The 144,179-nt window shown below is 36.3% G+C and overlaps 5 protein-coding genes and 1 long non-coding RNA gene across 30 annotated transcripts; 3 read left to right on the forward strand and 3 right to left on the reverse strand.

The window, feature by feature from the left end:
* The first annotated feature begins 13,591 nt into the window (after positions 1-13,591).
* On the forward strand, positions 13,592-47,088 carry LOC18443964 (protein ENHANCED DISEASE RESISTANCE 2). Of its 14 annotated transcripts, none has more exons than XM_020673332.2 (23): positions 13,592-14,126; positions 15,150-15,224; positions 17,249-17,302; positions 18,271-18,336; positions 18,523-18,629; positions 29,396-29,463; positions 29,586-29,702; positions 29,998-30,038; positions 30,161-30,261; positions 30,765-30,860; positions 31,754-31,818; positions 31,958-32,029; positions 32,394-32,549; positions 38,999-39,228; positions 40,006-40,045; positions 40,154-40,308; positions 40,870-40,971; positions 41,252-41,296; positions 41,890-42,030; positions 42,338-42,433; positions 42,760-42,861; positions 43,708-43,832; positions 46,406-47,088. In XM_020673332.2, exons 1-22 carry the CDS (start codon positions 13,989-13,991, stop codon positions 43,828-43,830), a joined length of 2,190 nt encoding a protein of 729 aa, XP_020528991.2. In that variant the 5' UTR covers positions 13,592-13,988; the 3' UTR covers positions 43,831-43,832; positions 46,406-47,088. The 14 variants fall into 14 exon arrangements, 9 of the variants coding, with proteins under 9 accessions (XP_020528991.2, XP_088716969.1, XP_088716967.1 ...); XM_088860843.1 differs by having other exon boundaries at positions 40,160-40,308; XM_088860841.1 differs by lacking the exon at positions 46,406-47,088 and adding an exon at positions 44,751-45,085.
* LOC148782897 (uncharacterized) lies at positions 45,725-46,590 on the reverse strand. 2 transcript variants are annotated; one of them, XR_016051290.1, is made up of 2 exons: positions 46,435-46,590; positions 45,725-46,275 (listed from the first exon to the last, which is right to left on the reverse strand). It is a non-coding gene; the product is annotated as an uncharacterized LOC148782897 (long non-coding RNA). The 2 variants fall into 2 exon arrangements; XR_016051291.1 differs by having other exon boundaries at positions 46,394-46,477.
* Positions 47,089-50,740: 3,652 nt separating the features above from the next.
* On the reverse strand, positions 50,741-64,178 carry LOC105421395 (Prefoldin chaperone subunit family protein). Of its 9 annotated transcripts, XR_016051288.1 has the most exons (8): positions 63,995-64,104; positions 63,708-63,761; positions 53,119-53,192; positions 52,853-52,922; positions 52,411-52,494; positions 52,119-52,223; positions 51,384-51,593; positions 50,741-51,209 (listed from the first exon to the last, which is right to left on the reverse strand). XR_016051288.1 is itself a non-coding variant. In XM_088860847.1 (5 exons), the coding sequence occupies exons 1-4, from the start codon at positions 64,052-64,054 to the stop codon at positions 52,445-52,447; spliced, it is 234 nt and encodes a 77-aa protein (XP_088716973.1). In that variant the 5' UTR covers positions 64,055-64,178; the 3' UTR covers positions 51,292-51,523; positions 52,411-52,444. The 9 variants fall into 9 exon arrangements, 2 of the variants coding, with proteins under 2 accessions (XP_088716973.1, XP_088716972.1); XR_016051285.1 differs by lacking the exon at positions 53,119-53,192 and having other exon boundaries at positions 63,995-64,178; XR_016051286.1 differs by lacking the exons at positions 52,119-52,223; positions 53,119-53,192 and having other exon boundaries at positions 63,995-64,178.
* A 4,768-nt stretch (positions 64,179-68,946) lies between these two features.
* On the forward strand, positions 68,947-69,917 carry PAM68 (PAM68-like protein (DUF3464)). Its single transcript, XM_020673376.2, has one exon. It carries the CDS (start codon positions 69,147-69,149, stop codon positions 69,705-69,707), a length of 561 nt encoding a protein of 186 aa, XP_020529035.1. The 5' UTR covers positions 68,947-69,146; the 3' UTR covers positions 69,708-69,917.
* A 29,075-nt stretch (positions 69,918-98,992) lies between these two features.
* Positions 98,993-120,031, reverse strand: LOC18443959 (uncharacterized). 2 transcript variants are annotated; one of them, XM_020673430.2, is made up of 4 exons: positions 119,993-120,031; positions 117,711-117,910; positions 100,864-101,215; positions 98,993-99,450 (listed from the first exon to the last, which is right to left on the reverse strand). In XM_020673430.2, exons 2-4 carry the CDS (start codon positions 117,902-117,904, stop codon positions 99,313-99,315), a joined length of 684 nt encoding a protein of 227 aa, XP_020529089.2. In that variant the 5' UTR covers positions 117,905-117,910; positions 119,993-120,031; the 3' UTR covers positions 98,993-99,312. The 2 variants fall into 2 exon arrangements, with proteins under 2 accessions (XP_020529089.2, XP_020529090.2); XM_020673431.2 differs by having other exon boundaries at positions 119,851-120,031.
* Positions 120,032-130,029: 9,998 nt separating this feature from the next.
* Positions 130,030-138,519, forward strand: LOC18443958 (protein BREVIS RADIX). 2 transcript variants are annotated; one of them, XM_006854137.4, is made up of 6 exons: positions 130,030-130,352; positions 135,597-135,728; positions 136,019-136,422; positions 136,816-136,951; positions 137,362-137,753; positions 138,191-138,519. In XM_006854137.4, the coding sequence occupies exons 2-6, from the start codon at positions 135,621-135,623 to the stop codon at positions 138,267-138,269; spliced, it is 1,119 nt and encodes a 372-aa protein (XP_006854199.1). In that variant the 5' UTR covers positions 130,030-130,352; positions 135,597-135,620; the 3' UTR covers positions 138,270-138,519. The 2 variants fall into 2 exon arrangements, with proteins under 2 accessions (XP_006854199.1, XP_088716975.1); XM_088860849.1 differs by lacking the exon at positions 130,030-130,352 and adding an exon at positions 135,256-135,355.
* The last annotated feature ends 5,660 nt before the right edge of the window (positions 138,520-144,179 follow it).

Genomic DNA, 144,179 nt, shown 5'->3' on the forward strand with positions numbered 1-144,179 from the left:
ATGAAATTTTTCTGGTAGACTCTAATTTGATTGTTTAGAGCCTGGGCTCTATCTAAAAGATATCGATATTTCTTAAGGCACTAGAGTGACATTGATTTTTGGAAACACCATGTTGAGAACACAAAACAACTCACATGGTGACTTAATTATATACTAATGTTAATAAAATAACAGTATCAATATCATGGCAATGTATTTAGTTAGATATTAATGTTTGAAAATATTGATTTAAAGTAAGATATTTTATTTGGAAACACTAATATTTTTGTATTCCCAAAAAAATACTTCTATTTTGATGGAGTGTCAAATTGAAAAGTGCCACTTCAGCAATTTCAAATCCTATAAACATTATGACTGTGTTGAGGCTTTTGAAACTAATGTGGCTTATATAAAGGCCTAGGCTGTACAAAAAACAAAGTTTCACGCAAAATTGCACATGAAACAATGGAGTTTTTGTGTGGAAACACTTACTAAAATCTATGAGAAATTTAAAGTTAAAAAATTGGTGTAGATATGACAAATTTGTGAATATTTGAAAAATAATTGGTTCAGATGATATATTACAAGATATACCATTTTTAGATATTGGAATCTTCATTTCTTTAGGTCCATAACAATCAAAGTCGAGATGAATGAATTGGATTCCAATACTAGGACCATGATTTCTAACAAACATTGTTGAGTTGTCTTGAATTCCATTAAGGGATTATTTTCCTTTTTTTTTGGTGTCTCCTATTTTTGGGGTACATCTTATTAATTTTGGATCACTATTAACTACTTACTATTATCTAGAAATTTAATTTTGGGTAAGTTCTATTTGACCCGACTTGAAAAGATAAATTTAGGAATCCGAAAAGGTTATGAAAGTGTTGAGCCTCACTTAGGTGCTTTTGGGGTTTGTTTCTGTATATATTTTGTTAAGTAAAAAGAGAAAAACATAGAAAAAGAAGGGAAACCTTGGGCGGCGTAGAGAGAGAACATTGTATATATAGAGAGGCTTTGTGAGAGATTGAGTTTGTATCTAGTTCTATAAAGTAAGAGCCATATTGTATTTTTTTTTCATTGATCAGTGAAAAATCATTGATTGTCTTTTGTTAAAGGATGTAGTCATATCTGTGATAAACCACGTAAATTCTAGTGTTCTTTTTTCAATTTTTTTTGCTTTGTTTTCCTTGCTTATTACCAATTTTATTTTTCTCTCTCTTGTATTTGCCAAAAATCGACCCGTTGAATTTTAGAGCTTATGCACACAACAAGTAGTATCAAAGCCTGGTTTGGGGATGTCAGTATGGCAATAAAATTTTGAATGCAGTTTGAGGTAGAGAAATTTTATGGCAAAATAATTTCGAAACCTGACAAATCAATGTTTGATATTTGCTAGTGCAACAAGGATTACATAAAGTATTAAAAGGAAAATTCAAGAAACTGAAATACAGGTCAGACGAGGATTAAGAAAACTTAAATATGAGGGATATGAGCACTTCGATTGTGCCTTTCGAGTGAAGTGGTGTTTAATATCATCATTGAGGAGTTCGATCAAGCCTTTGGCTGAAGATTGAGAGTATATATATATATATATATATATATATATATCCCTTAACAAATTGGTTGTATTTGAAAAAACTATATACCATGTGGATAATGAAGGTGTAAATATCCATGGGCATCTAAATCAATTTAATAAACTTATTTGTTAATTGCTGAGCATTGGTGATAGGATGGAAGATGAGTATACTATAATATTGCTTTCCTCTCTCCCTTATTCGTACGAACATCTTGTCACAATATTGCTTTTAAAAAAGATACCATAGAGATAGAGGATATGACTTCAACTCTTCTCTCAAATGATTTGAGGAAGAGATAGGGTAATGCTTAAATATATTCCAGATAATTTAGTGGCTAGAGGAAGATCCATTGACATAAATGAAAAGGGACGTAAAATTCAGAGCAAGTCTAGATCCAAATTTAGATTGAGAAAATATAATATTTGATGCAATTATTGTAAGAACAATGGAAGCTCGTAAGAATAAATAATAAATAATAATAAGAATATATTGTCAGTCTAGATAAATTGTGATTACTCTAAAGCAGTAGTTTAAAACACGGATCGGTGGCCTGGATCGGGCACCCCAAAAATCCATCCAGATCGGTGGATCAGCGATCAGGATCGGGAATCGGGAATCGGCCGAATCTGTCGGATTGAGCTGTAAAAAAAATATAAAAAATATATTAAAATTTATTATAAATGTTGTTTTTTAGGAATCCAATAAGAAATCGGGGTACGATATTACTAATTTTCATTTTTTTTCAATATGTGAATATTGAGATATTTTTTCTCTGTATGAACTTATTTTAACCATTAAATTACATCACACAAAATAAAAATCATAGAACTTGGATGAAGTATATAATCATATATGGACTACAATAAATAATGATTTTTTTATAAGAACATTTTAGTTTTTTTAACAAAAACCTTTTATTTTTTTACAGGAAATATCTGTCGTATTACATTTTTTTTTGTTTTTAGCAAGAACCTTTTTTTTAACAAAAAATACTTGTTGTATTATTATTTTTTTATAAGAACTTTTTTTTATGACAATAACTTTTTATTACTTTGTATTTTTTTGACAAAAACCTTTTATTTTTTGACAAAAAAAGAAATTTGACAAGAAAAATAATTGATAAGAGCCTTTCATTTTTTTTTATAAGAAACTTTTATTTTATTGATAAGAAAAAAATTTGACAAAAAGAAAAATTGATAAAAAGATTTTTTTGACAAAAGCGAAATTGATAAAAAAACCTTTCATTTTTTTCTTATGACAAAAATACTTGTTGTATCATTATTTTTTTATAAGAACTTTCTTTTTTTTTAAAATAACTTTTTATAACTTTTTATTACTTTTTTTTTTTTTGATAAAAATTATTTATTTTTTTGACAAAAAAAAGAAATTTGACAAGAAAAATAATTGATAAGAACGTTTCATTTTTTTTATAAGAAAATTTTTATTTTATTGATAAGAAAAAAATTTGAAAAAATGTGAAATTGATAAAAATCATTTTTTTATAATAAAAAAATTTGACAAAAAACGAAATTGATAAAAAAAACCTTTCACTTTTTTTTATAAGAAAAAAATTTGACCTCAAAAAAAAAAAATTTGACAAGAAAGAAATTTATAAGAAAAAAATTTGATCTCAAAAAAATAAAATTGATAAGAAAAATAGTTGATAAAATTGACAAGAAAAATAGTTGATAAAAGAACTCCCTTTCGTCTCAAGGAGAATGAAACCCACACTCTCCACATGAAAAAGTAAAACTATAACCAATAAGCCATGTGCTACTTAATAGTATTAAAAGCGCTAACAAAATATATAATATATTAATGTTTCAAGTTAATACCTTCACATTAGCCCACATCGAAGAGGTAGAAGGAAGTTGTAGTAAATAAATACCTCTTTGTAGTTAACAAGGACAACGCGTGCGAAGTGAGGAGAGTCACGCGACGAGGTGTGCGGACCTTAATGTACATGTACTTTTTAAAATTTAGAAAAATGCCCATTGAAGAATCGGCGGGCCATGACGTCATAAACCAAAGAATAAAATTTACAAAAATACCCATTGAAGAATCGACTGGCCATGACGTCATAAACCAAAGAATCAAGAGAATCATGACGTCACAAGGCGATTTACGGCATGGAATCGTCGGTTCTTCTTTAAAACTGGGCGATTTCCGGTATTTCACTGGAATCGGATCGGGTCTGCAGATTCCCGAGTCGAATCGGACGAGTCCGATTCGACTCAACGACTTTTGAATCACTGCTCTAAAGACTTGTGAGTTATTGATTCGGGATGTTCTTATCATATATGCCCTCATATGAATTGGTTAACGACATACCTCTCATATGTGCCCTGGTATGAATTGGTTAACGACATACATGAGCTTGATGGTGGCTTAGATATGATGGGAAATGATGCAACTTGTAAGATCATTGACATTAGATGTATGATAAAGTCGTAAGAACCTTAATTGATGTGAGACACATTCCCGATCTAAAAAAGAATTTTATCTCTTCGAGTGCCTTAAACTCCGATGGTTTTAAATTCGTTAGAGAAGGTGGAGTTCTTAAAATTCTAAAAGATGCCTTGGATGTGATGAAAGGCTAAAAGATTGAACTGAAGTTATATTCTGCTTGGGAGTACCGTCGCAGATAGAGCATCAACTTTCATATTTTATGGTGGTGTTTCTAACTTTCACTCAGTTACGGCATATGCAGTTGGGCTACATTAGTGAGACAGCTTTGACTAACTAAGCAAACGTCAATTGACCAATGGCGTGAAGAAGTGTAAGTTAGACGTCTTCAGCATAGTGTTTATGCCAAGCAATGTAGGATACAATTCTCGCATGTTAGTGCTACAAAAGGTATTCTCATGATATTCATTTATATATATGAAGCCCTGCATCATTTATCGCAAAATGTAGATTTTTATACTTTGTTTCCTTCATAGATGATTTCCCAAAGAAGGTGTAGATTCATACATCAAAGAAGAATTCAAATATATTTAACACATTCAAGAATTGGAAAGCTAAGGTTGAAAGATAGACTAGCAATAAGGTCAAGTGCTTAAAGACTGATAATGATAGAGTATTGACTTTCGCGGGGTTTGTGGACTTTTGTAAAACGAAAGAATTATTCTTTACTACACCACTATAAAGATGCCATAACATAATGGAGTTGATGAGCGCATGAACAAGAAACTGCTATAGAAGGCTTACAATATGTCGAGTAATGTTAGTTTGTCAAAAGACTTTCGTGCAAAGGTAGTCAATGTTGGTATTTTTTGTTTAAAACATACTTTTATGTATTTCAAAATAACACTATTGTACATTATTCTTTCCTAAATTGCTTTGATTATGGTTTTATTGTTCTTTCTTAAATTGCTTTGTAGAAAAATAAAGATATGGGTTTGAGTCCCACATTGAAGAGGGGAGAGTTTGTTGAGGTGTATTTAAAAGCACTCATTATCATGCAATAAACTATAAGTACAAAGGAGAGAGAAGGCAATGTGAGGAGCACGCAAAGCGTGCGATGTGCATATGTACGTGCTTGTGAAAGGGCATGGGCGTGGGCATGGGTGCTTTTGATGAGATGGGTGTTTTTCATGAGATGGAGACTTATAACAGCAGCCATCAAGTGCATTTAACTTGTAGCTAGTGGGGTGCATGTAACTCATGTAACTTGTAGCTGTTGGGTGATGTATGTAACCACCACAACACTCTAAATGGGCAGTCTCTTAGTGCTCTATAACAATGGCCCTCTAACCCATACAATTTTACACACTTAAAACAATTTTTTAGCCTCTCTCAAGCGATCATTTTTTGTAATTCCAGCAACCAAACTAGTGGACTAACTCTCTCTCTACTTGATTTTATCTCTTTCTGTCTCTAAACTATCATGACTCTAGTGTCTATTGTGTGGGTTCTAAGTTCGGGTACATAGAGCTTAAGAACATTGTTATAAGACCTCTATGTTTTCCTATATCTCGAGGATGAATCGCCCTTCTTATTCACAATAAATACTACATCGAAGGGAGACAAATATCGTCTTGAGATAACGCTCTTACGTGCTTGAAGACAAGAAGAATTCGAAATCTATTTTTGTAAATCGTACAAATTTTCTGCCCCCATTTCACCCGTCATAACTCCAATAGTCAATACGATATATTGCCTTGTCAATATGTCACTATCTTCAATAAATAAAGTACAAAACACTACAAGAGGTACGATCCAACAAACTTAACTGATTATTCTCGTTTCAATTTTTTTTTTTTGTTTTTCTTATGTTCATGCAAAGGATGATAAACTTAGCCTAAAATCAAATAAATATATTTTCTTTGGTTATGCAAATGAAGTTAAGGGTTATAGATTATGGTGTTGCGGATCCTAAGTCACCTAAGTTTATTATCAGATATGATGTTAAATTTGATGAGTCTGTCATGTTGAATAACATTTACAAGGGTGTTGAAAAGGAAAATCATAGCATTGATGATACAATTGAGGTGGAGTTAACTCCATAAAATACTTTAAAACATGTACCAGAAAGAATGTTGATTATGAGAAAGTCGTTGAGTCTACTTTAACGAGGAAGACCTTGAGATTTAAGGATAAGAAGAACTAAGAAGCTAGTGGTGCGCTACGATTTTGAGGATATGAAAATTTATACATTGGCAGCCACAAACCAAGAGCCATCAATTTTTAAGGAAGCTATACATGATATTGACAGTAGCAAGTAAAATGATGTCCTTAGATGCAAATGAATTTATAAGAAGAGAGACATGTCACTTGAGTATGGTGGTGATTAGTCCAATTTATGACCAGTGGAAAAAAACTATGAGTAGAGAGAAGATATTAACTATAATGAGATCTTCTCTCTAGTTATGAAGCATACTTCTATTTGTGCATTATTAGCCATAGTTCCAGTTTTTTATTTGGAGTTAGAGTAGCTTGATGTCAATACCATATTCATGCATGGAGAATTCAAGAAATGGGTTTATGATTTAGCCTAAAGGATTTGTAGATAAAGGCAACGAGGACCATGTTACAAACTAAAGAAATCATTGTATGATCTAAAGCAATCTCTTAGGCAGTGGTACAAATGCTTTAATACATTCATTATTGGACACGAGTACGTCAGCAGGAAATATGATAATTATGTCTATTTTAATATATTTACTGATTATTTATTCATTTTATTTATGTCTCTATATGGATGATAAGCTTATCGTTGCAAAGAATTCATCATAAATCAGCAAATAAAACTTTGGATATGGAGATACGTAAAGATAAAAATTTAGGCAAAATGTGGCCCCAAAAGGATTACATTGAGAAAGCCTTCACCAGATTCAAGATGAAAAATCAAAGCATGTGGGCAATCCTCTTGCTGCATATTTTAGATTTGTTACCAGCATTATCTCCAAATACATATGGATAAAAGAAATACATGTCTTGTGTTCCCTATACAAGTACAATTAGAAGCCTCATGTATACAATGGTATGCATTCATCCATATATTTTCCATGACGTTAGTGTTGTTAGCAAGTATCTATTCTATTATATATAAAAAGAGAGGATGACCCCTCTTATTTTTGCACTAAGTGTCTTTTTGCCTTCCATTTATTATCCTTTAAATTTTTTATTATTCCAATTTTGACTTGCACTCTATCATATCTATTTCTCTCCTTTATTTATGATCACATTTTTCCTTTCTCTCCCCTCTCAACATATTATCTCTTGTCTTTATCTCTCTTATATTACAAGAACATTTAATTTCTCTCAACCCATATACACACATACACTCTTTTAATATATTCTCTCTAACGATTCTCTCCCTCCCAATTTATTCTCTCTCATCTTTATCTCTCCTACATTAAATAAATGTTTACTTTCTCCCCCCAACATGCATGCGATCTGACTCTCTCTCTCAATGCATTTTCTCTCAGTCACCTCTATGACATATTACTTATTAATATTAAATAATTTTATTATGTTTAATGATTTTGATTATGATAAGTATTGCTAGATGTAAACTTTTGAATATTAAAAATTATAACATATATAAATATCCCTAACTACATTATATTGAATGTTAAAACAATAAAAAATAACTAGAACAATGATTAATTATTATGAATAGGGGAAAAAGAGAACTAAGACTAGAAGGGCTTTCATGAACTGGTCTTGGGAAAGAAAGACATGTTGATTGTAGAGCTAGGAGCAGATTGAAACAAGGACGCGGTTAGCATGCGGGCCAAGCCCGCACATGTAGAAATGCGGGCCCCTTAATAAATATATTTTTGAGATGGATTTTTTGACTTAATTTTTAAGGACATGTAATCTCTAACAACGTGGAGATCATGAATATGAATAAATAAATAAATATTAAAAATAATTATGTTAAGAAAACATTTGGACCGTTAGTTTCAATTGTTTTTAGATGGACCACCTATTTGTATCCATATTTAAGATGGATGCTTTATACTTCTGGACCATGTATGTAAAAATGCGGTCCAGCCCGCATGAAACAATTTTTTTGGGAAAAATGATTAAATATTATACATAGGTTATACTCATATAAAAAAGGGTGTGGTTTCTATAAGGTTGCAACCTTAAACAATCCAATTAAGGTGCACCTCCGAAATTTATCATAATATGTAATCTTAGTCTAAAAAATTATTTGGATTATCTCAAAATCTATTTTCATATCTAATTATAAAATTTTAAACTCCAAAAATATATAAAATCAAGTGGAGTTATGAACATGTGAAAATCTTAAAAATAGACGATCTAGATAATGTGTTGTAAGATGTATTATTTTTTGGATTCAAAATCTTTTTTTTTTTTTCATATTCATTCATCTCGATGTTGAGACGATCAGTTAGAAGGTTTTTCAACATTAAAACAATTTTTTCAGATGGATTTTTGAGCTGCATCTTTAATTCTACATTTTACGGTTGCAACCTTATATAAACTTTTCCCTATAAAAAAAACACTTGTATACAATTACTTTTTGTCCCTTTGGACAAGAGCAAGGCTTAAAAAGACATGAATAGAAATATTGAAGAAAAAATATGGTGACTTTTGGTCTTACTGAGGGTATTGCCCTTGATAGAGAATAATAGATGAACAAGATTCTTATAGTCGACCTCAAATCATTAAGATAATACTTAGATGATGATGATGATACAATTAAACTTAGGAGCCTAGGCTCTATGTAAACTTTTCTCCCATATATATATATATATACACACACACTATGGGTGAGGTTTATGTTGGGTGTCCTTTTTACACTATAGAATATAAAGAAGGACATGGTTTTTATGCGGCCAGCCCGCATAGTGTAGAAATGCGAGCTTGGCAATAAATATATATTTTAAATATAGTTTGATCTTAATTTTTAGAGTATATATAATCTTTAACATGGAGATAATGAATATGCACAAAAAAATTATTTTTTGAAAACTACAAATATTAAGTATATTAAGAAAACATTTGGACCGTTAGTTACACTTGTTTTTTAGATTGACCACTAGTTTGCATCCATCCTTAAGATGGATGCTTTATACCTTTCGACATCATATTGTAGAAATGCAATCCAGCTTTCATAAAACAATTTTCCTATATATAATGGGTGAAGTTTGTATAGAGTGCCCTTTTTATAATGTAGAAATAAGGTGCACCTCTAAGATTTGACTAGAGATGTAGTTTTGGTATCGTAATCCTTAAGATGGCTTAAAAATTTTGGTTTAACCTTAATTATGAAATTTAAATTTCGAAAACTGGTGTAGATTGAGCATATCTATAAGCATTCCAAAATCTTAAAAACAGATGATCCAAATAATTTGTTACAAGAAGAACTATTTTAAAATTTTGGAAATCTTTTTTTTCTATTATACCATACATCTCGAGGTCAAGATGATCAATTGGAAGGTTTCGAACTTCCGAACACTCTTTTGTGCTTGATTTTTTATGTGCAACCTACTTCAATAGTATAAAACCGTAACCTTATATATACATACCTTCTCCATAAAAATTTTTTGATAAAATGATAGTTTATGTGCCAAGTAGAAGTATCCAATGATTGAAGGTGTTGTTCAGTGGAGGTACGATATGAACAGGTATAAAACAAGATGCTTTCTTTTGTGGTTGATGTTTAGATTCCCTAATTTTTTTAGAATGGCAAAAATACCTTGTCTTAATATTATCCACAACCATACAAATGATGATGTTGCTATTTTGCCCTTTGTCTTTTTTTTTTCACAAGGTTACATATAGGAATGGAACTTGAGATGTTAGATAATGAAAATTTAGCCTGTACTACCTCGATACGAGCTTATTTCCTTTCATCTCTTGGCTTATTAGTGATTTGAATGATGTATGGCATGAAGTACCCACAAATATGAATGTATAGGTGTGGTTAGTGTAATGCTTGGGCTTTATAATAGAAATTAAGCCTATATTTCAAAACCCAATTGGGAAATACAATTTCAGCATCAGAAAAATTATGATTTGACAAACTATTTTTGCCCCTTGTTTTGAAATCGAAGGCCAAAACAACAACACAGATTTGGACGATTTGTGAACACTTGAAAGTGTCTACTTGAAAATTTGCATTTTAGATGAGGAAAAAGTTGGTATTGTAATTTTATATTGTAAAAATTGTTCTTCAAAATCCATCGCAAAAGGTTGTTCTAATATTGAAAACCCTTTAAGAGATCATCTTGAATGGCAGATCTTGTAATATATTTGTAGATTTGCTCCATTTGTATTGTTTTTAGAGTTTTAAATTTCATATATGTGAATTAGATGTTTAGGTCATCATTGAAATTTTCGACACCAAAATCACATCTTTTGACAATTTTTAAGGGTGCATGTTACTTGCATTATTTAACGTTGATACATTATACAAGCGGGATTGCATACAATGAGACCATTTACCTTTAGTACAAGGAGGTTACAATTACTTACAACCATCCAATGTGAAATCTGATAGTTTGGGTGTGTCACAAAATTCGAGAAAATTTCTTTTGAACTTTGAGCTTGGATAAGGAAATAAATGCAGCCAATCAATTTCACATCCAATGGTCATGATCAATTATGACCACCTTTTATCAAATGTAAAGGGTCTCATTTTATACTTTCACTATACAAACTATACCTTGTAATAATGTGCTACAACATGCATCGTTTCTAGGGATTTATGTTCCCTTTCTTTTTTTTCTTTTTCTTTTTATTTTCTTCAGTTCTACATTGTTGAGGCGATAAAGACAAGTTAGTTGTTTAATTTCTAGTTGAATTTAATGTGCGACTACAAAAAGCCCCATCCTCTGCAAACCTTACTAGTAAAAACAGGAATGTATACTATAAGGCCATTCACTTTTGGTACAAAGTAGTCACAATAATTCTTACACATTGGATGTCAAATCTGATAATTTAAAGTGCGTCGCAACATTCAAAAAAATGTATTTTGAATTTTGTTCCAAGTCAATGATAAAATCCCAATCTCCTCATATTATATATATCTAACAGTCCATAATAATTATGATCTCCCAATTCCAAAATAAAAGGTGTGGTTTGCATAAGGTTGCAACCTTAAACTATCTAATTAAGGTGCACCTCTAATTTTTATCATAAATATAATTGTGATATACAAATTTTGTAGGATGCCTTGAGAATCTATTTTCATCTCTAATTTTCAAATTTTTAAATCTAAAAATTGATCAAATCAAGTAGATCTATAAACACATGAAAATCTTGAAAATGGACGGTTCAGATAATGTGTTGTAAGATACACTATTTTGAGGACTCAAAATCTATTTTTCTTTTGGTGTGGTTTCTATAAGGTTGCAACCTTAAACAATCCAATTAAGGCGCACGTCCAAAATTTATCATAATGTGCAATTTTGGTGTAAAAAATTATTAGGATTATTTAAAAATCTATTTTTATATCTAATTATAAAATTTTAAACTCAAAAAATGGTTAAAATCAAGTACATCTATAAATATATGAAAATCTTGAAAATGGACGGTCTGGATAATGTGTTGCAAGATGCACTATTTTTTAAACTCAAAATCTTTTTTTTTTTCATATTCATGCATCTCGATGTCGAGATGATCAATTAGAGAGTTTTTCAACATTAAAACAACTTTTTCGGATGGATTTTTAAGGTGCATATATAATTCTACATTTTAAAGTTGTAACCTTATATAAACTTTTTCTTTTTTCTTTTCATATTCATAAATCTCGATGTTGAGATGATCAATTAGAGGGTTTTCCAACATCCAAATAACCTTTTATATTGGATTTTTAAGGTGCATATTTAATTTGACATTTTAAGGTTGCAACCTTATATGAGATATCTACGCACTCAAGCAAGTGGTAGATCACAATGTTCGTTGGATCCCGGGTTGCGGGGAATGCGGTGTCATTTTGGCACCATAAATGGTTGGATGATGGACCACTAAAATATGTTTTTCCTTCTCTCTTTGGTAAAGTTAGCTGCTCCCGGGCTACGATTGCTGCTTTGGTGGATTTTAGCGGCGATAAGGTAAGTTGGAATATAATCTTTCCTTATGAGAGAATTCAAAATCCTCTTTTGCAACAACTTATCAATTTGCTTGAAATATTAGAGCAAGCTTTTATTAGGAGCATAGTGAAGATGAAGTGGTGTGGGAAATTGAGAATGATGGATAGTTTTCGGTCAAATCTGTTGATCGCTTATTCTTCGTTGATAGAGTACACTGGTCTTTTCTAGTGTTAGCCATGATTTGGAAGTGGTCCATCCCTCATAAGGTACAAGTGTTCTTATGGCTCGTGGCTCAAAACAAGATCCTCACTGTGGATAATTTGATCAAGAGAGGCAAAATTTTCACAAATGTCTGTTTAATGTGTAAGGAGGATGGTGAGTCTAGGGCACATCTTTTTTTACATGGCTCCTTTATCTCCAAGATTTGGTCCTGGTGCTTCAAAAGGTTGGAGTTTAACCTTACTATACCACAACATGTGGTGGATTTACTAACTCAGTTTGAGGTGCCTTTGCCAAAGGTTGGTGGTTCTATCTAGAGGATCTTGCGAGGTGTTATTTTATGGGAAGTCTGGTTGGAGAGAAACAATAGAACTTTTGATGGGAAGATTTGTTGCGTTGATCGGGTTCTTAATAACATCAAACTCACTCTTTGATATTGGCTACATGTTGCTAAAGAAGGTCGGGGTATCTCTAAGGTAGATGTCATGATTAACCTCTCCAACCTGTTTCAATTGGATGTTCATTTGTTTAGACCGGTCACTAGAAAGAAACCACCAGACATTGATGTACTCAAGCTTAACTTTTTTGAAGCTCGATGGGAACTCCAGGTCTGGCTGGTTATGGAGGAGCCATTCAGGATTGACAAGGAAATGTCATTATTGCTTATGCAGTGCCATGCGGAGTTGCGACGGCTAATCATGCAAAACTTCTTGCTATTTTCTATGGATTGAAACTTTTAGCGGCAAGAAATAGTATGGAGGGTATTATTGTTGAAGGGGATTCCCTAAATATGATTAAATGGTGTAAGAGAGAACACCGTTTTCCATAGCAACTCAAGTTACTTGGGAACAAGATCTTTGCCATTTTCCTTCTTTGACAGTGTCCCTAGTTCATATTTATAGAGAAGCAAATGCTCTGGCTGATTCCTTGGCCAAAAAGGGCGTTGAGTTTGACACGTTGTTGATTTCTACTAATATTCATGATATCTTGTAATTTTTCTTTGCTATTTTGTAATTTTCTCTGCTATCAATAAATTTGGAACATTTAAATAAAAAAAAAAGTTGTAACCTTATATAAATAGCATCGTATATACATTTTCTAACTATCGGACACCCTAGGTACTTGTAGGTAATTAAAGCACAAATGAGGAACAATTTGCGTTAAACACTACTGAAGAACTATATCATACTGAAGGACGCAGGGGTACTGCGGTCATTTACAAACGTGTTTCGGTCAATTTCGTAATAATATGCCCTTTTCTGGTTATTAATGCCCTCGTACCTACAAACATTAGGGACACTTCAGTCATTTCACATCCTAATACAGCCCATTAATACCCTCGTACTTCCCGCCACTAAATTACCTCGCCGGGAATTGACCCGATGAAGCCTGAATATGACGTTATCGCCGGAAATCTGGGACCACGCGCTTTATATTTAAATCTGGGGAAACTCCCCAACCTTTTTTCCCCTTATTTTCACTTCTCTTTTTCTCCGTTTTATTCTCCGACGGAATCTACCTGTTTCTCTCTCTATTGCTTTCTCCGTTTAATTTTCCCGACGAGTTTCACGGCGTTGCTCTCTCTATCTCTGTGTATAAGTATCACTCTCTCCTACGGTCGGATGGCCGGAATCTTGGCTAATGAGAATTCCGGTCGCCGGAATTAGGTTTTTCCCGGTCATCTGGGATGACGAAGGTGGTTTATGAGGGATTCATGGTCAGATATGGCCGGCGCAAGATCGGACGGTCATTCATCCACATGCGTTACTTTGTTCTCGAGCCCAGGCTCCTCGCTTATTACAAGAAGAAGCCCCAAGACAACGTGGTACGCTCTATCTCTCTCTCTCTCTTTCCCATTAATTCTTATTCTATTAAGTTTTTCTGATTCATTTTTAGTAGTTTTAAGTCCTTTTATGTAGTTTAAGTTTGATGGCTTGTTTCTTTTGTATCATTTAGTCTGTACACTGAATTGGATTTTTTGACTTCAGCTTTTCATTTTTGTTTTTATGACTTGGATTTGATTTATTTGGTTTTCTTAATTCTTCTGTGCATTAAGGAATCATTAGTTGATTATGCCGGTATAGGAATTTAATCATGTAGCGGTAGATTCTGGTACATTTGCTAGTTGGATTATGATTGTTTTGAGTTAGATTATGATTGTGGGTTTTTGGTTTCTTTTGCAATTTTTCACTGAGTCTGAAATTTGGGGTTATGTGTAGTTTATTTGGTTTTCTTTATTTTCTCTTTATTTATTTGACCTATTTTCAAAATTGAAGGCGAGGGGCTGCCTATTTATGTATCTATTTTTAGTTGGATGATTTCGTTGCACAGTCATTTTATCAGTTGGAGATTTGGACTTTGGTATTTATGTTTAGTTTCATTTTTTTCGTTAATTGATCTCAGTGGGCATTTTGGCTGCCATTTTAATTATCTTATGTAAGCTTTTTTTATTGTCGATAAGTATTATTTGTATTGCTGTTGTTATAATTACTTTCTGTTTGCTTATTTACCTGTTTATTTTGTTGATACTCAGCATGGAAAATTATGAAAATACCCGTGATTTTTATTTATAACGTTCATCAATATACTATGTATTTGTTTGCTTGCTTTTTTGTTGTTTATTTTATGTGAATTGGCAATTTAAGAGGCTATTGACCATGGGTACTAGTTAATGTTACCATTTTCACCTACTTTTCCATGCTTTGGAGACGTGTATCCCTTATTGTCTTTTCAAAACTGTGCATTTTTTGTGTTCGATAAAAAGAAAGTCTACAACAATTATTTTTTTTTAATGTAATTTAACTCTTTTGGGGATCTCTGTTCATTTGGTTGTTTTTGTTTTTTGAAGGTTCCAATTAAGACACTTTTAATAGATGGAAATTGCCGGGTTGAGGATAGGGGGTTGAAGACACACCATGGGCATGTGAGTTTCTTATAATACTTTACAAATTGATGTTTACTTTACCATTTGTTGCTTACATTTATTTTAATGTCTAAAGCATGCTTGTAAAAGTGTGCTGTTTGGATATGTTTTCTGGCAATGCACTAGTTCCCTTTATTTGTAATGGTTATGTAAAAGACCAATTGTCATGCTTTTCAGTTGATTATCCCCCTTGTTTTGTACTTCTTTGTTAGCAGCAATGAGCTTGGCAGGCATTTTGGGTCCTCTAACACACTTGTGAACTTTCAAATTTACTCAAAGAGAAAAGCTATTGAAATTTGAATTTACGTCAGTAACTTTTACAGGTTAACCAGCATGAATGATTTATGCTATTTGAACTATTTTTTTATACCTGGTTAAGAGTTACTTCTTACATAAAAGAAAACAATTACGAAAACAGTATTGTTAGGACAATAGTATTCAGATCCTGGTTTCAGCAACCCTACAGTGTGCCCTTATGACCAATATTTTGGTTTTATGGATTATGGGGTTTCCTCTTATAGATGAGATTTTCAGATACTGCTTGGAGTCTCCTACCATTGGTTTGTGGGGGTTGTATGTTGCAGGAGAATACTTTGAATGTACATTGGTCATGTGCATTATGAGGGATGTTTCTAGGAAATAGGATGTCATCAGGTCCCATAGGATTTGGCGCAGTGGTAGATATCCCAGGATTGTCGAGAAGGAAATCATGTGTTTGAATACTTAAAGTTCATTCCTATAACCAAACTAAGCTCTCCTACGGATTTTCCTATATTCTTCAGGATGGGGTGAACTATTGAGGTTGGTTCTCTAGTTGTTAACGTCATTTTCAGCAGTCACCCTGAGGATGATGGATGTAATTTCAAAATGATCGAAAGCATCTGTAGTCCTTTGTTTCAAGTTGAGTTTGACTAACTGTATACATGAAACATGGTTCAAAACCCCTCATAGTGTACTGTGTAAGATAGTGTTATTGGAGAGGAGAGTGAGGCATTAGGTTGTGTGGTCTGGGTGGTTTGGCAGAATTGTGAGTGCAATCCAAGAAGACCCCTTACTCCTTTAAATGCACATCCATTTCATCTTTAATTTGGTCATGGAGAGAAGAAAAGGAAACCCTATAGCCCCTACGTAAGCTATACAGACTTAGGGTTTGTTTTATTTTGGAAAATATTTAGAGAACAAATTGTCCATGCTGGTGTTGAGTTTGGAGACCATGCTAATATTGTTTCCATGAAAGTTCCATGTTGAACTTCATCTGGGATAGTATTTTTGGGATCATAGAAAACTGTATATAGTACCATGAATTTTGTAAGATTCACGTGCACTCAATTTCTTATAAATCACACTTCTAAAATTTATAAAAAATCCCATTAGTGTACTTTTGATACTTCATGTTGTTCCAACTTAGTATTTGACATCAGAATATTATCGAAGTGAGACCAGGCGCATGGGCCATCGATCTAATAGTTCATCTGGGGTTTTATAAGTTTTCATGTGGGAAAACTTTAGAGTTTACAGCTTCTTTTCCTAAAATTTTAATGTGTGCTACATTTTGACTATTCTTTAGTATTGTCTTTGGATACTCTAGGTCGGGGATGAGATGCATATCCCCCACAAATTGATGCTATCTGTGTACTTGATTTCGGGATACTCAGGGATCTGCTTTCATGATATTGAACGCTCTTTGTTTATGTCTAAACATATTATCTTTTTTACATCTGTGCAATTGTTGTGCTTGTTCTCCATCAGTTAACGAGCAAACCTTTCTTGGATGTTCCATGAAACCTGCTACAGCCCACACAACCCAATTCATTACTTTCAGTTCATCTTTCTACTACTTTTATTGGGTTTCCTTTTCAATGAAAATGTGTTATCTATTAGGTTCTTGAAGCACTTCTGATCATTTACAAGTTATTTGCGAGTTCATATTTTACATTCGGGATTTTTCCTTCTTCTGTTTATTCACCTAATTGGGCTTTTGGGAATGCTCATTCTGATCTTTGCATATTTTTTTCTATTAACAGATGGTTTATGTTCTATCTGTCTACAATAAGAAAGAGAAGTACCATCGGATAACGGTGAGTTCGTCAACTTTTCCTTGAGGATGGTAGTCTCTCATGGTTTGTTTGAGCCAATGAAATGTGCAAGGATTAGGTTCTTGGAGGATCTCGTTGTCATGTTATGCTCTCTCTCTCTCTCTCTTTCTCTCTCCGATCGGACCTAAATTGCAAGACATCTTCACCTTCTTTAATTTGAATGACATCATCTTCCTACTCTTGGCTGGTGAAATTAATCACGTAGACTGAATTTTGGTCTATCTGTCATTCCACATTTTTATCTTTCTTACAATCATTTTTATCTTTCTTAAAATTGTTTTCTCTAATAGCATATTTACAGTTCTGTACAGGCTTCATGTTTTTCTGTTCTCTTTATTTCTTGTTTATGAGGGTTGTCCAAAATATTATCTTTATGCTTATTTGTTCCTGTGATTGATCATTTATTTTCTCCTAGGCACAAGGATATGTTATTTCATGGACACAGGGCCTTTCCTTATGCATAAAAGTCTTTTTTTGAGAGCATGTTGACTCTAGCCTATAAGAGTCTTATAGCTGGAATGCATGTAAATGTCTTAAAGGAAGTGTAAAATCATATCTAAAAGGAGATAACTGAAGGGAATTATGTGTACACAAGAAGTGATAGTTACATGATAACATTCACATCATAATAGTCGTTAGGAGGGGGACGGAGAGAATTAGTATAAATTTGCACATATAGATAAAATAATCATATACTCCTGCACATTCATACATAGGAAATGTGGGGGATTGACAGAACAAGCCACAACTGGCTGAAGATGCCGCTCACAGAAATTCCAGATTGTCTATTTGATGGCCTCCATACTTTGGTGTTTCTGCTGTTTTCATTGTTTAAATTTCAAATAAAGGGCTTCTGTTCATTTATCAGTCATTCCTTTTTCTTGGGAACATTTCCTTCTTACATTTGTGATGACCTTGACATTATTTATTGCATGTTTATCTTGAATCAGATGGCTGCATTTAACATCCAGGATGCTCTTATTTGGAAAGAGAAGATTGAGCTTGTTATTGATCAGGTATATCATTCTCTGCATTCTTTATATGTATTTTTTCGGTAAACAGTATACCAAATGGAGTATTGGAGGAGACCATTTATTCAATATCATTTGCGTTCTTCTCACCAAGGACATGTTTAAATAATAAATTATAGTAATTATTGCTATTATTGTTGTTGTTATTATTATTATTATTATTATTTGCAGCATCAAGGGTCATTGATGGCCAACGGGAGCAAGCCATATGTTTCATTCGAATACAAATCAGGCATTGATAATGAACGGGCAGCCTCCTCTTCAGATCGTGAAAGTCAGTAAGTAACAAAGTTACATTTTCTGCCTGCTAGAGTTTTGTTTCCTACAAAAATTATACTTATAGATTTGTTTCCTATTCAATATACCACGTGCATCATCTTTATTTTTTACTATTTTTTCTGATAATAGCAAAATCTTTTGTGACAATTTTGAAAGGATTGGCTATGTGGAGCTCAAGGTAGTAAATTCAAATTTTTTTTTTTCTTTTATTCATTATACCTGAATTTCACTTACATAGGTCGCGATACACTACTTTAAATCAAAATTAAAACCCTAAATACAACCTAGGATCTTTGCTTTTACTGCCAAAACAAATAAACACCATCCAGGAGCAATAACCAATCTTCTACTAGAATTTTAAGTATAAAATATGTTCTTGGAAATTCACAGAAAATATAGAATATGACTAAAAATAATTAAAACAACCAGAAAGACTTACTAGATGATGCCTGGAGTCATCCTCACAGGGCTTGATACACCCCGTACTTGATTCCCTAACCAATGACGCATCCTTTGGGTCGTACTGGAATTTTTGAGATAGGGAAGCTTTTCAAGCAATACCTTTTTCAATCTAGGGCAACATAGAAACCTATTTATTTGTAGGAACCCTATAGGATCAAATTAGGGCTAGTCTTTAGCGTTTATTTCTCTCTTGGCTGGCGATATTCTCTTTTTTTAAAAAACAACAAAGTACTAACCTAGGGTTTCAAAAGTGCCACCTTGTTTTTCTTTCTTTTGGGTCGTGTGGCCCTTATGAAACAAAGGGGGGAGAGAGACATGATTTAATTTCAGAGAGAAATACTGAGGCATGGAGGAGAGAGAGAGAGAGAGAGAGAGAGAGAGAGAGATGTGTCATAAATGTGAGAGAGGTTCAAATAGTAGTTAAATAGAAAGAAATTTTTTTCCACTTGGAATAAGCTTCCTTCTAAGTATGCCTTCTTTAATAAACTCACCTTGACTATTAGGATATTAGGAAATCCATGGGGGTGAGAGAGAAAATTTGAGTCATCCATCCAACAGATCAGCCATCATGATTTTGGGTGGAAATTAAGAACCTTACCCCCTTATAATTTAACCAAGTCCAACTTCTATTAAAATTAGAATTATACCACTTTTAGTATTATCTAGATCTTCCTAATACCTTTACAAAATCTATAGGAAGTCAAAGGTAATCTTTTTTATTTTGGTCAGAAACAAACTTCCACTTGAATAGGGAACAAATCTATTAAATTTTAAAAGCTTCCTTAACTAACTAAACTTTTAACTAAAAGTGCCGTGGACATGATGTGGGCCCCACAAGGCCACACGTCCCACTCATGGTTGGCACACATATGTGGGGATTGGATCCTAGGTCCCTACATGTGCCTTTCTTTGTTTTGAAAATTTCGAAACTACCCTTTTTGATATTTTACAGCTGAAATAAATTTTTAAAATTCTGAAAATTTATAACAATATAAAAACATTTCTAATACCAAAAGTAAAATATTTAAAAGTGGATTGGTACCAATGGGTTAAAATAGCGACAATAAGGGCACTCCTCTTAACCCAAAAAGCATGATCCATTACTGTTTTCTCATCCAACCCTACAAGACCCATGACCCACAGTCTCCATTCATGATTGGGTTGACAAAACCATAATCCTGAAATGTGGATTTCTGTCCCCTCCTTTGATAACAAGTCCAAGACGGCAACACTTGCCACTATAGTACAAAGGGGGGGCTCTCTCTATGCACATCTACACGTGTCCCTCTATATGACTGCTTACCAGTGTTGTGGTTGTCATGTGTGCATGTCGTGCGGATGTTTGTTGAGCCTTTTGGCCCTTGCTCTCACATGCTTATAGCTGAACGTAAAAGACTACACAATTACCCTGGCCTACAAATATCATTCCTAGGCTTCTCTTTGACCTCAACAAGAGATGACCCACTGTAAACTATTCTCAGTAGTGACACATGTCTAAGAGTAAGGGTTTTGGACAATTAGGGCCGTAAACCGCCCACCCCTTGGTCAATTAACACACACTCCCATTAACTGTATATTCCACTATAGAGTTATCATTTTTATTAGCTCTCTAAGCTTTTAAAGGCCACAAAACCCAATATCTCCCATGTGGCCTTTGAAGGCCGTACAATAACTCAGTTTCCCTCAAGCCCATCCCTTGTAAGTGTTTGGTAAAAACATTTGCCACCAATCATTTCATTAAAGGATCTTCTAACATAGCTTCTGTCAGGAGATAAGCAATCTCAATCTCACCTACTCGGATCTTGTTGCAAATGTGGTAGTAGCATGGCTTTATATGCCTCGATTTCTATGAACCTGGGCTCTTTTGTCACACAAATAGCTGCTTGGTTGTCGCAGAAGATTATAACGCACGAGCACTTCATTGGATCAAATCTGAGTTGATTTAGGAGTTTTTTTCAACCAGACTGCTTCTTTAACCGCTAGACAACATGCTACATACTCTTAATTCCATAGTCGAGAGTGCAACAATATCTTGTTTCTTTGAGCACCAATAAAGAACTCCACCTCAAGTGTGAATACATAACCAGTTGTGGATTTCATCTTATCTCCCATCCTTGCTATTGGACACATGGGCAGTGGATCCTGAGTCAAAACACCATGAACCCACAAGCATGCTCCCTATCGCTCTTGAGATTTATATTCTTGGGTGCTATACAATACTTCCCAATGTGCTCAAATTTGTTGAAGTTATGGCCCTCATAGTTCTTTAAATTCTTCCTTTTTTTAGGTCAGTTATTCCCCTTTTGTTTCTCATTGGTTTTGTTCTTATTCTTTCCCCTGTCCTTCTTCTTCTTGAATGAACCAGAGTTGGGTTTAAGATTTACCACATTTATGGAGTCATTTAAGGCTGAAGCATCGCGAGTCAATCTCCTTTCTTCTTCGGCTTTAAGCTTGGTGATAATCTCATGCAACTTCAGCATGCTCTCTCTTGCGGTGAGGGGTGAAATGAAGCTTTCCCATGAGCTTGCCATAGAATTCAACAACTGACAGATTTGCATGTTTTCATCTCGCTTAATTTGTGCAGTCTCGAGTTCGCAAACTAAAGCTTTGAATTGCTGTCTATGTTTAGCCAATTTTCCTCCTCCATCTTCAAATCTGAATATTATTTTATAGCCATTGATTTTCTAGTGAGAGGAGTGGCATCATCAGCCCCAAGTCGTTCGTGTATCTCCTTTGCAGTCTTCAAGGGCTCATACTCAAGAGCAGGGTATCATCCATGGCCATTAGTAGAACTTGTTTTTCTAGAGTGTCTTTTTGCTCGCCATTGAGCTTAAGCATCCCTTATGGATTGCTTTTCATAAACATTATCTCTTGGTGCAGGTGGGGATTATCAGTAAGCATCTGACGAAGTCCTTCATCGAAAAGGACATGGCCATCTTTCTCGTCCAACTAGCATAGTTCTTCTCATCAAATCTGATGTAGGAAAATTGTGTGGAAAACTTCGAACACAATTTTCTAGTCTTTAGAGGTCTTCTCAGCATCTCTTTCATCACTTTCTAAAATCAGGGCTACAATTTGTGGTCCATGAGTCTACCACACTTCCATTGCACTACTTTGATTCCAATTCCCTAAATCACTTAAATGCTCTACCTCTTCGATATTAATGAAATATACAAAGGCCGTGATTTAGATCAGTCCTCTTGTTACCTTATCTCCATATTCTTCACCCTTTTCCGAGATCTCTTCATCATCATCTTGATAGATCGGATCCTCTAAGAAATCTTCTTGTTCATTTGAATATATGTCAAAGATTGGTGGTGAATCTCAATCTACAACTTGCTGATTTTTTATATAATGTGTCAAAAAAAAAATCTCATCCTTCAATTCAAAAACCTTAGAGTGATGTTCCCCACGTCTAGGTCGTCTATCCCTATCCTCATCACCCGATTCCATACGTGGAGCACAAAAGTGAAAAAACTTGTACTCGAGATCCTTTTGGGCTGAAAGATCACCGTTTCGCCCATTATTGACTCTCGTAAACTGCTGTGGCAGGAGTTGTACTTGCCTTTCAAATTTCTCAATTATGTCATCTATGGCATTACGGAGTAGATCTACGAAAATTTCCCTTCTACGGCCCCTTCTTGCTGCCATGGGTTCGCCGAAATCACATACTATAGGCAAATAATCAACAAAACAACTGTCGAAATCAGCAAGATCTATGTTGTTTTGGCACAACTTTGGCAAAAAATAGCAAACCCTAGACCCCCACTATAACTTCCTCGCTTTGTTGTTCACCTAGGGCAGGCACCAAAAACTGGATGCTACAGTAACTCTATAAGGTGCTACAAAACACTGCTACAATATTTTTCCTTGTAGATTGTGGGTTTTGATACCAAATTGATGTAGGAAAATTTGAAGAAGTTGTAAAATTAGCAAGAAACAAAGCCAAACACAAGCTCAATTCCAAGAAACCTAGGGTTTCTTCTCCATACAACAAGCTAGGGTTCCAAAAGCCTAAGCTTTTCTCTCGTTCAATTTCTAAAAATCATTTGGAATTGACCCCCTTAAGGCCTCACACACTTTTTATATATTCTAATTTAATGTATTAAGTACAAAAAGTGTCCAAACAAATAATACAATGACCCATATATCCTAACTTAACTTAAAATTCGTAATGACAGTTTTACCCTTGTGAACAGTACTCGTGAATAGCAGTCATTAAACAAAAAACCCTTCAATTCCTAAAAACCCTAAAAACCCCAGAAATAAACTCTAAAACTATAACTATAATATACATCATTCGAAATTGAATAAAGGCTACAAATAAGAATAATTTTGCAGTCCATCAAAATCTTTCAGATTTAATAAACTCAGACAAAAAGCTTTTTAATGTCATATTTCTATACTCAAAAAAATAAAAAAATCCTAGACTATGGCAGTAAAATATAAAGACTCTGATACCAATGAAAGGAGTGGTTATGTTGAACTCAAGGTAGTAAATTCAAAAGGTTTTCATTTTCTTCTATTCAATATACTTGAATTCCACTTACATGGGTCACTATATACTACTATAAATCAAAATTAAAACCCTAAATACAACCTAGGATCTTTACTTTTACTATTACAGCAAATAAACACCATCCATGAGCAATAACTAATCTTCCACTATAATTTTTTAAGTGCAAAATATGTTTCTGGAAATTTACAAAAAAATATACTATATGACTGAAAAATAATTAAACAACCAGGTAGCCTTACTAGATGGTGCTTGGATTGATCCTCACAGGGCCTTGATACATCCCAAACTCGATTCCCTGACTGATGACACACTTTTAATCCTTTAGGTCTTTCTGGAATTTCTGAGATAGAGAAGTTTTTCAGGCAATACCTTTCATTCTAGGGCTTTAGAGAGCATAGAAACCTATTTAGGGTTTGTAAGAGTCCTATAGGATCAAATTATGGCTAGGCTTGAGGGTTTATTTCTCTCTTGGCTGGCTGTATCTCTCTTTTTATTCAAAACAGCGACGTCCTAACCTAGGATTTCAAAAGTGCCTCCTTGCTTTTCTTTCTTTTGGGTGGCGTCTCCCCTATGAAGCAAAGGGGAGAGAGATATGTGATTTACAATTGAGAGAGAAAATTTGGGGTGTGGGGGAGAGAGATTTTTGGCATGGCGTAAGAGAGAGGGATGTGTAATAATGTGAGAGAGAGGTTCAAATAGTGTTTAAATAGAAAGAAATTTTTCTCCCACTTGGAATATGATTCCTTCTAAGTATGCCTTATCTAATTTACCTAGCTTAACGCCTTGACCATTAGGATATTGGAAATCTGTGGGGCGAGAGATTAAATTTGAGCCGTCCATCCCACATCATGATTTTGGGTAGGATCTTAGGAACCTTATCCCCTCATAATTTGACCCAAGTTCAATTTCTATTTAAATTAGAATTGTGACCACTTTTATTATTATCTAGATCTTCCTAATATCTTTACCAAATCTATAGGAAGTAAAAATAATCTTTTTTATTTTGGTAAAAAACAAACTCCCACTTGAATAGGGAACAAATCTATTTAATTTTAAAAGATTCCCTAACTAACTGAACTTTTAACTAAAAGTGGCACATAAAACAAAATAAGTGGGCATGCAAACCTTTCCATTATATTTTAATAGTTGTGTCTCCATGGGTAACTACTCTTGTGACTTCAAAAAAATCTAAATCTGTCTCTCACGACCCTCCTCGCATTGTGTGTGCATGTCACATGTGTTGTATCCATGTAAAACCAATCTTCCCAAACTTTTCAAGTGCCCCTTTGATTTGTTTTCCTTTTGAAGATATTTATTTCGTCTAAATGACCTTAGCCTTTATTAAATTCCATCCACGTGTAAACTTTGTATGAAATTTTTTTTTTTTTTTGAAGTTAACATTGTATTAAAAGAAATGGAGTACATATAGTGATAATAGAGGACGCTCGGGTATGTCCTTTCGGAGGGCGTATAGTAAACCTCTGTGGATAGGTGTAGTACAAAGAGTGCTCCAGCAAGACACTAACCACAGGCTTAACATCGATGGATTGGGGTCATTTACAAGGGCTTTGGCCACAAAGTGGCAAGCTAGGTATTACATTAATAAGTAAGACCGAAGAGACGAGGAAAAACGATTAGGAAAGTCTTCCAGACTTAGGTAGTAGTTGTGGCTTGCATGTTGGCTCCCTCCTTAGCTAGACGGTCCGCCAGTGCGTTAGATTCCCGCTAGATATGCATCCATGAGACGGGAATATCCCTACAGAAGTGAGAAATCTCGTCAAAATTTGTAGTGAGGTACCATGGGGGGAAACATGACTCGTAGCCCAAGAGACTATATTGCGTGCATCCCCTTCCACCAGGAGTGGTTGACCCCACGCATGATCAAAGAGTTTGATGCCTATAAGCAAGGCGAGAGATTCTGCTAGTTGTGAATTGGCATGACCTATGTGACTTGAGAATTGTACCAGGGTGTTTCCTTGGTAGTCTCTGAACACCCCCGTACCCCAGAGGGGCCGGGATTTTCGAGCGAGCAGCCATCAAAGTTGAACTTAATTGCACCCGACGGAGGGGGGGACCAGTCCCATGGCGTGGGGGTCAAGTGTTCTGAAGCATAAGTAATCCTTGCCAGTTGGCAAGGAAGATAGAAGAAGGAAGGAGCATGAAGGCCTTGTGATTGATGGCCCAAAAAGTCACGAGAGTGTGGATTTTATGGAAAAGGGCTGGATTATCGCAATGGACCCCCTCTAAAGATTCTTGAGTTCCTTTCTTTCCATAGAGTCCAGATCATGGCCTCTATCACTGCCTTCCATAGAAGCCTCCTAGATTTGGGCCACAGAAGACTGTCTACTAAGAATAAAAGCCCGGGGATGGAGGCTGGTATGACCTAGGTCTGGCTAAACAGGTTGAGGAGTTTGGTCCACTGGTAAAGAGCAATATCGCAGTGGATAAATAGGTGGGGGTGGTTCTCTTCTTCTTTAAAACAGAGAACACAACGATTCGGTAAAGCGAAGCCCCTTCGCTTGAGTTGGTCAATCGTTAGTGCTTTTCCTCTACAAGTGATCCCGTTAAAAGTTTGCACTTTTGGTGGCGCTCTTGATGACCATACCTTGAACGTTACCGAGGGGGAAGAGGGGTGAGACGGTAGTAAACTCCTGTAGAAAGAGGCCACCGAGAAGGAGCTAGATGGTTTTGGTGTCCATATGATCCTGTCCGGTCCTGAGAGTGGGAAAAAGTAATCATTGAGCAAGGCTAAGAGGGAAATGAACTCCAGTATTTCGGTGTCAGAAAGAGTCTGTTTGAAAGAGGGGTTCCAAACTCTTCTATCACCTGTCAGCTGTAGCTCTTTCGAGATCCGGCAAGCGGGTTAGTAGTGAGCGAATACAAAGAAGGAAAGCGATCCCTGAGAGGAGAGTGGCCCAACCATAGGTCGGACCAAAATCGAATCCTGTTGCCAGACCTCGGGAGGAATCTGATGTATTGTTTGAAGGTGGACAAAACCGAAAGAAACGATTTCCAAGCTCCCGAGGGTCTGCTGTGGGGCCTCCCCTCCAGTAGCCAGATTTCAGGGGGGATTCTATATTTTTGTCGGAGCACTTGTGACCATAGCTGATTAGGAGAGTTCGACAAGCGCCACGACCATTTACCCAGGAGAGCCATATTCTGCTTTCACAGGGAACGGATCCTAAGTCCACCCTGAGTCTTCGGTCGGTAGACCATTTCCCAGGTAACGAGGTGGAATTGTTTTTGTTCGAACTCTCCTGTCCAAAGAAAGTTCCTCATGAGTTGTTCTAGTCTATTAGCTACCGCTGTCGGCATGTGGAAGAGGGACATGAGATAAATGGGGGTATTGGAGAGAGTGGCTTTGATTAGAGTAGTGCGACCTGCGAAGGAAAGGAACCTTCCTTTCGAACCTGCAAGCCGACGGTCCACTCTATCAATGACGGTTGACCATTGTGTCTTTTTAGGTTTCCCAAGTCCTAGGGGAATCCCCAAGTAGTTAGTTGGGAGGTCTTCCACTTTGCTCGTCCAGCTTGGGAGTAAGGCACTGGTCTCCTCAGAGGTGAGGGCAACCCCTATCATTGTTGACTTTGACATGTTGACCTTAAAGCCTGTGGCAAACTCAAAGCACCTGAGGAACATATGGAAGCATTCGGTTTCTTGAGGATTGGCGTCAATGAACACTAGAGTGTCATTGGCATATTGTAGATGGGAAACCGAGGGGCCCCTAGCACAGCTTTTTAAGCCATTCAGTGGGCCCACCTGGTACAACCTTGATAGTGATTGGCTAAAGACTTCGGCTGCTATAGCGAAGTGAAAGGGAGAAATGGGATCTCCTCGTCGAAGACCCCTAGAGGAGGGGAAGAAACCCTTAGGAGTCCTGTTGATGAGAATGGAGAAGTGGGGGTTCGAGTAACAACCCCTCATCCATCTCTGCTACCTATCACCGAAACCCATTCTACTCATGGCCTCGCGTAAAAGTGACCAGTTGACATGGTCATAGGCCTTCTCCCAGTCGATTTTGAATATAAGACCTGATTTTTTCTGTAAGTGTCTAGAATGAGGCATTCGTGAGCGACCATGACCGCATCAAGGATTTGTCTATCCTTTATGAAGGCACTTTGTGAGAGAGAAACTACAAAGGGTAGCACTTCTTCAGCTGAGTCGCCAGCACTTTTGACAGTATCTTGTATGAGGAATTTACCAAACTGATCGGTCTAAAATCCTTTAATTCGTCTGCTCCTTCCATCTTGGGGACTAAGGCGATGAAAGTGGCATTCATTGCTTTATGAATGATATCCCTATGGTAGAACTCTTCGAAGAATTTGAGGAAACTTTGTATGAAGTTCTAAATAGGTTCAAATTATTTACAAAATTCCAAGTTGGCCAAAGGTTAGAATCTCTTTGTTTCAGAATATTTTATTCCAAATAATTTTAAAATTTCAAGCATGATATAATTATTTGAACAAATTGCGTTCCACCAAAATAGTTTTGTAAATAATAGCCAATTAGTGCTAATTATTTGAAATAATTCCAATCGTAAAATTTTAAGAAATTGGCATTGATGAAAGAAAGAAACACTTGGTGCAACAATTGTTAAAAGCTTGAAATAAAAGTGCATTTATGAAGATTTAGAATCTTTGGTGCCAAAAGTGAGGATTTCCCCACCATTTATTTTGTGTGACTCTTTGTTATTATTATTATTTTTTTCATGGGTCATTCATGTCATCACTTCAATATAGGCAATGTTTGTTTTTCATTTATTCTATAGGTGCATTCAGGTTCTTATGTTTGTTTGTTTGTTTCATGTGTCTGTGTGTGTTAATGTATTCTATTATGGAGAGATCTTGAACATTTAATGATATTAGAACATAAGATCAAGGGATAGGACTAAATGCTTCATTTAAGGCCAATCTGGTCTCCAGATACAATGTTAAGGTTACATGATGGGTTTCTTCATGCGGCATGAAGAAGACCAGATATGGACGGTATTGGAGTAGTGGACCTTAACTCGTGGTTGGGAAACTGTATGTAAAGTATTTGACAACAGCCACATTTGGAGTAGATATTACTTCCTGGGGAAGCTGTTGTGTTTAACTTTGATAGAGGTTCTTAACTTTGTGGATGCAGTCAACTCACTTTAGGTCTTCTCTTCATTCATAGACCATCCTTAATTTTTTTGGTGGCATGTGGTGTGTTGGGCACACCATGCACCTTGTCTTTTCCATCTTGTACAATGATAAGGAGCTGTTCGCATCAACTTTTGGTCCCCACATTTGACTTGATAACCTCTGACAGTTTTTAATCTGATCAAGTAATTTGAATATTTTGAAGTTCATCCCAATCCTTCAACATATATGGAGTTAACGACACCCTGTGCATCATGAATGATTTTCTTTTTTGCTAAGTAAACTAGTCCCATTTCAGACGTATATACACCCATTCAAATGACATTACTTGACATCTCAATACGTGCATGTGTTTTAAACTGTTTCATATTACTAAGCAGTTTAAACGACAAGTTATCTCTTTTGTTTGTATTCACATTCATAGTACAATTAATGCCCTGAATTTTGTGAGTGTAAATTTTTAAGTGAATTGGTCCTTCACTTTTGTGCACTCTTTGTAATATAGTACAGTTACATTCCGTTGCATTTACATACCATCAAATTTTTCGAGTGCACAAAGCAAATCTCTTGGTGTATATCATGTCGCACTATACTGCTGGTGGAGCATATAGACTCTGGGATTATCTGAAATTCTGAACCCTATTAATTATCCCTGTAGGTTCAGTGCACAGGAGGATGAAGAAGAGAGTCATCCAACTTTGCTCAGGAGAACAACTATAGGGAATGGTGCTTTCTGATATCTTACTTATTACCTTTCTTTCTTGAGCATCATGTAGTCTGTGAATTGTTTGGAAGGCAGGCTTGAACGTCATCTATTTTGAAATTGATCTTAATCATTTTGATGGTAGGCCCTCCTGAGTCAGTTCTTGATTGGACACATGACTCTGAGTCAGGGTTGTCTAATCACAATAACAGTGATCAAGTTTTCTCAAGGAAGCATTGGCGTCTAGTTCGGTGCCAGAATGGTAATTTTTGTATCTCAGAGCTTCTCTCTCTCTCTCTCCTCTTTCTCTCTCACTCCCCACATGCACTTGAGTACAAATTTTCACAAAAGCAGTGGGAGGAAAGGAGGGTTATTTTTTTTTTGTTGGAGGGGGGGGTGGGGGGAGGGAAGGCAGGGAGGGATGTGTGGAGGATATTAATGACATCGCATCATAATAGTTGAGATGAGAGGGCTGCCAAAATAAGTAGGAACAACTCTTTAGAGGTGCTAAAGGTGCAGAAGGAATATTTTTAATGTTGTCGTCTTTTAAAATGCAGGGTTGCGAATATTTGAGGAGCTGCTTGAAGTTGATTACCTTGTACGTGGCAGAAGTTTGTCTTTCTTCTGCACAAATAGTAATATTAAGGAGCTTGTAATTTGGAGATTCTGACTTCTCTTTTTCCAAGTCATGTGGACTATGAAAGTGCATGTTGTGTGCAGCCGAGAAGCTGTAGTAGAGCAATGAAGGCTGTAGGAGTGGTGGATGCAACATGTGAAGCAATATTTGAGCTTGTGATGGGCATGGATGAGACACGGTTTGAGTAAGTCCTCTATTTTACTATCTTGCAGCAGAGAAGTGAGAACTAATTGCTTTTATTGAAGGAATGTGTATTTGTGTACTTGTACACAGCACCTGTTTTGCATGGCTACAACCAAGCAAATGTGGCCCTTGTGTTGTAAATCACCTGATGATAATTGTCTTCTGAGAAAAAATGAGTCAAGTCTGATTTCTATCGCTATTCTATTGCCTTTAATTTAAAGAAGTCTGGTGATGTCTTGTATCAAAGAGATTGTTGTTCTTCTTTTTGCATTTACACAGAAGGGGTCTAGGTAGGCATGGGTTGTGAATCACTTACCCACATATTGTGTAGTATTGATAATGATACAATTTGTATATACTAGGTGAACAGTAACACATATTTGATTTGATTCATAATTATTAGTAGTTTGCATGAAAGTGTAGCAACTAGTGTCGTGATCCGTGACACTATGCTATCTGACCATTTGCTATGTTGAAGTAAACTATTCTTTCTTTGATTTGTAGGTGGGACTGCAGCTTCCAATATGGAAGTTTAGTGGAGGAGGTAGATGGGCATACTGCCATTCTTTATCACAGGCTTCAACTGGACTGGTTTCGAATGTAAGATTTTCTTTGAAGATATCATTTTTCTTGTTTTCTCTTTTTTATTATTTCTTTCATTTTTTATTATTGAGCTGTTAGATTCTTCTTTAGTTTCCCATGTTTAAATGCTATGTAATTGTTACCATATGCTTCACTTTTGTGGGCTTGCTCTTGTATTGCAAACTGCTGTTAAGAAGTGCGGAAGGATGAAATAGCTATAACATCCTTCTGGAAAGCATTAATGAATGAAAATTATTCACCACTATCTCTCAAAGGAAGTCCTTGAGGAATCTTGCAGTAGGTTAGCAATCCTAATGTTAAGAATTGTTTAAACTCTAACATTTTGCTATAAATATCCATTTCCTCTGATATTTGGATTCTTCTCTATCATTTCATTCATTCATGTGATGCTTGCTAGTTCCCTTCCGATAGGATGATAGGCATATCCTTATTCTATTTATGGCAGAGTAAAGGTACTTGTTTATTTCTATGGGAATGTATACCATAGTACAATGGAATTTACTAACTCCAAGGGGCATTCACCATCTGCCCTTATGACAGGCAGTGGCGATTAACCACAATGGACCTCCTGAGACCATAAGAGGATATTGGACTAGTTATTACTCTTCCCCACATCTATTGTTAGGAACGAGTGAGAGATGTCCTCTGGAGTTCAGAGGTAGTGAGAGATGTCCTCTGGAGTTCTTAGGTACCATTGTATTGTATTCTTTTCCTGTGTCGTTGTGTTTTGTGGGTCACATGAAAGCAGTTTGTTAATTACCCGCGGTTCACATTCTCAGTGCATATTGTGTTTCTCAATTGCTTTTTTGTGTCCATAATCTTTTCAGGAATGGGATTAATTAGCATTCGCTAGTGCTTTCGCTTTCTCGGACTGATACTTCCTGTTGTAGGTTTGTGTGGCCGCGGGATCTATGCTATGTACGTTATTGGCGTCGTAATGATGATGGAAGCTATGGTTAGTTCTTCTCATGGTTCCTTATAACAATTTACGATTTTTATTTTTATTATTATTCACTATTCAAACAAATCATTGTTATTGTTAGTTTTACTTTTTTGTTAAGATACCCGTGCTATGTATACTTACTCTTGTGCAGTTGTGTTATTTCGGTCAAGGGTGCATGAAAGATGTGGCCCGCAGCCAGGATTTGTACGCGCTCATATTGAGAGTATGTCTAGTTGCTTATTAGTATGTGCTCGTTATTTGCTCTAAGGGAAGTCCACTAGAATCTGATGAAATATTGAAAAGCACTCTCCATTGCGTTGATCAACCTCCAATAAAATGGATGATTATGGAGAGAGGGGACCCTCTACTGGTTGTCTTGTTCTGGTGGGAACCACTCTCTCTGCCAACTGTCTGGTTCATTGGATTTTCATGACCCCAGTGGACCATGAGTGTTTTGTGTTCCATTGGGTGATAGTGTGCTCAATCCTCACGGGTTTGGCTGTAATGATTTTGGAACCTTCATTTTACAGGTTTTGAAGTTACAGTTGACACCATATAATCATCAGTATGTCATTTAACTTTTGCAGGTGGTGGTTTTAATATCTCTCCTTTGAAATCTCGTACCGGAGAACCTCGATCCCAAGTTCAACATCTTATGCAAATTGATCTAAAGGGATGGGGTGTGGGTTACTTCCCATCTTTTCAGCAACATTGCCTACTCCAAATGTTAAATAGTGTTGCTGGTATTCTTATTTTCTCTTCCTGTGCTCATATTGATTTTTCTTAACACTTCCGGGCAGAGTGATTTTTAGAAATGTCAAAGAAATAATCATCTATTAAGCATGAGGCCCGTGGATGTTTATGTATCAGAACCGTAAGTTTCTTACTTTCTTCATATGGAAGTAGCTGCTTGATGTCTCCAGTCTTTGAACTTTGTGAATTTATAGTTCTAGTTATGCTTTTTTAATAATAATGAAAAGAAATCTTGTTATTTTTGATGTTCCTCTTGGGCAGCAGGATTTAATGTATCTTTTTCTTTTAACTCTCCCAACTGGTTTAATTTTAAATCCCAGGATATGTGATTCTGGTCTATGCCACTCAGATCTAGTTTTAGCTGTGTCTGATGCTCAGGACTTTTGAGGTGTTTATATAATCATATCTATTTAGATTGAATCACCTCAATTCATCTGTATGCTACAAATGTAAATAATTAAGTGAGTTCACATATAGCGGTGCTTGATCTCCTTTGGCACACACATAAACTGCTGCCCGTTGTGCATATTACATAATTAGGATGTGAGTTTTTTTTTTTGGTTGAGAGAGTATGTATACCTGCTACCCAGAGTGCCACCTGCCTCATATTCTTTGGTTAGAGAGTTTGCGATCGTGCCTGATATCCTGCCCTGGTGTTCTCGAAAGTAACTTGTAGAGGCCTGTAGAGATAAAGAATGCTGTCAAATAAAAAGTCGAGTCTCCACAGACACAGAGTCTAGAAGCCCAAAAGATACATTTTTTGCATCCCCTTTCACTATATGAGGTCTCCTGAAGTTGGGTGAACCTCTTCAACCCTTTAAGAAGAGCAACTGTCTCGGCCATTGTAGAGTCAACGATGCCTATATGCCCTGAGAAAGACAGCAGGGTAAGGCCCTTGCATCCCTTAAGATGCCCCTGAGGCCCGCAGGGATCGGATTGCTGAGGTGACATCTATGTTGAGCTTGACGGACCCTTGGTCGTGTGGTCTCCAAGGGCTAGATTTGGAGACTGAGGTTGGTTTAAAAGATAGTTTAGCCTGCCAGTTGGTTGTGAGAGTAGGCGGGCCTTTAAATGTTTGCATCCCTTTGCCCAAAAATGGCTAGAGTTATGTGCGGTCTTTGATAGCATGAATGTTAGCTTCCTTCCTTCAAAGAGGGGGCAATTCCTCTCAAGCCAAACGAACCAGACAATGGCCAGGACTGAAGCCCTCTATGAGAACAAGCTAGCCTGCTGGGCAGTCGAGAAACAAGTGGTCACTGTCTTTGTATGAGGTTTTTGCACATAATGCAGCAGTTTTAGAGTTGGATACCTCTACTTTGAAGCCGGTGAACAATGAGTGCTCTATTGGAAAGCACAATCCAGTTTAGCGCCTGGACTTTCGGTGGGAAGATGGACACTGGTTGCCATGGACTTGTGAGGCAGGCTGCAGGAAGGATGTGGTAGAAGGATGAAATATCCTTCTGCTGAGAAACTGCCAGACTTTGTCGGCAACCACGCCACCTTGTTTAGTCCCACATGGGGCAGGAAAATTGATTGGGGTAGGTCTAGAAGTGCTGCAAGTTCATGGATCTCAAAGTCACACATTGGTCTTCTGAAAGTAGAGTTCCACTCTGTGCCCCCCCTATTGCTTCATAAGATTGGGCCGCCATGTCATTAGAAGCCACCCAAAAAAGATTGTAGAAGAGCTCAACCAATTTACTTTTGCCAATCCACATATTTTTCCATAACTAACCTTGTCTCCTTTCATAACTAGCACACATGCTCCTTGAATTTATGGTGGATCGCCATTAGACTTTTCTGCACCCAGCATTGGTAGGTCCCTTGGGGTGCCATCCTAAATCATTGAGCCCATATTTGTGACAGATGACGGGTTTCAACAACTAACCCTATTGAGTGGAAAATGGCCATCACTTCTTTTCCAAGAGAGTGATATTGCAGTTCCTGAGAATTCGAATATGTAGGTCCCAATATTTTTTTTGCTTGCACAGCTTCTTTCCCAAGGGACCAGATGAAATTTGTATGGACCACCTTACCCGGACCTGAGGAAGTCCTTCATCAGGTGGTCCAGTGCGGTGCTAATGGAGGATGGCATACAAAACAACGACATTTGGATCATTGCAACGTTTGATAAGATCGCTTTGATTAGGGTGATGGCCCTCCGAAGGTTTGGAACCTATTCTTCCAGTCTGCCATTCTTCATTCGAATTTCTCAACGATGGAATCCCATAGCTACTTGCGTGGGTTGCATAGGCAGAGGGGTAGACCAACGTAGTTGGAGAGGAGGAAGTCAACCTGACAATCTAGCCTCTTGGCCACGTTAGAAACAATTTCATGTTCCACCTCGATACCCAATAGCTTGAAATTGGACATGTTGATTTTTATTTGGGCACTTTAGGAAGAGCAATAGCAAGTGCTTGTTGGGTGGTTGCATTGTAGAAGACCAACATGTCAGATGGGTGATTTCAGAACCACTTTTAGAAGATTCGAACCCTTAGGAAGACCCTTTAGGAAAACCCTAGAGATTGATCAAGTAGACTTCTCCTACAATAGCCAACAAAATTGGGGAGAGAGGGTCCCAAGAGGATGGAAGTAAACCCTGGGGGACCTTGTTGATGAGAATGGAGAAAAAGGAGGATGAAATGCAGCCTTTCATCCATAGCCTGCATTGTTCCCTGAAGCCCATTTTGAGGAGAACTTCGTCCAATATTTGGGAAACGTTTGTTAACTTCAATCTAGGGATTATGATGAGGTAGAAGATACTCTAAGCATATTCTGATGCAGGCTGCTTCTGCACGGATGTCTGTCTAGGGTGATTCAAAGCTCATTTCATAGATCTTTTCAAGCAATATGATTTTTATTCATATAAAACTTCATTATATACATATTTCAAGTATCAACCATGATAAAAAAAGCTGATGACGAATTTAGTGATGGATTTTACGTTTAAATTTTAGTTAGCAATTCAAAGTCGGATCTATTTTGGTTGCTTTGGGTTTTCTCATGATGTTTAGAGTCTTAATTGCTTTGGGGCTTCTTTTATGCTGCTTGGAGTCTTAGTTGATTCTTTCCTTTTTTGTAATCAGAGTCTTAGTCATAATTGAGCCTACTTGTTACCCGAATGATGTAGATTCATAAGTATAGCATTATTATAAAAACATGCAGGCCTAGAGCTAGACCACTTGTGGTGCCAATTTTACAAAGCCATAGATCTTGTCGTGTGCTGGTTCCATACTAGGTAAGTCCTTGCCCTCTCCAACCTGAGCCAAAATCTCTATGCCGTTTCTATATTGCTCTCTCTCTCTCTCTCTCTCTCTCTCTCTCTCTCTCTCATGTCTGGTCATCATCTCCCACCATTATCCCCCTCTCTTTCTACCATCCACACCCTTTGTGGTGTCTCTTTCCTGTGTTAGCTATGCATATGCCTTATCCATAGCCCTGACCCATCCTTCTCCATCCATCCATTCCAACCCTAATCCATCTCCATACTTTCATGGTTCCACCATGGTCCTGAACCTTTTATGCAATATTTATGCACATCCTCTCCAGAAATCAATGCTAACCTAAGCATCCATGGTTACTTGGACCCAGAGCAGGGGTAGGGGCAGGTGTGGGCGTGGAAGTGATAGACCGACACATGCAGGAAGCTCCCTAGGTCGGTAGCGCATTCCATATAATTTTTAAATTACTAGGGAAATTAATGTTAACATCCCTTAATTTTTACATGTTTGAAAAATGTCCCTGATTTTTCAAATTTTATGCTCGTCCTTTTTTCATTTTTTTTCCAAAATACCCTTGGTATGGAACTCTAAGGTCAAACCAATGTCTTTTTTTTTGCAAGTGACATCGATTTAGAAGTTAAAGTTGATAACCTACCTTTTTTTTAGAAATTAAGTGTCAAACCAATTTTTTTTTGAAAATTAAGCAAACAAGGGTGGGAAGTTTTGAACCACTTATTCACTCAAAAAAATAGACTAATGCCCCTAGTTCAGAATTTGTGGACACCTGTGTATTTTTTATGAGTGAATAAATGGTTTGGAATTTCAAGTCCCAAATTGGTCTCATTCAAAAAATACATGAGTGTCCTTGGATTGAAATTTCAAGTGTCGAACTAGGGAAGTCATTTTTTAACGTGAGTACGCGGTTTGGAACTTGAATATTTGAAGTGCTTAATTTCAAAAAAGTCAGTTGGGAACTTGAGGTTCCGAAACGATAAGTCACTTAGAAGAGAAACAAAAAAAAGAAAAGAAAGACACTTGTTTGGAACTCAAAGTTCCAAACTAGGGGTATTTTGGAAAAATTAAAAGAATACATAAAAAGGAACATGACCGGAAAATTAAAAAATGCGGGCCAATTTTTAAATAACACAAAAAAGTAATTTCCCAAATTTATAAATAATTTTTAAAACAAATAGAAATTTTATTCCAAAATATAAAATACAATAAAAATGGGAACACAAAAATGGAATAAAGAACTATTTATTTGTTAATTAAAATTTTAAATAGTAAATAATGTTTTATAGTTAATTAAATTTTTAAATAGCAAATAATGTTTTTATATTTGTTTGAGATGTAGTTCATGTAACAATGATCCCAAAATACAATAAAAAGAATATCATGATGGGGCACAACAGGACAACTAATTACTATACAAGGGATCTGATTTTCTATTGATTAAAATATGATTTATTTCTGATTTCGCACTTCATAATATCCAAAAACATAAGACGCTGCTTTATTTGCAATTTTACACTTACCACATCCAAGAGCATTAGGGATAGGGAGAGTATTGCAACTAAGATCCAAATTAATCATCTTCTTGGCTCTTGTTGGCCTTTGAGTGGCTAGGCACATCCATAAAAAGTGGGGATTGTGATCCCATGGAAATCCCTATCTGGGAGCACTGCAATGGGATGCGGTATCGACACATAGGTTGGGCGATCCCTATCATTATGAAGCTTCCAGTCACAACCTCACTTAAACCCTACCACCCACCATATATTGTACTTAAACCCTAAGTTTATCAATCCTGCCAAGTGTTTCAAAGCAAGGAATTGGCTGCCAATTCGGGCACCTGGGGATCCTTGTCAGCTCATTGGTTTTAAAATGATGAAAAAAGTTATGAAAGAAAAATCCTAACAGAGTTTGTAAGGACATTCTTTGGCAAATCTCTTGCTCGTATGTCTCATGGTGCATCTTACGCAACTTTCTTGCTCCTACTTCTCTCCCAAAACAGAAAATCATTTAGAATATGCATACGAGTCTTTAAAAAAGAAAGAAAAAATTTAAAAGAAGATATTGTGGGAAAAGAGGGAAGCAAGGGGATACCGGATAACTAGGGTTGACCTTTAGCTGGGAGAGGATATCAACGAATATGGAGATTGTTATTGTAGATGCAGCCTTGAAGCGTTCATATTGCTGAGAAGCTTCTACTAATTTGGCGTCCATCTCTGCAAAACCAGGAGCATAAACTCTCTCTATCTCTCTCTCTCATGCACACACACACACTCTCTCTCTCTCTTGTGTCAAACGAAACACAAGGAAATATGAAAGGCCTAGGGAGATGTAGAGAGAAACATGAGACCTAATTATTGCATTAGCAAACAATTTATTAATTGTTTTGGGCTGACAATGGTGCACCACATGAACCCCAGGTGGAGTTTTTAAGTCTGTTTTTTTTTTTTCGGGGGGTGGGAGGGGGTAAGGGGGGGACCGAAAGACCGAAAAGGGTGTAATAGGTTGGACTTGGGCAATTTCTAAGAAATTGGAAGGGACTTTGGAATTGCCCGTGTCTTTTTAAGAAATAGCCATGTTCAATGCAATGAACTGGGCGATTTGGTGGAAACCGGGGCGAGTCTCTGGTTCGTGGCCCTCCTGAATGAGCCCCCTGGTTCCCAATCTGATTTGTTCTATTCTGAGTCAAATTGGTAAATTTTCAATCACTGATCCTACCCATCAAGCCCTGGCCAAGTCGTTTCAGATCATCCGCTATGTTTGTATATCAATGGGCATTATTTATTGCCTTATATTTATTTTGCCATTTTAGGTTTATGATTATGCTTTTATATTTGGTTTATTTTTAAATAAAAATGAATAGGCTGCTTTCTCTTGATGTTTAAGATGTTTCTGATGATATTTTGTTTTCATCCTGTGTTTCTTAAGTATCTGGTTGTGGGCCTTTATGATTGAAATGTTTTGCTTGCTCTGCTTCATGTCACTTCAAAAAGAAAAGAAGGCATCTTTTATGTTACTTGTTTGCTTGCTCTCTGCTTCCATTTTACTCCATTATTAAACAGTATCTGTGAAAATGATATCCTTTCACTTATTTGTTTGGTGATTTCATTAATGATAGTTTCATAATAATTCCATTTGTGCATTTTCTGATCATCTCTATCTACAAATACACAGAGACTATATGGATCTCACCTTGTTATTTATTGCAGGGTTGCGGGAATGGTTTTCTCAAAGGGATGGAAGTCATGCAGGGCCACGGATCCATGTGATGGCCAATATGGCTCAGGATTCTGTATCATCCAAGAGAGGTCAAAAAGGTCGGCAGTCCTCTGTCCGATCCAGTCTATTACTGGATCAAACTCCAACAACTGGTGGAAATACAGCATTGCTAGATGAAGAATCTGAGGATGATGAAGAATTGCAGATTCCCGATCAAGAGGTCTGCACTGATAGTCTGCATAACGAGTAAAATCCAAAATAACAAACACTGAAAATTGCAAAATATTAGAATTGTAAAAGTAGAAACATGACCGAAATATATAATAGGGATTGGATACTTTGAGACTATTTACCTTTGATACAAGGAGGTCACAACCACCTCTAGTCGTCAAATGTGAAATTCATTAGCTTGGGGTATGTGACAAAGTTCGAAAAATTTCTTTTAGACTTGAACTTGGTCAATGACACTACCCCTATCGTCAGATTTTACATCCAATGACAAGTTTGATTGTGGCCTCCTTGTACCAAAAGTAAGTGGTCTTATTATATACTTTTCCTATTTAATAATGGACGATACTGAAGTATTTTAAATTTATTGTATATCTACCACAAAATATGTTGTTTAATGTATCTAAAATATAATTTGAAATATTACAACATCCATGTCAAATTGTACGATATGATATATGTAAGATACAATAAAAGTACAATTGGCTTTTTCACGTTACCTTAAATACCATAGCTCATTTATACTATTTATATATATGCATGTGTAGATGTCATTCTATTTTTGTATGCACATCTATTAATATAATTTTTATGCATCTCACTCTCAAAAGATTTTTGTGTATCATTGTACCAGTTAGGACACACTTACATGTGTGTCCATGTCCTAGATTATGGAGAGAGTCCAATTTGTATTCCCTCTCCCATCATTGTGTTATCTTGGTACACTTGAGTGCCTTTTCAGTTTTTACAAATTATTTTTACCTTGCAGGCCTACTCTGTAAGACCTGAAACTGAAGAAAAACGCACAGGTTGGCAATCTGCCTTGTTCTCTATTTCTGATGCATGTTATGAGCACTTAAACCTTATCTTTGAATATAAGGAAGCATCTGATTATGAAATTCTTCATGAAAGCAAAGTCATAGAGGAGGAAGCAACAAACCAAATTGATTTATCATGTTTTTCTGGGACACTGAAGCGAGATGATCGGGACAATAGTCGCGACTGTTGGAGAATCTCTGAGGGGAATAACTTCCGTGTCCGAAGCAAACACTTTCCATTTGACAAAAGCAAGGTTGTTGTCCATATGGTTTTCCTTGTTGCTCTTTCGTGCTTTTTGTCAAAAATTAAAGTAAAAATAAACAGAAAAGGCATTCTTTTCTTTTGAGTTTCTCTGACTTTCCTGCTCCTTGGAACATCCATAATTGGGTTAGCATGATTGAGTTTTTATTACGTTTATTGCTTGCCCAATCTTACTTTTATCAGAAAAACAAGTTTATCCTTATGCTTTGGTCGGGCACTCTTTCATGCTTCATTTCAAAGATTGAAGTAAAAATAAACAAAAAACATTTTTTTGAGTTTTTATTACTTTCCTGCTACATGAAACATTCATAATTGGGTGGCAATGAGAAGATAACTTTGTTTTTTTTTTTTTTGGGTAGATCAGTGGGGAATACCCCTACCCATTTTTAGAAATAATTAGCGGTTTTCGAATGCATCATCAAAAAATATTATTTGGGCTAGAAAGAAGAGCTAATAAAAAAAATGTTATCTTGCATTTATCAAAATAATGAATTAATAACTTACAGAAGAATAGTAATTGTAATATTTGGGGAATTGATTTTCTTATACACAGATTCCTGCTGGAAAGCCCCTGATGGAGCTTGTGGCACTTGACTGGTTTAAGGATATTAAGCGAATGGACCATGTTGCAAGGCGTAAAGGCTGTGCAGTACAAGTAATTCATCAATAACCTCTTTCTTCTTCATATTTAATATTCCAGCTCAAACCTAGGTTTGTTGCCTTTAAGCGAGATCTTTTCTTTTGAATGATCAACATTTTAGTTGTTGATATTTGATAATTAAGTATCAAAACATGCAGCACTATGGTTAGGACATTTCTTCTAAGGATTGCTATAATTTGTGTTGACACTTCTGGAATGATGAGGTGGTCATGTGGGTTTCTTCTAATGATTGCCATGATTTGTGTCATTTATTGACTTCTCGTTGCTCATGTAGGTTGCCTCGGAGAAGGGATTGTTCTCATTGGCTGTTAATTTGCAAGTGAGTTGGTTATAAATTTATTCTTCTTACTTGCTCTACTTTTTCACTATGGACTAAGAACTTGTGGGTATTGGTTACATTCACCTTGCCTATTCGGTGTATCCATGAAGGCCTGCATGATGATGATGATTATTTCTGCTGCCACTAAGGCACTAACCTCTTGCAACTTGGCAAAGTTTTGTTTGAGGGCCAATATGTAACCATATTTGATCCATAAACATAGGTTCAGATTGCTGTGTGTGTGTGCACGTGTGCATGCACACATGCGACGCGTTCATGTATGGTTGTGTGCTTTCTAAGACACTTCTTTTCTGTGATTGTGAGATTGGTGAGATAGGCACATTCTAGTGACTCGTGGTATGGCTTTGCGTTTCATGCTGCTGCATGCATGTTTGTGTGTGCTGCTGCTGCTGCATGTTTGCTATTGTCTTTTGATCAACTTCAATGAGTCAAAACCTAGTAGTGTTTCATGTCATTCTAGCTGTGAAGCACTGAAACAACGTTGGCTGTTGATGTTACACATATAGACATGACACACGTGTAGAGTTTTTTTTTTGTTTAGTGTATTGGTAACTTAAAATAGTGATCTACAGGTGCCAGGATCAACACATTACAGTATGGTTTTCTATTTTGTAACAAAGGAATTAGTGCCTGGTTCACTCCTGCAGCGCTTTGTTGATGGTGATGATGAATTTCGTAACAGTAGACTGAAACTCATCCCATCTGTACCCAAGGTCTGTTCCATTTTGTTTATTATTATTATTATTATTATTATTATTATTATTATTATTATTATTATTATTATTATTATTATTATTATTATTGTTGTTGTTGTTGTTGTTGTTGTTGTTGTTGTTGTTGTTTGTTGTTGTTCTTGTTGTTCTTATTATTATTATTATTATTATTATTATTATTATTATTATTGTTATTATTGTTCATCATCATCATCATGGTTTATCTCTGAATTTTGGATAAATAACTTGTTTTCACTGGCACCCAATGTTTTTTTATGTGTCTCATGCCCTCAGTTTGATTGCACAGGGGTCATGGATTGTGCGGCAAAGCGTTGGTAGTACACCCTGTTTATTAGGGAAAGCAGTTGACTGCAATTATATTCGTGGACCGACGTACCTAGAAGTAAGAATGCACGATAAATTGCTTAAAATGGGACTCATCTCTCTCTCACTTGTTATCTCCCATGGAGCATATTTAACTGCCAAGCTGCATCTCTATGTATTTTAAAGAAAAGACTGCAACCTTGTCTTAAACAAAAGTATATTGCTTCTCTCTCTCTCTCTCTCTCTCTCTCTCTCTTGCATATCAATCTGCATTTAAACACATTATACTTTGATGAATTGGTTGGCTTGCATGGGTTTTGAAGGCAGCAAAACCATGTCCAACAAAGTGGGTTTGGAAGGAACTAAAACCACATCTAATGAGAACTATTTATATATGATTTGCAGATAGACGTTGATATAGGTTCATCAACTGTTGCCAATGGAGTGCTTGGGCTGGTATGTGGTGTTATAACTACGTTGGTGGTAGACATGGCCTTCCTCATTCAGGTACATAGCCCAATCGTGCTTTAACTATGCAAACTTGGTATGGAAAGCATGTCATACACCAGTGGTGCATGATATATGGAACACAAGGAAAGTCAATCATCCGTTCCGAATGATAGACATGGAGGTTAACCATACCAATGGAAATATCTTTCATCAGTATCTGTCTGTCATTCGGGGTGGTCTGAGGCTAATGCTGTGGTGTACTTTGTCATACTTCACTTTGTAACCCTTTTTTTTTTTTTTTTTTTGAGAAAAGAAAAGCCATGGTTGTAACTGTAATCATGCACATCTGGGTTGTTTCTTGGCGTGTTTCTAATTTTGGTTAGTTTTTGTGGAAATGGGTTGCAACAGGGCCAGCGAGCCTTGAAGGTCTTGCCTGGCAGAGTGAGTCCAGGCCTGTCGTAGGGCTAGTTGAGCTCGGCTGAGTCTTACTTGAAAGCCCTTTAGCTTAACGGGCTGGGCCTCGGCCATAGTATGAGGTCTGACAGACCTTAATTATATAAAATTTAGTTCAAAATGGTGAAAATGGGTCGGCAGGACCAATGGGCCTTGATAGCCATTGCATGCTGGGTCCTGGTCCCTTCTTAGGTTCCCTCGGGCCCTTCGATCAAGGTTTTTTAGTTTAATGTGCCCGGCCTGGACAGCCTAGGTCTGAGCCACTAACACCCCTAAGTGGAATCTTCATACTTAAAGTTATTTGTTAGTGCAAAATTAAATTCCTGCATTTCGATGCTAACATGATCTATAGTAATAAAATGCATGTGAATGGTATCAGGAAATATTTATAATGCAAAATAATGGAACATTGAGAAATTGAACTCAAATGTTTTTGCTGATTTATGGCAGGCAAACACGCTTGCGGAGCTGCCTGAGCGCCTCATTGGGGCTGTACGTGTCTCTCATGTCGAGCTATCATCGGCAATTGTTCCTAAACTCGATGTAGAACCTGAGGCTGATGTCAGCCAATAATGGTAGGAATGGAACTCTCTCTCTCTCTCTCTCTCTCTGCCCCCCCCCACCCCTCCTTTCTTGTTCGATGCTCTTTTTCTTTTTTTTGTTTGACTCTCTCTCTCTCTCTCTCTCTCTCTCTCTCCCTTGCTCGCTCATATTTTTACAATTCTTGTTGGTGGTCGAGGACAGTTGCATTGTGCATTGAAATTCAAATTGTTTAGTTGGCCAATTCAAGCAGTGGTAGGCCCTTTCATTGCTGTCATCCATGTATCCATGCAAAAGCTGTGGGTTTATTTAGTGCAAAAGGTGATTTGTGCATTATTGAGAAATTTCTATATTCCCATTCTTTGGTAATGATCATTTATGCATTTGCCATGAAAAGAATATGTGCTTGTCTTATCTCTATAAATATATATCCCTTTTAAGTGGAATGGCGATCAGTACTTGGGCATAGTTACTGGCTTTTCACAGCAAGAAGCTGAACGAAATAGGAGTCCTGTTCCATGACTAGGTAACTTTGAATTTGGAGGCACTGCATGTCGCTGTACAGATTGTCACATACAACTCATTTTCGTATTTCGATGGTTCTGCAACTACCTTTTTTATGTGCGTAAAAAGTTTGGTTTGTATATTGCAATACTGATAGTTGGTTCACTCATCTTGTGTGTATGGGTCTTTCAATGTGTTTGAATATGCACAGAAGCCTGGAGTTTGGATGATATGCTCCAATGCCAATACTTGATTAACCATTTTGTGGGGATTCCTCCCAAGTTTGGGGTTATATCTTGGCATGGTTTCTACTGAAATTGTGCCCTACATAAAAATGATGTTGTGATATGGATATACTTCGTCTCATTATCAAACATTGGACTAGCTAAGAGCCAATTTCTTGTCTTTTTCTTATTTTTACAGCAAGGAAAACCTGAATTAGCTAATAGAAATATTGCAGGAGACGATGCCCCTTCAACACCAATTTTTCGAAATAAGCTCTGCAATTGTGTTTGCCCTCCTGTAAAAAGATTGATAATTTAGCTAGCCATAACTCGATGCTCTCCATTGACGCGGACTTGGAGAGGTTCAAGTAGAAAGTGATTTGTGGTTGAAGAAATAGCATATTCAGTATTTTTTTTGGTTGCTCCCTGATGGGATGACTCCACAATAGTCTATGCGTGAATACCCATTTTGATTTATGCACATGAAATGCAACGGTATTGTAGACTTCTAACGAGGTAACAGTAAGATGAAACTAAATATAATACCATGCATTAAATCTTTATTGTTGAAGGTTTATGAAGAGAAGAGAAGCTTGCAGCGAATGGTGTTGCATCTTTTGAGAAAGAAATCCCATATCTATCATCTAAAATGTTTAGCTCAAGGCGAAAATCTTATGCCAGAAAGTTCTTGCGTCCACATCGAGCAAGAAACAAAAGAAATCGTTGTCAAAAGATTTCCAACTCCGGCAGGAGTATACTATCTATTTACTCTCTCGAGTAAAACTTACTCTTGCGTTATCTGTTTTATCTCAAATTTTGGGGGTGTAATCTTTAGAATCTAGCAATTGACCTCCAAGAAAAATTAACTTCAAATTTTATGTGCCTAAAAAAATAATCATACTAAGATTGCATTGGTACCCTCCAATTTTTTGGAGGGACTGATCTAGATGCTTATGAACCCAAAATCTTTTTTTAAAAAAAAAAATAATCATCTACTTATAATTCGTTATAATTAGGTAGATCCCAAAACTTCAAATAAAGAAAAAAATCTCAAGTTAGTATTTTGCCCAAGGAGTAAATGTATGGAATGCTCCCAAGGGAGCATGGTATATACACACAATGTTTATAATTAGCCTAATCCACAACACTTTGGGTCCAAATCAATTTGAAGTACGGAGGGCCACTTCTGTTTCATCAGGTGGAATAATAAAAAGGGAAATTTGTTTTATGGATGGCATTTCTACAATATGCAAGGTATAAAGCATCTATCTTAAAAGATGGATGCAAATAGGTGGTCCCTCTAAAAACAATTAAAACTAGCAAAAATAGATTTTTTAAGAGGTGACTCATTTCTACATGAACACATGGAAACCGTGTCCAAATAAAAATGGCTCGGATGCTAAAAGAGTCCTTAGCCCAATCAGCCCCCAATCACGATACCCTTTTATGAGGATGCAAGGAATTAGAACTCCTTAGCACTGGAAAAATGATAAAAGCTTGAGAGAGAGAGAGACAGGAGTACGAAACTGTGTTTAATTCTCTTGCCTTTGAACCCTAATTGCCTCTTATGATGATTAGACAGGGCAAGCTAGATGACCTAAAATCACAGCTTTGGCATCTGTACTTTATATGGATTCTTACAACATTCTTCAGTCTTCATAATTGGAAGGAGAGGGAGGCTCCATGCTATCACTGCTCTTATATGAAACGTGTCTCTGTATCCATTTCCGCTTTGTACACAAAATTGAGCCTACATAAAGAATAGCAAAGATTAAAATGAACACTCCAAAAGTAGAGTTTAAAACAAAATCTCTTTATGTTGAATGATTTTTGTTTTTTTTTTTTTTTCCGTATTTCATGTTAATTACATATCTCTGCAGATAATTTCTTTGCAATCAGATGAGCTCACGTATGGTGTTCGAAGGAAAACAATGTCAGAGTTTATCTTTGAGATACTGCTGGTCATGATTTTGGCTCGCCTTCACAATATCACAGCAATCGCCAAAGTATCCAAGAATTTCACTTTCGATCAAGTGCCATGAAAGCATCATTCCTGCAGCAAAATGTGCTTGAAGCCAGTGGAGTGAGAGAGAGAGAGAGAGATTTGGCTTGCAATTTGTTTAAACACAACGTTAGGATATACCTCAATTTCAAGCGGCAGAGGATACCTATGTAGTGTTACTCTGAATTTATCTTCTGTAGCCGGGCTTTGGCTGTGTCTAGTTGTGGGTGTTTGGGGATTTTAATTAAGGGGATTATATTTTTTTGGGATTTTAAGGCTTATTTTGGTAGTCTTCTGCTTTAGGTTATAAGAAGGGTTTAGTTAGTTTTTATTGTTTTTTTATTTTAGTTGTTATCTCTAATTTTTAGAATCATTTATTTTTTTAAGTCAATAGTGGGTAGCTAAGATTAAATAGAATAGGTGGCTAGGATTTTGTAGGAGCTTTCTAGAGTTTTTTAGATACTCACCTACTTGTTCTTGAGGGATTAAGGGTCGAGTTATGTTTTTTTAGAGACTTTGCATTAATAAAATTTGGGATGTGGATTCTGTTGTACGTGGAAACTTTAAACCCAACATGTTGATTTTTGGCAAATAAAGTATGAAAAAAATATAACAAACAACAAGTAAGAAAATAAAGCAATGAAGAAATAAGAGAAAAAAAAGCACCATAATTTACATGGTTCGTCACATATGTGACTACATCAACGGATACGGTAAATTGAAATCTACTATATCAATAAAAATTACATCATAGATTTTGGGACAGAGTTGTCTCTCTAACTTCGATAAAACTCAGTCAAGCAACCCACCCCTATTCTCCTGACCGACACCACATGTCGTTCTTCCCTCTCTTTACTTCTAACAAACATTATCAGCACCAAATAGAGACGTGAAAACGAGAAACTGATTTACTTCTAGCAACCATTACCAATACTAGATAGAGACGCGAGAGCAACGAGAAACTGATTTTCTCTTTAACTGCAAGAAACTAACTGTCTCTAACTTAAAAGAGAAATTACCCAAAATTTTCATAGGAACCACTTCTCTACAAAAAAACCAGCCTCTACAGGAGGCACCATCTCAGTGTTCTTTCCATTAAGAATCTCTCTTCTCGCTAAGGGGAGGCCTTGCCTCTCATTCACACTGTAGAGGCACCATCACAATCTCTCTCTCCATAAAAAGCCCTCCTCTCTAAGGGGAGGCCTTGCCTCTCATTCACAAGAAGCCCTTTCCTCTCTCTAGAAAAAAAGTTGCTGCTTTTCCCATGTGGTGACCCAAATAAGGCACACATATTCTTTCCTTTTTCATCCCATATATCTCAACAACCAAGATATATATCCATGAGTCTTAAGCTTTTTGGATTTCTATTTCAGCAATCTGAATCCTACATAATATGGGGATTTCTTTATATGGCTGATTTTGTATATCATCATATTCAACATGTTTTTCAGCACTTTTTGTGATTTTCTTCCTTCTCTACTCTTCTTCTTCACAGAAATAGATGACATGTCTTGAAGAGAATAAAGTAGATAAAGGACGAAAATCACAAAAAATGAAGAAGAATATACCTCCCAAATTTTATTAAGGCATAGTCTAAAAAAAACAAACTCTGCCTTAAACCCTTTAATAACAAGTATTTAAGTAACTCAAAACTCATAGAAAGTTCATATGAAATCCTAACCATTTAGTATATAAAATCTTAACAACTCATTTAGCCGACCCTAAATAATTGGAAAAAAGCTATTATGATGATGATGAATCCTATCCACTCATTATTAACTTAAAAATAAATGAATGACTCCAAAAATAAAAAGTCAAATAAAAAACAATAAAAATAGAATAAAAACTTACTAAATCCTAATAACCTAAAGTAGTAGACTACCAAAAATAAGCTTTAAAATCGCCAAAATAGATATCCCTTAATCCCCTTAATTAAAATCCACAGAAAAACCAAATTTGTCCATCTTATGCCTTATGCCTATGTCAGTTGCTCTACCAATAAAGTGAAATATAGTCTCTCTCTCTTTCTCTCTCTCACATAGATAAAATTTATATAAGGTTGCAACTTAAAAATGTAGAATTAAAGATGCACCTCAAAAATCATTGGGAAAGGTTGTTGTAATGTTGAAAAACTCTCTAATTGATCATCTCAATATCGAGATATATGAATATGAAAAAAAAAAAAAAAAAAATTTGATTTATAGAAATAGTATATCTTGCAACACATTATCTTAGACTGTCCCCTTTCAAGATTTTCATACGTTTATAGATCTACTTAATTTTAGCCATTTTTGGAATTTAAAATTTTATTATTAGGGATAAAAAATAGATTTTCAAATAATCCTAAGAATTTTTTACACCAAAATTATATATTATGATAAAATTTGGAGGTGCGCCTGGATTGTGTAAGGTTGCACCATATAAAACCACACCCTATATATATATATATATATATATATATATATATATATATATATATATATATATATATATATATATATAGGGAAAATATGAGATTAGCCCACTAGCTCATATGAACATATGAGCCCAATGGCCCAGATTGAATCTGGGCCGATCTGATGATCAGGGATGTCCTGTAGTGCTTGAATTTTATTTATTTTTCTATAAATCCAAATCACTTGAAATTTTAGGTGTGTATTTTTCTCATCAAGGTGCACCTAATAAAATATAAAAAAAATTATCCGTAAAAATAAAAATGACCAAAATACCCCCAAAACTTTTTGGGGGTATTTTGATCAATTTATTTCATAGAAAATATTTTTTTGATATTTTTCAAAGATTCACCTATTTTTTATGAACACACGCCTAAAATTTTGAGTAATTTGGATTTGTAGAAAAAAAAAATTCAAACGCTACCAGACATCTGTGATCGTCTGATCGGCCCAGATTCAATCTGAACCATTGAGCTCATATGTTCATATGAACTAGTGGGCTAATCCCATCTTTTTCCATATATATATATATATATATATATATATATATATAGACTTCAAACCTTTGCTTGAATCTAGAAAAGGTAAAGTTGGCCGATTGTGATACAAAGAGTGCTTAGTTGTCCCGAAATTAGTGCTCTAAAACATGGCAAGGGCAAGGTACTTGGCACGCGCTTGAGCCAAGCTATTAGGACAAGTGGAGTTGGACTCACTTCTAGAAAACCAAATGGGATTGTATACAATGAGACCATTTACTTTTGATACTGGTCACAATTCCTTACAACCATTTGATGTGAAATTTAATAGTTTTGAAGTATAACAAGGTTCGAGAAAATTTCTTTTGAAGTTTGAACTTAGTCAACGGATTAATTGCGCCCATCCAATGTCACATCTAATTGTCAAGATTACTATGACCACCTTGTATCAAAGAGAAATGGTCTCATTCTATACACTCTCAAAACTAATAAAAACCTAGAAAAAAAGAAAAAGAAAAAAGATTTCATGTGAATACTATAAAACTTGGGTCTATGAAACTTGGGTGAGTCAGCTTGTGTGGTATACTGGAGCGTATTTGTACAGTACTGGCTTGAGTATTGTACAAAATACCTTTAGTTACCATTATGAGAGATCAAGAGATTATCAAGCCCAAGTCCAAATCGACACGATTGACTTTTTGGACACCGCTTGTGAGTATTTTTATTATAATACTAAATTATTGGTGATGATGGGTGCATCAAAACAGGCCCATAGATAATATCACAATATGTGACATTATATACAACGGTAAATAAACTTTCTATGTTAGATATGGGCTCAAGGCTAGTTGGTTTGGGTGGCAAGGTGCCATAATGTGATGCCATGAGTTCCTTTCTTACCCTAGGTAGGAGACTCCTTCTCCAATGAACTATCAACAAAAATAAATAAATTACACAAATCACAAAATATTTTATGAACAAAGGTGAATTTATGTTTAATCCAATACACAACCCATGCTGAAAGTATAACAGCAAGTTAGGGACGCAAGTGAAATGTCTTCAATAAGGTTATGTGTGGAATATTAACTTAAACAAGCGTATTTACTACAATTTTACCATATGGGCTTGCTGGTTATTAATTTTAACGGCATCTCAAATGGTCATGGGTTCAAGTACCACAAATGCACTTTCAATATATATATAAAAAAGGACACCGTGTATCTAAAATATGGGCTTGGTGGTTATTAATTTTAACGGCATCTCAAATGGTCATGGGTTCAAGTACCGCAAATGCACTTTCAATATATATAAAAAAGGACACCGTGTGTCTAAAACATTGACATGTAATGTGAAAGTATCGATACATTGTCCTTTGTTGTCTTGTTACTCATCCATCTCAATGTCATCATCTCAACTACATTCATCTTATAGTAAGTCATTTACTGACCGGCCAACATTCTATCTTATAAAACACGGTTGGTCTTACAGCTGTCTTATAAAACTTCCCTTTTTAATAAGGGTCATGTAGAACTCCAATATCCCCAAATAAGCTTGGCAATTGTGTTTGCCATCGAGTAAAACATTGATAATTTAGCTAGCACAACTTGATACTCTACCTCAATAATTGAGGTCAGACATCTGTACGGGCTCAAGTAGAAAATGGTTTATGTGGAAGGAAAGGAGAAATGGTATCTAGAGAGGGCAGTATTTGTTTGGCTGCTTCCTGATGTGATGACGCCAAAATGGTCGATGCCTGAATTCACATTTTGATTGATGCAAATGAAAAGCAATTTTACGCCCAAGTATTGTAAACTTCTAACCAGGTAACAGTAAGAGGAAACTGGATATGCTACTATGCCTTTATTAAAGCTTTTAAGAGAGAGAGAGAGAGAGAGAGGAATACAAAAAACAGAAAGGGTAAGGGAACCTGAAAACAACAGCTTGTCTCCTTAACAAAGGCACGAAGTGTGCTCGATTCTTCTTACCATCGCACCTTAATAGCATCTCGTAGTGATTAGTAGTTTCGTACAATGCAGGCTACATGACCTAAAATCACAGCCTCGGTACCTGTACTTGAATGGATTCTTACAACACTTTTCAGTCTTGATAAATCGAAAGAGAGGGAGGCTTGGTATCACTGCTCTTACATGAAACACCTTGTAAATCACTCAATTTCAGCTTTATACACAAAATTGAGCTGATTTAATGAATAGCGAAGAACTAAATAAAACGGTCAGAAAATACAGCTCAAAATGAAATCCATATTTCTTAAGGTTCATGATCATGGAAATTCATAAACTCCAAAATTCACAAAATTTACTGGGCATTAAGAACTTAGGGATGATTACAGTGAATTACTTATACCTAGCATAGAAAATCGTCCAACAATATCAGGAGTATATTTTCACACTTAAAAAGGTCAGCATGAGATTCGAACCTGGGAATCCCACACTAAGCTGCCCTCGCAGAAAAAGAAGGTTCAAATTATATGGGAATGTTCTCATATAGGAACATTCCTATGAAACTTGCACTAAATTTTGGCTGAAAAAATTGAATTCTGCAACCTTTTCAATGGGATCAAATTGCAATTCACCAAAATTTAGAAGAAATTCCATCAAATAGAATCTTAAGAGCGATTTGTTCCAAATTTCATGTTACTTACATGTCTCTGCAGTATAAGTTCACAATTACAAGATCTCACATTTGATGTTGGAATTCAAAGTCAAAGTTAATCTTGGAGGTACCCCTGGCCATGATCCTCACCGGCCTTCAAAATTTCACAGCAATCACCAATACATCCAAGAATTTCACTCCCGATCAAGTGTCCCGAAAGCATCATATTACCAACGAAAATGTGCTTGAAACCAATTGTGTGTGTGTGTGTGTGTGTGTGAGAGAGAGAGAGAGGGAGGAGATTTTCTATGCATTTTCTTAAACAGGATGTGAGGATATACCTCAATTTCAAGTGACACAGGATACCCACTGGTCTTACTCTGAATTTATCTTCTGAAGCCGAGCTTTGGCTGTGTCTAGTTGCTCTACCAATAAAGGAAAATACAGTCACATAGTGAGAGAGAGAGAGAGAGAGAGAGAGAGAGAGGAGAGTGAGAGATCACAAAACGACTAGACTTCAAACACCATAAATAGAGAAGCAAATCGGTATTCTGATGGTAACTGGATGCATGCACGCACTTGTGTGTGTGTGTGTGAGAGAGAGAGAGAGAGAGAGAGAGAGAGAGAGAGAGAGAGAGAGATCACAAAACAACTACACTTCAGACACCATAAATAGAGAAGCAATTTCGTATTCTGATGGTAATCTGGACGCATGCACACACTTGAGTGAGAATACAAATATGGAACAGAGTTAAGTACTCAATAATATATAAAGCACCTTACTTTGTTCAGATGTGATTGCTGATTTAACGCTCGTTCGAAAGAAGATGCTGCCATTTTTCTGGTAAACAACCTAATAAAAATCCAAATCCAATAAATACCACACACACATAAAGCAACACGTATTATACTGATCAAGTCCTTATTACAAATAGAAAACTAAAAATGTGCATATCACACAGCAGGTATTGATGTAAATGCATTTAAACCATCAAATTTTATAACCCACTCAAATTAAAGTGACTCATATACAGATATCTACTCCATACATATGATGACACCTTCCTCCTATCCCGTGTGTCTTCGATCTAGAAACACCATTGCACCACAGTACTTCCTATCTCTGCCATTTTTGGAAGTGTATATAAGTTTTATTGAAGTAAAAGAAACAGTAAGATTGATGCCTTTGTGCAATAAATAAACAAGATATTTGATTCTGTGCGTGAGTCAGAGAGAGAGAGAGAGAGAGAGAGAGAGCGAAGAATTCTTCAACTTGATTCTGTGCGTGAGTCAACTGCCTCAACTCTTAATCCATTCATCTACTCTTCATAGACTTTACCATATAACTGTAAAAAATAATCTACCAGTGCCATTTCTTTTGATATGCATAATAGAAGCGATCAAAAGTAGTTGATTAGTCAGAAAAGGTAACCTATTAAAAACTGGAGAAGAATGAAATGCACAATGAATTTCCCATGTGTATTAGTCTCTGTTTGCAGATAAGTTGAACTTTCTTATTAGAAATTGCTAAAATAATAGTCTTGCGCCACCACATAAAATAGAAAATGTCATCCTACATGACATTCTACAAAGGATATACTATTGTGTCTTATATATTGCTTTATTGTCACATGTCATTTTCTTAATGAATGATATTTGTTAAATTGACAGAGAAGAGAGAGAGTAATATTCATGCAAAACTAAATACATATGTTTTTCACACCCTACAAATCGTAGGGCAATGTGCACCATATATACACATATTCTTACATGCAAAAGAATTGCAACCATTACAGAAGGAGTTACAATAGCTAATGCAACAGGTTCCAATGGGCATGAGGTCCAGTATTCATAGGAATTGCAGTTAACACCATAACAGCCAGTTCATGAGGCCCATAAAGTATAGGAGTTACAGCTATTACATAGGTTTTAATGGGTATGAGCCCATAACAGTAGCTACACTCCCCCCTCAAGCTGGAGCATGCATATTATAGATGCCAGCTTGCACAAAGTATGTCCGCCAATTGATTATCGGAGCGAATAAATGGAGTACATTTTGTCTTTGATGCGATCTTTTCTATGACAAAGTAGAAATCAACCTCAATATGCTATGTTTGTTCATGAAATACTGGGTTCAAGGCCACATAAATTGCCATTTGATTATCACGACGTAGAGGAATAGGAATTGATGCATTAACACCCATCTCTTGAAGAAGAGAACAGAGCCAAATTATTTCACATGTAGCACTTGCCATTGCTCGATACTCGGCTTCTACTGAAGATCGAGCTACAACACTTGGCTTCTTACTCTTCCAAGTGACAAAATTACCACCCACTATTATAAAGTAGCCACGTAGATGGTCAATCCCAATCCACATCGAAGAAACCTTGTACATCAAGATGACCATGACTAGTATAAAGTAGCCCTCTCCCTAGAGTAGATTTTAATTGTCGTAAAATGCGATAAACAACCTCCAAATGATGGGGGCATGGAGTGTGCATAAACCGACTTGCCACACTTACAACATATGCAATATCTGGCTGTGTGACAGTCAAATAAATAAGTCTACCCACTAATCTCTGATATACACTCTGAAAGTTGATCGTATAGTTGTGATTAGCCTCTATAGGAGATTCTACTAGTTATGCTCCAAGCATTCTTGTGTTATTGAGGAGATCAAGAGTATACCTTCGTTGAGACAAAAAACTCATTGTTTAGACTTAGCCACCTCTATCCAAAGGAAGTATTTTAATGGACCAAGATCCTTAATGTCAAAAACACCCCCCGAGAAACTCTTTCACTTTTTAAATTTTGTGATCATTATTTCTTGTGAGCACAATATCATCCATATACACTATTAGTATTGTGGTAGAACAAGATTTTCTTTTAACAAATACAGAATGATAAAAAACACTCCTTTGAGCACAATATCATCCATATACACTTCCTCTTGCTAATCTCCATGGAGAAAAGCATTCTTCACATCTAGTTAGTGGGGTGGCCATTTCCTATTTGCTGTAATAGATAAAAGTACCCATACTGATTTCAACTTGGCCACAGAAGCAAAAGTCTCCTCATAATCAACCCTATATAACTGTGTAAAACCTTAGCCACCAGACGAGCTTTACCTCTCAATCAAACCATCTGGTTTGTGCTTCAGGGTATACGCCCACCTACATCCTACCATATGTCCTTTTGGCCGATCAATTACATCCCAAGTTCGCTACTTCTCTAAGGAAATCATTTCCTCAATCATGGCTACTTTCCACTATGGATGAGCCAATGCATTTGCAACTTTGGTTGGAATAGAAGAGAGGAAGTAGAGAAAAGGTATACACGAAAAGAAGGTGAAAGTGAAGCATAAGAAACAAAATTACTGAACGAATGAGGAGTACAATTCCTTTTTTCGTTTCTTATGGCAAAAGTAAATTGAATTAGAAGGTTTAGGGGTAGGAGGAGAAGAAGTATCTGACAAGTCAACGAATTCGAGGTGATCGTCTACATCAGACTTTCCCTTGTTCTTTTTCTGGACGTACACTTTAAGCTGTTTCCAAGTAGATTCCACCACTTCCTTGGTTGGATTTCTGGAATTATCCGTGATCATTGGAAGAGGAATAGCATTGTCGGCCCCAGCATATGTTCAAAGCAAACACAACCAAAAACATTTTGTGGATGAAAAAGCAAAGGAAGTATATGGTGGAGAAGTTTGAAAGGATAAGAACTATCAAGAACAAGTGTGGGCATTTTATTGACCATATATGCAACAGTAAGAACCGCTTCATCCCAATATGTCTTAGGAACCTTCATTCCTATTAAGATGCCTCTCACCACTTCTAACAAGTGTCTATTTTTTGTTCTGCCACACCATTTTGTTGAGGTGTATAGGAACATGATGTTTGTGTTTTTATACCATGTTCTTGAAAATAATTCTTTAATCCATAGTTTGGATACTCTCGTGCATTATAAGAATCGAATATTTTTATTTGGGTCTCAAACTGGGTATGAACCATTTTATGAAATATTTTTACCATTGAATGTACTTCATTCCTACTTTTCATAAGATGGATCCGAGTATAACGAGAGTAATCATCAATGAATGAGATAAATACCAATATCTAAAAACAAAAATAATTGGAGCAGGTCCCAAACATTAGAATGAACAAGATGGAAGGGCTTAGAACATTTATTTGCACTAGTAGAAAAAGTGGTCCTACAATGTTTAGACAATTGAAAGGTCTCACATTGAACTGAGGAACATTTAAAGAAACAAACTTATCTTAAAAAAAATAACTTTAAAGATTTCAAAAACATCTGGCCTAAGCGGGTGTGGCACAAGAGGACTTGCTCATGACTACGAGATTCAGTGCTAAGTGCAGTAGAAATGCATCCCGTGTTGAATAGATAGAGCCCATTGTCTTAATGGCCACATCACCAATCATCTTTCTCGTTTTCAGGTTCTGAAAAACACAGTGCGAGGGGTAAAATGTGACGTTGCAATTTAGTTGCTTTGTCAAGCTGCTAACAGAAAGAAAATTGGAAGGAAAATAAGGAAGATGTATTACAAAGGGTAAGAAAAAGGATGATGAAAGCTTATATGTACCACTCCCAAGGACATAGGTCACGAATCCATCAGCAAGTTTAACTTCACTTAAAGTAGGAGAAGAAGACAAGAAACAGACTTTCTTACCAGTTATATGGCCAGTAGTCCCTGAATCAATGATCCAGGGTGTAGAAGAGATGGAGTTGGAGGCATGGTTTTTAATGGCATATGTACATGGCTGCTCTACTAGTGTCTTAGAGCTGAGTGAGGCCTTGAGAGCAGTCAACTGGTGTTATAAATCTTTGATAGCATGATGACTTGGATCGGATTCATTAGGCTGTGGGGCTGAGGTTTCCTCCTCGTCTTCCTTGGTTTCGGTCTCAATTGTGGATGCAAGTCCCAACAGTGCTCTCGAGTGTGTCTCCTCTTATCACAATGGGAGAATTTGAGTTTCTCCTTTTCATCAGAAGAAAGTGGGTATGATTTGGTCCTTTCATTTATGCTTTTCCTTGCTTGAAGCTTATTGGAAAGGCTGATTGATCACAATAGATGCTTGAGTTTTACCCTTCTATAATATCCTTTCTCCTAGCCTCCCCTCTTACATAATTATAGACTGATTCAAGAGAGGGCAATTTGGCCTTTCCTAGAACTTGTACTCTTCGAAGTTCAAAGTCAGGATGTAGGCCTGTTAAAAACTCAAAGATCCTTAGGTACTCGGCCTGTTTTTTAATGTCATAAACAGTGGGATTAATAGAGGCTGATAGTAGTCTAGTTCCTCCCACTTATATCTTAATATCCCAAAGTACTCTTCCACAATCATTTCTCCTTCTTGCAAATTTTTTATTTTATGATGCAATTAGTAAATACTAGCCATATCATCTCGTTGTGAGTACGTCTAGGGCTGTTGTAAGTCATGGATATCCTAGCGTTTCAAGCCCTAATATGAAGTAAATACATATATTTTTCACACACTCCAAATCGTAGGGCAATGTGCCCTATATATACACATATTCCTCTGGGGGTTACATTATGGGTAGGTCAACATACAAAAGAATTACAACCATTACAGGAGTTACAATAGCTGTTACAGAAAGTTCTAATGGGCATGAAGCATGAGGTCCATTGTTCATAGGAGTTGCAGGTTTTAATGGCCATGAGCCTAGAACACCATAACAGCCACTTCATGAGGCCCATTATGTATAGGACTTACAATTGTTATATAAGTTTTAATGGGCATGAGCCCATAACAGTTGCTACAATATTAATAAGCCATTCCATTTAGTGTCTTCGTGATGTTTGGAAAATTAGTTTAGTTCACGGCTAATTGAATAATCTAATAACTAATAATTTCTCAAACCCATTATACGACATAGATGTCACCTTTCTTTGGAGTTCATGGAGTTCTTCAGATGTTGCTCCAATAAAAAACTCAACTGCCATGCAGTTTGATAAATGTTCAAAGATTTTGAAACATTTAGGATATCAGATTGTCCTTTTTATGAACAAATCCAATTTGCTATATATTTCTTCTATTGTTGTAATCTAAATATTTGACATGCATGTCTCTCGGCTCTCCAATCAAAGATGTATGTTCAAAAGTCTAAAATGAACATGTCAACATTAGTTCTTTTTATTTATTGTCAGATCATGTATTCCTCAATACATCTCGACATAAATCTTTACTTAATATATGCACAAGAATCTCAATCTACTCGTTTCAATTTTACTATATTTCAACTATATGTTGTTGAAATAGACTTCCACAATAAAGCAAGAAAATTATTTATGTTTCCGCATTTGCATCTTAAATATTAATTTTTCACCGCATATAACAAAATCTTCCTATTGGAATTCACACGTATGTACCTTCAAAATATTTTTGTATCAACTCAATTCTACCCAAGAAATTTTCAAAGTGGACATTTTCCAAAGGATTACTTGATGATAGAAGCAATGAAGAGAACAAAGGTTGCAATGTAGGTCCAAGAGTTTTGTTATTTGCATCATTAGCTGAAAGGCCAAGGGACATGCAAGCCAAATATTGGGATGCTATATTAGTAATTAAGAAGTACACCAAGACATATATGTTTAGTACAATGGTATACAATCAAAATGGCTTGAAATCTTGGGAAATTTATCCATTGTGAGAAAGCTGAGTATTTAATTGGAGTAGCCGCTAAAGAACTTGATGAGCTCCAAAAAATGGGACATCCAATTAAATTAAAGTTAATCATGAAGTACCCACTCTTCCAGAACATCACAAAGACATTAATAAAACAATTTATTGATATCATTCAACAGAAGAAAACAATTTATGGCAATAACATAATGAGGAAGACATACAATAGAAGACCATTCATTGAATGTCATGCCACGAGTACTGAAATTTGCAACCAAGAAAGTAGTGACATGGAGATATCAGAACTTGACAAGGCAAAATCATCTTACAAGAAATTCAAATGAGAAAATTTATAACAATCTCCGATTAATAATAATCTCCGATTACTCAAGTACAAGACCCTGTTATTGCTTGTATAATTTACATCTCCTGTGATTATATGTTCTTAGAAAAGATGACGACAAAATAATACTTCAAAGAAAAAGATGACGAAATAATACTTCAATAGAGAATTTATGTATCTCAAATATGATTCCCAACTACTAAATTGATGTTTTATGTAGGCCATGTTAATTGTGTTAGCTTATTATGTACCATGTTAATTGTGACTTTACATTGTTTGTTTGTCAATATTTCAAGTCTATTATGTTCTAAATGGATCAAGACAGACAAGAGAACACATACCAATACTAAAACGCACAAACTGAGGCAACAATAGAACCAGCATGCCCAGCAGGTCGAGCAGGCTCAAGCAAAAATGGGCGGGCATGGTTTGGGTTCCTACATGGGGCATGTAGGGTCAGGTCAAGCCGAAATTTAGGGCCCACAATATTAGCATGCCAGGCTTGACCTTCAATGTTGAGCCTGATGGGACCCTAGTATGTCTTAACAGGTCGGACAGGGCCTGGCACATTAGCCTTTTGTTTTTATTTTTTAATAATGGGGAATATCTAGTAACTCCAAACCATCCATTCTTTGGGCGGTAGAATCGATCATAATAGATGGATTGACAAAATAGTGACTGGCTGAATATTTTTTTAGCTTGGTGAGAATCTGTTTTTGAAAGTCACGAGAGATGAATTCAGGCTATTGGAGCAAACAACAAACATGCTAACTATCAAATTCATGATTCACTGAGTAGTGATTTTGCACCTTTCTTATATACAATTATAGGTTATAGCTGGGTCTTACTTTTTTAAAAGGGATAAGCACATTCAGGGCTTAGTGAGCACTGGCCAGGGATAGGGACTTGGGTAACAGGCCAAGCCTGGGCTGACCTCGGGCCGGCCCACTTCATGCTCTAGCACAAACACGCAACATATTAAATGTATATGCAATTGATGCTGCATATAGAGCACTAGAGGAAAAGACGTCATTTCTCAAGGATATGTTCTCCCACGTAATTATACAGGCCCGTCCAAATCTACCAAAGCATCATGTTTGCACAAGGCGTTTTTTAATCTAATTCAATTTCCTTTATTAGACAGGTCCATAACATTCACTACAATAGAAATAGGGAAATACATCATGAACAATTTATTCCAAATTTATTCATGCAAGCCTAGAGAACACCATATGCTTTCTTTCTGTAGTACTTATAGGAAAATGAAAATATAAAAACTAAGTTCATATTCGGGGAAAAAAATCTACAAAATTCAAAACTATATCCATTGTATATTCTCTCATTTTGTTTAAACTCATTATTTCTTAGATAAATTTTTTACAGAAACTGAAAATTTATAAATAGAAAATAAAGAATGAGATTACAAAATTAATGTATTGCTTATCAATGCTATATACCAAGAAAGATAATAAGATAAAAGCGGCGATTCACATGCTAGAAGACTTGGAAATAAATAGGAACCTTAATGTACATCATATCAAGATAAGAATTGTTGGCTTATATCCACTTTTCTCGACAACTAATTTCTGGGATCAAGAACGACCAGCATGCTGCAATGATAACAGTACATTTGGGACAGCAGAAGAGAAGACTGGAGATAATGTTGTAATAGAGTGCCATGGGAATCTAGAACTTTCCAATTTTTGCAAACATATTTGACAGCACAGACTTTCATTTTGGAGATTTTAGTTATTAAGACAATTTATGCAAACATAGACTAACACGTGGTTTATGAAATGTTATGAACCTGTTGATGCAGAATCCAATTATCAAGAATAATTCATTTGATGAAAATTCCAATTATCAAGAATAATGCATTATGCATTTTGCTCATCTTGTTTTCAAAGGCTACCTTTTAATCAATTACCTGAAAGATCCCATTATGCAGGTTCAAAAAATATGACATATGTAATTTAATAAACTTCCAACTAAAAAATCGAGAACATGCATCACACATTTCAAAAACTAGCTAGATCGAAGTCCAATCTCCTTTTTTTTCTGAGAAATGAATGCCGAAGTCTAATCTCAAAAACTTAACTTCTGCTTTTGTCCCATCCACGATTGACCACATCACAAGGATGACTGTTGAACTCCTTCCAAATTCCTAACTACTCTAGCAAAGTTACGTTACATTAATGGATGAAGTTTCCTTGCTTGCTCTTCCATAGTGTAGATGACTGCCTAGAATTGGTTAATTTGTCGCTGTAGATTGAACAGGAAAATTTAAATCAGTAAAGTGCTTGTATCAAATACATTGTTTTATTATTCCATGGTGTTTTGGGTACCATCTATGGTGGCTAATAGAATAGATAGAATGCAGAAGCCAGTTCTTGTGGCCCAAGAGTGGGAACTCCAGGAAAACTACTTCAATACATTGAAAGAAATAACCAAGTCCTATCTTTGCTTTCTTTACGGTGAAAATCTTGTTACAGATTGTCACCAATGGTTACAACGGTTCCAGATCCTTATGTCCCTGCAAGGATAATGTTTCCTACAGCAGTCAATTGAAAATGATCTGAGGAGGTGCTTTGTAAGATCAGCATATGTGATTGAAACACTGACAGCGGTGGATAGGGATCTCCTACTGTAGTATGATGAGTCAGACAGAGAATGTGGAACAGCAATATGGAGATTCCTGGGGCTCAAGGCCATTTAAGTAGGTTCCATGGGAAAGAAACTCATAACATTGACAAAGTTAGTCAAAATATTGACAAAGTTAGTTCACTGAAATAGAGGAGAATTTGGAGGGTCAGCTTCCATACCATTCTGTAGAGAAACTGGAACGAGATTAACAAACACATGCTTCAAAGAGGAGATGCATGATGGACAGAGAATAATATTTGGGTTTAACCATCAACAAAGATATAGAAACCCCAGGGACAGGCTGTCAATTGTCTTGGCAAACGAAGATTACAATCATTCAGAAATGGGTACAAGCAACATGGAGATGGGTAGTAGTTAATTCCACCATGACATTGGGCTTTGTTACCATTTGACTACTTGTGCATGTAGTTTCCTTTCATTAATCTATCTTCTTTTCTCTATGTTGAATTGTATTCTCACTTGGTAATAGAACAAGATGAACTCAAATATGCCTAAACCAATTGATTTTATGGATGGAACCGCTTTATGTAACTAGTTCACTCATCCATGGCTGATCCTGATTCAAATAAAAGATCTGATCCCATATTAACATCATTTCTCTCCGGATCCAACAGGGAGCTATTGATAACCAAAACTTTCATGAGTTATCCCCAAAAATGAGATCGGAAGTGTAACTGTTGAGAAGATTCCCCACAGCATTGACCTACCCAAAAATACACCCTTTAGGCATCTCCAATTCAACCCTTGACCTCCTTTACTAGAGGAGCACATATCTGCGACATGCCCTGACATCTTTAAGAACCAGCATGACGACTATTCAATATCGTATTGACATGCATCATCCCTCTACTCTAACAATAACTCTTGAAAGAAAACAACTAGAACTAACATGGGACACTTATTCTAAATGTTTCTATTAGTCTTAAATGAAATGGTTTTGAGGGGAACAAAAGGCTAGACTTATGTGTCATTCACACCAAAATTCGATATCGAGTTCTTTATCTGTTAAGTAATCTAATAATATCAGAATAGTAGGACATACATCAGCAGAAATAAGAAAAGACACCTTTATTTGCAAAGAGGCAGGAAAACCCACTGTACTTCTTTAAGAGTCGGGGATGAGCCAACATCTGTGATCTTGGGATTATTTACTTAGGTTTCTCATACATTTCCATGAAACGAATGAATTCTAATGATCTTATGGCTTTAATTATTTAATTACCAAGGTTCAGAAACTCATTTTGGGCAAGGGACTTGGCCTTGATTATAATCTGAGTAAATTGGGCAATTCCTGTACAGGACCAAAAAACCCAAGAAAAAATAAAAAATCATAAAAATATGAAACTAAAATAAAATAAAGGAAAAGTAAAATAAAACTAAAAGCCAACTTAAAAGTCCAAATAAGCTTAAAAAAGTATAAAAAATGGATCCAAACAAACTGATTTATACATGGAGAGATTTAAATAGATATATATATATATATATATATATAAAATAGAGATTATGGAAAAAATATTCCAAAAACATCCAAATCATATAAAAAAAGTTATACACCATTTTTATTTTTTTTTAACAAATTTTTGAATTTTAAATTCTTTTATATACCCCGAGTTTTACAGGTGAGTTCGAGTAACTCGCCCAAGTGACTCGGGTGAGTCATGGAACCACGTTAACCTCTTAAGTTCCTCAAGATGAGTCAAAAGTTTAAGACAAACCAAACATTCACAACATTTCATAAAACCTGTATAAATTAATATAGTTATCCATAGGTATTCTTTCATTAATTTTCTCCAAACCAAAGGCCAACAAACACAATTTCCTTTAAAGTTCTATAATATTATACCCACTAATAGGAAACTAAATAAACAGCTAATCATACAGAGCCAATTTAAGAACAAAAATACTACAGAAGACAAAAGAATTCATCCAGTAGTTTCTTGTCTGCGTTGTGGTGATTTTTTAATTACTTACTCGTGAAGATGAAAGGCTATTTAGTTCAGCAATCGATACCTCGTGACTCCTAACCTGAATTTCATAACAAAAGGAAAAAAAAAAGAGAAAAATTAAGTGGCAGTAGATATATATATAATTAAAAATTCAAATAAAACAAGTACTTGAACTGACCTGAACTTCACCACAAAACTACTAAGCATTATAATCAGAGGAAAGACAAAAGCGACTAACAATTTTGAAAGAGAAAAAAAAAAGTAATTAAATACATGGTAAAAGAAAGAATATTACAAATGTAGGAAGAATACCTCTTTGAGAAGAGGGTGTTTTGCTTCTGAAGCCGAGGAGGATTGCGAAGAGGAAGCCATGCGAGCAGAGGAATGAGCTTCATAGGAAGAGACTGGAAGGACTCTTTAATAAGTAACGACCGCACACAAGATACCCCTCAACGTAGTGAAAATAACGAAAACACCCATCCCTAGAACGGTACCATTTACCTTCAAGACCCATAGTAATTAAATACGGAAAAAGTTTATACAAGGATGCAACTTTAAAATGTAGAATTACGAATACACCTCAAAAATCCATCGGAAAAGGTAGTTTTAATGTTGAAAAACCCTTTGATTGATCATTTCGATATCGAGATGTATGATCATGAAAAATAAAAAAATTTTAAATCTCAAAAATAATATATTTTACAACATATTATCTACACCGTCTATTTTCAAGATTTTCATATGTTTATAGATCTACTTGATTTTAACTATTTTTTAAATTTAAAATTTTATAATTAAATATAAAAATAAATTTTGAAATAATCTTAAAACATTTTACATCAAAATTATACATCATGATAAAATTTGGAGGTGCACCTTACCACTACACCTATAGATGCATCCATATGCCAACTGCACCAATTAACCATTGATGTTAAACCATTACACCTACGGATGCATCCGTATGCCAACTACACCCATTAACTATTGATGCCAATTTGATATCATGGTTCAATTTTCTTTGCAATTTCATATCCAATAGTCAAAGTCAATTGTACTAAAGGTAAATAGTCACATGGTATATTTTTCGGGTCTTTGGGTGATTGTTTATATGAACAATCCCTTACGCATTGCTTCAAATTTAGGTCACGGGCCTTTGCACATGCGTGCAGTGTACTCCAGACACAAGCATCCACACTCTCACATTTATTCTACAGTGTACTCCAGACACAAGCATCCACACTCTCACATTTATTCTATGAACATAAGACGTGAAAATGCTTTCATATAAATATCATTTAAACTCCACTATATTCTTGAATGTGAAACTAAAACCCACCACTTTCTCTTGCTATTAAATTAAGAATTTAGAAAAACCATATTTGACACCACATTATTTTGAAATATTAACTAGTATATTTTCAAACATAACAATGCTAACAAATATCTCATGCGTTTTTTATAATTTCAAAAATGTTATAAATATTTCATATTTTATATTTATTCCTCACCTTTTACAGATGTATAGTAAATTGAACTTAAATCTTATGTATCCGTACTTCTCACGATCGTGCATATGTAAAAAATATTAAGTATAATCATATCAAAATAAAATAACCAAACTATCCAAATAATTTTTAGCTATTTTGGTTATTTAATCTATTTAAAATTATTATTTTTATACTTTTTAGGTGCACAACGGCCAGAATTATGGATATTCAAAATTTAAGCTTAATCTAATAATAAAGACAAAAAAAAATTGAAATTTAAAGCGTGAGGTTTGTATAAGGTTGCCTCGTTATACTATAGAAGTAAGGTGCGTTTTGAAATTTTGCTTAGAGATGTAGTTTTGATGAAAGAAACTTTATGATATCTTGAAAATCTATTTTCATCTCTTGCTATAAAATTTAAAATTTAGAAAATGATACAGATCGAGCAAATCAATAAACACTTGAAAATATTGAAAATAGACGATCCAGATAACTTATTACGATAAACATTATTTTTTGGACTCGAAATTCCTTTTTCTCTTCATGTCCATACAGCTTGTTGTTAAGATGATCAATTGGAGGGTTCTCTAATGCCAAGACATTGTGTTATATAGGATTTTTAACATGCACCTCACTTCAATAGTATAATGCTGCAACCATACATAAACTTTTTCTTTTAAACTATTTAGCATCGTTGTGATTCGATGAATTTAAGAACCCCATACTGATTTGTCAGCTCTTTAAAATTTAATCAAATGAACAATGTGCCATTGGAAATTAGATTGAAGAATATGAATGAGAGTTACAAGAAAGAAATAAAAACGAATCTAAAAGTTAAAATTCCACATTAAATTGGGGTAATTTTTAAAAAAGGGATTGAATCGTGGTAGCAGAACCCCAGTATTTAGTTACCACGTTGTGGTTTTCAATCATGCTCATACCACCTAATCACACCCTAAAAAAAATTACAACCTCGTGATACCACCTACTGACGCCTTAAACAAAAAAGGTTAACTTCCTAATCTTTCTGGACAAAAAAAAAAAAAAAAACGTGTACGGCCTGTACTCCCCGTTGAATTCCGATAAGAGAAAGTGGGGTGAGTTGGTCATTTAAAGACTTTCCAAGGCATTTTGGCCATTTACGCTATAATTTTTTTCCTTATTTTGTGAAGGAAAAGTTTATATGTGGTTGAGGCCCTTAACAATCAATATACGGCGCACCTCAAAAATTTATTAGAAAAAGTTTTTTCAATGCCAAAAAACTCCCAAATCCGATCATCTCAACTTTGAGATACATGGATGTAAAAAAAATAAAAAAACTTCTTAAAAATAGTGCATCTTGCAATGCATTATATATACAAATAAATTTCAATATTTTAATGTGTTCATAGATATGCTTGATGAGCACTATTTTTTAAGATTTCAATTTTATTATTAGAGATAAAAATAAATTTTCAGACCATCAAAAAGATTTTTGACATTGAAACAACATCGTTCGATATTATCTAAAGGTGCAACTTATTTTGATTGTTTAGGGTGTCAGCTTTATCCAAACCACACCCATTTGCATAACACAATGTCACACCCCTCCATGCTATAAAATTGCTTGAATGTTCACTTGCGTCTCGGTGAAAATGGAAGTCGAGCCTCTCCTGTAGAAAAAGATGAAAATAATATGTTTACATCCTCTATCGATTGAATAGATTGGATTAAGGAGAATCTCAACCCTTGGAAACATAGCCTAGAAAATTTGCCAGTTAATGCAAGGAAACTCAAACCATATAACTTTTCTTGGTAATGAGAAAAGGAGACGCATACATAGGTAGTAGTTTTATGATTTCCACCATTATTTATTAGGGATTATCTATATATAGAGACCGTTTATTTTTATTACAAGGAGGTCACAACTATTCCAACTCATTAGATGTCAAATTGGATGGCTTGAAATGAGCCACGAAGTCCGAGAATTTTTTTTTTTGGAATTTTGTATCTATTCTATGACTCTCTGACAACCACCCATTTGAAATTTAAGGGACATGAATGATTGTGACCTTCATGTACAAAAGGTAAATACTTTTCCTATTTCAGAACTTAGTGGGCTGAATCGTTCACTCCGGATATTCATTTTGTATCGTTGGATCGGCGATCCGGATCGAGCTGGATCGACGATCATTATCATCTTAGTTTTATCTCAACTATTTCACGTCGGCTACATTGTTCTACTGTTATGCTCAATCAAAGGCCAAATCTTTAGTCTTATAAGGGATGCCCATCAGGAATTATAATAGAAAAATATTAATAATAAATAAAATAAAATTTAAACAAGAGTTTATAGGACAGAGATTTAAAAGACTTTGAAAAAATATTATCTGCGTCATTATAGAACTCTCGGGTCACAAGCTCCACAATAATCCGATCACAATTGAGAAAGTGACAAAGAGAAAGTAACATCAAATGATCCCCGTGGTGGTTCCCACTGCCTCCCATGAGTCCTACTCATGACCATAACTTTTTTGTAGTCATATTATAGTCAAAAGATTACACTCCCTCGGGAGTATACTGTCTATTAGCTCCCTCAGGTAGAGTCCCATATAAGATTAATTTTAGGATCCCAAAATTTTTGAGATATAGCCTCTTGAATATATTGATTAACCTCAATGAAAAAAATTCCTAATTGTACCCGCTGCACACTTAAAAAAGAAAATTTTCCTGAGATTGAATAAAGGCCGTCCAATTTTTTAAGAGTGAGATCTGTATTGGAAAACTCAAATTTCAAACTTTTATCTTTTGAGAATAATCATCTAGAGTTTCCCAAGATTTCAAATTGAAGAAAATCTTCTAAGTTAGTCCTGTGACTAAGGGAGTGAATGTAAACTATGCTCCTAAGGGAGGATAGTATACATGTCTGTATAGGGTAAAAAAAACAAACCAACGAATGCAAGTAAGAAAATCGATACGCGTTAGCGGCCTTGCTTGCAAGAAAACGATGCGCTAACACCTTTGCTTCTTGCTTTCGAGCTAGCGAAGACAAGCAAGAAGTTATAAGTATGGGTGCAGTTTGTATAAGGTCGAGGCTCTAAACAATCAAAGTAAAGCGCACCTTTAAATAGTGTCAATAATTGTGGTTTCAATACTGAAAATCTTTGTGATAATCTTAAAATACATTTTCATCTCTAATTATAAAATTTAAAGGTTAAAAAATAGTGTAGATCAAGTAGATCTATGAAAACTTGATAATCTTGAAAATTGATAGTCCAAAAACACAGTACAAGATGGGTGTGGTTTCCATAAGGTTGCAACCTTAAACAATCCATTTAAAGCGCGCTTCCAAATTTTATCATAGCATATAATTTTGATATAAAAATATCCTTAAGATTATCTCAAAATCTATTTTCATATCTAATTATAAAATTTTAAACTCCAAAAATGATTAAAACCAAGTAGATCTATAAACATATGAAAATGTTGAAAATGGACGGTTTAGATAATATGTTGTTAAATGCATCATTTTTTAGACTCAAAATCCTTTCTTTTTTCATGGTCATTCATCTCAACATCGAGATGATTAATTAGAGGGTTTTTCAATATTCCAACAACCTTTTTCGATGGATTTTTGCGGTACATCCATAGTTATGCATTTTAAGATTGCAACCTTATATAAACTTTTCCATTACAAGATACACTATTTTCAAAATTGAAAAGCCATTTTTTATCATGCCCATGAATTTTGAGGTCGAAGAGGATTTTTGAGCATCAAAACAACCTCTCTCAGTTCAAAATTTTGGAGTGCGCCCTAATTTGATTGTGTAGAGACTGGCACTTATATAAACTTTTTCCTATAAATATTGGTTTTTCCGCGAGAAGATAAGGTCCATGATCTTCTAACCAAATTCTTGCCTTCACATACAACACTGTACAAGTGGATAAGTCCCCTCAAAACAGATCAACGAAGCAAAAACAGAGGGAAGAAAAACATGGAATCATGCTCAATCTCCAACGCCCCAAATCCAATCCTCCCCAGAAAATTTTCCCGGCGAGTTTTCCCTGCCAACCCACCCAAACTCCGGCCAAAACCCCATCAAATTCCGGCCACAACTCAGGCTCTGAAAGGTCCTAAAGGCTTCGGCCCTTCGTCTCTCAAAAAACCCAAAAAGAAACAACAAAGAGGAGGAGAAGAGGAAGGTTACGACAGCGAAGAAGAAGAAGAAACCAGAGACGATACCATACCGGAAATAGTAACAAATCGAATGATGGGTAGAATGGGTTTCTCAGTTGGGATTCCTCTATTTTTTGGGCTCTTCTTCTTCCCAGTCTTCTACTATCTGAAGGTAATTTTGAAAGTGGATATACCAAATTGGTTGCCATTTATAGTGTCTTTCTTCTTCTTTGGTTCTGCTTTATTGGGGGTGAGTTATGGCATAGTTTCGTCCAGTTGGGACCCTTTGAGAGAGGGTTCTTTTTTGGGGTGGAAAGAAGCTCAGAAGAATTGGCCTGTATTTTGGGACTCTTTAAGGGGCAACAAAGGGAGGAAATAATTTTTCCTTGGAATTTTGGGAGTATTTAATGTTGGGGTGGTGTTTTCTTCTGCAAAAGTTGCTTAGGTGTGTTGGTGTTAAACAATATTTATAGGGGGCAATCTTCCTTTTCTTTTCTTTCTAGTTTTTTTTTTTTTGGTGGGTTTCTCTTCTTTGGTGTTGCTAACTTATCAGAAGGAATACAATTCTCTATGGTGTTTATGGATTGAATTGGTTGTGCAAAATGGTCTCTCTGTGTTTGTTTTCTTGGGTGAATATTGCTTTTCTGTTTTCAAATTGAATTAGAGAGCTGAATCTCTCTTTAGGCACAGAACAAACGATTTTACACTTAAAAACTGCGTAGTTGGCAACAGTACTAGAATGCTCCACTCGGCCATGGAGCACTGCCCCTAGCGGAGCCATCGGTCGGAATCAGGCCCAAGCATGCTAAGCCAAAAAGTAGTGTTTAAAACAAAACAAAAATACAAAAAACCCCCTAAAAATAGGAAAATATGTTATTAAAAAAGTAGTGAAAAATGGATTTTGAAAAAAATAGTTTGGGAGGGTGTTTTTAGAAAAAATTAAAAAACAAGGAAAAATGTAAAATAAGTAGTCATGGCAAAAACACTTTCCAATCTTTATCAAAACTATAGAAAATATTTTTAAAAAATATATTATACATAAATTTCTTATTTTTTGTAAAAAAAAATTTTAAAAAAAAATTTTAAGACCCCCAAGTCGAACCAAACTCAAGGATACTCAAACTGACCAAGGTGGTAAATCCAAGTTATTGTGGCGAATTTGAGTCAGCCCGCCCAAGTTTTCCTTCTTTCGTTACGGATTAGTGTCAAAGCTGGATGACGAATCAAATCGATAAAGACAATCAAACGCAAGCTTAATTTAGAACATAGTGCAAGAGAACCAAATGGAAGTTAATAAGAGAGAACCAAATGGAAGTTACTAAGAGAGAACCAAATGGAGGTTGCTTGATAAACTAGAAAGAGAGAGGACCAAGTGGAAGTATTTAAAAAGACAGCTTAGAGAGAGCCAAATTGAAGTAACTTTAGAAAATAGAAAGGGAGAGATGAAAGAAATACCTATGTAATTATATGCCGGGGAAATATAATTTTTTTTTTCTTTTAATAATAATCACCGTCTTATTACAAATAATAGAAATTTAAAAAATAAATAACACATCAATAAAATAAATCACAACTACTTGATGTCATTCATACAACCTAATACTGTGCTTGAGAATATAAAAAAAAAGAACAAACAATTAAAAGAAAAGAAACCAGAGATTACCTCAACCGGGCCTTTTACACCCCACACCGAGTCACCACATCCAATGGCGCGGAATCAGCAGTTTAGCTTCAATCTCGAACCGGAAAAGCTAATTTCGGCTAAACTAGGTAATCACCCTTAAATCTCTACAAAACCCTAACTCTAAAATAATTAGGCTCAAACCCTAATTTTCCCCTTAGATTAGATCATAAGAGAGAGAGAGTCTCTATGTTGGGATTTTTAGGAGAGAGAGAGAGAGAAAGTAGAGAGAGAAAATGTTGGGCTTTTAGGAGAGAGAGTAGAGAGAGAAAATAAGAGAGTAGGGAGAGAGGGGTGTGGCCCCTAGGGAAGATAGAGAGAGTTTGTGGGAGAGAGAGGTGTGTTGAGATGGGGGAGAGCACTCCTATTTATAGTAAAATTTAGGTCTAGGGTTTCCCATAGTTTGCCTCTTTATTGATATTGAATATGGACTGTTAATCAAGGTGACTTGTGGGGTGAGAGATCTAAGCCATCCATTCCATAGATGGGCCATCAACATTATGGAAAGTGCATGAACCATTATCCCCCTTTCCTTAAACCATTTTTCAATCAATATATTTAAATAAATTAAATCCCTTAAAGATATAATGCATACTATAAATTGCATATTCCATCTCATATTTTCCATAAGAATATTTCAATAATATCAAGTCAAGATATTCCTTCAATAATCAAGATAGGATATGGTCAATATTTACGAATCAATATTTGACCACATGCTACAAGTTGTAGTTACCATATTTAACATACTTGAAGATAAAGCAACAAGATAAGGTATCCAAGGGTGGGGCGTGCCACCCATGTATGGCATGTGGGGCCCCACCTAATACCCACATGTTGGGCCCATGTGCACTATAGGCCCCTATGTATTTTTTTTAATAAATATTTTTAAATTTAAATAAAATAAATTTTAAAATATTATAACTTTGTAAATTAATAACTTTATTTTTATAAGTCCAAAAATAAGAAATAAAATATCAAATGACTTACAAAAATTCAAATAATAAATAAAAAATAATTTAATAAATCAACACAATTAAATTAATATGATGGGAAGTGGATCCATATGGTTCAGGAATTCAATCAATGATCACCGGGTACTCCTTCTTCAACTGTGGACTACAGACCACACTTGCTTTATCGAACCGACCCAGTGTTTCTCATGACCCACAGTCCAAGCAGTGGCTCATTAGCAGGTCACCAAAGTCTAATCGATGAGCCAAAGGGTCGCAATCCTAGTCTGTGGATTACAGGTCCTCCCCTAGAGACAAGTCAAGGTCACCACGACCTGATGCGACCACAGCTCTATAGCGCATAGGGGTATCTCTGGCACATGCATATGCTTCACCCAAAGGTGGATATCTAGCTTTCCCGAACGATCTATCTATATGCATGTCGTGTGATGAAACAAGGATGAAGTTTTGGTCCCCGTCTCTGGAGGCTTACTATCACACACAAGGGTCACACAGTCCCTTGGCTCACTCATCTAGGCATAAGCTCCAACCTCATCAAAGGCTAACTCAAAAACGCTTATCGGTTTATTTTTTATACCCAGGTATCTCTGGTTTTCCAACCGACTGGCCTAGATCGTCAAGCACAGTCCGTTATCCGCAAATATCATTTGCTTAGTATGGTCTTCGATGGACCACACTCCCACTGAGTTTATGTTCCATTATAGTAAATGTTTTTCATTACACACTCATAAGGCCTTTAAAGGCCATATAAACCCAACATCTCCCACTTGGCCTTTGAAGGCCTTACATTCTCTCTTCCTTACTTTCTCTCATCCCCATCTCTCTCATATGTCTTACAAAAACATTATGGACAACTCCCTTAGTCAGAGGGTCTACAATCATCAAATCTGTAGATATGTAGCTGATCTCGATCTCTTTCAATCTCCCATCATTTCTCAAGTGATAGAAGTATGGCTTGATATGCTTTGAATTCTTGTGAAAACGAGATTCCTTAGAGACACAAATAGCCACCGTGTTGTCATAGAAAATTCGTACCGCCTCACAACGTACAGGATGGAAATTAAGTTGATTAAGAAACTTCTTAATGCACACAGCCTCCTTGGTTGCTAGACAACATGCCACATACTCGGATTCCATGGTGGATAAAGCCACAATATCTTGTTTCTTTGACTTCTAAGAAATCGCACCCCCTCCAAGCATAAACACATATCCAGATGTAGACTTCGCATCATCTGGATCCGCGAGATAACTTGCATCTGAATATCTCTCTATTGCTATTTCAGTTCCCCCTACTATGTGAGCGCATAGTTCATGGTCCCCTTTAAATATCTGAGAATTCTTTTTACTGCTTTCCAATGCTCTTCTCCTGAGTTGCTTTAGAAACGGCTCACCAGACTCATGACGAATGACAAGTTAGGTCTTGTTCCCGTCATAGCGTACATAAGGGACCCAACTGCGCTCCTGTATGACACTCTCTCCATGGCTCTTATATCCATGTCTTCGGTAGGACACTAAGCTTCGTCTTTTTGTTAATTGGGGTTGATATGGGCTTCCACATACTCATATCAAACTTTTTTAGTATCTTCTTACAATATGTTGCATGGGAAAGTTGGATAGTCTTATCTCTCCTGTTTCTTATTATTTTGATGCCCAACATATATGAAGCTTCTCCAAGATCCTTCATATCGAAGTGTTGTGCAAGAAAATTTTTCGTCTCTACTGCTAGGGCAATTGAGCTACTAACAATTAGCATATCATCCACATATAACGATATAAATACCACATCACTCCCACTGACCTTTTGATATATACAATAATCATCATTATTTGTAGAGAATCCTGCAATAGCAAGAGTCTCTTAGAATTTTATATACCATTGTCGCGATGCTTGTTTCAGGCCATAAAAGGATTTATTAAGTTTACATACAAGGTTTTCTTTCCCTTTCTCCTCAAATCCCTCAGGTTGGGTCATGTAAATTTCTTCTTCTAAATCCCCATTTAGAAAGGTTGTTTTGACATTCATCAAATTCAAAATGGGCTGCTATAGTTATAAGGATTCGGATGGATAGAAATTTGGCGACAGAAGAAAAAGTTTCCTCATAATTTATCTCTTCTTTCTGGGTGAAACCCTTTGCAACCAACCTAGCTTTGTATTTTTCTATTTTCCCTTCATAGTTCAACTTTTTCTTGAAAATCCACTTACAACCAATGGCCTTACATTTTTTAGGTAAGGGTATTAATTCCCATACATGGTTTTGGTTAATGGAAGCATACTCATCTTTCATGGCTTCTACCCAGTATTGTCTTTCATGACAGGTCAAGGCTTCATGGTGAGTTCTAGGTTCTGAATCTAGATCTTCCCCAATTTTATCAAAATGTTCTTTAAGGTAGACAAAATGTTCTAGGTAAATAGGTGATCTACTGACTCGGTTACTTCGTCTTGGTTTAGGTAAGAGTTCTTTGTCTTTAGAGAGTTCAGAAATATGTTGGGTTGGTTTAGAAGTTTCAAGTTTAAGGTCTCGAGCTACATCCTTGTTTTTGGCCTCCTCATAAAAGTTGGCTTGTTTTCTACTCACCCTTGCTTCAAAGAACTCTTCCTTAAAGAAATGAGCATCGCGACTTTTATTAACCGTACCAGTTTCAAGATTGTAGAATCGATACCCCTTACCATGATCTTGGTAACCAATGAAAATGGATTTGACAGTTTTTTGTTGCAATTTGGTTCTAATTTGATGTGGGATAAGGACCTGGGCTGAGCAACCCCAAACTTTCAGATGTTCAAGGGAGGGAGTACGACCTGTGAAAATTCCGTGATGAGTAAGTGGGGCAGCTTTTGAAGAAGTCCGGTTAAGGATGTAACATGCTGTTAATATGGCTTCTCCTCAAAATTTCAATGAGAGATTTGCATGTCCCATCATACTCCTTACCAATTCCACAAAGGTCATATTCATTCTCTCAGCTACACTATTTTTGTTCAAGAGTACAAGGCATGATGTACTGCTAGATGATCCCATTTTCAATGCACAATTTTTTGAAAAGGTCAGATGAATATTCCCCCCCTCTATCGGTTCTAAAGACTTTAATTTTCAGGTTGATTTGATTCTCTATTTGGGCTTTATATTCTTTGAATTTTTTTAAGGCTTCTGATTTTGCATGAATAAGGTACACATGGCCATATCGAGAGTGGTCATCTATAAAAGAGATAAAATATATTTTTCCACTTTTGGTGGTTACATTCATAGGTCCACATATGTCACTATGAATGATTTCCAATCCGCTAGTTGCTCTTTTTGCCCTGGTGGTATTTTTCCTTATTATTTTTCCTTGCACACAAGACTCGCACACTTTCGATAAATCTCCCTTATAATTATGAAGAATCCTATCCCATTTTAATCTTTCCATTCATTTAATATTAATGTGTCCTAACCTCATATACCATAGGGTAGCATCTAATTCATTAGGGGACGAGACATAAGCAACGTTCTGTTTTATTTCAATGGTAAGTAGCCCGTCTACAAGTCTTCCAGTTATGATCACATCTTTTCCCTTCTTGACTACCACTTTCTCCCCAATGAAAGTGATTATGAATCCAGCCATAGACATCTTAAGAACCGAAACCAAGCACTTTCTCATATCAGGAGCATAAAGTGTTTGTTTCAAAATCAAGGTGCTCCCACTCTTTAGTTTCAGCTCAAAATCTCCAACTCCAAATACATCAGTCTTCTGATTTCCTTCCATATAAATATGTTGTTGTCTTGGCCCCATGGGAGTGAAAGAACGGTAACCTTCCTTGGTGTTTGTGACATGAGCCATAGCCACCGAGTCAAGACACCAAGAAGCTTCCTTGGGTCAGCTAACATGGACTCGAAAACCTCACATACCAATTCCTTGTTAGTTCCACCAGATTTGTTGGACCGACAATTATTAGCTATGTGGCCCACCTTCTTGTAAATAAAACAAGTTCGAGTCTCTCTCTTTGTTTCCTTATTTCCAAAATCTCTTCTTTTGAAATATCTTTTATTCTCAAAAGTATTTCTTCCATTTTATTTCTTAAATTTAAAAGATGGTTAAGATTTTATCGTATGCATAGCATCATTTGGGGTTTGCCTTGAACTCCTTTTTTCTTCTTCATATTTGATGGTCGTGATGAATTCCTCCAATTTTGGTATCTTTCTTCTGGCAGAAATGGAAGATATGAAAATCTCCCATGAATTACGAAGAGAATTTATTAAATGAATCACTTGCATAGATTCATTGGGCTTCATGCCTGTATCTTACAAATCTCTTACTAACGCACGAAACACGTGCATATGATCTGCAAACTTCGTACCTTCTACCATTTTTAAATCATTGTACCTTCTCATAGCCATAGTTTGCTTCATAAGAGAGGGTTCAGCATATTCTCTTTCAAGTTTATCAAAAATCTCACTTGCAGTATAGATTGACTCGTACTCAAAAGCATACAAGTCAGTCATGACACATAAAAGAATGTGCTTGCATCTCAAGTTCATCATCCTCCAGTTGGCGTACTCATCTTTGATTATTTGAAATGAGTCGTCAGTTGGACGATGATGTCGGTCCTCAAAGAGTATCTCAATCAAGTTTTCTTCATAGAGTACAAATTTGATTTTTCTTTTCCATCAAACCATCCGGTTTTCAGGATTTCAGAGATGAAGGTACAAGCAGCCATTATTTTATATTCTCAAAAAAAAATAATAAAACAAGACTCATAATGGCAATCAAGTAAAACTAGCTCTGATACCAATGAAAGAAAAACCTATGTAATCTTATGCCGGGGAAATACAATTTTTTTTTTTTTTTTTAGATTTTAAGAATAATCACCCCTTATAATTTTGGCAACAAGATCACTCACAGGTGGTCTTATTACAAACAATAAAAATTCCAAAAATAAAAGAACAAACAATGCTATGCTTGAGAATATAAAATAAAAGAACAAACAATTAAAAGAAAAGATGCCGGAGATTACCTCAACCGGGCTTTTTACACCCCACACCGAGTCACCACATCTAATGGCACGGGATCAACGGTCTAGCTTCAATCTCGAATCGAGAAAGCTAATTTCGACCAAATTAGGTAACCACCATTAAATCTCTACAAAACCCTAACTCTAAAATAATTAGGCTCAAACCCTAATTTTCCCAACCCTTAGATTTAGATAATGAGAGAGAGAGAGAGAGTCTATGTTGGGCTTTTTAGAGAGAGGGAGAGTAGAGAGAGAAAATAAGAGAGTAGGGAGAGAGGGGCGTGGCCCTTAGGGAAGATAGAGAGAGAGTTTGTAGGAGAGAGAGGTGTATTGAGATCGGGGAGAGCACCCCTATTTATAGTGAAATTTAGGTCTAGGGTTTCCCATAGTTTGCCTTTTTTTTTAAATTGAATATGGACCATTGATCAAGATGACTTGTGGGGTGAGAGATCCGAGCCATCCATTCCATAGATGAGCCATCAACATTATGGAAGGTGCATGAACCATTATCCCCCTTTCCTTAAACCATTCTCCCATCAATATATTTAAATAAATTAAATCCCTTAAAGATATAGTGCATACCATAAATTGCATAATCCATCTCGTATTTTTTATAAGAATACTTCAATAATATCAAGTCAAGATATTCCGTCAATAATCAAGATAATATATGGTCAATATTTCCTAATCAATATTTGACCACATGCTACACGATGTAGTTACCATATTTAACAGACTTGAAGATAAAGCAACAAGATAAGGTATCCAAGGGTGGGGCGTGCCACTCATGTATGGCATGTGGGGCCCCACCTAATACCCACATAGTGGGCCCATGTGCACTATGGGCCCCCATGTATTTTTTTTTAATAAATATTTTAAAATTTAAACAAAATGAATTTTAAAATATTATAACTTTGTAAATTAATAACTTCATTTTTATAAGTCCAAAAATAAGAAATAAAATATCAAATGACTTACAAAAATTCAAGTAATAAATCAAAAATAATTTAATAATAAAATCAACACAATTAAATTAATATGATGGGAAGTGGATCCATATAGTTCAGGAATTCAATCAACGATCACATGGTATTCCACCTTCAACTGTGGACTACAGACCACACTTGTTTTATCGAACCGACCCAGTGTTTCTCATGACCCACGTCTAAGCAGGGGCTCATTAGCGGGTCACCAAAGTCTGATCGATAAGCCAAGGGGTCGCAATCCCAGTCTGTGGATTACGGGTCTTCCCTTAGAGACAAGTCAAGGTCACCACGACCTGATGCGACCACAGCTCTATGGCGCATAGGGGTATCTCTCGCACATGCATATGCTTCACCCAAAGGTGGATATTTAGTTTTTCCGAACGATCTATCTATATGCATGCCGTGTGATGGAACAAGGATAAAGTTTTGGCTCCCATCTCTGTAGGCCTACCATCACATACAAGGGTCACACAGTCCCTCAGCTCACTCATCTAGGCATAAGCTCCGACTTCATCAAGGGCTAACCCAAAAACCCTTCACGGTTTATTTTTTATGCTCAGGTACCTTGGGTTTTCCAACCGGCTGGCCTAGATCATCAAGCACAGTCCGTTGTTCGCAAATATTATTTGTTTAGTATGGTCTTCGAGGGACCACACTCCCACTGAGTTTATGTTCCACTATAGTAAATGTTTTTCATTACACACTCGTAAGGTCTTTAAAGGCCACATAAACCCGATAAGAGAATTTAAAGGAGCGCTTTCCATATAGGTTTTCTTTTTTTTTCGAGGGGTGGGGGGTACCCATTTTTTGATATAAATTAGGGATTTAATTTTTTTTTTTTTTTTTAAATAAAAATGGTTGGGGTCAGCAGGATTGAAAATCGCAACGTGGTAACTAGGTATGGGGGTACTACCACCACGACCTAAGAAGTCACTAGTTGAACCTAGAAAGCATGCCTAGAAAAACTCAACTCAAGCTAACTCGCTCCTTCGCTTAGTGACAATTATTTTTGATAAATTGAAATTATTCCAATTTTATTGTATAAATTCTGTTTCAAAAAATAACTCTGATAATATCCTGGTAACTGATATCATCACATTGATTAAGGGCATCACATTAATTAAGGACGACCCATTATTATCACGATAAAAACCTGTTTTGATAGTAATGTGTATGCAACCTTAAAGTAAGATTAGCAGTTTGAATTAGAAAATAAACATTTTATTTACATAAAATAGCTCCAAAAATCTCATGAAGGTAAATGGGGAGCAATTTGCCGGAAATTGATAATGGATATGTAAGTTAAAGCTACTAAGTTGGATTTTGAGTTTTATAATTTTAATTATGATTCAAATTAGATTAGAAATTATTGCGGACTTGGTTGTTTGTGAACTTCTTAACACATTTATTTACTTTTATTTTGTATAGTTTGAGTTCATACACATTAATATTTACAAAAATATATATCATAATGGATAATATATTCAATTTGATTTATTAAAGTCCTGGTAATTATCCAACAAATTTCCAATTAAAAAAACAAATGCAGTAATATCCGAATCCCCTCGATAGTAGCAATGATAATTGCTACTTTTCCTTGTTAATTTTCTACATTGTTATAGAGTTTCCCAACTAAATAACTAAGGCTTCAAACTCTCGTTTGGTTTTTCTTAACCAGAGGGTGATTCGTAGAGTATATTACGAAGGCCTCAAACTGTTTCTCAAGTAGAGATAACGGCATCGTCGTAAGCGTCATCGATGAGTGGTTTGGATGGTGATGAATGATCTGCCACTAAACAAGTCATCAATTAACACATCCATGCTCCTTCCATCATTGTCCAACCATTGATTAGATGATGATTACTATTATGACCACATTGTTACTATGATCACTTCGATCACAATACTTTCCTATAGTCTTGGCCAATCCACAAACACATGTATGGGGGTGGTTTTGGAATTTTAATGAATAAATGGTAAAGGTGTCTTATACTATTGAAGTAAAATGTGCCTTAAAAACCTATTAGAAAAGTTTGTTTTGATACTGGAAAACCATCAAATTGACTATCTCAATCTCGAGATGTATGGATATCAGGAGAAAAAAGAAAAAAAAATAGAAGATTCCAAGTCATGAAAATAGTGCATCTTGTAACACATTATTTAGATCTGATTGATTTGCATCATTTTTTTAGCTTTAAATTTTATAATTAAGAATCATAATAGATTTTTATGCCATCGCAAAGCTTTTCAACACTAAAACTATAGAGTAATGATCTTATAGGACCCTCTCCCACCCATGTGTATAATACTCCAAATGATCACTATTAAAGTTGGCATGGATCTATAGAAAAGTACTCACATGGATGTGGGACTTGACTTTTCTATAGATCCGTGCCAAACGGTGATCTTTTGAGGGCCTATACATATGGGTGGGGGAGGGTCCTATAGGATCATTTCTCAAAACTATATCTTCTAGCTTAGTTTTGTTTTGAATAGTATATGCATGCACTTTATGCAAACCTCACCCATACATGATCCTAGTACATGTGCAAAAAAACGCCATCCACGGCAAGCGATCTACACGGTCAAGAGTGACAAAACGGAAACTTGAGATCACAAAATATACGTTTTGGACAAGAAAACGCTTCAATACAACTCTTCATAGGGTTTTAAGTCTTATATATTTCTAGACCTTAAAATGTAGAAATACAAATGCACCTCAAAAATCTACGAGAATTTTTTTTTATAAATATTGAAAAAACCCTCTAATCGATCATCTCGACATCGAGATGTACGAATATGAAAAAAAAAAGATTTTTAGTTCCAAAAAGAGTGCATCTTGCAACATATTATCTAGACCGTCTATTTCAAGTTTTTCATACGTCTATAGATCTACTTGATTTTAACTATTTTTGGAATTTAAAATTTTATAATTAGGTATGAAAATAGTTTTTTAGATAATACTAAAAAACTCCAAAATTAGATATTATGATAAAATTTAGAGATGCGTCTAAGTTGGATTGTTTAAAATTACAACCTTATAGAAACCACACCCATGTTTCTAAGATTACCAAGTTTTGGGGAATGGGGATGGGGCATCCATGCGCTAATGCCTCGATCCATTCTATCAAAAAGAAAATAATAATAAAGTTTGGAGGCTCCAAACTCTATCATGTAAAATACCAACCGAGTGGTGATTTACATTATTTTCAAGAGCTTTTCGAGTTTGTATACCTGTAGGAGCCCACTATACATTTTCTCCCTTGGCTAGATGACCTCGATTTGAAAATTTGTGGTCCACCTAAAAATAACTAAATGATCACTCTCAAAAGAGAATTTTGAATTTTAAGCTTTCTAACACTTAAATCTCACCACTAAAAAATTGGACTGTCTCTGTTAAATTTTGAGATTTTTTTCAAGCATATGTCTATTTGGAAAAAAAATTTATTGAGGTTAGTCTATGAGTCAAAAAGAATTTAGGATCTTACAGTTACTCCTAGATTGGGCAAGGGAGTAAATAGACAATATATTCTCCCATGGGAGGATGAAATCTTTAGGCATTCCCAAGAGGGGTGTCGAGTCCCGTTCGTTATGGTATGGAGGTGATAGTGCCATGTCTTTTTATATGTGTGTGTGGATTGTATAGAGCCGAGGCTCTAAATAATTAAAATAGAGCACACCTTCAAATAGTATCGACAAATGTGACTTCAATACTGAAAATTTTTGTGATGACCTTAAAATATATTTTCATATTTAATCATAAAATTTAAAGCTTAAAAATTAGTATAGATCGGATACATCTATGAAAACTTGAAAATCTTGAAAATTGATGGTCTAAAAGTACTTTACAAGATGCACTATTTCCAAAACTTGAAATGATCAATTTGAAGATATTTGAACATCAAAATAACCTCTTCTAATGAAATTTTTGAGGTGGGCTCTAATTTGATTATTTAGAGCCTCGGCTCTCTATATAAACTTTTTCATATATATATATATATATATATATATATATATATATATATATATATATATATATATATATATATATATATATATTGAGTTTATATGAGCCCAATGGTCCAAATTGGATCTAGGCTGAGATGACGGTCACAGATATCTGTTAGTACTTGAATTTTAATTTTTTATTTTACAAATCTAAATCACTTGAAATTTTAGGGTGTGCCGATAAAAAATAGATGAATCTTTGAAAAATATTAAAAAAAAATATTTTATATGAAATAATTTGACCAAAATACCCCCGAAAATTTTTGGGGGTATTTTGGTTATTTATTTTATGAATAATTTTATTTTTATTTTTATTAGGTGCGCCTTGATGAGAAGAACATACACCTAAAATTTCAAGTGATTTGGATTTTTTTAAAAAAAAATTAAAATCTAAATACTGACAGATATCCGTGACCGTTAGATCAGCCCAGATTCAATCTGAGCCGTTGGGCTCATATATTCATATGAGCTAGTGAGCTAATTCCAATTTTTTCATATATATATATATATATATATATATATATATATGGGTGTGGTTTCCATAAGGTTGCAACCTTAAACAATCCAATTAAGGTGCACCTCCAAATTGTATTATAACATATAATTTTGATGTAAAATATTTTTAGAATTATCTCACAATCAATTTTCATATCTAATTGTAAAATTTTAAACTCTATAAATGGTTAAAATCAAGTACATCTATAAGCCAATGGAAATCTTGAAAATGGACGGTCTAGATAAAGGTAAGATGCATTATTTTTAAGACTCGAAATTTTTTTTATTTTTCATAATCATATATCTCGATGTCGAGATGATCGATTAAAGTGTTTTTAAACATTAAAAAAATATTTTCCAATAGATTTTTTAGCTGCATCCGTAGTTCTACATTTTAAGGTAAGGTTGCAACCTTATATAAACCTATATATATAGCAATAGGTTGCAACCTTATATAAACCTTATATAACCTTTTTTCTATAATGTAAACTCTATTGCTAATGGTGAAAGAAAGACTAATGTGATCTTGTCGGGGATTATATATTTTTTATTTTTATTATTTTCACCCATTTTCTTTTTTTTTTTTCTTTTCTTTTGGCAAATATCACTTACAAGTAGTCTTATTACAATAATTCTTGCTTCAAAAAAAATTAAACCAACAAATCCAAGATCTTAAAAACCTTGATATCATTAAACCAATTTTCTTTAAACAAATAAAATATTCACAATTCTTATGCTTGAGAATATAAAGACAATATAATTAAATATGACAAGAAACAAAAAGAGAGTGCCATTGATTATCTCAACTGGGCTTATTACACCCCATACCGAGTCACCACCATCGGATAGCGCGCGATCACTGATCAATCTTCAATCTCAACCTAGAAAGCAAGTTTAGGCCAAGCCACACCAATAGAACATGAACCCATTTGATCACAAACTCAAACCCTAAGTGAATTCCCTTAGCAACCTAGTATGAGAGAGATGAATTCTCTTTTTGCTAAATCCTAAAACCCTTAACCATAAATCTATAGTTGCTAAATCCTAAAATCCTTAGCCATAAATCTATAGTTGTGAGATGGGAGAGAGAAGAACCCCATAGCCTAAACTCTTATCCCCTTTCTATAATGTGGGAGAGAGAAATCAAAGATGAGAGAGTGGGACGTACCATCCTTTTTTGCTTTCATGAGAGAGAGAAACTTTACTTGAGAGAGAGAGAGAGAGAGAGAAATTCTAAGTAGGATATGAGAGAAAAATTCTAAGTGGGATATGAGAGAAAAATATGGAATTAGGTACAAGAGATGAGGTGTAGAGATTTTTTGGATAGAGACAATCCATTTTTATAAACTTTGAACAAGATAAGGGTTTTTTAAGGTTTTCATTGGCTTGCCTCTTCTTGTGACTTGTGCAGTGAGAGATTTGAGCCATCTATTCCATAAATGGGTCGTCAACATTATGGAAGGTGCATGAACCATTATCCCACTTTCTTAAACCATTTTCCCATCAATAGAAATTAAATAAATTAGTTTAATCAAAATATTGTGCATACCATTAGCACAAGTCTATTCAATATTTCCACAAAATCTTTTAACGATATATCAAGTCAATATTTAGTCAATATCTTCTAACCATATGGCCACATGCCATATCCACAAAAATAGGAACGAGAATAAGGGGGCGTGCCACCCAAGGGAGGCACTCATGGGCCCCACCTTCTAAAAATATGATGGGCCCATGTACACAATGAGCCCCCTGATATTTTTATATATTTAAAATTAATAAAAGGATTTTAAAATATTATTTAAATCTTTAAACCATTGTAAAATCAATATCTTTAATTTTATAAATCCAAAAATTATAAATAAAATATCCAGGGGTTCATAAAAATTCAAATAATAATAATTACATCATAAAGTAAATACAATTAAATTAATTTGATGGAAAAATGATCCATATGGTTTAGGAATTAAATCAAAAATCATGGGGCACTCCACCTTTAACTGTGGACTACATACCACACTTGCTTTATCAGACCGACTCAGTGTTTCTCATGACCCGCAGGGGCTCATTAATGGGTCAAAAAAATCTGACCGATGAGCCAAGGGGTCACAATCTCAGTCTGTGGATTTCAGGTTCTTCCCTATAGACGAGTCAAAACCACCTAGACCTGATGCGACCACAGCTCCTATGGTGCATAGGGGTATCTCTCATACATGCACACGCTTCACTCTGAAAGGTGGCTTACTTACTTTCCCAAACGATCTATCAATATACATGCCGTGTGATGGCACATGGATGAGGCGTTGGCCCCTGTCTCTATAGATCATCATCACACAAAAGGGTCACACAGTCTCTCCTCTCACTTTTCCGGCCATATGCTCCGACCTCATCAAGGTATAACCATTAGAACTCCTTTCGATTTATTCTCGATACCCAGGTAACATGGATTTTTCCCAACCGATTGGCCTAGATCGTCAAACACAGTTCGGTATCAGTAAAAACATCGTTTGCTTAGTGTAGTCTACGAGGGACCACACTCCCACTGAGTTCATGTTTCATTATATTATTTCATTTTACAAGCACTCATAAGGCATTTAAAGGCAACATAAACCTAACATCACTCACTTGGCCTTTGAAGGCCTTACATTCTCTCTTCCTCACTTTCGCTCATCCCCATCTCTCTCTTCCAATTACAATATCTCTCTTAAGCATTTTACATTTATTCTCTCTCAATACATTAATCATGGTTTTTTCCATCAATGCTTTCACAAAAGGATTTATAGCGGCAACGCCTTTTTCTCTTTGTTGCTCGGATCTGATCCCAAAAGTAAAAACATTGTTTGCTTAGTGTGGTCTACGAGGGACCACACTCCCACTGAGTTCATGTTTCATTATATTATTTCATTTTACAAGCACTCATAAGGCATTTAAAGGCAACATAAACCTAACATCTCTCACTTGGCCTTTGAAAGGCCTTACATTCTCTCTTCTTCACTTTTTCTCATCCCCATCTCTCTCTCCCAATTACAATATATCTCTCAAGCATTTTGCATTTATTCTCTCTTAATACATTAATCATAGTTTTCTCCATCAATCCTTTCACAAAAAGATTTATAGCGGCAACGCCTTTTTCTCTTTGTTGCTCGGATCTCATCCCAAAAGTAAAAACATCGTTTGCTTAGTGTGGTCTACGAGGGACCACACTCCCACTAAGTTCATGTTTCATTATATTATTTCATTTTACAAGCACTCATAAGGCATTTAAAGGCAACATAAACCTAACATATTTCACTTGGCCTTTGAAAGCCTTACATTCTCTCTTCCTCACTTTCTCTCATCTCCATCTCTCTCTCCCAATTACAATATATCTCTCAAGCATTTTGTATTTATTCTCTATCAATACATTAATCATAGTTTTATCCATCAATCCTTTCACAAAAGGATTTATAGCGGCAACGTCTTTTTCTCTTTGTTACTCGGATCTCATCTCAAAAGTGGTCGTAGGTCATCTTTCATATCGTATCGAGAATCTCAAACTTGTTGTCGCTGAATACCATCATGTACCCTCATCACATGGGGTCGTACATGGGCTCAAAAGAGTTCTTCAAATAAGATGCTCCATTTTGTAGCCATACAACCAACACCACAGATCTGGGTTCCATGGGTGAATAACATTATAGTCTGTTGTTCCATATAACATGTCAAATACTAGCAGGTGCTCCCACTGAAATATTTAGTTTATCTGGATCTCGATCTTTCTCAATCTCACCCCATTCATCATATGATAGAAACATGGTTTCATAGGCTTGGAATTCTTATGGAATCGTAGCTCCTTTGACATACATGTCACCGCCATATTGTCACAGAAAATCCTTACTGTCTCACAACGCACGGGGTCAAAGTCAAGTCGATTAAGAAATTTCTTAATCTATACGGCCTCCTTGGCTGTCAAACAGCACACACGTACTATGCCTCTATAGTGGATAATTCCACCACATCCAGTTTCTTTGATTTTCAAGAATTTGTACCCCTTCTAAGCATGAACACATATCCAGATGTAAATTTTGTATCATCTAGATCCATGAGATAATTTGCACCTGTATATCTGAATACCCAAGCAGCTAAAAGAAACATGAGACTGTAGCAGTTCCCACTCAATTATTGCACATATAACATATATATTCTCAACATTCTTATATATATAACACGAGGTAGCATAACAAGTTTTATGCAATATGTAATTCAATTCCTGTTGGTTTCACTATATTCAAAACCTTCATGAACCACAAAGGTTCAACCACACTAGTCATCTTGGTAGTAAATTCATACAAACTAAGTTATCTAATCAACACAACATGTGTCAAGGAAGCTTAGCATAATGGCCTTCCTTCAACATTCCCTATGATTCAGGTCTTAGGTAATCGAGGATTTTAAATAACTAGAAGCACGAGTCAAGGCACATGGGTATTTAAAAACTAATGCATGATAGTTTTTTTCCAATTTTTTATAAATACCGTCAAGACACAATGTTTTTCTCTTTAATAAAAAATATTGACTTGGTATATATATATATATATATATATATATATATATACACACACACACACACACACAAGTAATAGTTATATAATAATATAACAGTTTAAAATGATTTTCATAAAGACTTAGTGGACCTAACAAGACTATGTGGTTTTCTCAAAACCATATTCATAGATTTAGGTTTTTCTCAAATCCTTCAATTTTAATTTTAAAATATATATTTAACCTTCATAAATCATTTCATCGTATTCACTTTTAATTTCCTACCAAGTCAAGTTCGTGGCCACAAAAACAAGTAATAAATATCATCTTATAATTTTATCAAAAATGCATGACTAAAGAATGTCTATTAATGCCTTGACAAAATATTTCCTTTTTGGCAAATATGAAGACTTTATCGAAAGATCATCATCACGTGTAACACATCGTATTATAGTCATTATTGGGAGGATGGTCACTAAGACTGAGTTCCATCGAAACAATCTCTTCGTGCTTACATATTTGAATGAGCCACACACATCTCTCGTGTTTCATCCTTAGGGCTGAAAGCCCTTGATCAAATCACATCTCCATGTGTATTACTATCTTAAGTAGTTCATACTTTAGCACAATGAGACATTAAAATACAGAATATTAAAAAATTAGCTCTTTCAAATTTGTTAGCACCTATCACTTAATGTCCATACACTCCATATATATTAATAAAACAATTAGCCAAAATATAACCAAAACATATAAAATAAAAAGATATTGAATCATTTTTCCCTATATGACATTACCATGTAATGTGGGATAATTTTCATACCTCAAAAGCATGTAGTGTAGTACCTGGGCTTTCTTGATTTATTGTTTGACAAGTTTTTGTGATTTTGGAAGAGCACGCAACTGATGGAGAATATAATGGTCATCAGTTTCACATGTCATGAAGTGTCCATCTTTTTGGCACTTGGATTCTCTGCGTCTCATACCGTAAAGAAATAATCATCTTCATCCCATGATTTCAAATATCACAATTTCGATTCTCTCACTGATCTTTAGCGTTTCTATGCTACCATCAAGTCTCTCTATATATCTCTTTATTTCGAAGAAACCAAGATTTTTTTATAGGTATTGTATTTCTTCTTCTTTCTGCTATTCCTAAATCGAACATTCTTCATATAAAGTGTCTTATCTTGCCAACTCTGTATTACATATCTCTGAAGTTTTACTATAATAAACCATACTCATGACATACTATCAAACTTTTTAAAATGAATATTAAAAAGGTCTTCATAATTATGAATCCAAAGATGTGCCTTAACATGCCACATCTTTTAATTTATTGCAGCACAGAACATGAGCATCCCATAATAAAAATAGAATATCTCTCAATTTATAAAGAGTTTCTCTCCTAATTCTTTTGAGTACTGAAATAGACTCAAAAAATATAAAATAATATTTAGTTCCATCCTTAAATCACGTCATTTAGTGAGTTTACCTTTTAGTGACTTTTACATCATAATGTAATTTTTTTAGCAGAAAATCAGGTTGAGCATTGCTCAATAAAAAAATTGTTTCTCTCAAGCCTCAGAGAATTTCTTCCTGAAATCTCTTGTATTGAAAACTAGACTCAAAACCAAATCATGGTGTGAATCTCAAATAATACCTTTCATCAGCTATTGATACTTGATACTTGATACTTGATACTTGATGCCATTAGCTGTCTTTTATCTTTATTGAGTCTGGATCAATCTTGGGAATGAGATATAAAAAATCTAATGACCTTTGTGATCAAGTAATACACCCTAGTTAAAGAATTATTGAAATATTCAAACACAGAAAAGGCACTCTGCATAATAGGTATTTTAAACAATTTTGGAGCAGTGATATAAAGAAGATAATGATGTATTTTTCTATTGCATACTTCAGTAATATTGTGTGTCTTTGAGAGAGAGAGAAATTCTACTTGGGATATGAGAGAAAAATATGGAATTAGATACAAGAGATAAAGTGTAGAGATTTTTTGGTAGAGAGAATCTTTTTTATAGGCTTTGAACATGATTAGGGTTTTTTAGGGTTTTTCTTAGCTTGTCTCTTCTTGTGAGATTGAATATGAACCATTGATTTTGGGTGACTTATGGGGTAAGAGATTTGAGTCATTCATTTCATAGATGGGCTATCAACATTATGGAATGTGCATGAACCATTATCCCCCTTTCCTAAACTATTTTCCCATCAATAGAAATTAAATAAATTAAATCTAATCAAAATATTGTGCATACCATCAAATAGCATAAGTCTATTCAATCTTTTCACAAAATCTTTTAAAGATATATCAAGTCAATATTTAGTCAACAACTTCCAACCATATGGCCACATGTCATATCACCACAAAAATAGGAAAGTGAATAAAGGTGGGGCGTGCCAGGCACTCATGGGCCCCACCTTCTAGAATTATGTTGGGCCCATGTGCACAATAGGCCCCCATGGTATTTTTATATATTTAAAATTTATAAAAGAATTTTATAATATTATTTAAATATTTAAACCATTGTAAAATCAATATCTTTAATTTTATAAATCCAAAAATTATAAATAAAATATCCAGAGGTTCATAAAAATTCAAATAAAAATTCTAAAATAATTTCCATCATGAAACAAATACAATTAAATTAATTTGATGGAAAAATGATCCATATGGTTTAAGAATTAAATCAATCGTCATGGGGCACTCCACATTCAATTGTAGACTACAGACCATACTTGCTTTATCAGACAGACCCAGTATTTCCCATGACCCACAGTCCAAGCAGGGGCTCATTAGTGGGTCACCAAAGTCTGACCGATGAGTCAATGGGTCGCAATCCTAGTCTGTGGATTTCAGGTCCTCCCCTAGAGACAAGTCAAGGTCACCTAGACCTGATGCGGCCACAACTCTTATGGTGCATAGGGGTATCTCTCGCCCATGCATACACTTCACCCTGAAAGGTGGCTTACTTGCTTTTACGAACGATCTATCAATATGCATGTCATGTGATGGTACATGGATGAGGCTTTGGCCCCCGTCTCTATAGGCCACCATCATACACAATAGTCACACAGTCCCTCGGCTCACTCATCTCGGCATATGCTCCGACCTCATCGAGGGATGGCCCATTACAACCCTTATCGATTTATTCTCTATGCCCAGGTAACATGGGTTTTCCCAACTGTCTGTCTTAGATCGTCAAGCATTGTTCGGTATCAGCAAACATTATTTGCTTAGTGTGGTCCATGAGAGACTACACTCTCATTGCGTTCATGTTTCATTATATTATTTCATTTTACAAGCACTCATAAGACATTTAAAGATTACGTAAACCTAACAAATGAAACTTAATCAACCCATGTGTGTGTGAGAGAGAGAGAAAGTTCTTGTCTTAGAGCAAATTCTCATTGCCCAACCTATGCGCTGCTAACCTAAGTTTTCTACAACCAATGCTAGACCAACCTTCCACATACCCACCCATGAGAAACATAGGATGATTCTACATGAGGGTAACACAAGCAATAGCCAAGGGTCGTGGCTCATTGGTACTTCACTATATACTTAAAATGTACACATCCACAGATTCCTCATCAAGAGCCGAGCAAGGGGTTCTTATAGCCCTCGCTTACAAATTCAAATTCAAACATACATTGCACGGGGGTCATCATGCCGCCATCATGACCCACGTGGAGGCTACCCGATCGCCACACACTTTGGGTCAAGTACACAAAGCCAGTCATGATCCCTACAATCTCGTGTTGGCCTGGCATGAGCATAACTACCCATCATTCGTAGTGACCGTTATAAGTACATACCCACTCCCTCAATGCACGGCCTCATGGCTCCTTGATGGGAGGGGTTGAATACTCATCCTAGTCAGCCCAGTATCTAGGGTCATGTCTAACTATTATAGACACTCAATTTGGAATTAACATTTTTCTTTGAATTTCTAGATCTTAAAGCATAAAAATGACCCATAAATTCATAGGAAAAGCCTTAGAAGAATTATTTAAGGAAATATTACATAAAACCCCCCAAAATGGATTTTCTAATCAATTTACCCCTAACCTAACTTCTCCTAGCAACGTCCTCCCTAAAAACCATGTTTCCTAGAAAATACCCCTAATACAATAAGTTCATTTGACAAAATACCCTTCTCTTACATAACAAATCATTTTCGCTGGAGAGGGCGGTCCGGCATTTGGAATAGGCGGTCCGACGATTATTTTTGCTGGAATGGGCGGTCCGGCGTTTCATTATGGGGGTCCAGGGATTGTGCTATTGGAGAAATGGGCAATCCAGCGTTTTGAAGGGGCAATCCGGCATTTTGAAAAAGCGGTCCGGCATTTTGAAGGGCCAGTCCGGCATTTTGAATGGATGTACGGCATTTTGAAGGGGCATTCCGGCTTTTTAAAGTGGCAGTCCGGCATTTTGAAATGAGCAATCAGGCATTGTACAAGTGTGGTCCGGTGTTTCCTTTTATTGGGATTCGAAAATGATTTGTTATGTACGGGAAAGGTATTTTCGTTAAAAAAAAAAGAACTTTTTGTATTGGGGGTATTTGCTAAGAAATATGGTTTTTAGGGGGAAAGTTGCTAGGAAAAGTTTGGTAGGGGTAAATTGATTAGAAAGTCCGTTTTGGGGGGTTTTATGCAATATTCCCATTATTTAATCCTTAAGAACCGCATTAGCCTAATACACCATAGTCCATAGTGAACTATCGTGATGTCCAAATCATAATCCAGCCAAAATAAATTCAAAATAATCTCAAATCTCATAGAATTTAGTCTTGAAAAACCTAAAACCTCAAAATAGGCAAGTTTGCAATGGAAAGGTAATGAGAAATTTGGAAAACCAATTAAACGGGTAATTTTGAACAAGTTTTGCAAGTAAAAATACTTTAAATCAAAATCTCGAGAAAATCTACATCAACTGGAGTCGGTTAAAAAATTGTGCTGGAACTTGAGGCGCAGAAGTTAGAGATTGTGCATCGTAGCGGTGGCATAGGCAGCTCTCAGCTCTTGATTAATCGTGGATGAGTTCCTTCTAATTTCTCATGTTTAGTTTGTCTTTAAAAACCCTCGTTTTTTTACTCGCAATCTAATGAAACCCTAAAACCCTATGTTGGCCAAAATCTTAAACCTTAACCCAGTTCCTTAAAAACCCTAAGCCCTAGTTCGTTTTTAGGAGATAGAAACCCTACTTTTCCTAGGCCATGATCACACATCTCATAAGAAAAACCATACATATGTCGAGCCCACAATGTCGTAAACCCTAGATTCAAAACCCCCTTCAGCCTTGATTCATTCAAAAGCAAGAGAAGTCATTCAATTCATTTCGAAAGGAAAAGGATATTTAGTGTCATTCAAGGAAGTTCCGATCAAGGCTCCTATTTCAGGTGTCAGGCCAGGAGACCCCAACGATTTGTAAATTTTTTATTTTTATTTATTTTCAATTTTATAGTATTTTATTCAGTTTTTTAGAATTGTATTGTTTCATAGGTTCGTTTAGATAGTTATTTCTTGACTTTGATGTGAATTCGACGATCCAAAGAGGCTTTGATCTCTTCAGTAACATATAATTACCTTTGGGTTGGAATTGGCAGGCCCTTAATATTTTAATTAATTACGTATAAAGTGAGTTTGCACAAGATCTGGTATTAGATCTAGCCCGAATTCAGCTGTGTACAACTATGCACCACCATGGTTAGTTACAATAGGTTCTTAGGCGTACTACCACTCTTGCACGGCCCATGGTCGTCGTGCAATTACACATTTCAAACCCACAAGAACCCTTACAATCCATAGCAGCCAAGGCAGGTGTATGGCTCATCTCTTGCACGTAGCCCTTATCCCTGTGCCATCAGGTCGGGAGTCAACTTGTCAAGCCAACCAAGTCACACTCAGGTCAGCCATAGTCATCACCCCTCATATAATATTGTCAACCAAAAGTATTGTACCGTCATGAGTGAGAGTCAATTCTGCCGAGGTTGCAACATGTGCCGGTTGATGCATCAAGGGAGTTTCCTTGAAACACGCCCTTGACCACTCACGTACCATTAAGGGGTCTTACAAGCCTCTCCCACATAAACTTTGACGTCTTTGTCAGTTACTTAACTTTCGTCGAGGGCCCATAAACCATGACTTCAGTCAACACCCATGCTCGTCTTGACGAGGCCTCTGGCTTAGCCCATATCACATTTGGTCAGGTCCATTGCTGCCAAGTGTCCACTCACCCGCTTGGCCAGGTCCACTATTGCTTCCAAGACTTTTACTTATGCACAATAGGTCAGGCCCTTTCATAGTCACCGTGTGTCTGGGTGCCTTGTCAGATATGTTGCTGCCACCACAATCCATGCTGCCACCTGCAGCTTCAAGAGGATGGCATGGCACTAGCTTGCTACAGGTTGACCAATACCAGCAAAACTCGTGTTGGTTGCCAAATCTCCTTTTCTTTTCCACTCTAGAGCTAGACTGATGACCTGCTGCATCACACCTCTCACTAGTCGAAGATGTTTCCCCCATGTTAAGTCACATGACTCCTCCCACTTTTACCATTGATGCTCTCCTCATGATAACCCAACCAGAGTTATTACTTGATTCCTCAAAATCAATCATCTCATCAATACTGGGCCCAGACTCCTAAATTTGTGCACCAGTTGTACTGTATTCAACAGGCGTAACAAGCAGGCCCTATGCTAAGGCCTCCCCATCTTCCTCAACTAGTCAAACCAAATTGAGTTTGCTTTTATGGGCACACCCTTGTTGGATGGTCACTTCCGCATATGAAACAACGTAAGAAGGCCTCCCGGGATGCCTCTTTCTCTTTGATCACCTCCTTCTCAAGTCGAGTGTCATTGCAATGCACCACATTCTCACCATCTAACCTCAATGGTCAATCCACAGGGTTTAAACATCGAGGCTAGATAGTGAGAGGGTGGTGCATCGCAATGGCACTCGACTTGAGAAGGAGGTGATCAAAGAGAAAGAGAAATTGGAAAGTCACGTAATCCTCACCTCCTCAACTTGGCCTTGGCGCAACCCTACAACCCAAACACAAAGTTGAAGAACCGTTCCTTATTAATCATGGTTCGTATATCCGGCATGAACTTCTTCAAATAGTCTTGCACTTAGCCTATCTACTGAAGCTTCCTCAAAGCCTTCTAAGCCACATAGGCCGCATTGCCTAGAAAGAACTGATCCTTTAGCTCTTGTTTCAATGCCTCCCAACTGCATCCTTCATTAGAGCTTTGCATTTCCAGCGAGGTAGATGGTACATATGCCAACACGATCCTCCTTGTGGACACGAGCATTTTTTAAGTACTCTACATGTCCATAAGAAGTTCTTCATCACCTTTAAGTCCCTCTAGCATTCAAATACCCTAGGCTTTGGCACCCTCACACAAGGCCCTTTTAACAAGAGCTATATCCTCCTGTAGGGGCATGAGGTGGCTTTGAGATCGTCCATGAGCCCTCCCATACGAGTGACACAGATGCCACAATGGTCCTCCACTTTAGCTTCCAAAGCATTGATCCGGGCCTATAAGACAATACAATCCTAACCCAACCCATCATCCTAACCCTGTGATTGAGTTGCTCCAACTCCTCCTTGAGTGGTCGACACAGTCTCGCACTTTAGCTATACCACCAGCTATAGTCACATTGGTTGACCAATCTTTTGGCTTTGATACCAACTGTCACAGGGTATATTTTCACTACCCAACCCTAGTGCCAAGCCTAAGTTCTATGCCAACCAAGGCTAAACTAGCCTTCCACATACCCATCCAAGAGAAATAGAGCACGATCACACACGAGGGCAGGCACGAGCAATAGTCAAGGGTTGTAGCCCACTAATATTCTACTATACAATTGGAATGTATACAGTGATGAACTCTCCATCAATCGCCAGGCAAGATGTTCTTACAACCCTAAGTTACAAATTCAAATTCAAATGTACATTGGACAAGTGTTAGTCATGCCACCACCAGAACCCACATGGAGGCCACCTGGCCAACATACACTCTGGGTCAATTACATATATAGCCACCCATGATGTCCATAATCCCATGTCAGTCAGGCATGAGCATAACTAACCACAGTTATGGTGGCAATTACAACCACCTCCCCACTACCTCAATGCACATCCTCATGGCTCCTTAACTGGAGGGGGTCGATTACTTTTCCTAATCAACCCATTATCAAGGGTCATGACTAGCCATGTACCAGTATGTTTAGTTACAAGTAGTCATTAAGTGCTCTACTACTCTCACATGGCCCATCGTCGTTTCAAAAGCTCATGCATGTGCAGTTACACATTTCAATCCTACAATAACCATCACTGTCCACACCTATCTAGCCAGGATATGGCTCACTTCTTACCCATAGTCCTCACCGCTCACCCCTGTCTAGCCAAGTCAAGAGTCATCTTATCATGCCAACCAAGCCACGCTCACATCAGCCATAGCTATCATCCCACATCACCTTGCTTAAGGTATCGCACCAAGGGCCTTTAGTCATCAGCCACATGTCCTTACACCATGCACACCCTGACCTCTCATACGGTCAAAGGAGAGAAGTATTCATCATTTTCATATAGTGTTGTCGACTTAAAGAATTGGATCGTCATGAATGATAACTGGTTCTGTCAAGGTACCACATGTATAGGTTGATACATTGAGGGGGTTCTTGGACCACAACCTTGACCACCCACGCACCACTCGGCCGGCCTCTACAGATGAGGCTTAGGGGGTAGAGATCTGACCTATCTAGTGATTGGAGTGCCCTTGAAACGACTAGAGGAGCCCATTAAAAAGGAGGAAAGATTCGCGCTTGGTAGGAGGGAAGTTGCACCATTCAAATGATGACGTGTACGGACGGATTAACCACGTAAGCTACAATTAATTACACGGACGTGTAAGGAGCGATTAACCACCTAAGCTACAATTAATTACAAGGAATTCATGATATTAATTGAGCAAATTTGTTGAGATGGCAGGACATAATAGGGATTGTGTCTCCCTCTTTCATATGGAGCTATTTTTTAGGTACTTTTGGCATGAGGTGGTCACGACGACTCTCAATCATCCAATCCATGATCTTGAGATGTGTCATTAGGTTCGGAAAATTTTCATTTGAATTTCGAGAACAGCACACTCCAAGACGCTTAATTTCAAATCCAGCCGTGACCTTGTCCCAAAAGTAAATAATCTTATTATGCATTTTTTCTATTAAAACGAATTTGAATTCCAAGAACTTGTGAAAGGGATTGGGTCTTTATTATTATTATTATTATTAGCATACCTTAATAAACATTATGATTTATTAGCATACCTCCATGAACATTATGAGTTCGTTCATTCGACTAGTCAAATGGACACCCTATGAGCTCAAAGCCTTGCAGAAGAGTAGGTAGTGAGTGTTTGGCGTCTACCTTATATTTAGGTTGACCCCAACAACTCAAAGGTTTCATTTTAAATAAAATTTGAATGAAAAATAAAGAAGAATGAGAAAGGTGGGTAGAGGTAGTTACATTAATCAAGAGTAGTTGTGGGGCTAGGTTACGTAAGCAACCAACTACACAAAGATCCCCAAATTTGGAATGGTGTAATGGCAATTTGGCTTCTCCCCAATTAAAAGTTACACATGGAATTAAATTGCAATTTTACCACCAAGTACATGAAGATTCACTGAACTAGAAGTGGTGAATCACTTTTCAGTACCTTCTTTGATGATGATGGCTATTTTCTTTTCTTATGATTATTTATTTTAAGTATGAGACCCTGTTTATTGTGCACAACTGCACATGAATGAATCTTCAGCACCCTCGATGCTGATGGGCACTTTAGTCTAGTTAAGCATCCCTAATCATCTGTCCATAATCATGATGACAAGATGCAAGTGTACATTATGTACATGCAGTATATGAAATTTTGCCCTTCTAATTAGGGCTGGCAATAGTCGAGGCGGCTTGGCCCGGTCCAGTTGGCCCAACCCTAAAAAAGTAAGCTTTGGCTAGAAACTATGGCCCGAGGGCTAGCTTAGGCTAGGCTTAGTGGTGGCCCGGTTTGGCTTGGTTAGCTCGGTATGGCCCTAACAGTGAGCCGGCACCATGGAGATAGGGACCGGGCCAGGGCCAAGGCCAAGTTGTCATGGCCCGTCCCGACCCAGCCCGTGGCCAACCTTTACTTCTAATGCTGGGGCAAGGACACTATGTAGAATTGCTCCCTGCGGAAAAGAACATAATTAAGAAGATTTTTTCATATGAAAATTCGTGGATCCACTTTAGAATCACCGAATGAGTAATCTCAAAAAACAAAAATCCTAATCTCAAAAAACAAAAAAGGATTTTTGAGTTCTTAAACACATAGATGACCGTCCGAGAAATGGATGGTCTCTATTCAATCCTATGGCGTGTTTTTTTTTTTAATTGTACTATGGTGGTATCTTTTATGACTTTTTTTTTTTTTTCTAGGGTCGTTTACAAATTTGAGTAGGCTACATCCCCAATATTTGGTATCACAAAAACATTCCTATCAAGTGTTTTACCCGATAGAGCAAATGTACGATTTCATCTAGGAGCGTTATCCTTCTAATGTTACCGGTACCAGTTTCACCACATTTTTACTATATATTTTTTTCCAATGGTTAATGTTGTTGTATTATTTAAGCTACCGTACTATTGGCACCATCATCACCTTCATTTTAGCCTTTTCTCAATTGTAACTATACCACAAGACCCAACAGGATTCCTGTTGCACGTGCTCTCTACATTTTAGAATCCCCACCCCTTGTATCAGTGGTAGTTGACAAGGGAAGTAAATGCTAGAAGGGTAGATGAGTTACATATGGTCCCTACACCCTATGTTTACAAGCATTTCATTATTTCTGTATGGCTACAAAAAGGTCATCATAAGAGCAAGCTCTTTATTTCCTACAATGTCAAGAAGTGTTTTTTTTTTTTGGACAATAAACGACTAGAAAATAATTGAAAACACCAATCAACATGTCCTATATTCATATGCCTGAACCTAGGATCACCCAACTCTTGGTTGAAGAGTAGCTTTTCGTATCCTTTAATAATAAACAAAATAGCCCCAGAGGTCCCAACTAATTTGGAAAATAAAATCTAAATACTCAATATTTTTTAGGTAGGGAAGTGGGGCGGTAGATTGGCACGTGAGAGAGGAAGGGCACAATATTATATATTAGGAGGTGACCAAAGAAGACAGGAGTGGGGTGGACTTCAAATTTGAGAGAAAGGAAAGAGAGGAGGGAAAGTTGAGCTTAGAAGAGAGAGATGGTGAAGGCAAAGTGCTACACGGGTGGAAAGATTAATAGGGGAGCATGGACGGCTGATGAAGATGAAAGACTGAGGGAGTACTTAAAGGTCCATGGAGAAAAGAAATGGAGATCTTTGCCTGCTAGGGCAGGTTCACTGCTAAATATACACTCCAATTGTTTTTCTTTTCCTTTTTTTTGCATCCATTGTGATTTTCAAAACTCCATTTTGTGTTGCTTGAGCCTGCATTACACACAAACGCACACATTGTGGAGTGTGTGAATTGAGCGTAGGCTCGAGTGATTAACAGTTGACATTAGCAATGTTATATTTCAAGTTCGATTCCTATTGTTGAACTAAGGAAAAAAAAGAGTGCAATTTCTTTTTTTGAATTTTGAAATTTCTTAACGCGCATATTGTTAACCATATTTTGTTACCCTTTTACTTATGCAGGGCTAAACAGGTGTGGTAAGAGCTGTCGGTTGAGATGGCTGAATTACTTGAGGCCTGATATTAAGAGAGGGAATTTCTCAGAAGATGAGGACGATTTGATCATAAGACTTCATAATTTACTTGGAAACAGGTGATCTCTCTCTCTCTCTCTCTCTCTCTCTCTCTCTCTCTCTCTCCAAATCGCGCTACTCTCTCTCATTATTCTCTCTTTAGAGCAGATGGTCGTTGATAGCTGGAAGACTACCAGGACGAACTGATAATGAGATCAAGAACCACTGGAATACTCATTTGAGCAAAAAGTCATTAACAATGAGTGAACTAAACCAAAAAGTAAATAAAAAAACTGAAGAAAAAGAACATCAGGATCGCACCATCGAGCACCCGTCCGTGCAAGAGGTTGCAAGCTCAAGTGCAGCGAGTGGTTCGAGCCCTTGGAATCTTCCAGAATGCGGAGACTTCGACATCGACAAGTTTTTTGACTTTACAGAAACCCAATTGGTAGAAGAAAACACAGTTTGTTATAATAATAATAACAGTAGTGTTAATAATGGTAATATTACATACACAAATGACAATAGATTTAATAATGAAGATGACTATTTGGAAGATTTAGATATGCTATTAGGAAGTGAAAATGTGGAGGGACCGGATACAATGTTGGAATGTGAATCTTGGAGCCCACTGTGTAATTATTTGATGGGACTGGACGAATAGTCTCCTGTCCATAGAGATCAATGTAAATACTTCTTCTTTTGCTTCGATTAGCATGTCACTCAAATAGAAAAAAAAGACTAATGAGAAGCCCACATGAAGTTCACTCTCTCTCTCCATAAAAAAAAATCCAAAGATGTGAAGGTAACTCTCTCTCTCCATTTAAAAATAAATATTCCAAAGATAAGGGAGATCGGATATATAAAATAAATTATGGGTGAACACAAGGTAGTTTGAGCCTTTGAGCCTTAAATCTCCTATTATTATAGCACGTTTTAAAGGAGTGCTGGACTTTTGGAATTAACATTTCATATATCTAGCATGTCTCATGGCTGCTACTAATCCAATACTGAAAATTGTAAAGAGGGAACATGAATTTAATTAAAATGAAAAACAATTGTAGATTCACAAACCAAATTTCAGTGAGAAGCATGCATAGATGTATTGTTCAAAGAAACTTAGGATAAAAGAAACAAATCCACAGGTAGCTTGTAGATAGAGAAACCCACACAATTATATTCAGAGAAGTAACCATCCACAACAAATTCTACATTCATAACTAATAAAGAAAAAACTAATTGTATAGGTATGAACATATAATGAGGTAAAGACACGGAAATAAATATGGATAGATAAAAAAATGTGAGAAACAGCAACAAACAGAAATCCCAGAGGGAATCATGCGACACACATACAATTTAGAGAAAAAGAACCTGACATTAAAACCAATATACAAGAGAGCCAAACAGTAGCACACAAGATGAAATAAATAAATAAATAAACCTATCCAACAACCATATAACCCTGAAAATTGGAGAAAAAATCATTTTCTTACTAAGAATCAAAAAATGAAACCTCATATCCATCAGAGCCCTCTAGATAGAGAAATGGACACAAATTATAGTGAGAAACACGTGTTCAAATGTACTGAAAAACAGATACAAGATGCATAAACACAATTGCAGATTGAGGAGCCTACACAAAACTACAGTGAAAAAAAATACACCAAAGAATAATTACAACGGAAAATATATGCAAAATGATGGATATGTAGATCCCTGTTGGTTTAGTGGTTACGGGGTAAAAACATGCATAGACAAATCTAGTAACCTTTCAGAAAAAAAATTAAAGCAAAAAATGAGAGAAATAACAAATATTTACAAGTCATGTACAAAATAGAAAAGGAACACAAAGGGGGAAAAAGTGAAAACCAAACAAGAAAAGAGAAGAAAAAAGAGAAACGGAGGGCCGCGGTGGGGCATTGGGGGAGAAACCTACATCCAATATTCTTATTAAACCACTATTATAAGAACATCGGGAACAAATCTATTTCAAAATTGAAGGGTTCAGTAATGAACCCAAGAATTGCATCCATTTCATATTTGAAGGCGTCCAAAAAGAGGCCTAGAGAGAGACCAACCTTCCAGTAATTAAACAAAGTGATAAAAAACCGGAGCCTCTCAAACAAAGGAGAGGAAGCCTTGTACATGAGAGCACCTATCCCCTCCACCACCATCACTGCCAAACCAGCAGATAACACATCCCAATCCCCTGTTTGCCCTATCACTGTGGCAAATGCAGTTGCACAATAGAACCCAACAAGCAAGCAAAGTAACTTTTTAGGGAAACCCTTCTTCAACTCCTCGATCTTGGCAATCAACCTGATTTGAAAAGTTCGGAGGGCTCTAATTAGCCGAGTTCCACTTCTCTCAGGAGAGTTCAATTGTCCGCCACCTTGGCTGTTCTTGACCAACCAACCCAATTTCCTATGGCTGAAACACAGATAAGAAAATTAGGACTCGTGCTTTTCACTTTGACACGCAGATTGCTAATTTAAGATAGAGCACAGAAGGTTCAATTTCAAACATGGGCATGTATGATGTGAGCAGAGTATCTTGGTGATCATTCTAAAGACCCCATGTCAGTCATACCTATAAGATCTTGAATACATTCTACCTTCTAATAGAATTCCAAGTACGTATAAGGGAATTCCCATTCACTGAATGAATATCATGGGAATTTTGATATCCTGTATTGTTGCTAGCACACCAAGGGTAAGGGTAAAAATTCCAACTTAAATTACTCTACTAGAAATTCAGTGATGTATGTCAAAATGAGTAAATAATGATCAAACCGTCCTTTACCCAAAAAACATCCCTTGTGTTTTCTTGATACAGAAAATAACAATAACTGATCATCCCCTTCTGAGAAATATAAATGTCTTTTTTCCCCCCTTAAATCTGATAAACTGTTGTATTAGGTAAATTACAAGAGTTTAGGCAGCCCACAAGCTGGGTGAAACCCTCAAAGGGACTCAAAAAATGCTCCACATCCAGAAGATGAAGAATAGGACTAGATACAAAAAATGGGGGGACAATGAGCTCAAAAAGGTGCCAAAATTCCCCTGCATGGCGTCTCTTGTTGCGCCCTCCTTAGCAAGGGCGTCGGCTGCTGCGTTGGCTTCTCTCCTAGTATGTGTCCATGAGACGGGCACAGGCCTGCAGATATGGTAAAGTTCATAAAAAATATGGCCGAGTTTCCAAGGGCAGGGTGAGGAACAGGAGGCACAGGCAATGACATTTTTGGACTCTCCCTCGACGACCAATTCTGGACAGGGAATGAAGTTTCTGAGGGCTTCGAGAAAGCCATAGTCACCACAGTGTTAGAATCACTGTGCCTGATGACTTCAGAGAAGGAGAAGAGAGTACACCCATCCTTGTCTCTAAAGATACCCATAATGCCTGAAGGGCCCAAGTTGCCAAGGAAACAGCCATCGAAGTTGGGAACAGCCATCAAAGTTTAGCTTGGATTGGCCGGGTTCAGGCGGTGTCCACAGATAGGCACGTGGGATTCTAGTGGACCTCAGGTACAGCATCACCTGCCAGTCTTGGTGAAAATCTGTATAGGAGAAGTGCTTGAATGAGTTGTGGTTTTTGGCCCAAAAGGTGACCAAAGTTCTGACCCTGTCCTTCAAGGTTTCAAGTGTAGCCCTCTCCCCGAGGAAGATCATGTTGTTTCTCTCGTTCCAAATGACCCACAGCAGTGTCGGAAAAATCGAACCGGAACGGTTAACCGGACATGGGGCCGGAAGCGGTTCAACCGGCCTAACCGGTAAACCGGCCGATTCAACCGGCCTAACCGGACAATTGCCAGGCAGTAAAACAAGTGCTAAAAAAAATAAAACGCATACAAAAACAAATCTAAAAAAATATGAAAAAGTATATTTTAATCATGATTAAACAAGGAACATCCAAATAAAGTTGAAAATTAATGAAAAAAATAGATTTTAAATAATCAATTTATGCCCAAGGGTATTTTTGAAATTTTCCAAAAAAGATGGGAAAATGTAAAAATAGGTATTAATGGCCTAAACAATTTCCAATCTTTTCCAAAATGACGAAAAAAAATTAAAAAATGCATTACAAACAAAATCCCTTACTTTTTGGAATTTATATAATTTTTTTCATTTTGTTTTTTAAAATACCCTGTTGGTTCACCAAAACAGGCCGAAATCAGAACCGGCCACTTGCCGATTCCAATCTAACAGGACAGTTAGAATTTGAACCGCCCGATTTTTCCTACACTGACCCACAGCATGGCAGCCATGGATACCTACCAAAGTAGTACGCCCGACTTGGACCGCATTAGAGAGAGGAAGGCGGCAGATAGATGTCCTTGGAGTCACCAACAACCAGTTGAAAAGTTGGAGGTCTCCCCAAATGGATCTAGCTAAATAGCAGTGGATGAAGAGGTGTGTGTTGATTTATTCCTCCTCAGTGCACATGACACATCTGTTGGGTATTTGTAGACCCCTTCTTTGAAGCTGGCCAACGGTCAAGGCTCTCTTGGAGAGGGCAATCCAATTGAAGACTTGGATCTTGAAGGGAATAAAGGGAAACCAGGCTTTAGCAGCTATTGAAAGGGGTGCTGCTGACAGGGTAGGAGGCAAGGTGACTTTGCGGTAGAATGAGGCTACCAAGAAAACTCCCGAGGGGCCAGGTCAAATAATCTTGTCAGCACCGTGGTGTGGGAGGAAGACGGAGTGGAGGGATGACATGGCCAAGAAATCTTCTATCTCGTGGTCAATAATGGGCCTCCTAAAGTTGGGGTTCTAGACTCTAGCAGGGCCCAACAAATTGAAGTGGTCAGCCACAGTTGCCTGGGTGTCAAGAGCTAGCGTTCCCTCAAAGGAGAGCGTCCTATCCTGATGTCCAACCAAAAAAGGACGCTATTGCCTTCTCACAGTTGGAAGCAGATATGTACTAAGAAGAAATTGTGGCTACAAGGAGGGATCTCCAAAGACCCGAGGATCTGCTGCTGGCCCTGCAGTTAGGGAGCCAAGCTGAAGCTCCGCAGCGATACTTATGCCAGAGGACTTCTTTCCAGAGGTGATTATCTTATGGCAAAGTGCCCCCACCACTTGGCAAGGAGAGCTAGATTGTTGGATTTGAGACTGCGAATACCTAGGCCTCCTTGGGCTTTGGGCGAGCACATATTCGCCCAATAGATGAGATGTTGGAAAGGGTGGCCTTGATGAGGGTTTCTCCCTGCTGAGGAAAGAAACCTTCGTATTCCAAGCATCTAGTCTACAATCGAACTTGTCGATAATGTGGCTCCATTGTTGCAACTTGGGCAATACCGATGCACAATGCCAAGGTAGGGGGAGGGCAGGTCATCAACCGTACAGCCCCACTTGTCTGCCAGGCGATGAATTACATAACCTTGGTGGACATACCTATCATCTTGGACTTGGCCATATTAAAACCTGAATCCAATGGCCATCTCAAAGCATTTTAGGAAGAGGAGAACAAAGTCAACTTCTTGGGTAGAGGCATTACAGAAAAGAGGGTATTGTCGGCGTATTTTAGGTGGGTGATCACAGGCCCTGACTCCCTATTGCGAAGCCCTTGAGGAGGCCAGAGTGATACATTCTGGAGACGGACCTACTAAACACTTTAGTACCAATAGCAAAAAAGAAAGTGATTGGAGATTGCCTTGTCAGAGACCTCTAGAGGCAGGAAAGAATCCTTTGGGGGAACCACTAATAAGAACAAAGAAATCGAAATGCTTCCACGCATCCAGCCTCTCCAACATTGCCTGAACCCCATCCTACGGAGGGTTTCATCTAGAATATCCCAGTCAACATGATTGTAGCTTTTCTCCCATATGAGTTTGATGACCACGCCTGGAATTTTAGACAGGGATCTAGAGTAGATGAATTCATGGGCTACAAGTGCTCCATCAAGGATCTGGAGCTCCTTGACAAAGTCCCCTTGGGTCAGAGAGATGACCCAGCTGAGGACCTCCTTTAACCTAGAGGCAAGAACCTTGAAAAGAATTTTGTAGAAACTATTAACCAGGCTGATTGGCCTGAAATCTTTGAGCTCTTTGGCCCCCCTTGAAATTTGAAAATTAAGGCAATGAATGTGGCATTCATGGCCTTATGAAACATGCCTCTCGAGTGGAATTTGTCAAAGAAAACAAGCAGGTCAGGACGAATGGTGCCCCAAAAGATTTTGAACTGAGGCACTGGGTATCCATTGGGGCCTGGGGCTCGGTCCCTCTTCAAGGTCTTTTTTTTTAGAATGTTAACTTTTATATATATAGTAAAGAGTCCCAACAGGGTAAGAAGGTAGAACCTAGCCACAGGAGGCTAGGTAGAGGGGGGAAGAGAAAGAGAGGGGAGAGATAGAAGGCAGAATTAAAAGGCCATCTTTTTTATAGTCACATAGAAAACAAAGCAACCAAGAAAAAGAAACCCATCCAAAACAAGTTGTCCTTCACGAAGAGAGCCAAACAAAATCAAGGAACTCCTTCACCAGTTGCTGCCAGGGTGTATGCGTTGTGGTTTGCTTCCCTCCACGAGTGCTTCCATACGACCCGAGGTCCCCTGCCAAGGTGGGATATTTCGTCAAAGATGTTAAATAGAGTCCAAGGGGAGGAAGAAGAGTTCTGGGCCAAGGTGATCACGTTCTTGGAATCTCCCTCTACTGTTACCGATTCAATCCTATGTTGTGAGAGAAGCCTCATGCCCTCTAATAGTACCAAAGCTTCTGCCTCCATTCATTCCTTGTGGCCTATAAATTTGGAGATAGTTGCTATTGGCTCCCCCAAGTGGTTCTTGAGGATGACACCTACTCCTGAGGGACCTGGATTCCCTAAAGAACACCCAACGAAGTTGAGTTTGAAGTGTCCCGGGTCAGGCGGGAACCAGTAAGAGGCTCTAGATGCATTTCTTTTTGAATGGTTAAGTAACGCATTCCAATTCTGGTGGAAAGCTGATGGGACCACTCCTTTGAAGTATTTGTGGTTTGAAGCCCAAAAAATCAGGTTTGCTTTGATTTTGGCGAAGAGGATGTTTGGGGTTGAGGATTATCCTCTAAAAATCCTCTGGTTTCGCTCAATCCAGAGCGCCCACAAAGTTCCTGTTACTGCCGTTTTCCAAAGTTGGATCCCTGATTTTGGCCACGGGAAAGGTTCTATAGCACTGAGGATTGCTGCTACACCTTTGGGAGTGACCCACCGAATTTCGAAGAGTGACAGAATTTTACCCTACACCTCAAAAGCTAAGGGGCAAGATAAGAATAGGTGGGAGTTGGATTCCTCATCATTGAAGCACAAGGAGCAGCGGCTAGGCATAGAGAAGCCTCTCCACTGGAGTTGGTCCACAGTTAGGACTTTTGCAGAAAGCACTAAACACGAAGAACGAGTTTCAAGCTTGCGCCACTCGAGAGGTCGGATTCAAAGGGAAGGTTGGGGGTTGGGAGGGAAACAAGTAGAAGGATGAGACCGAGAAAACTCCTGAGGCAGAGGGAGTCCAAACCAACTTGTCCTGACCTTGAAGAGCTAGGAAACAAAAGAAGAGAGAATGAGAGAGGTTAGAGAAGAGAGTAATCTCTTCATTAGAAAGGTCTCTTCAGAAGTTGCGGTGCCATGATCTGACAGCTCCCGTCTCGATCATTTCTTATGCAACTGTTGCTCCTTGGTTTCTCGCCAATGAGAATAAATCTGGGAACTGTTAGTTGAGAGTTTGTTGGCCAAACCATAGGTCTAACGGGAATCAAACCCTATTTCGTTCTTTTGGCTGGAGCATAAGATCTTTATTGAAAGAGTGAAAGGTCGAGATAATAGATCTCCAAACCTCTGATGCTCTAGGATAAGTTCTCATCTCCGGAACCCATGGAGAGAGTGAAATTCTGTATTTGGATCTCAAGATGTCTATCCACAGTTGGTCTCTTAAGGTTAAAAGCCGCAACCACCATTTCCCTAATAGGGCAGAGTTTTGGATTCTTAGATTTCTGGCACCAACACATGTCACTGTAGATAAACTTTTCACTGTACAAAGGACACCTGTCCTGGCCACCTGTCCCGTTCACTGTACAAAGGCCACCTATCCTGGCCACCTGTCCCGTTTTAATTTCCTTTGAAATCCGGATTTCACATCCGCGGTCTATAAATAGCCCATTCGAGGCCTTGTAATGGGCAGAGTGCTTCTAGAGCCTCTCAGCCTGTCTGGTATGCTTTAGTTGTGCCTTCCTTCTTTCCTCTTCTGCCAGCCTTTTATGCGTGGAAGATCTTTTCTCCTCTCTGTAAGATCTCTCCTTCTTATCTTATATCTTATGTATCTTGTTTATAAAGTTATTAGACTTTGGTGTGCATGCTCATTCCTGTTTTCTCTGTATCTTTAATCTGATTTCTCTGTATCTTTAATCTGATATTTTTCTGATATTCTTCTCGTCTCTCTTTTGTTACATTTGTTTTTGTTCTTTTGTTTGGTTTTGTTGATGCACATCTGTAATTGGTATCAGAGCCTGGATTATGCTGTTGAGATTAATATCTTATTTACACTGTTGACTAGGTTAATCTCTAATCCGTACTGGATTAGTATGCTATGCATCTGCGTAGCTGGACTACGATCTCTCGCATCAAAAAACAAAGTACGTATTATAGGTTAATTTAAGTGATGCCATTCCACTGTCAATACTTTCTCAGGTTTACTTGACAGGAGCTCTAAAGTCGGCGAGAAGGCCTGGAAAAGAGTTCATATTTTGTAAACCATAAAGGAAAGTTGGCCTTAACCTATCTTTTACAAATACAGTCAACTCTGTAAAAATTTTTCAAAGATGGCAGATGAAAGTGTCTCAGATACTTCTTCCCTAGACTTGTCTCCATCCTCAAATCTAGAATTAGGACCCATGTTTTCAAAACAAGAACACCTTTTTGAAATAACCTACACTCTTGAAAAGTTTTCAGAAACTCGGTCTCAATTAATTAATCCTTATCATGTTTATGATAAATCTAGCTTAAACTGGACTAAATGAATCAAGATACGTTGTGGGAAACACAATCCAGAAGCCATTACAAAGTATGTTCAAGCCTCTTCTTTTGACCAACACCACATTCCAGCCACCCAAGCTTAAGAGCTGGGGGTTCGGAAGTATTTTGTTTTTGAATTTCAGCATATTAGGGAAGGCAGACAAATCCATTTCTACAAAAACGTTGTGTCCAATGAGGTGAAATTGAAACTTCTCTATTCCTCTTTTGACAGCAAGAATTTCTTTGAAAGTAGAATGATAATGGAGTTCAGAATTTTTAAATTTTCCACTTTTATATCCACAAATTTTTCTTTCTTTTTGAACTTCTTCAAGCAAAATACAAGCCCAAAATTCATCAGATGCGTCAGTTTGCAAAACTCTTTTTCCTGAAGAAGGAATTTTTAAGAAGGGAGATTTCTGGATAATCGTTTGAGCTCCTGAACACACTCAGTTTGTTTCTTAGTCCAAGGTGGTGCTTTTTTCTTTAACAAAACATAGAGTGGACTGGTAAACATAGAAAGTTTAGGGATAAAAGGGGACATGTAATTTACAATACCGAAGAACTGTTGTATTTGTGTTACAGAAGAAAGAGTGTCAGGGAAATCTAATAAATGTTTGGCTATATGGGGTTGTAGTTTGTACATACCATCATGAAAGTGCATACCAAGAAAATCTATTTCAGATGTGGCAAATACACATTTTTTCTCAAAAAGCATAATACCGTATTTACAACAAAGGGAGTGGAATTGGTATCAGAGCCTGGATTATGCTGTTGAGATTAATTTCTTATTTACACTCTTGACTGGGTTAATCTCTAATCCGTATTTGGATTAGTATGCTCTGCATCTGCGTAGCTGGACTACGATCTCTCGCATCAGAAAACAAAGTATGTATTATAGGTTAATTTAAGTGATGCCATTCCACTGTCAATACTCTCTGAGGTTTACTTGACAGGAGCTCTGAAGTCGGCGAGAAGGCCTAGAAAAGAGTTCATATTTTGTAAACCATAAAAGGAAAGTTGGCCTTAACCTATCTTTTACAAATACAATCAACTCTATAAAAAATTTTCAAAGATGGCAGATGAAAGTGTCTCAGATACTTCTTCCCTAGACTTGTCTTCATCCTCTAATCTAGAATTAGGACCCATCTTTTCAAAACAAGAACACCTTTTTGAAATAACCTACACTCTTGAAAAGTTTTCAGAAACTCGGTCTCAATTAATTAATCCTTATCATGTTTATGATAAATCTAGCTTAAACTGGACTAAAAGAATCAAGAAACTTTGTGGTAAACACAATCCAGAAGCCATTAAATATTATGTTCAAGCCAACACCACATTCCAGCCACCCAAGCTGAACAGTATGTTATCATTACCTTACCCAGAAACCTTTTCCCTTAATGGCTTAAAGAAGGACATACCCATATCCATTTTGGAGCCATTAAACTAGCCCTAACCTTTCATGGTAGGAAAGGAATAAAAGCAGTAACCAGGATTGCTTTGCTAGACACCAGGTTTCTAGAATATCAGCATTCTTGCATCCGTAAAATTCAAACTACTCTCAACGCTGACACCATTTTTGTTACTTTCTTCCCAAACTCCCCATTTGAGTTCTGCTTTAAAGTTCAATTACAAATTACTGGAACCAGACAAATTGAAACTGCATCTGTAGCCACACTCCATTATCAAATGGTGTATCGGCTCCAGAATCATGCTTTTGATATTGTCACACCTTTACCTCCTGAATGCGAAAACACTGCCTTATTCATTAAAGTTGATAATAATTCCCAGCCTGTTTGTCACTATATCCCGAGACAGATATCAAGGGAACGGTTGCTTGAATTGATTCCAACCACTCGGGTAACAAACTATGAGAATTTACACACCCAAGTCAGGCTGTGGTACAGTCTGAGTCACGAATGACAAGGATGCAGGATGGAACAGTCCAAATAAGTTTTCAATATTCTTCAAGCAACAATGAAAATCATACCAGAGAAATTTTCCCTACTCAATTTCAAGGACTTCTTGAAAAAGTCCCAATGGTCGCATTTGATAAAAATGGGAATCCTATTTATGAACAGAAAACTGCAGATGGACATAATTGGTTTGATTGATGCAATTGTTCTACTTGCATTCAAGTAAATGATAATTTTGATGAGAAGCCAAAAAAGAAAAAAGAAAAGAAAACTTCTCAGCAAAACCTTCATCAAAGATTTATTGATGGTGATCCAACAGTCGGATTAGTTGGTGAAAGCTCAGGAAAGTGGGATAATTATGTTACTTATGGCAGTCCAAAACCTAAAGTTCCAGAAACCACTGATATCATCCCTACTGGATGGGATGACAAGAATGATGCTTCTGATGAAAGAATTCCAATTGCTGAATGTATGCCCTTTGATCCTCACAGTTCTAGTTATGCTACTAATTTTCCTCCATTGCATGATTATGAAAAGATCCAAGAAAATGAACGACATGTGTGGAAGATTAAAAACCTAGCACCAGAGATTCTTCTGGCATATTAAAGACAATTTCTCCTGCTGAAGCAAGTCTTAATTGGCAAGCTGAAAATGCAAAGTCTCAAAACTTAGTGCTGCTTCGGATAGAAGAAAAACAGAATAATATGTCTTCACAGTTACAGGGTTTATCTAGCATAATTATACAGTTGAAAGAAAAAATACAGCTGTTGCATGAAGAATTGTTACAAATTCTGTATACAATTAAAGACATTCATGAGCAAACTTATTTGCTGACTCAGAAAGGGAAAAAAAAAGCATTTCTAGAAAAACAACAGCAAAGTCTTGAGAAAGACCTTTGGATGAAAGCTCAATATTCCCAGCCACCATACCAGTCTCAATTCCAACCATTACTTGGAAACCCTTATGTCCCAAATTATCCAACCCTAAGGAACCCTGACCCTTTTCCTCCTACAAGAACCCTTTACCCTCCTACTGGTCTCCTCCCTCCGAGAAATTTTGGTTTCAGATCTTTCAGTACTTTTGAAGATGAAAGACGTTTCCCTGAAGAAATGGTTTTCCCTCAGCTAAGAAAAAAACCAACTATTTCAGTACCAAGTTCGTCTCACACACCAGTGCCTCCACCACCAACAGTCACACAGCCAATTCCTGCTCAACCTCCACCAAATATTCCTCCCAAAAATGAAACCCAAATGTTTCAGTCATCCGATACTGATTCAGATGTCAAAGCATCTTCAGTACCAACACAAAGCCTAACTTCCCCAGAACCTGTGCAAGACATGAGTACATTCTTGAAGAACCTAACCAAACAACCCAAGTTAAACCTTCAAACAAAAACCCAATCCTCTGACTCTCAGTCAGATTCCTTTGAAACTTTTAGTAGTCAAACTTCTTCTATTTCTCTGAATCCAGATCCATTGTTAATGATGAACCCCCCAGACCAACCTCTGGACCCTGATCCTATAATTGATGAAGAAATTCGACCACCAGATCCTCCAGAACCCTTACCTCATCCCACTCATGGAGATTCATCAAAAGGATTTACTATTGATGACATCCCACCTTCCGAATGGAACGACAGATTCTGCGAAATTCAAGGTTGGATGCATGCAGAGATGCTTAACCCTGCAAACACTTTGGCCAATACTATTGCAAAAGATATTGTACGACTAAGAGGACGCCTGTTAGATTAGTACATAAGCCTTGGATAATACCGCCAAACACAATTGAGGAATTGTCAATCTGTTGTTGAATTTCTTAATTATTTGGTATCTAAATTCACAGGTCCTGTTAAGCATGAACAAATTACTGCTCGTGAAGAATTCTTCCAACTTATATGTTGTTCGTTCAAGAGACAAGACCTTGAGAAGCGTTTTTCTGAAATGAACAAGAGATACCATAAAATCGGAGGTGTTGACGATGTTAATTTGAAACAATTTTATCTTAAGTCTATTCCTCCTACCCTTGGAAAAGAAGCAACCAAGACAATGGAATATCAAGGATTAACAATCCAAAATTTCAGTTTTGGTGAGATATATCAATTTGTCCTCCATGCTTTAGAAAGGTTATGTAACTAAGTTGAATTTGTAAAACAGATGGAAAAGAATAAGCATCTTCTTAGAAAATCTAGTGATAAGCCATATCTCAAGATTAAGTGTGAAACAGAAAAACAATGTGCCTGTCCCCCTTTTGGAAAAAATAAGAAATTCAAAAAAGGAAAAAGAAGAAATTCAAGAGATTTAAATATCTTCGAAGATCACGATTTTGAAAGAATAGAAAAAAAGGAGATCATTGCTACATCTCCCTAACCAGAAAAATAAAAAGAAGATTATAAATCTTCTATCCCAAGTTTTAGAAGAAGATTTTGAAGATGGTTTAGAATCTGTATTCTCTCTGGATGATGAGCAAAATGAAGATACACTGATATCTATTTCCTATACTGATGATTTTGAGCTGAATCAAATAAGCAACACAGTGATTCCTGAGATACTGTCTCCACAGGATGAAATCCCTGATATAGCTAGTCTTCCTACCCAGCCTACCTCAATTGCCCTTGTTCAAATCCTCCATGAGCACTATTCTAAACCTCTAATAGTTCCTGCCTTTTTTGATACTGGTGCATCTGCTAGCATTCTAAAACCCGATTTGCTACCAAAACAATTTTGGGAAAACTGTAACCAAACTTTTCGAGCTGCTAACGGTGAAAAATTCTCTATAAACCAAATTAGCAAACCCATTCTCATTAAGTTGTTTCCCAAAGTTATTATCTAGCACAAACCTTTAGGATCCTACTTACCAAACAAAGACCTTCTACTAGGATTTGATGTTTTATGTCAAGTAAAACTTCGGTGGACCTCTAAAGGACTTCATTTCAAAAATTTGATCTTACCATGGATTGCTAGTATAGACCAACCACAAACCTTAGAAACTGTTAGACAAAAAATCATTTTTGATTGTTGTGCCAATTCTCATTCTGAATTCCTGAAAAAGTGCACCAATCCACTCTGGAGAAACCAAAACTTCTATGTCAAACTCCCGTTCAAGAAAAATGAAGACATCAACCCCACAAAAGCCTCACACAAAGGGTTAAATCCTGATTTATTAGAACAAGCTAAGCAAGAAATTCATGATCTGATAAAAGAACCATTAATTGAACAAACCAGTTCTCCTTGGGCATGTGAAGCCTTTTATGTAAATAAAAGAGCTGAGCAAGTTCGTGGAAAACTCAGATTGGTTATCAACTACCAACTTTTAAATACCTTTCTTGCAGATGATAAATTCCCTCTACCCAACCAGATTGCACAATTCTCACAGATTTCTCATGCTCACATATTTTAAAATTTTGATTTAAAATCTGGATTTTGGCAAATTGGTATACATCTTGATGATAGACCAAACAAAGCTTGTTGCCTCCCAAATTACCATTTTCAATGGACAGTTATGCCCTTTAGTTTGAAAAATGCACCCACTTATTTTCAAAAGGTTTTGACCATCATTTTCGAACCAATCTCAACACAGGCTTTGATATATGACATCCTTCTGTTCTCCCCTGACCTAGAAAGTCATGTCCTCCTCCTAGACAAATTCCACTCCCTTTGTTGTAAATACGGTATTATGCTTTTTAAGAAAAAATGTGTATTTGCCACATCTGAAATAGATTTTCTTGGTATGCACTTTCATGATGGTATGTACAAACTACAACCCAATATAGCCAAACATTTATTAGATTTCCCTTACACTCTTTCTTCTGTAAAACAAATACAGCAGTTCTTAGGTATTGTAAATTACATGTCCCCTTTTATCCCTAAACTTTCTTTGTTTACCAGTCCACTCTATCTTTTGTTAAAGAAAAAAGCACCACCTTGGACTAAGAAACAGACTGAGTGTGTTCAGGAGCTCAAACGATTATCCAGAAATCTCCCTTCTTTAAAAATTCCTTCTTTAGGAAAAAGAGTTTTGCAAACTGACGCATCTGATGAATTTTGGGCTTGCATTTTGCTTGAAAAAGTTCAAAAAGAGAAAAATTTGTGGAGATAAAAGTGGAAGATTTAAAGATTCTGAACTCCATTATCATTCTACTTTCAAAGAAATTATTGCTGTCAAAAGAGGAATAGAGAAGTTTCAATTTCACCTCATTGGACACGACTTTCTTGTAGAAATGGATTTGTCTGCCTTCCCTAATATGCTGAAATTCAAAAACAAAATACTTCCGAACCCCCAGCTCTTAAGATGGTCAAACTGGTTTTCCTAATGGAATTTCGAATACAAGCACATTTCTGGGAAAAATAATGTTTTAGCAAACATGTTCTCAAGAAAAAGATTTTCTGAAGAAACTCTTTCTCCCAGTTATTCCCTTTTTGGGTGCAATCATCAGCCTTGATGATAATGACCAAGACCTCCCGGATGAACATTATGATGCTATCCTCAGGAATACTATGGACTCTAGAAATGATGATATGCAGCAAAAAATGCATGAAATAGTACTCAAGAAACATGGAGATTGTTTTCAAGGAATTCGATGCCATCCAACTTACCCATTTCTGTCCCTTTTTCAGAGCAGGCACTACTACAACATGCCAAAAGATACTATTTGCATTTTTTGGTATCTTACCCAAAACCACCATATATGTTTCAACTTCCATGTAAGAAAACTCCCATCTTACCTCCGACATTGCCACTTTCTACAATGGAATAATTACCAACACCCTAATCCCAGAGCCTTAAATTTTTATAAATTCTTAATTAAACACTACCATTATAACCAATGGTTTGAATCTTTTGGTTACCCCCATAAGCCTTACATTATTATAAGCTTCCATCAAGACCTTACCCCTCAGATTTATTATGAACATACCTACATTACCCGACATCCTCTCATAGAAACCATTGGATGGTATGATTCTAATCTTCTGAGTTTTTGGCTATTTCAGACTGATTGATGGAAAGAATTAAAAATCATCATGTGTTATATTAACTGAATCCAGCCATAATGGATTCCTGTGGATGTTTATACAGGGAATACAGTATGGAACGATGAAACACCTAGAGGAGTAGCTTTACTACATCAGCTTCATTTATGGCTAGCAGATCACCCTCCTCCTTAAGACAGCTCGAGTGATGACACATATACTGGACCATCTCATAGCCCTACCTCATCATCTAATTATGAGTCGGATGGATACCCTTTTGATCTTTATCCTGACACTGATTGATGCTGCAGCCGCATGATGAGTGAAGCCGTACAAAGATTGAAGTCGTACAAGACCGAAGCCGCACACGCACTGTAGCAACAACACTGTAGCCGCACTGTTTTTGTCGGCAGCACTATAGCAACACTGTTTTGTAGGCAGCACTGTAGCAACACTATTTTGTCGACAGCACTGTAGCAGCACTGTGTTGTCGACAGACAGCACTGTGGCACCGACACCTGTCACTGTAGACATCACTGTGGCACCGATACCTGTCACTGTAGATAAACTTTTCACTGTACAAAGGACACCTGTTCTGACCACCTGTTCACTGTACAAAGGCCACTTGTCCTGACCACCTGTCCAGTTTTAATTTTTTTTGAAATCCGGATTTCATATCCGCGGTCCATAAATAGCCCTTCGAGGCCTTGTAATGGGCAGAGTGCTTCTAGAGCCTCTCATCCTGCTTAGTCTCTTGTGTGCTTTAGTCCGGTATGCTTTAGTTGTGCTTTCCTTCTTTCCTCTTCTGCTAGTCTTTTATGCCTGGAAGATCTTTTCTCCTCTCTATAAGATCTCTCCTTCTTATCTTATATCTTATGTATCTTGTTTATAAAGTTATTAGACTTTGGTGTGCATGCTCATTCCTGTTTTCTCTGTATCTTTAATCTGATTTCTCTATATCTTTAATCTAATATTTTTCTGATATTCTTCTCGTCTCTCTTTTGTAACATTTGTTTTTGTTCTTTTGTTTGGTTTTGTTCATGCACATCTATAATTGGTATCAGAGCCTGGATTATGCTGTTGAGATTAATTTCTTATTTACACTCTTGACTGGGTTAATCTCTAATCTGTACTTTGATTAGTATGCTCTGCGTCTGCGTAGCTAGACTACGATCTCTCGCATCAGAAAACAAAGTACGTATTATAGGTTAATTTAAGTGATGCCATTCCACTGTCAACACTTTCTGAGGTTTACTTGACAGGAGCTCTGAAGTCGGCGAGAAGGCCTGGAAAAGAGTTCATATTTTGTAAACCATAAAAGGAAAGTTGGCCTTAACCTATCTTTTACAAATACAGTCAACTCTATAAATTTTTTTCAAAGATGGCAGATGAAAGTGTCTCAGATACTTCTTCCCTAGACTTGTCTTCATCCTCTAATCTAGAATTAGGACCCATATTTTCAAAACAAGAACACTTTTTTGAAATAACCTACACTCTTGAAAAGTTTTCAGAAACTCGGTCTCAATTAATTAATCCTTATCATGTTTATGATAAATCTAGGTTAAACTGGACTAAAAGAATCAAAAAACTTTGTGGGAAACACAATCCAGAAGCCATTAAAGAGTATGTTCAAGCCACTTCTTTTGACCAACACCACATTCCAGCCACCCAAGCTGAACAGTATGTTGCCATTACCTTACCCAGAAACCTTTTCCCTCAATGGCTTAAAGAAGGATATACCCATATCCATTTTGGAGCCATTAAACTAGCCCTAACCTTTCATGGTAGGAAAGGAATGGAAGCAGTAACCAGGATTGCTTTGTTAGACACCAGGTTTCTAGAATATCAGCATGCTTACCAATTACAGATGTGCATCAACAAAATCAAACAAAAGAACAAAAACAAATGTTACAAAAGAGAGACGAGAAGAATATCAAAAAAATATCAGCTTAAAGATACAGAGAAATCGGAATAAAGATATCGAATGCCATACATGGACCCAGGCCAAATCAAACTCAACTTCGACGGTTGCTCCCTTGGTAACCTAGGCCCGGCAGATATCGGGGGCATCTTCAAGAACCACAAAGGCACCTCCCTCTTCTCCTTTGCCCTTCCTATTGGCCGTGCGGATTCCACCACAGCGAAAGCCCTCGCTCTTTTGTAGCCCTCAAAAACTTCAATTCTACAAGGGGTCTAGTTCTAGTAGTGGAAGGTGACTCTCAAAATGTCATCTCTTGGGCCTTAGGAGAGGTGCAACCCTCACCCCCCCACCTTTGGAGACTCACAGCAGTTTTTGACGAGATTTTTAACATTCGCAAGCATACTCCAGTCTTATGGATGCATAATTGCATACCAGGCGCGAGGCCCACCATGCAACTGATGTCGTGGCTAAGGAGGGTGCTCTTTAGGCGACTCTTTAGCACATACATCTTTGTGCTCCTTGGGATCTGTGTTTTTTGTAATGACATGCCTGTATAGCATTTTTTGATACTGCCACTAACTGGGTGGTTTTTGTATAGAGCTCCCAGTTGTGAGTAGCCCATTTTTTGTAACATGTATATTCTTTACACTCAATACTAAATTAACAGTTCCCCAAAAAAAAAAGCTTTAAGGGCATGCTGACTGCGTTCAAGGAGGCTTGCTTTCCATACTACCATTCTTTTTTTTTGAGAAATTTGATTTGTATTAAGGGGAAGAAAAACAGGCTTTCCATACTACCATTCAATCTAACAAAAATATATCCTGCTCCGCAAAAACAGTTAGTAGTTCTAAGAGGAAGTGGCAAGTATATCAGACTCCAAGAAACAAAAAAACAAAAAGAACAATTTGCCTTTCTTATATAACAAAATCAAGAGTATTTCACTTATGTAGGAGATAAATGAACACCACATGAAAGGCAATGTAAAAGTGAAACTCATAACCCCTAGAACAAGTTCAAAACTTATATCAGAAAATGCATTGAGGTCTGACAATCAAAGCATGGCATGTCTATGCACTTTGATACAAACACGTGCAAGCATGCACACACACATAAAGATAGAGAGTGAGTGCGAGAGAGAGAGAGATTTTACCTGGGGCTTTTTAGTAAAGAAGGCAGGGTAGTGGCCACAGAACAATAGCAAGGGAAGAGTCTTCGACCACAGTCAAAACCAGTCATGTGAAGATGATCAACAATGCAATCTCTTGAAATAGCCATATTTGCATTTGGAAACAATATGCTTTTTCTACAGTTAGGTAAAGGCAGCAATTTTGTTGCCATTACCATACACAACTGTAAACACATAAAAGGGTAGAATCAAGCTCAAATAAGGAAAAAGACAAAAAAAAAATCAGCAACATAGTAGAGGATATATGAAGTCTCCAGGAAAATTCCTTTGAATTATTTAAGGAACCTAATCGAATACAACAAGTCGCCAATTATATTTCACGTTTAGAGAAGTGAATAAAGAAGTTATAAAGACTAAATGTATAGAAGATGTAGACTCTCCACACAATTAGGGCTGCTGGAAATGAATAAAATACAAGCATGCTTGGTCTTCATCAAATGCCCAAACATAACAAAGTGAAGTGTAGTTGCACAAAAGTTTAAAGGCACCTTACAGAATCTGTTTTATTTTCAATATTGAAGATTTTGGAAAAGGAAGTAGAACATATGTGCTAGGGCACAAAAGCCATGATTGAAGAACTAAGATTCAAAATTAGAAGTAGAAATTTAGTCTAATTGGGGCTTTGGATTTTCCGCTTGTGCCTACAAGGGAAAGGTTCAACGAAGAGCACAACGAACTAGCTTGTGGGGATGCCCAGCATATTCATGAAGAGCACAACGAACTAGCTTGTGGGGATGCCCAGCATATTCATGAAGAGCATGATGAACTGGCATATAGAGCTTAGAGTTAATGTGTTAAGGTGATCGGATGCTTTTATATTCAGAGCTAGACTATTTATAGGTCCTACCTAGAGCGGCAGATGTTGAAAAGGTAAATTATAGGTTGAAAAAGAGAGGTACTGCTCTAAATTTTTTGATGATTGGAGATACGAAATTGTCCCTCTCATAAGAGCTTATACGAGAGTGACAACAAGAAAATATCACATAGTCAAATGATGCCAGAGGACAGATGATGAGTTTGACAGTGAAAAACACTGCACATTTTTATGACAATGAGAATTTTGACACATCACTAGGTTTCCTTTGAATAGATTATGGAGCTTCGAGGATACGTGAACTGCCAATGAGGTCTAATGTGGTTAATTCCTGTATTTGGCAAAAATGCTTGGTTATGACTGTCTTAATTAACCATTCAACATTCTGAAGTGGCACCTAATGAATGGGAGCCAGGTCAAGGGAATTCAACTAAACGATTGGCACATCAATTCTCGAGGCCACACTTAAGAGCTTTACTACATGGGTCTTAGAGGTGAGTGCGTTTGGTGTTTTTAAGGATATTAAAGAGCTCATTGAAGCACTTCCTAAACAGATTAGGTTTTCGAGAGGTATGTTCTAGGATGATACAAGGTTAAGTACCAAACGAAACAAGCTTCCAATCTCAGTCTCAGATAGCACACAAACAAGCACAATAGCAGAATTTGAACAATTTAATCTCCAATCTATACTGGGATTCGATAAATCAGGCTTTTACACGAATCAAACAATCCTAAGGGCAACCAGCTTTGAGTGTATGTCCAAATATGCTGCACGAAATTCAAATTTATACACAAAAGAAAGCCTCTTCCATGAAAAAATTGTATGTTTTGAGTTCAAATGGCTTCTTGGTCAAGAGCAATAAAGCATTTTATGTTACAGTCTACAGAATGAGTCAATTTGCAAGACGCTTTCTCTCTCACTCTCACACGCACACGCACTCAAGGAAAAAGAAAACAACAAAATGAAGAAGGAAAATAACAGATAGAGAGACAGGACTTCATCTCTGCTATACCCAATCAATAACCCTAAAAACCAAGCCCCAAAGAACCCGAAGGAACTGAAAATCAAAATAACTATAAGATATGATGACTGAGGAACCACACCAACCCTAGATAGCGGATGCCATAAAGAAAGAATATCAACCGCCAACTATTTATCTCTTTTTAAGTCAAAAACATCTCAGGGAAAATCAAATCAACACTAGAATGAAACGAGCAATAAATTAATCAAAGCATTCCATTTGCTTGCGCCAATGAAAGAAAAATTAACCTAATAATTTGAGAACGCACCAATTCACAAACAATGTTATCAATGCCAGAAAATCGATGGCTTATATAACCAGGAATAACGGAAAGCTAACAGAAAATGAAACACAAAATGGCAGATAAATAATTGAATGGGAAATGGTGGGATTGAGTGGAGAATACGCACCCTCTAATTTCAGGTTAATTTTCCCATTGCATGAGAAGTGAACCAGTAAAACGAAGAAAATCAATACGATTTCAATACCGACTTATGCGTAAAACCCAACGCTCACAGGGCATATATTATTCTTAATTTGGCAAAAGATTCTATGCTCCCGCGGGAGCGTTTCTTCCTTCGACTCCCTTAGGTAAAACTCCACGAGTATTTTGAGGCGTCCAAATTTCCAATTTACGGATAGCAAACAATGATGGCAACACTTTATCAAGGTGCATGGACATCAAAAAAATGTGGTGGTCAAGTTTTAAAAATAGTGTATCTTGTGATGATGTAATTTTTTACCATTAATTTTCAAATTTTTAAGTTTTTTTTATTTCTGCTTGATTTACATTATTTTTTAATATTTAAAATTTTTAATTAAATATAAAAATATCTTTTAAGACTATTTCAAAGATTTTCAATATTGAATCACATTTCTCAATACTATTTGAAGGTGTGCTTTACTTTTGATTGTTTAGAGCCTCAGAATTATACAAAGTGCACCCAACAATAAAAGATGGAAAAAGTTTGTATAAGGTGAATGGGTATATCAATAATCCAAGGTTGTTTTAGTGCTGAAAAGCCCTCTAATTTTGATCATCTCAAGCTCGATATGTATGCATATGAAAGAAATCTATCCTATGTCAGGAAAATATTGCATCTTCTACTATATTATCTCGACTTTTCATTTTGAAAAATAAAATTTTATACATTTATTCAGTCTGCACTATTTTTTAAGATTTAAATTTCATAATTATGGATAACTATAGATATTAATACCATTGCAAGGCTTTCCGCAGCTACATCTATAGGCATGGTTTAGAGGTGCACCTTACTTGATTTGTTAAGGTTGATGCCATGCATAAACCTTAACCATAAAATATTACCTCCTGATTGTTAAAAGATTAACGCTAATTCTTAGATGGATTCCTAAATTTCAAATTGAAGAAAATCCTCCCAAGTAACTTTCGCTGGGGTAGTAAGTGTAACATATGCTCCCACGGGAGCATGTAATACATGTGAAAAAATAAGTGTCAAATTTTTTACAAACTCAAAATCAAAATTCCAAATAGTTTTTAAACTAACATCAAATAATTTTTAGATAAATTCCCAAATTTTCATAACAAATAACTCTTATTAATTAGCTCTTTCATCCAAAGTCGTAGCTATATAATATGCTCCTATAGAAACACCTTCACGCACCACCTGCCGAAAGATTGTATGCTCCCCACTGAAGCAAGTTCTATAGGATGAGGTTCGTACAGGGCCCCTCTTTGTATTGTAGAAGTAAGTACATCTAAAATTTGCTCAGTGATATGTCCGAAACCTTCTGATGATTTAAAATTTTATTTTTATCTCGAATCTAGAATTTCAAAAATGTCACAAATTGGGCAGAAGAATAAATATTTGAAAATCTTAAAAAATAAAAAATAAAAAAAAAGTTACAAATAACTTCTTATAATGTGCTCCATTTTTAGGACGTAGAGAATTTTTTGTCTTTCATATCCACATATCTCGAGATGTTCTCCAATATCGGGATACCTTCTTTTAGAGGATTTTTGAGGTGTATTTACAACCTTATATAAACTTTTCATAGGGTGGCAACACGCCCACCAGGGCCATGCCAAGGATAGCCTAAGCTTTGACCTGAACCGGGCCAATAGGGATGTGACTTAGGCCTGATACTAACTAGGGCAAGAGAGGCTCGGCTAGGTCCAGTCCTACTCTTTTCTTAGGTTGCGCAGCCCAACCTTTTTGAGGGGGGATCAAGTTGGGCCAAGGTAGTTTGGATTGTAACTTGGAAAAAAATTAGAAGCAACATATTAGGTCACGCAGGGCCATGACCCATGGCCTAAACCCAGGCGCCTAGATTTCAAGCCTGGACCCATCCCTCGAGCTAAATTTTGGTGGTCAGGACCTTGGTTGTTTAGTGTCGGGCTGATCTCAAGGGCCAAACTGTTTAGTCTAGTCCTATCCTTCCCTAAGGACCAACCTCAAAAGAAAGTAAGGAAAACAAAAAATCACACTCTATGCATTCGCCAAAGTAACATCATAAGTTTAAATAGAGACCGGTGTTCAAAAAATCGACTCAGTCAAAGTATTCGGGACTTGGTCGAGGCGATTTAATTAGGCGAGTCCGAGTAACTCATCCAAGTCCAGCTCTTTTTCTTTAAAAAAATAGAAAAAAATACATTGTTATATATATATATATATATATATATATATTATTAGTGCCATCTTAATATAGAACGTTGTAAGCGGGCGTGTTGGTTTTTGTGATAATATATTTAAAGTTTAAACAATTATGTACAACCTACTCGGCTAAAACTAGCCTCGTCCATAGGGCGAGGCCAAGTTACTCGGCTGAGTCTGAGTTGCCTCGGCCGAGTTTTGAAACCATGATAGAGACCATCGAATTGTTGGCAATAGATCTAACAATTCGATCAAAGTGTTTGTAATGCTCAAAATAAAATTATTAATTACATGGTGATTTTAAGTATATTCCAAAATTATAATTAAAAACAATTATAAGTAGGTCATCAGCCCAATAGAGTAAATTTTACTGTGTGACTCCATATGTGACCATACGATACTTGATAATGACAAGAAAAATCTGCCAAAGATGAAGTATAAATCAAAACCGTAACACGTCGACCAGAAGAGAAGTGCACTAAGAAGGAGCTTAAACTACCAAAAAATAAAAGTTTAAATATTTTAACCTTAAAAGTCCAGCACTTCATACAAGGTAAAGTGAGAATGAATTGCCAAAGTGAGAGCATATTTATTTATTTTTTATTTTTTATTTTTTTTGGGGTAGTCCAGTGGGGAAAGAATCCCCTTTCTCCACGAGCAATTTAGTGTTGAGAGTAAGAGATGTGAGAAGAGAGAAGAGAGAGGGACGCATTGTGGAGTGGGGAAAAGAGACTTGATAATAAATGAGAGGAATACTTAAATGTTACTTATAATATACAATAGATTCAGAAATCGGTGAAAATCAGAAAGACAAGAGCATCAAGTATTTAATAACTAATAATGAGAGATAAATGTTTTCTAGTAAATTTAAAATTTTTATAGTGAGCATGGTATTATTAGATAGTTGACAGCTCCCAAAAAACAGGTTATTGAGATGATGAATCGTACTATTATTGAGCGTACTAGGTTTATATTGATTACCACTGGGTTCAAGCACTTTTTTTTAGTTAGAAGCATTTCAAATAGTAGGTTCCTAACTATCGGGTTTACCATTGTTGCTATTAACTACAAGACGTCTAAAAGGATTGGACAGGTAAATCAATTGATTATTCTTTTTTTTGTGTATTACATTATTCCAAAGCAGAAAAGAGCTAAGTCGGATACAAAATCTAAAAAGTACATTTTTTCTTGGATATATGCATGATATAAAAGGGGTACAAATTGCAAGATCCTGCTCACCACAATTCTCTTTGTGTTTTACTCATTTTATTTTCTACATTAATTTTCCTTTCCTTTATTTTTGCCCAAACCTTGATTCTTTCCGTATGTACGTCATAGACTTTATATTCTTTCTTTTACTATTTTATTAGAAGGGTATAAATAACTAATGACAATTATTTTAGCAAAAATATAGTTTACCAAATGGCATGGCTCATTGTTGTGCACCATATTGGCGGCCACTTAACCTCCCTGACGCCGGTGAATAAAGAAAATTGGGGGCATAACTCTGTCACCAAAGACCATGCAAATACATTCTAAATTACATGACTATACTGAAGTATTGGAGTTTGCAGCAAGCACCCAATGAACACTCAGATATTTAAAAAGCGAACTCCTAATCTACTTGAAAAATCGGGTAGGGCATGTCTTCCCAACTAAATTACAAAAAAAAAAAAACCAAAATTGTATGTCTATTTCAGAAACCAGGCTAACTTGGCAAACAATGGTACATGTAGTGGGAATAATTTAAGGGAAAAAGTTTATACAAGGGGTCAATGTTGTATTATTAAGATAAGGTGCACCTCAAAATTTTATTGGAAAAGATGGTTTTGATGCAAAAAAAAGCCCCATATAAATCTATATTTATGAAAACTATTTGTACTTTATTCATTATAATTTGCTGAAAATCACATATTTTTTACGAAAATGCCCAAAATAGCTGAAAAATATCTAGAAATTTAATTAAGTAATATTATGCATAGTATAGGAGTTGTACCAAATATCTAACAAGATAACATTATTTAAAGAATACCAATTTTAGATGAGATAGTCAATTTCATTGTCATCTAAGCGGGTAGGGTTGGCAATGGACCCGGACCCGACCCATATCCTTCAGATATACCCGACATGGGTCCAAGTATGGATCTAAGTTTTGGACCCACAGGTAGGATTCGGGTCCAATAAAAGATAACCAAATAGTTCCTAGTCATGGTACGGGTCCTCCTATACCCGACCCGACTAGTACCCATACCCGAATTTTCAGTTTATCCAAAGGCAAAAGCCTCAACCCTAAAATCGTTTCAATACTTTTTGTCTTCCCGTAGTTCTCCAAATAGCCAAACCCCATCACCATCATTCCTCTCTACAATTCTCCCTCTCTTAGTTTCTTGGAGACATAGTTCTCCATCTGGATCTCGAATGTCTTTCTCTCTCTCTCTCTCTCACTCTCTCTCTCTCTCTCTCTCTCTCTCTCTCTCTCTAATCATCCACCCTTTAAAAATCAGTTATCTGTTGTTCACCATTATAGACTATAAAAAATAAAGCTCATAGTGAGGGTGTAATGGACCCAACCAGATCCAGGACCTGATGGGAGTGACCCGGGACTCAACGAGTACAGGTATGGGTCTAACTTTTAGACCCGATAGATTGGGTTTGGGTCCCATACCCGACCCATCGCCACCCCGATAAGCAGGCCTGAGAGTGTGTATGGAGCTAGAGAATACAAGAGAGAGAGAGGGGGGGCGGTGGGGAAAACATAGGTTAGACAGATAGAGATCACCGCTGATCATATAGATATAGATTGAGGATAGGGTGGAAAATATCGAAGGACATTTCTATCCATGTTGTGAAGCATGTTTAACACTTATTAGAAACCCAGATAGGAAGACCGGTTCTCTAACATGGAAATAGGCCTTTTCAATAATATTTTTAATTTTGAAAAAGTAAAAATCACTAAAATCAATAAAAAAAATGGGTTGGAATCAAAAGGTTTCTTGACTGGCTCACTTGTTTTTTTGCCGGAATTGGGGTGAGTCTATCAAAACCATACCTATTCACTATTCTAACTAAGAGCAAAAATACTCCCTAGTAATTTTGAATCAATTATTCTTAATTGAGAGCTATATTTTTTAAATCCTGAATGTTTAAGAGATTGTTTATAAATAGATGATTTACTTTTTGTACAAGAAAGTCACAATCATTATTATCTTTTAAATTTCAAAATGAATGGTACGAGTGTCATTCATTAGACACTAAGTTCCATAAAAAAATTCTCAAACTTCATAACTCACCCCAAGCGGTCCAATTTGATATCTAATAAATGGAAATAGTTGTGACTTCATCATACAAAAAGTAAATGATCTTGTTATAAATAATCCCAATGTCAGCTTGTTTGGGCTTCACCAACTCGTGATTCACTCGAGTTGGCTCCAATTGGAAGCCAAAACTCCAAGAGTAAAATCTACTGGATTTCGAGATAGAAATCCCTATAATTGCTCAAGCATCCCAATTCTTCAATTTTAAAATTTTGGTTATTAAAATTACCAAGGTCGCCATCGAGTCGGATGAAGGGACTCAGGATCGATCCACTGCCGAGTCAAAACCGAGTCCGACTTTTTAAACCAGGGCGTAAACGCCAACCTTGCCCTTTAATTTGATCCAAATTATACTTTTTCCATAAAAGAGAGATCAATACTCTTTTTCCCTTCAAAATTTCAAAATTTTCTTTATTTGAAAGAGATATCTACTACTCTTTCTTCTCCACAATTTGCTTTCTCTATGGAAGGTTGAGCCAAAACTGATAGTCCTCGAGACAAAACCAGATGGAGCACGTGGGGACAGACCTCCAATTACCATGCGACCGAAGGTCCAAACAGGAAATCCCTTTCCCTCCTTTTTTTTTCTTCAAATTTTTATTTTTCCTTTATTTATCAAATTTCTTTTCTTTTTGCTTTTTTTGACTATCCCTTTCTTGGGTCAGAAGGACTTAGAAACTCTCTTTTAAGAAAGGCAGGCACGCGAGAAAATGACACGTGGCAGTCTGCTTCTTTAGACTGCCCCTTCTCACGAAGCCCCATGCCCCTTTAATAAGCTAAGAATAAAGCAAACGACGCAGATCTAAAGTTAAAGCCTCGAATCGCGACCGGTTCGGCCGGTCAACACCGCCAAAGGCCCTTGTACGGGCTTCGATGTGACTTGCGGTAGCCGGTCGGGTTCCTGATGCACTGAGGCCGTACCAGACGTGACCGGTTAAGTACCGTGACTCAGATATCAGATACTCTGACGGTATCGGGAATCTCAAAAATGATCCTCGGTTTTCAAGAAATTACTAAAAATTGCCCTTTTTAGGAGAGGTTAGGATTCGGGGGTAAGGTATTAGCCTTGTCGAAAAAGACGAAAATGCCCTGGGATCTCTCGAGTGACCTCATAAAAAATGATCAATTTTTTTTTTTAAAAAAGAAATATATAAAAAGATTAATTATTTTGAAATAAAATAACAAGTCAAGATTCGTACAATAGGCTTTAATTAATTTAATTAATTGAAAGAAAAACTATGATGATGATAAAACTATCTACTTTTAATACAAGATATAGAAGCACGTAACTCTTTTGATACTGTAACATAGAAGTGGTAATATGATGTATCCACTTGCTAAAATTTTGGTATCACTTGCTCTAGGAACTTAACATATCAACTTTATTAGAAGAAGCAAATTCGGAATTACATCTTCCAAAAATCAAATACGCCTTTATTCTCAACTCTATTTTATGAAGGCTATTTCTTCCCAACATGCATATTCTATGTAGTGTGAATGGGTTAATGATGCAAAATTTAACCAAATACTTTCACAAAAGAGCAAAAATTGCTCATGTTCTCCATTCTAATTTCTCTCTCTTGGTTCTACAAGTCATTGTCTTGACTCCAATACCTTTCTCTCTAGGCAAATTGATGGGATCACTTTTATTATTTCCCTTCAACATGGTTGAAAGTTGAGACCCATCAACATTCTTATGTAGTGCACAGACGAGGCAACAAGATCATGTGTGCAGCCACTTGCTATGTACATAATACATACAAATAAACTTAGTGAGTTGGTTTGGGAATTTAGGGAAAATTTTAAATATGAAATTATCAACTATTTGACATTTTAATTTTTGACTATATCGTCATGATGATGTATATTTTGATGGAATTTTTTAAATTAAATCCAAATAAATAGGTAAAATGATAAATACTTCATCTCTTAGATGAAGTTTGGTAGGTTATCCTTCAAGCAATTATTTTGATGGATTTCATGATCAACATTATACAAAAGATAGAGTGAAAGGGTCTGAGTCGTGGTGGTAGCACCCCCATGTCAAGTTACAATGCTGATACCACCCAGTGACACCTTCAAAAGAGTTAACTCTCTATTCTATTCGAAAAAAAACTGGTAGGGGACTATCTTCGCCATTGAATTACCCAAAAAACATGATAAAGTACCTATATATTATTTGCATTGGTGTGTGTGGTGATGAAAGAGTGAAAGGGAGTTTTGTTTGAAAATTCAATAACAGGGTTGGGTCCTAGCCCTTGAAGGACGGTTTGGTCATATCGAGAGCTATAAAAAGAAGGAAATGCATATTGGTCAATTTATAGGAAAGTGGAAAGAAATCTATGCCCCAAATTTTGATAGACTTCCGAGTAGGGCCGCATTCTTTTGTACGATAGACAGATTATCGAGTGGGGACAAATTGGTAATTTTATCTTCTTTTGACCAATGAAACTTCATTTAACTGCCAGCTATGTCCAAGAATAGTTAGGACTTAGGAGTGTGCGGCCGAGTTTAGTAACATCGTGGAACATCAAAAGCATATGAGACCTGGCCCTCGAAAATTAAGGCCTGCACCATGTAATGCGGCCCAAGGGCCAGGACAGGGCTGAGAAACCACGGCCCAAGGCTTGTCCGGGCCTGGGTCTGCCCCGGGGTGGTTCTTTAATTTTTGTTCTTTTATATATTTTTTATTTTACTTGGCCTGGCTAAGCCCGACTTGGCATTGTAGGGCAGGTTAGGCCCATGCTAAGGTCTCTTTGGTTGGGTCAGGGCTAGGCGAGGCATTGGCCGACCCTATGGGGGACTAGGGCAGCTCGACCTGTTGTTAGTCCTAACAAAACTATGACATGATACACAACTCCCTCATGCTAAGTTAACTTATAACTAATATGCGGTGAAATCAAGGGTATGTTTGGTTCGTGTTAAAATAATTTTTGGATAGTATTTTCATATGAAAAACATTCCTTCCTATCTTTAGATTTGGGAGTACTTTCACCACAATCGGTCCCAATACAACTTTTCACACCAATTGACCGTTAATTAGTGTGAAAACATTCCCGCATCTAACTACATGAAAAAACAATTTCACGATACAAAAACCCGATCTGTTGAGCTCATGTACTTTGCAATAGACATATCAGTTTGGTTGAGAGATGTTAAGAGTTCGAATTCTTGAGTTTGATTGAAAAATCCTAATCAACTTGACCTAATCGTTTAATGCATATTGCGACCATATGTATTTGCACACACCAAAGTATAATATACTTTCCCATGATAATATAGATCATACTCGAGCCTATATCACAGTATATTTCCCGTGTGAACGCAGCGCATGCCGTGATACCATTCAGCATATAAACGTTATGGTACATAAATCATCATCCATCTGTTCTCAACATGAACGGTCAAAATGAATTGTTCATTTGTATTCACTTGTTAATTTAGACAAAATTTTTGCTTGATTGAAGGAACGATCAATCTCAAACATTTCTTGTTGACAATGGACGGTTAAGGATGTTTATGTAGCATACATGCATGTAAATGGCACCATTATAACCAAAGCTTTTTTATTAACGATACATTTAAGTTGGGAGTGACGTAAGTCGCCTCAAAAAATAGTTTCCGCAAGAGGTGGCACGTCTTATTGCTTTTATTACAATGATTCTGAAAGTTATATATCTGCCAATACACTCTATGGCATATCACGAGCTAGGAAAAGGCTTTGACGACGATGATGATAGAAACAATTAATCTCGAACATTTGTTGTTGACATTGGACGGCTAAGGATGTTTATGCAGCATACATGCATGTAAATGACACCATTATAAACCAAAGCTTTTTCATTAATAATACATTTAAGTTCGGAGTGACGTAAGTCGCCTCAGAAAATAGTTTTCGTAAGACGTGGCACGCCTTATTGCTTTTCTTACAATGATTTTGAAAGTTATATATCTTCCAGTACACTCTTTTCTATTTTTCTCTATGGCATATCACGTGTTGAGAAAATGCTTTGATGATGATGATGATAGCATATCACACATTGATTTTTATCGTAGGCAAAATCGGGATTTGCCGGTCTTCTCACATAATTTCTCTTTCCCAAATGCAACAAACATGACTTTTTTTGTACATAAAATCTCGAGAAATTTGGTCGAAATTAAAACGGTCATTATAACGGGCTTTCTAGAACACAAAACAGGGCAAGTGTTTCTTGCTATCAATTGAATTTCAAATAGTGTGCTAGCGCATGCGCAATCGTCCGATGCCAGCAAAGGACTGCATTTTTCATCTCAATGTCCATCACCCTCTTCTCAAGGAATGTGAACACTAGGACCCATACATACCAACCGTCAATCATCAACATCAAATGGAGCTCAAGGTGGTAGCAAACTGTTTGAGACGCAATCGATAGCACACTAACAAATTAGAAATCGTCATTTAGTAGGATTAGTAACACAGTTTTCAACTACCTAAAATAAGTAAGGGAATCCATGTAGCCCAAAATGGATGGTTTTGTGGCAATCGGCCTCAAGGGCATTTCGGTCACAATTTTAAAAAATCCAAAGGATTATGTACATATATTTCGTTCCCTATAAATAGCGACGAAAAGCCTTCGCCGTATTCATTTCTGGGCCAAAAAGTACAGTAAGGTCGGGCACCCGCCCACAATATCAGACAGGCGGAGTTATTTCATAAACTCCACCGGAATCTCGTCTGAAGACGGCCAAACTTCGCCGGAAACAACCAAAATACCGCCGTAAACCACTCCCTCTGCTCATATTCCACTAACTTGAGTGGACAGACTCTCCGGAAAACCACTGAGGTATTGTTTACATACCATCATTTCGTTTTTTGCATGGTCCATCTCCTATTACCGACCCTGGTTTTTTGAAATTTCGAAATAGTTGAAATGGGTGTCTTCAAAAGCGTAAAATATCTCGACAGCCCCTTTTTTCGTTCGAAAATGAATCCTTTACTCTTGAAATCTGATTTTCTTTTGACATGAATAAATTCTGGTGGATTATTTTCTTTTCAGACGAGGACGTCTGGTTTTTTCCGTTATTTGAAATGGCGGTCATCGCTTGATTTGAGGTCTTTTGAGCTGAAATTTATGTGTGTTTTATTTGATTTCCCTCAGCAAAGAGGGGGTAGGGGGTTGGGCTTCACTGTTTTCTCTCATTTTTTGAGAAAGTTCAGAAATGATCCTTTGCCATTGATTTACCTTCTTAAAATTTGCTTGTTTTTTTATTTGGTTACTATGCCAACTAGTGCATGAAAATCTCTCTCTCTCTCTCTAGAAATGCAAGTCTTTCCTCCTAAAGTTCCACTGATTAAAAATCTCTCTCTTCTCTCTGTGTTTTAAGGCTTGGAAATGACTAAAGCGTCATTAATCAATAATTAGTTAAGAGGTCTCTCTTTCCATTGGTTTAAGATCATAAAAAATTAAAAAGTTAGGAACCCAACCCATTTCCGTCTCCCTCTTCCGTTGCTTTTTGTCCTTTTTGTTTCCATTCTAATCAGCATTTGAATGCCTTTACCTTTTCCTACTTATTTCTTTTTTTCAATTTGTTATTTTCAAATAATCGAATACTACGACTATTTAAATTAAAGGAATTTAATTTTTAACGTGCATTTATTTATTGTCTTACATCTAGTGCACCAAAAAGTGTCCCAATCATTTACCCAAATGTCACAATCCCCGCCACCCTATATTTCTCTTTTGTGACGATTTTACCCTCGCTGAGTTCTCTGGTGCTGGCGTTTTATTGGTGGAAACGAAGGGCATAAATGATAAATCTGAATTTTCGAAGTTTGAAAATGGAAAGCTTTAAGCGGGAATACTGTTTGTGATCCCTGTCGCTTTTGTAATATCGATGAAGACTGGTGGTCTTCTTAGCCTTTTTCGTGAGGACATCCAATTAATACGGTTCATAGATCATCCATCCAATTCATTTTTTTGGGTCCATATAAATATAAGGACAATAATTTATTTGCAATGTGTCATGTCCACAGTCTATTTTCAAGATTTTCATCGATTTATAGATCTTTTTTATTTGAATTATTTTTAGAATTTAAAATTTTATAAGTAACGAAAAAAATGATTGATTTCTCGCGCCATCTTAAAAAATTTTATACTAAAATTGCATAGACAAAATTTAGAGGTGCTTATTAGTCATTACTTTGATTAAGGTTGTAACTTTATGCAAACTGCACCCTTAATAATTAATGGAAAAGTATACCAAGAGGCTATTTACTTTTTGGCACAAGAAAGGAGGTCCCAACCATTTTGACCATCAATTTTGAAATCAAATTGTTGCGAGTGTACTTGTGATTAAACTCAAAGCCCAACAAAACATTTATTGAACTTTGTGATATATCCAAATCATCGAATTGGACATCTGGTGGTTAGGATTAAGTGTGGTTTTTGTCCTAAAAGATAAATGATCCCGTAGTATAAAACACCATGATTAATAATGATGTGTAATTTTGAAATTTTTAGAATTGTTTGGTCATTCTTGTATTAGTTGAGGGTTTTTTCAATTACCATTGGCAGACAAATCTATGCATCGTGGAACCGGCCTGTTAGATCGGAATCAATCACTGGTTGGTTTTGGTTTTGGCCGATCTTGGTGATCTAGCTGTGTATTTTTAAAAATATATAAAATCCTAAAAAATAAGTGAATTGTTTGTAATGCATTTTTTTTAAATTTTTTTCATCATTTCCGTAAAGATCGAAAAATGTTTTGGCCACTTATTTTTACATTTTCCCTTTTTGAAAAATTTCAAAAATACTCTTGAGTAGAAATATATTTATTTATTTTTATTAATTTACAATTTTATTTGGAGGTGCAATGTACAATGATGCTTTAAATATATTTTTCATATTTTTTAAATTTGTTATATTTATTTTATTTTTTAATACATTTTTAACTAGAGGGGACTTATCAGGTTAAACCCGTTGAACCAATCGGTTTACCGATTACTTGATACCGGCCGAAAGCCGGTTCGATTTTTCGAACGCTACTCCGTATCGTGCGATATTTTATAAGGAAAGTTTTATTGTGTCAGCGAACTCACCTATGCATGTGAGTAACCCACCAAAATCCATCTTTAACAAAGATTTTAGATATAAAAATTTAGGATTTACTAATTTCAATCAATATGGTGACTTTTGGTAGCTTTTTCAAAAAAAAAGAAATTATTTTTGAATTTTGTCTTTTACGGTGTATGTTGCCTTTTCTGGATGTCATATTTTGAAAATGGACGTCTGATGGGTGAGGAGACTCACAAGTTAAGTCAGCAGCACTCACCACAACCCTCTGGTTTCCCCCACATGTGTGTAGTCGTTTTCGAATGGGAATCTTGTCTCTCTCCACGCAGGGACAAACATATTGTTGGGTAGGTGCTGTTCAGACAATGCTCGTTAATGGCGCTGCTCTGCTCATTTTTCGCGGACATTCTCTGGACTCAATAGCGATCCGTGTCCCTTGAAAGTGAAAAAGTACACGAAGAGTCTATTTATTTTTGGAACTCTTTTCCCATATTTTATTCAAATTGGGTGGTTGAAAAAGTATACAACGAGGCCATTTATCATTAGAAAGATGAGGTCACAGTCACTCTTCAATGCTGATACGTTTTAAATCTGGTGGCTGTAAGAGTGTCGTAGATTGGACTTAAAAAAAAAAATTGAAATTTTGTGATACACTTTAAGCCATCCAATTTTAAGGGTTATGAGTAATTATGACTTCCTTTCGATAGAGATAAATGGTCCCATGGTATAGAATTTCTTGGTTGGATCTTACATCAAAACATATTTTTTTCAAAAAATCTCTGATTTTTTCAATCTGTTAAGAATTTTGCTATTTTTAAAAGATTTTAAAAAATTCTGTTTTTTTAAATGAGCCAATATAAATATGTATCTTATATTTTTTGAAAAAACTTTTTTAAAAAACTTCTTCCATGTAACTTTATCCTTTCATAATTTAATATTATTGGATTTTGGTTTAGAGATAAGCATGTTAAAAGTGGGACTAAATTAAGAATCTTGATTGAAACAAAAAATTCCACTGAAAATATTCACCGTATGTTCCCTAAAAAAATTGTATTTAAAAAAAATATAAGTATTCACCACTATGTTCCCTTGAAATATGCACCACTATAGCGTTGATACATTCAAAATTTGGATACAAGTATTACCCTAATGATACTATGCAAGAACATAAAATAATTTTTTAACGGTTTTAATCTAACCATCCAATAGTTATAAATCATAATCTTATCTTGTGTCATTTTCACATATCCTATTTTTTCACTCCAAGCTAAATTTGAAATATTCACTATCTTTATGTTTAACCCAATGTTTTGGATTCAACTTTTAGGAATAAAAATAATTTATTACTGGTGTTTTAGTTTGCCAACACATTGTTATTTGCCGACTTGCTAACTATAGGTTGGGTTACTAACCTAGAGCAAACAATGAGTCTTGCCGACTTGCTAACTATAGGTTGGGTTACTAACCTAGAGCAAACAATGAGTCCGCATTTTCATTTTTATGTGAAGACTACTATTAGAACCCATGTTTTTGTTATGGACACAGTTTTTATGAGTCCACGTAGAAATGAGTCACCTCTTAAAAATTTATTTTTGAGATGGATTTTTTGACTTAGTTTTTAAAGACACGTAATCTCTAACATTGAGATCATGAATATGAAAGAATAAACAAATTTTAAAAATTAAAAATAATAATCTTGTTAATAAATAATTTGGACCGATATTTTCAATTGTTTTTGGATAGACCACTTACTTACATCCATCTTTAAGATGAATGCTTATACGTCGAGGACTGCAAATGTAGAAATGTGGTCCCCGCCGCATGGTACAATTTTCCTTTATGTTATTCTTACCCAAAACATGGGTGGAATTTACTATACACGTAGCCCCTTGTGGTTTTGTGGGACTAATAACATGTGGGCAAGTCGCCATCTCCTTCATTTTCAGTTAGCTAACTTTGAGCTGTCTTTCTTTGTTCTTTCTTTAAAGCCTTAAACTACTTTTCATTGCTGAACTTCTATTCTGCCTTGCTTCAGTGTTCAGATCCTGGTTGAGAATTCTAAATAAACTATAAAGAAAACATTGATGGGATCGAAGGAAGAAAGCTTAAAAGATTAAGTCACTCTGCTAAAATAAAAAAAAAGAAACAGCTCGAAAACTACAGCTTTCTGAGCCTCTAATTCAATTGGGTACAAGAACTATTTATTACTTCTTGTTAAGAGCTTCTTCTGTGTTTGTAGTCCATTTGTTTTTAGTAGCTTTTGCTAGATTAGTTGTTTTCCATAGCTTTTGCTAGATTAGTTGTTTTCCATAGCTTTTGCTAGATTAGTTGTTTTCCATAAACTGGAGAGCTTCTGAAAAGATTAAATGTACTTTTAAGACTCTAAAACTGTTTAAGATTTAATGTTTTCCAGATATGCAACACTGGTTTCCAATCTGAATTGGTTGGTAATAGTTAATGAAAGTGCCAAAAGTGGTCTGATAATTAGAAACTTTGGTTTTCTAGTTCATAAAAAACTCTCCTTCAAAAATGTTAAACTCTTTCAAGGATTAGCCTTGAAATAAATTGTGAAGTATATTTTTTATTTTTGGATAAGTAATTGTGGAGTATCTAACTATGCATCAATAGCAGAGGTCTTTTGGGATTGAAATTATTTATTTTTCAAGATTGGAGAATCAATACAAGTTGACTATGTAACAGTGGCATTCAGTATGAGAGAAGGAAAAATTGACTGTTAAAAATTGAAAAAGGGAAAGTAAAGGAAAGCAAAGGAGGTAGGCTAACTGTCCTATACATATTTGCTATATAGGATGTTATTATTGCTGGGTCCTTTGATTTTCTCCTTTTATTTGTTACTTTATAAATGGATTGCTATGAACAATAATTTAGTTGGGGGAGCATTCTTAATTTCTTCTGTAGTGTATCTGTTGTTGGATTGCTCTCTCTCTCTCTGTGAATACTCTTGAATGAAATGCCAACTCTGTGGGAGAATTGAGGTTTCCTCTTTGTTAACAGGGCGGGTTTCATCAGCAAGGAAGGATGCTGGCGTGCATTGCTTGCTCAAAGCATTTGGATGATGGAGAAGAGGAGGAAAATGCACGCGGCACTCCAAGGAATAAAGATGGTGTCAAAAGCATCACTGCCCAGGTCCCTTATCTCTCTCTCCGCATTTTTTTCTTTCTTTGTCGTGAGTTTACTCTGATTGATGAGGAAAAAACTTCCATGCCTCCCCAACCCCCAATTTCTCTTTCTGTGGTTTTTCCTTCTCTCTTTTTCTCGTGGTAGCTTGGAGCCATTTCTTTTGTCACACTTTCTTATAAATTATGGGGTTTGCATGAATCTCTCTGTCTCCGGTTGCCTTGTGTTAGGCTAATTCCTTTTTCTGAGGGACAAGCTTCAAGATTCAAACGCTGAAACTTCTCTCTTTAAATTCACAGATAAAGGACATGGCCTTGAAATTCTCGAGTGCGTACCGGCAATGCAAGCCATGCACCAGTAGCTCCTCTTCTTATCGGAAGGGCCGGCACCCATTCTTAGACATCGATGCAGCCTCAGAAGAGCCATCAAGCTATGCCTATCATAGGCCAGGGAGCTCTTCCTCCACACCAGCTTGGGATTTTCCAAGCCAAGGTTCAGACCCACATGCACTAGTAGATTCATCGAGGTTCAAGAGACCATTGAGCCTAGAGGGTTCGAGTGGGCTTGGTGTGGGATCGGGTCGTGTGGTCTTGGAAGAGGAGGAGGAGCCAAAGGAGTGGCAGGCTCAGGTTGAGCCTGGTGTGCTCATCACCTTTGTCTCATTGCCTGGAGGTGGGAATGATTTGAAGAGGATACGGTTCAGGTAATTTCATGGTTTGCTCACCTTTGCTTTTTTTTCCCGGAGATGTTAAATTTCTTACAGGCCTTAGGGTTGGACTGCTGCTCAGTCGACCCTAGAAAGCTGTAGGTGGGTCCAGGGCCAGATCGGCCCCAGAGCATACTGGGTCAGGACTGGGTCGGGGCCAATCGTACCTGTTTGCACCTGTAATGGTGTTGTGGTTGGTTCCTTGGTCTTATAGTGTTATGGAATGGGTTCCATTCTTCTTTTTTTTGTGGGGAAAAAAGTAAGAAGTTGGTTTCTCTGAACTTGATTATTTTTGCCTCCTCTTCTTTTTCTTACTGACTGATTCTTTTTATATTTGGCTTTCAAATTGATCTCTGAACTTGTTCTCCTTTGATTTGGGGTATGCCACAGCCGTGAGCTATTTGATAAATGGCAAGCACAGAGATGGTGGGGTGAGAACTATGACAGGATTATGGAGTTGTACAATGTGGAGAGGTTCACACGCCAAGCAGTCAACCTTCCTACTCCCCCAAGGTCTGAGGATGAGGTACCATCTCTTAATCCCAACAGTCTTTTCTTCTGAATGTCTTTCAAATAGTTTGATCAAGTATCATCCTTATATGATATAGTATGAGCATCATCATCCAAGCCTTATCCCAACCATTTGGGGTCGGCTATATGATATAGCATGATGAACTCTAAAAAATTGGACTGCCTGTTGCAGTTACCATGATGCACTTGTGCAAGAAAGAACATAAAATGGTTTCTTCTAGATCACAAATCCTACAATTAGCTGACCATGGGCCGGTACTGGGCTTTGGTCTGTCTGGGCCCGAATGGGGCTCAAAGTCCTGGTCCACACTGTGGACTGAAATAAGGAAGAAGGTTGGGACCTTATTAACATATTATACTGTGCTTAATTGACTAATATTTAGCATTGCCATATTTGATATGTAGAGAGATGCCAGTTCTAGGGTAAATTCAGCTCGAGAGAGCCCTGTGACACCCCCTCTTGCCAAAGAGCGAACACACCGGAACTTTTACCGACCCACTGGGAAAGGATATTTTTCAGATTCGGCAGAGAAATGGGCATCAGCTGGCTCCAGTTATGGTGGCTACAATAGCCATATCTTTAACAGTAATAGTAACATTAACAATAATAATAGAGGGGAGACTTCATCAATAGATGCTTCGAGGACTACAAGCTCATCAAGGGATGAAGCCTCAGTGTCATATAGCAATGCAAGCGAGGCAGAAACAGAGTGGGTGGAGCAGGATGAGCCTGGGGTTTACATTACAATCAGGGCCCTGGCCGATGGGACTCGTGAGCTTCGTAGGGTCAGATTCAGGTGGGTTTTTGGCTCTTAAGTTTTTAGTCTCTTTTCATTGGGATCAAAACTGTTCATTGCTTTGTTGGACAATGATGGAGAAGGTACGATCATCTGAGCTAGACAAAACGTCTCTCCATCACTGTCCAACCCACTGATGGGTCATGATGACTCGAAGAAGTCCGGTTTTATTTTCAGTCACTGCTTTCCTTTTTGCAAGTTTACATAGTGACTCTTACGCCCATTCGGTTTTTACAGCCCTTGCATATAAAATCTGTAAGCTAGGAGTGCCTACAAACAGTAGTGGATTTTTTTTGTACCAAAAATAAATGGTCTTATGATCTACAACCCCAATTACTTTATCTAGAAAATGCTGGTTGGAAATAACTAATTTTCCATTATGTTTCATTCAATAAAGGATTTATTCTAATGACTTGCGGGGTTTTGGTTATTTGCAGTCGTGAAAGATTTGGAGAAGCCCATGCGAAGCTCTGGTGGGAGGAGAACAGAGAGAGAATACAGGCTCAGTACCTCTGATAGCACATCCATTAAAATGCATAGATATGGTCAGGCCGGGAGGTCTGGAGGGTGGGGGGCTGCATGGATACATGTGGGAGGCGGCAAATATTTTTCCCTTTTGACATTTGAGTTCCAATTTTTCCCTTTCTTTTTCTTTACCTGGGAAACGTTCACATAGAAAATTCATGATTAAATTACAATACAGCAAAGAAAAAGAGTGATGTACTTCATGTTTTGATTTATTGGAATGGGTTCTAATTTTTGCTTCTGTTCCTCATGTCCCTTAGAAACTGATCTTTTTCTTCATAATAAACTCATTTAGTCCAAATCTCTTATACTGTGGGCCTCCATAGCTATGGGCCAACACTCCAGTTAACTAATCATTCTCAAAACTTGGGGCTCAAAATCAGGTCAGGTTGACGCCACCGGTCCCATTGAGAATCTGTTAGTAGACTCTTGGGTCCAGGTTGGGATCAACTCAATCCAATGTGTGTGCATCACCTTATAATGTAATTTTGACATGACCCACCCACCCCACCTGGGTCAAGCTTGGGTCTGCACTGGACATACCTCTTTACACACGCACTCGAACAACATATTCTATTTCACAGTCTTGAAGATGAAGATTTGAGCCAATTCTTACTTGCCAGATCCACATGCAATGCACACGTCTATATTTGTAGCTAAAATATATTTTTAGTAAAAATGTAATAATTTTTTAAAAAACTATATTACTTAAAATTTGATTCTTTCGGATTAATTGCCAAGGTTTGAAACAAATATCTTACTACCTCCTAAAGTCAGGATCAATTTCATAGTATCCCCTCCAATCTTCTAAATATCTAGCTGCATTACTCTTTTTCACATTATTTCTTCCTGTCCCCCTTCTCCCCTAATTCCCACAGTTTTATAATTAACCCCTCATAATTGGCGTTAAACGCAGTCATTATCCCATTTTAACCATTTCCCTTTGTATGTAAACAAGCAGAGGGAGAATGGACTAGCTCCATAAGAGCTCTATTTATTCGTCAAATTATTGACGTAATTGGGATTCTCCTAGCCAGTTTGACCGGAATTTTGGCCAGAAAATAGTGGAATCTGATTGGGTTCGCTGGGAAATTAGAGTTTTTGAAGTGACGTTTGGATGCATGCTTACATGAAAAAAATCTATTTCTTTTGAAATGTATAACTTGAGAAAAGTATTTCTTATAAAATAGATTTTTACGTTTCGAAGAATATACGGATACATAACAATTTCACGGCTTTTTTTTAAAAAAAAAATTTTGTGAAATATTTTTTTTGTATTATTTATTATAATATCATTTTTAAAATTTAAAATAGTTTCTTTCTAAAAAATTTGAGATAATTTCTCAAAAAAATTTCAAGTGGTTTCTCCCTCTAAAATTTGATATAATTTCTCTCTAGAATTTTAAAATATTTTCTCTCTAAAATTAAAATTTAAGATTGTTTTTCTCTCTAAAATTGTTGAGATAGTTTCTCTCTCTAAAATTTGATATAATTTTTCTCTCTTAAATATTAAGATGTTTTCCCTCTCAAAAGCTCAGAATTTGATACATTTGTTATCTCTAAAATATTTGAGATAGTTTCTCTCTTTAAAATTTGATATAGTTACTCCCTCTAAAATTTTAAGATATTTCTTTCTTTAAAATATAAAATATGAGATAGTTTTTCTCTCTAAAAATTTTGAGATTGTTTTTCTCCTAAAAAATTTCAGGTAGTTTTTTTCTCAAAAATTTGATATACTCCCTAAAATTTTAAGATATTTTCTCTATCTAAAACTTAAAATTTAAGATGGTTTTCCTCTTCAAGATTTAGAGATGGTTTCTCCTAAAAAATTTCAAGTATTTTCTATATCTAAAAATTAAAATTTGGAATAGTTTCTCTCTCTAAATTTTAAGATATTTTCAATCTTTAAAAAATTTCAAGTACTTGCACTTTCTAAAATTTAAAATTTGAGACAGTTTTTAAATTTTTAATGCAGAAAAAATTACATAAAAATCCCCAAAATGAGGCTTTCTAGGCAACCTACCCCCAACAGAGTTTTTAGCAACGTTTACCCCAAATTGAATTTTTCTAACAAATAGCCTCCGAATAAAAAAAATCATTTTTTTTAACGAAAATGCCCATAGTGCCGGACTGTATGCCCAAAGTACAAGACTACTCCTATTTTTTGTCAGACCGCATGCTTTTCAAAATCCCAAAGACCACCCCTATTTTGTGTTGGACTACATGCCCAAAGTGCCAGACTGACCCTATTTTGTGTCGAATCGTGTGCTTTCGAGAAGCAAAGTGTCGAACAGCCCCCATTTTGTATTGGACCACATGCCCAAAGTACCGGACCACCCTTACTTTGTGTCGGACCACATGCTCAAAGTGTTGGACCGCCCTTATTTTGTGCCGGACCGAATGTTTTTCAGAAGCAAAGTGCTGGACCGCCCCCATTTTGTACTAGACTGCATGCTTTCTAGAGGGTATTTTAGTCTTCATTTTACCTTTTCTATGACTTGGGGGTATTAGTTAGGAAAGTTAAATTTGGAATAAAAAGTGAGAGAAAAACATCTGGAGGGGGTAAGTTGCATAGGAACTCTATTCTTGGGAGTTATTTGTAATTTCTGCTTTTAATATACTTTCTTTCTCTAAAACTTAAATTTTGATATAGTTTCTCTCTAAATTTCTTGAGATTGTCTCTCTAAGACTTAAAATTTGTCATAGTTTCTCACTTTAAAAATTTGATATAGTTTCTCTCTCTGAAACATTTTTAGATACTTCTCTCTCTAAAATTTGGTATGATCTCTCTCTATAAAAACTTTGAGATAGTTTTTCTCTCTAAAACTAGATAAAGTTATTCTTTAAAATTTTAAGATTCTCTATCTCTCGAACATAAAATTTGAGAAGACCTCTCTTTAATTCGTGGGGTGTTTTGGCTGAATTAAATGGTATTCTATAAAGTGGATGTTTCAATAGCAGGGAAATCTGGAAATCAATTTCTAAGCGAAAATAACTACTGGGGGAAATATTTATCTATCCCAAAATTTCAATCCAATCTGCCATCTCCACATAAAAATATGTATGGAAATGTATTTCGAAATATCCAAACAACGCCAAAAGGTTTAGAAGAAGATGGATGGACAAAAATTTGTAGGACTTGAGATTTTCTAGTGGTTTTGGATGGTATTTTGACCAAGAAATCGTTGGGGTATTTTTTTGGCTAATAAAGTATTGGGGTCGGTCTTGTTTACTCAGAAAAATACTAGGGCTTGACAATTTGCAACACTATGTCCTAAACTCAATTCCTATCGGGAATGGGGACCGTACTAGGGCTTGACAATTTGTAACACTATATCTTATGCTCAATTTCGATCGAGGATGGTGACCCTCTCCCAACCGACTCATCGAAAAAATACTTTATACCGTGAGATATTGAGAGAGGGAGAGTATGAGAGTCTATTTTTTGAAAAAAAAAAAAAAAAAAAAAAAAACAAAAAAAACAAAAAAAAGAAGAGGAAGAAAAGAAGAGAGGAGTTGGTGGGGGTGACGACAGGGAGAGTTGTGGGGGAAGGGTGTGGGATAAGGTCTAATCTGTAAGGCGTTTTACGGGATTAAAATAATTAAAGGTCAGAACTGGTGGGGGGCTGGCGGGTAGGAAGAAATAATTTGAAAAGGGTGCGGTTTGTATATAGAGCCTAGGCTCTAAACAATCAATTAGACCCTACCTTCCAATAGTGTCGAGAAATATGGTTTCAATATCAGAAATCATTTTGTTAGCCTTAAAATATATTTTCATCTTTATTTATAAAGTTTAAAGCTTCAGAAATAATGTAGATCGAGAGATCTATGAAAACTTGAAATCCTTGAAATTTGACGGTCCAAAAGTACTTTGCAAAATACACTATTTCCAAAACTTGAAATCGATTATTTTATCATGTCCATGAATCTTAATATCGAGATGATGAATTTGAGGATATTTGGGCATCAAAACAATATCTTCTAGTGAAATGTTTTATGTAGGCTCGAATTTGACTGTTTAGAGCCCCGGCTCTATATAAACTTTTCCCATTTGAAAAAAAACAATCAAATTAGAGCTTACCTTCAAATATTATTGAGAAATGTGATTTTAGTATTAGAAATCTTTGTGATAGCCTTAAAATATATCGCTATCTCTAATTATAAAATATAAAGCTTCAAAAATAGTGTAGATCGAGCACATCTATAAAAACTTGAAAATTGACTGTCTAAATATATGTTACAAGATGCACTATTTCCAAAACTTGAAATTTATTTTTTTCTCATGTCCATGCATCTTGATGTCGAGATGATCATATGAGGATATTTGGGCATCAAAACAACTTTTTCTAGTGAAATTTTGTGGTAAGCTCTGATTTGATTGTTAGAGCCTCGGTTCTTTAAAACCTTTTCCCTTTTCTAAATACTACTCATTAAAATATGAGTTTACTTTTCCAGTTAAATTTCATGTTATATATGTTTTAGTTAAGTTATTTAGGGGTTATGTTAGGATACTCATTAGTTTCTTGGTACACTCAATATTTTTTGATACTTAATACCCTTACTCTACAATGTATTAATTTTTTTATTTTAAAAGTGTTTATGTAATTAACTAAAGGTAAAATAGAAAGTTTTAATTAAAAAAATATTTATTAATTATAATAAAGAATGATATCATCTATATGGAACGTAACATCACTTCCATACAATATTAATTGGTAATAATTTCTAATAGAAATATGTGTTCTACACCTCCTAATGATACGTCTTAAAAAAAAATTATTATAAAACAAGCGTAGTAAATCTATGTTAAGCATGTTAAAAAAATACTACATGTGCAAAAGTACCCTAAGATAACCCATTATTTATATCACCCTCGTATGTGTGGGTCTTAAAGCATGCAATACGTACAAATATGTTGGAGGGAATAAAATAATATGAACATGAGACATGCAAACATGTTACATGCCATAGTCTAGAGATTAAAGATATATTCTCAAGATTGAACAGAGACCATCTAATTTTTGAAAGATGGGATTAAATTATTCAAAAACTTAAAATCTAAGTTTTCATTAAAAAAAGATAAAATGATATAATGATTCTTAGCTCTCTAGATTTCATATAAAAAAGGTGATCATCTCAAGTAGCTCTTCACCAGAAAAAGTGCGTTGTAGGCTTCTGGAGGGAGCTCAGTATTCTGTCGAAAATCTGCTTTTCTTATTGAAAACCCTAAGATGCATATATCCTTGGTCCTGGTTTTTTGTGAAAACATCCCCACAATGCTTTTTTTCACAAATTTTTACGCCTTATAACTACCCTCCAATTTATTTGGAATAAACAAATGAAAAGCTTTTTATATTTTTCCTACAAGCTATACACTTCTTTCATCTAGCTGTTTTTATGAATGGACAAAGATTACCCCAATCAAAATATCACAAATATACACCGTTTTATTTCTACTCCTCTCTTGAACTTGCAACTATAAAATATATTTAAAAAATTCTCGATAAAATAAAATGACCAAACTACCCCTACAAATTTTAAAGGTATTTTGGCCATTCTATTTTTTCAAAAATAATTTTTTATATTATTTTTAGGTACGGCCCATTGAGATGATGGCACGTATTAAATTTTATACTCATGATTTTTACCAAAATAATTAGAAATAAAATACTTTGTAATGTCAGATCTAGATCAAACAGTCAGTGGCAGACTTGTAACATATTAAGATAAGTAACCTCGGCCATTCATTTAAATTGGATGGCTGGATAAGAAGAAAATATGTAACTCATATATATTAGGGAAAGTATATGTTTTCCCTAAACAAATATTTCTATTTTCAAATTTCTTTTGCCTGTTTTTTTTTTAAAAAAAATCCTAATCATTCTTTTTAACAATTTTCCA

This window comes from Amborella trichopoda, chromosome 3, assembly GCF_054954075.1.
Source record: "Amborella trichopoda isolate Santa Cruz 75 chromosome 3, AtrichopodaSantaCruz75HAP2 v2.0, whole genome shotgun sequence".
Lineage (NCBI taxonomy): Eukaryota > Viridiplantae > Streptophyta > Magnoliopsida > Amborellales > Amborellaceae > Amborella > Amborella trichopoda.

Bases quoted from the DNA above. Each gene is read 5' to 3' on its own strand.
- LOC18443964 (XM_020673332.2), top strand. From the start codon at position 13,989: ATGACGAAGGTGGTTTATGAGGGATTCATGGTCAGATATGGCCGGCGC. The intron at 18,630-29,395 runs GTAAGTAACAAA...TTATCCCTGTAG, and splicing joins TCTTCAGATCGTGAAAGTCA to GTTCAGTGCACAGGAGGATG. The intron at 29,703-29,997 runs GTAATTTTTGTA...TTTAAAATGCAG, and splicing joins TCTAGTTCGGTGCCAGAATG to GGTTGCGAATATTTGAGGAG.
- LOC105421395 (XM_088860847.1), bottom strand. From the start codon at position 64,054: ATGGCTTCCTCTTCGCAATCCTCCTCGGCTTCAGAAGCAAAACACCCT. The intron at 63,762-63,994 runs GTATTCTTCCTA...TATGAAATTCAG, and splicing joins AACACCCTCTTCTCAAAGAG to GTTAGGAGTCACGAGGTATC. The intron at 52,923-63,707 runs GTAAGTAATTAA...GATTTTTATTAG, and splicing joins ATAGCCTTTCATCTTCACGA to GTTGTTTACCAGAAAAATGG.
- PAM68 (XM_020673376.2), top strand. From the start codon at position 69,147: ATGGAATCATGCTCAATCTCCAACGCCCCAAATCCAATCCTCCCCAGA.
- LOC18443959 (XM_020673430.2), bottom strand. From the start codon at position 117,904: ATGGTAATGGCAACAAAATTGCTGCCTTTACCTAACTGTAGAAAAAGC. The intron at 101,216-117,710 runs GTAAAATCTCTC...TCTGTGTTTCAG, and splicing joins TCTTTACTAAAAAGCCCCAG to CCATAGGAAATTGGGTTGGT. The intron at 99,451-100,863 runs GTTGGTCTCTCT...CTCTATGGACAG, and splicing joins CTTTGTTTAATTACTGGAAG to GAGACTATTCGTCCAGTCCC.
- LOC18443958 (XM_006854137.4), top strand. From the start codon at position 135,621: ATGCTGGCGTGCATTGCTTGCTCAAAGCATTTGGATGATGGAGAAGAG. The intron at 135,729-136,018 runs GTCCCTTATCTC...TTAAATTCACAG, and splicing joins TCAAAAGCATCACTGCCCAG to ATAAAGGACATGGCCTTGAA. The intron at 136,952-137,361 runs GTACCATCTCTT...TTTGATATGTAG, and splicing joins CCCCAAGGTCTGAGGATGAG to AGAGATGCCAGTTCTAGGGT.